Source organism: Phocoena sinus, chromosome 6 (assembly GCF_008692025.1).
Source record: "Phocoena sinus isolate mPhoSin1 chromosome 6, mPhoSin1.pri, whole genome shotgun sequence".
NCBI classification, from domain to species: Eukaryota; Metazoa; Chordata; class Mammalia; order Artiodactyla; family Phocoenidae; genus Phocoena; species Phocoena sinus.
In genome coordinates this window covers 107,386,462-107,530,640 of record NC_045768.1, presented here as the reverse complement: position 1 = coordinate 107,530,640, position 144,179 = coordinate 107,386,462, and the positions used below count along the sequence as shown (strand labels likewise).

Sequence of the window (144,179 nt, the reverse complement as noted above, 5' to 3'; positions counted from 1 at the left end):
ACAGGGGCTCTGGGTCCTTTCCTTCCGACCCAGGACCTGAGGAAAGGATGTCTTCAGCTTTGGCGCTGCCTGGCCCCAGAGCATCTTGTGCTCCGCGGCCGCCTCTCTGCCCTTCTCTAGCCTGTGCTCTCCTGACAGCTCCCAAAGCCCGGCGTTGATTCCAAAGGGCCTTCTTTCCACGAGGCCAGTCCTTACGCGCACACAGCTTCCGGGTGGGGCCCCTTGTCCAGACTCAGCCCCTTCAGCCTCTCCCTGGCCTGGATGCCTCCACCGATGCATGCTTCTGCTAACTGCGCAGGACTCCGAGCTGTGGCCCCAGCCTCTCCGCTGGCCAGCCTGCCTGAGGTCAAGGACAGGCTCCCTCTCTTCCTTCATTTAAATACATACGCCTTTAAAAGGCACGGCCCTGGGTCCCAGCAGAGACGCGCGAGCTGGAGGGTGGGAGAGAGGGGCTGATTATGTTACTTAAACAGCCCGGGACACTCTCCCATAACTTAGGAGGCCAACTTGGGCCTCCAAGTGAAAATACAAGTTTTCTCAGTCCCTGGGCTATCTAGGGCATCCTCTCATCAAAATAACAAAAAGCCTTTGTGCAAGTTATTGCTCACAGCTCGGTAGGGGCCCCTCCAGCCTCACAGGGGAGGCTGTCTTCCTCCTTACCGAGGGCTTCATTTTTATTTTTTTGGAATTATAGTGATTATGAAATGCTTGAGAGAGAGAGTGGACGCATAAGCTGTGAGGTGATCTGAGATTTTGAGATTATGGTGAATTGTGCAGAAGTGAGGGGCCTGATTGAAGTCCATGATCATATAACTGCATCGTAAGCTTCTTAATCACATCGAGACACATAAATACGCCAATCTTGGGCATGTATATGTATATATATACACAGACACGTGTGTCTGTGTATATATATGCGCACACACACGCGCGCGCACACACACACACACACATTTGTATATGTCATTTTCTTAAAGGGCTTAAAAAGTCGCTCTAACAGAGTATTTTGATGTTAGGGCTCTTGCCGGACTTGAAATAGACCCAGCCTAGATGGGCTTTTCTTTCTCCCTGGCCGGGGCCACGAAGGCTCCCCTGGGCTGGGATGTGCCTGCTTCTGCTACACCTGGGACGGGTAGCAGGTCTCCAGAGCCACCCGGAGACTCCGGGCTGCAGCTCACTGAGGAGCTCCCCACTTTTGAGAATTCAGATCACACCTGGGAACCCTGATCGTTAGCACGGTGGTCCTCAGAGCGGAAGGAGAGGGAGGCACAGGTGGACAAGGAAGGTGGGAAGTTACTGCTTGGAGCCCAGGCAGCATTAGATGTCCTTCGGCCACCAGCGTCTCCGGCCACTGAAACTCACGCCTGACGGGTGTGGTCGTGCAGTACGAGTATCTGCAGGTGGTGTGAGGCTGCCTAGTGACGCCCCCAGCGACTCGGGGAATGTGACCCCCTTTCTGGCGACTGTAACAGAGACATTTCAGAGCAGTCGCCCTTAGGAGGCAGAACCGACTTCAGAACCGGGCCACATCCCTCCCCAATGCAGTGACAGTCACAAATCTGGGGACAGACCTGGGAAGAAACAGGTGTACGTGGAGTGGAAAAGTCATTCGAATTCCCTCCCTCTCAGGTGACAGGATGCACGTGACCCAAAGTGCCAGGGGATGTGGCGATGCTGGAAGGGTCCTTCCACAGAGGGGAAAAGAGCTTTGGGGGTTACCGGGAGGGAAAAGGTGCTGAACTTGTGCTTTGCGTCACAAGCCTCTCTTGACCTGCATCGTATTCTGAGGTTTCTCCTCTGACCGGAAGAGTGAGGAAAGCCAGGGGTGGAGCCATGTCCTAAGAATGTTTGGGATCCAGACAAGAGCTGCCATCCAAAACACCTGTGTCGGGTGGGAGAAAAACCACAGGGTCCGAACAAGACCCCTGGAAACCGTTTCAAGCCCACTCCAGAGGAGCAGCTTTTGGGGTCCCCTCCCCTGACCTGTCACATGTGCACGTCTGTGCCTCCCAACCCCCGGTGGTGTGGCACGCTGCCAGCTGCTGCAGACCACCACGCCAGGAGCATGCGTGACACCTCCTCCCCCAGTTTTTTGTCCCTCTATCCCCAGCACCAGTCCCCAGTGTATAGTAGTTCCATTATATTTTTCCCTGCATGGACTCTTGTGACAAGACGTGTTTCCAAGAAGGCTCTTTTCTATTGGTGTTACAGGGAGGGAGATGCGGAGGTGGGACCCAGGAATATGGGAGTACCATCCTGGAGGGACTAATGTGGCTTTTTTCTTTTACTTAAAAATAAATGTGCATATTCGAAGAAAATACATGAGCAGGAAAGGAAAGCGAGGGAGGGAGCAAAGGAAGGAGGGAGGGAAGAGAAGGAAGGAAGGAAGGAGGGAGGGAGGGAGGGAGGGAGGGAGGAGGAGAGAGGGCAAAGACAGAAAGAGAAATAGACTCTCATCAAGTCCCTGCCATCTCTCAGCATCTGCGGGTCGTCACTGTGGTTTGGCAGCTATTGGAGCTTCTCAGCGTTCCGATTCCGTATGCCTGGCAGACAGGCCACAGAATTGTGGCTCTGGCCTTGCTGAGCTCACCCTGCAGGGATGTTTGGGCACCTCTGGGCTCACCTGGTCACTGGCTCTCCCAACCCATCTGCCTGGTGAGGGGAGGCTGCCTGCAGGGTCAAAAGGCTGGAATCCAATCTCTCTTCCCCAGATAATGGTTAATTTTTAGGACGTTTCCTGACGGTTGCTTAGTTTTTCTGGGATACTTTTCTACCAATCATTCTTCCAATTTTAACCCCAATGAAGCTGATGACTTGCTAACTGACCCTTTATAGAGCAAAGCTATTTGAAATTCTCAGGTAATTCAAAGCTTTGAGTGCATAATATTTGTAATTTTCCCTAAAGGGCTAACAAAATATTCTCTTCACTACTCTTGTGAGCTGGGTCTGAGAAACTGGTTTGGATGTGTATTTGAGGGTTTGAAGGAAGCAGAGTCATAAACACCATTCATTTTGAGATTCCACCTATTGCTGCCCCCATCCCCCCACTGAACAAATGATCAGACACGCACCTATAAAAGGAACGTTCTAGAGCTTGGCAATTCCAATTGGATGATAAGTGCCCTAGTCTCTCTTGTTGTGCCGAGGTGGGAGTTTGCTGTAGGAGCTTTAGTCATCCTTCTGAGACTCGCCCTTGCATCCCGCTGGGAATCTTTTCTTCCTCCCTTCTCCTGTATCTCATCTTCATCATCAGTTCCTCCGTTTCATGAAGCAGCTGGGTGACTAAATACAGCTTCCACCGCTCAGACCATGCCTTCCTTTACTCTTGAGTTTGCTGGTGTTAAAGATAACTTACAGTGAACTCTAGGCTGAAGGTTAAGCCTATCAGCTGAACCTCCCAAATATGGCAGGTTTATGGCCACCTTGCTGTTGACAAAATTCTCAACCTAAGGGAATGTAAATGAGCCTATTTGTAGCCCCTTCTCTCCGGAGCAGCTCTATGTGGAAGTGGCTTAGCCAGAGGTGGGGGACGGCCAAGGAGGTACCCTTGCCCTTTATCACACCTGACCTGCACAGGTACTGCTTATGGGAAGCCTGTGTTATAGGCCAAGGAGAATCCTTATGTCTTTGGCTGATAACCTGGGCTGCCTAATTAATGGACCCCTTTGGATGGAAAAGGAAGCTCTTAAAACTTGATTTAATTTCATTGAACTGAGCACCTGTTGTATGCACAACACAGTCCTGGCCCATGGGTGATGCAGCAAGAGAGGAAAAACAGTGCCTGAGACCGTGGAAGGTGTAAAGGCTAAGAATGGCATTCCACCTGTCTTAACAGGGCAGTGTAAAGACTCCCAGTAGGAAATCAGTGTTATCTTAGACCAATGATTTAGCCTCTCCAGTCATCAATTTCTTTGTTTCCAAAAAGTTCCTTTTGGCTCTAACACACTCTGGCCACTATGACTCAGCTGGAAACTCAAAGCACTCTACCAGAAGGCGGGCTGATAAATACATAGAGATGCAGAGCGAATGCTGAGCCCCTCCAGCCGAGGCAGCACTTGACTCTGAGAGTAAGAGGAGACTCTGAGCTGAGCCCATCAGTAGTTCCCTTCTCCAGAGCTACAGACCAACGGATCGCCCTTGGTCTCGTTTAGGGACACATGTGGGTTTCCCGTCTCTCTGCCGTCTCTGCTGGCCGGCAGTGGCAGGAGAAGCTGGGGGAGCTCGGGGGGGCGGGGAGGCAGTCCTCCCTGTCCTGGCAGCTCAGCGCTGCACGTTCCTGTCCAGACTCTACCCGCTGTGGTTGCTGGGACTGTGGTCAGGACGCCGGTGACCTTGAGTCAATGGAGAGGCAGGGGCGTGGAGGTCAGCAGTGCATTTCTTGTCTAGAAGGAAGTTTGAGGAACCCCTGGAAGGAACAGATGGGCAGAGACCATTCTCCTAAAGCCATGGGCAGAGAGACTCCCAAACAGCCAAGTCTGTTACTGCAGGAGGCATGTGGGTGGAAAATAGCTTGAAAGGAGACTTGGGGGCAGGGGCAGGTGGTGTGTCCAGGTGGCTTCTCTCTGTCCCAGGAAGGTGCTAGAAGAGGCCCTTTACAAACAGAGGTTTCTTCTGTCAAAAGTCTTTTGGTTGTCCCTTGTTGTCCATGCCCCCAAAGTAGGTTTGGATAAATAATTCAAATTGCTGGAAGGTGGTGGGAATAATTCATTTTTCCTCATACTGAAATGGGAGTATCAATTTCAGTATAGACAAGCATCAGAATTTGAACACCAACTTAGGCAAAACAACACCAAAAAAACAACCCCAATTCAAGAAACCAGAAAGAAAAGCAATAATTCAATTTAAATAAGCATGCCTCTGAGACTGCTGTGTCAGACTCCCTCTGAGCAGCCTCCTGTGTTGTCACATTGACTAGGGTTTGGGAAGAAGGGTCCCTGCAAGCCTTTTTTTTTTTTTTTTTGCGGTACACGAGCCTCTCACTGTTGTGGCCTCTCCCGCACAGGCTCCGGACGCACAGGCTCAGCAGCCATGACTCACGGGCCCAGCCGCTCCGCGGCATGTGGGATCTTCCCGGACCGGGGCACGAACCCGTGTCCCCTGCATCGGCAGGCGGACTCTCAACCACTGCGCCACCAGGGAAGCCCCCTGCAAGCCTTTTGATCCTGGTCTCAGGCGCCCCCATCCTGTCACCGTGGGCTTAGACAGCAAGTCCCGGGAGCCTTGCAGGTCACACCAGCATGCCCAGTCGGCTTTCCTTCTTCCAACCCAGACCAGGTGCGAGGGAAGGAAAGTGGCTGGTGAGGAAGGCTCTGCCCCCCTCACCCCACGTCCAGACCTTCCTGCAGCAACCCCGTGTGGAGTGTGGCCCTCGCCTGGAACGAGAAACATAAGAAGGGCTATTTCAAGGCCGGCAAGTCACTAATAAAAATTAAGATGCCATTTACCATGCACTCTGCAGTCCGCCCCCTCTTCTTCTCTGGTTCGTCAGTGGCACACGTCATTCTCGGTGCTCCGAATGGCCAACGACTTCCTGTTTTCTTGGCCAGACTATAAGGATGGAGTAGTTCTAATGTTGATTTTAAGCCAACACTCATGGTTCTCAGCGATGTGGACAGGTGTGGACATCTCTCTGTCCTCATTAATCTAGAGCCGGTGCTATTTGTGGCTAACAGTGCCTACGGATGTAATTCCTTCATTTTCTCTCTTTTTCTTCCTAATGCATTATACCACCAAGGAATCATATTAGAAAGACAGATGTCCGTGGAGGACTTTCCTTAGCACAAGATTTTGGTTCTTATTCTCACTTTTTTAGGAGGTATTGGTTTCTAGTGTCTCAGTAACCGCCCCCCCACCAACCCCGGCTTCTTTTAAAAACTGGAAAAGTTTTCCTTTTCTATTAGCCAAAAAAATTTCACCAAAAAGAACCACATCAGGCTCTTTCTTCCCTCTCTCCCTGGTGAGTTGAAATGGACAGGTGTACCTGAGTTGGGATCATTTTTGAATCACTTGCCCCAGGGTTCTTCTAAAGATAAAAGATTTTTCTTTTCACCTACCACGGCGAGGTCAGGGCGGTGACGACAAACAATTTAACATCTCGAAACCTTGTGGTGCCTTTTCTCGTGGTGCTTCTCTCATGTAACTCCAGACAAGGCAGCCACCTGCAGCAAACAGCAATGCCAGTGCTTTTCCTTGGTATCGTGTGCCCGTGCAGTAAAAGACTTAACGTATACATGTATAAATAGATATATAGAGATATCACTATAGTTATATAATTATATAATTGAGGTTCTGATGCAGCTTTGATGGGAGTTGATCATTCCTCTGCAAAAAAAATCGACACTACTCAACTGGAACTCATAGCTCTGGGGAGAGAGTTTTGACTTCCGGGAAGGACACCAACAAATGAGATGGGTTACTCCTGTGATGAGTTTTCTTCTCCTTTCTTGTGAAAGTTGCTGTCTCCATAACATGGAATGTTTGCTAAGGGAGCAAAGAGCAGCTTCTTTTGAACTTCCTTTGGTGCTGATATTTTTAAAATTGTTTGTTTGTTTTGCTTCCTCATCAGTGGCCAAAAAGCTGCTTTTCCAAAATCTCAACTCACCAATCAGAGGTGACAGGGGACAGTCTGGGAATAAGAGGCTAGATGTTGGGGATCCCCGACTCTGTGACTTAATCCAGACGGTTTCCTCTGTGACCTGCATACGTCTCCCAGACTCAGTTCCCTCATCTAAAATAGACATCATATTTCCTTACCTCATGGGGAAGGGTAACTTCAAAGGATGCATCTGTGGCACTCAAACGTGAAAGCATTATTAATTTGGAGACGGCAACTTGACATGTTTTTAAGATTTTGTTTGTATGTTGCTAAGATTTTGATCCTGGGGTTTTGCTTTGTCCCCCTCCTGCTTCTCCATCTCCACCACATTGTATGCCCTCCCTTTGGCAATACCTATGAAAATCGTGTAACTGATAGACCTCACCTAAAGGGGTGGGTAGTGCTAATTTCTCCCAAGGAAACAACGTCACTAACACTGTATAAGGTGCTAGAATCAAACCTCATTTTATAGACTTTGGTTCTTAGAGAAAAACAAAACATGCAGAATTCTTTCTGTGAAGCCTTACTATAGATTGTTATAGTCAATTGTTTATCCAAAAAGAGAGAGAGAATAGAAGATAAAGATAAGATGCAGTGATTCTGTATAAAATGTAACTAAAAGACCTTTGCTATTTCCTATATTGATGTAAACTATCATATGTGTGTGTGTGTGTATATATATATATATATATATATATATATATATATATATATGCTTGAGGCAGATAGAAAGAATGAAAAAGTGTAACGTATGTTCATCTTTATTCTAATTTTCAGTTGGTTCACAACTTTTAGGACATGAGCAAGAGAGGTTTATGGTAGGATAAGATAAGGGATGCCCAGTATGATATAGGAAATTACTCTTATTTCTGTTCTGTTCTATATGTTATTAGAAGGAGTTTGGCTGAATGAGAGGACAGGAAAATCAGTTAAAACAGAGACGTGCTTTCTAAATGTTCTGAGCATCGACGTTAGACTTCGGTGTTGTTTCCTCCTTATTCTAAGGTTTCTGATAGCACTGTAAAACGTGTCTGCCGCCTAAGGTGTTAACGAATAATGTTTACCTCAAGAAAGCTTAAAAAAAGAGGCCGTTGTTGCCCCCCATCTCTTAGAAAGCAGTGAACCCCTAGGCAAAATGTGAGGCCTTTCCACAGAAGTTCAATAAGAGAATAGAACAATTTCTGGTGCTTTCCTCAGTGCCCCCATTCTCACCCGCCCCTTCCTTTGCTAAAGAGAGAAATAACCCAAAAGATGAGTTTTGACAGGAAATGGGGTTAGGCTGTAGCAAAAGTGTATCGATGAATACAGACTTTGCCCGGAACAAGTGGTGTGGGGTCCTTTTAAGTACGGCTGTGTAATTCAGGTGTTTAGTGCTAGCATGTGTGTGTGTGTGCTGTATATATGCTTCAATGGATGAAATGTTCGATGGACAGAGAAAAATACCATAAACAGACATGAACAGAAAAAAACAATCAAATGCTATTTTATCAGACGACGCACTTGTTCACCTTGATGAGAAGCCACTGTTTCACAACTATGCAATCCCTCCCGCCTTCACCTCCACTCTCCACCTCCCGCACAGATTTTCCTTTGTACCAGAACCACAATATCCAACCCCTGGTTCAAGGTGAGCATGCTACAGTGATTCTTTTCCTAAATTTAAGAGCTCCCGAGAAAAATTTTGCTTTTCTTTCATTTTCAATGATTCAGTGTAACCCTGTTTGGTTCTATAAGTGAACTGATGTGTATTTTTATGTTTCGGTTACATGTTTACAAACTGGTTTCCATCCTCTTCTTGATTCAAAATAATTATTTTCTTTATAAAGTGTAACTTTTATAGGAAGTTTGGGGGATGTGTTGACTTAACGCAAGAAAAAAAATTTGGCTTAAGTGGAACAATGAGCGTGTGACCTCGGGGGTTGGGGGTGGGGCGGGGAAATTTTGTGGACCTGCAGCTAAATTAGCACCTACACCTTGGTCCTGAATAGAGACCCTGGCGGGGAGCCGGCTACTCTGGGCGGGATTTGACCCGGGGATTTTTATTTCCTTATGTGTGGTCCTCTATACGGAGTAACCTATCCCAGAGGGTGAACTCATATGTCCTACCCAGCTTTATGCCAGCCTCATCCTTCCCACCTACCATCCTTCCGCACTCTACCCAGTGCCAAATCCCAGTTCCCTGCCTTTGCACTGCTTCCTGCTGATCCTTCTCTTCCCCTGGCAGCCACTGACTGGGGTTACTGCATCTGCTTTCGATGTAAAAGATACACATAAAGAAAGTCTCCAAGAACCCGACCTCCAAAGCGCTGAGGAAGTCAGTCCTCAGTTGGCCTGTCATTTGAGGGTATTTGCAACACACTCTTAGCTACAGAGAAGAGCGGGTCCAGGTTCATTTACAAACTACCCAGCTTGGCCAAGCCCATCTTCACGAGGTGTTAAAAAGGAGTCGCTGGGAAGAAGAGAGATCCCGAGGTTAGACAAAGCACAACTTAGGCAGGGGCAGCCCTGCACACAGAAGTCAGGTCCTCTACTTCTCTGCTTGTCTGCACAAGTCTGAGTTTTGCACACGGTTTACAAATCTTACACAAGGTGGCCGAGCCATCCGAGACGGTTTTCAAAAGATCAATTCAGACACTGCCTAACTGCTCCAGCATAACCTGCTTCCACTCCATGGCTGGTGGGAGCTCGGATGGAGTTCCTCTGGAATGAAAAAGGTCGGTTCTTTGACAAGAGTGCATTTTCTCTGTCAGCCTCGCTCCTTGTCTGCTCATCCTACACACGTTCTTAGTGACTCAGGGGATCTTACTTAAGTGCTGTGCATTTGCTTTCTGTCCTGCTCCATAGGTCACACCTGCTAAGACCCATCCCAGGAAGTTGTCACTCACTATTTCTCATTTCCTCCTGAAAAGGAGCTCTCTTACACTTGGAGGTACCATTCAAGACACTTTTAGGCCTATCAGACACAGACCCAGGAGCCTCTACCAGAAGCCAGCTTGTCTTTACAGCTCAGAAAACATCAGCTCCAGGATACTAGGAGATTTCTCAACTCATGGCCTTGCTTAAAAAGTGGCTGGGGGGGCTTCCCTGGTGGCACAGTGGTTGAGAGTCCACCTGCCGACGCAGGGGACACGGGTTCGTGCCCCGGTCCGGGAAGATCCCACATGCCGCGGAGCGGCTAGGCCCGTGAGCCATGGCCGCTGAGCCTGCGCGTCCGGAGCCTGTGCTCCACAACGGGAGAGGCCACAGCAGTGAGAGGCCCGCGTACCGCAAAAAAAAAAAAAAAAAGTGGCTGGGGGCTGGTGGGGCCCTGTCGACGTTGTGACCCCACTCTTCTCCTCCCTGCCCAACCGAGCTCAGTCCCTGATGCCAGCCTAGAGGACCCGGAGGCTCTGGGTCTTCCAAGAAGTTCAAAGTTCAGGGCAAACGAGCAAAGGTAAAGGGTAGAAGTGGTCTCCATCCCCCACTCCTCAACCAGGGCCGAGTCAGAGCATCCAGCAACTCTTTTGGAGCTGTGACAACCTGCCTCTCTGGGAAGGGACATGCCCACCTCTGGGGGCTGTGGTATCATTGAGTTTCCGCCAGAAATCTAGACCCAGGGACGGGGATTGTGCCTGTCCGGAGGTGGCAATTCACCTGCAGCACGAATGTTTGCCGAGGAGAGCCCTCCCCCTCAGAGGGGATGAATCCTGCTGTGGGGTGGGGGCTGACCCTCTGTCAGGTGGGCTCTGGCCATCAACTGGCACCTGAGACCCTGAGGGGCCCAGAGGTATAGAGTTCCAGATGCCACGACACCAGAGAAGTCAGGCACAGACCAGAGCCCACCTGGCAGTGGAGGAGGAGTCCCGTCAGAGATGTTGTGTGTCCTTCTCTGGGGGAGGGGACAGTTGCTTTAGAGGAAAGGAGTATTTAGGACTCCTGGAGTCTCAGGAACATCGAGGGTGTCAGAGCAAGACCAGCGTGACCTGCACAGGTGACGTCAGTCCTTTGGGAGGTTGGGAGAACTCAGATGCAGCTAACATTAACTGAGGCCAATGATGACGAAGGCTTTGTCCCAGTGCCTTCATACAATGATCTCACCTAAATCCTTCTGATACTCTGGCAAGGTGAGAAACCCCACCCATTTTACAAATGAGGAAACAGAGGCTTGGGGAGCTTCTGTGATTGCACAGGGTCCCGTGGTCATCCAGGGGTCCAGCTGGGGGTCAGACCTGGATCTTTGGTCCCACTGGTCTTCCAGGCTCCCCCTCATGCCATTTCCCAACAGTTCACAAAGGCCAGGTATCTCAGAGTGCCTGGTAGGTATAGCTTGGGACTAGGGCTGTCTTGACATTTTTGTTTCCTTGCAGATGATCATAGAAGCTGGAGAAGTGTGAGGTTTTAGGGGACTAAAAGTTTAGTGACGTTTTATGAAATAGGGTGTCCCTATGGAAAAGGACGCCTGTTTTCCATGTGAGTTCTTGGAGAGCTCCTCCTGCAAATGCTGTGAGATGTCTATTTTGGTGTCCTGAGAACTTTTGTATCTCCTTCTTTAGGGTTTTGTAGTGGTGGGTTTTGTGTGTCTGATCTTGAAAGGTGAGGTGACTTCCGGACAAGTGGATTATTTCTCTAAGGATCCCGTAGAAGAGTTGAACAGTTGGAATTAGGACAGAATCAGAAAATTAAGCTTCATGGGATAAATTTTGAGAAGGTTTTTAAAGATACTGGCTATGACATGACAGAGGGAAGGAGAATTCTAGACAGGAAACTCCCCATGCAAGGCTGGAGCAGGGAGCAGCCTGGGAACCTACATCGTCTTCCTGTCCCCACTTCCTGGGCCAGTCAGTTGCCTTCTGTGAGCCTCGGTTTCCTCATCTCTGAAACTCCGGTGAGCTTGGTGACCTCCGTGATGAGTCCCAACCAGAAAGGTAAGAAAATAGCGAGACAGGCAAATGCATTTGTGAACGTCCTGACAACTGAACTGATCCGTTGGGATTTGGGATGGTAGCTGTTGGGACCTACTGTAAGTTCTTAAGCCAGGGGATGAAATGACCAACATGGAACTACTAGGCTTAAGAAAGTGATTTTCACTGTCATGTGAACTGATTAAGGGAGAAAAACAAGATAAATGAGAGAGGAAGGGAACCCGGGAGAGGAAAGGGGCAGGAAAGGGCAGAATAGAGAGAGTTGGAGGAGGGGAGAGAAGAACCCTACGTGCTGTTTCCCCACAAACATAGATCAGCCTCCTGCTTCATACGTTTGATTACAGTTATGTCAGCTTGATGCCAACTGGGTGTGCGCACACGTGCGCACACACACACACACACACACACGCGCGCGCGCGCGCGCGCACGCTTAATCCTGCTATAGTCACAGCAGTTACCCATGAGAAAAATCCCTCAGTCCTTGGGCAGAGCTCGGGCTTCTTCAGAGCACAAAGGAACAATGGAATCTCAGGGTTTGAAGGAGACTCAGACACCACCTAATTTTTGCTTGTCCGCACAGTCATAGACCAAACGATATCAACTTTTTCTCAAGGCCTCCGAAGTAAAAACCCTTTGCCTTCGCTCCCTAGAGAATGTGGTCAGACAGTCCTCCCTAGAGAGGACTTCGCTCCCTAGAGAATGTGGTCAGACAGTCCTCCCTAGAGAGGACTTCGCTCCCTAGAGAATGTGGTCAGACAGTCCTCCCTAGAGAGGACTTCGCTCCCTAGAGAATGTGGTCAGACAGTCCTCCCTTGTAATGACTCTAACGCTGTCTGTTGCTCACCAGACTGATTCCTTTTGCTTTGGGTCTCCGAGGGGACAGGGATCTAGTCTCTGGATTACTGAACCCTTGGCCTCCCCTTCCCAGGGAACTCCTGGAGGGCAAGACTGGGAATCAATTGAGAGGGATGGTCATAAGCTCACCTCGTCTTTGCCTCCTGAAATTATGTGAAATTCAGATAGATTGCACCACTCGCTCACAACCTACCGGCCCAGCCGGGCTGAAGACAGCTGTCCACTTTGCTGTGACTCAGTTTTCACACATCCTCAGACAGATTGTTTTTAGTTCCTCTCCCGCTGGGTCCTGCCACTGTATTATTCCTTCTCAAGATAATGTTTTATGTTCAAAATTCACATGTGACTCTTGCCTTGAGATGTACCTAGGAAGACAGGAGGAGGCTGCTGGGTATGGTCTGGGGGGAAAATGTAGGGTCTTTAAAGCTCTTACAACACTGTGGACACCTTCCCTTCTTCCCCAAACCATTCTCTTTGTGCATTTTCTAAAAACGCAATCCAGCCTGGGTGATGCCCTCCATGTGCCAGGCGCTGGGGAGGTAGAGGGGAAAGAGGGTCTCTTAGGGTATCCACAGTCCAGCAGGGGAGAAAGAAGACCCACAGACAGACGGGACAGTACAGTCGGCACTCTGGTTCTGGAGAACAGGGCCTGGCTGGGCCTGGCGTGGGTTGACTTCAAGCTTCCCTGGTGTGCTTTTGCTCGGGTACCAGACTTCCCACCCCGTCCCCTCCCCCATCCTGCCATTCTCCCAAACTCACCAGGCATTCTTCTTGGACCCCTCTGTCTTCCCTCTTGCTCAAGCTGACCTGTTACCAGCTATTGCCCGGTAGAGCAAATCCCAACCAAAGCAGGATCACATCCAGAGTCAAAATAACTATTGAATAGTCTGAGGAAGCTTGATTCAATTCCACTCTTAGGCCCATCGGTGTCTCTGAGCCTCACTTCCTCTGCACTTTCTCTAGGGTCTCTGGGGCCTTTGAGTCACTGGCAACAAACTCAAGTTTCTCCTTGGCTTGCTGGTTGGAGCCCCTTAGATCTCCATCTGCACTTGTCTGAGCTGACCCTTCCTTGGTTCGTCATTTCATGGTTCCGTCCTCCCACTGGTTGCCTCAACCAGCCAGGTGTCCTCTCCTGGTCCCTTTCCCTCACTCCATCCTCCTCCCATTCAAGACATCAGACAAGGACGGAGTTGGTTTTTTCATCAGCTACCACTGCCTGACAGTGCATTTTACAGTGAAAATGCATTTATAGTAAAAACTGAGGCTGAAGATGGCCTTCTTCGTGGCCTTTTAAGCTCTCCATTGGAAAGACTGTAAATGGAAATGACAAAGGGAAAGGGACAATCCCAGCAACCCAAACCAGTAGGTGCTTCTGACCTCACCCACTAGGAGAGCAGGTGATCCTAGGGAGGTAAAGTCATGCCAGAGACTTCAGGGCTAAATTGACGTCCAGCTATTCCCAGGCACGTGTCAAGGGCCCTCAGAGGCTAGCGGTCCCTGGCACAGTGGCTGCAGAGGTGAGGATGCATCTACAGACCCTTACTGTCATCCCCCAAGCACTGAGCTCCCAAGGCTGCCGCAACCCCACCCGCAGGGATACAAAGGAGAGCCCTGTGGGACAGGTTACTCCAATTACATAGGTGAAAATTATATATATATATATATATATATATATAAAAATATATAATTATATATATTTTCCTGGGCACAAAAGCAAAAACAAAAACTTTATTACACCAGGGCTTTTAATTGAACACGTCTGATTCCCTGACTTAAAAATATTTTTCTTTTCATTTTGAAGCAGGTATTTTTTTAATGGGGCTTATTTTTGGGTTTGAGATCACTGGGCTTCTTGCCCTGTGAATCCATGCTTGCTGCTGTGTTGAAAATGCATACATTGGTGACCGCAGTATTAAGCCAAATTTAAACTTTTTAGTCTCCTCCATCTGTAAGTGTTATGTATCTACCTCATTATGATTTTTTTGGTTTCCTGTGCTTTCGTGTTGTGTACGATGTCAGAGGTGAAATGTAGATAAAAATATATATATATAAAAATATATATTTTTTGCTTTGCAATAAAGTTCAAAGCTATAACACAGACTATTCATGAAATGTCATAGCCTTTTATTGTGCTCTATCCTCTTGGTTGTGAATTGTCCTGGGAGCCCTTTTGCCTATTCACTAGAGTCAATATTATTGTTTGTCATTTGATGAATTATTCTAATTATTTTAACTGTACTTTTTTGACACAATGAATAAGACACTAGGATTCTTGAACAACTCTTGGTTCCAAAGGTGCTTTATTTCCGTGGACTCATGTGATCAAATGGAAGGGAAATGTCTCTGCAGACTTGAATCTTCCAGATAGAAGTATTGATCTCAATGCCATTGGGTTTAGAACAAAGGGTTTGCGCGTAGGGGGAAAAAGGAAACATTGGTTTGGCTTAGACTTCTTGAAGCTTTCAATGTTGATTTATGTCCAACTTTTGTTTTTTAATTTCAATCTCTTGGCGTGGAATATGGTACCCACTGACTCCCTAGCATCCTCACCTGATTTGGCAGCTTTCAACTTTTTGACTTCGCCGTTTTCTCTCGGTTGATTTTATGTGTTGTGCTGTTTGGTGGTAAAGTGCCCTGTGTCCAGCCCTTACATATTCTCCAAACCTTTGTGAAACCCTCTTCCATACCATGTGTTCAGAGGGATGGCGATCTGGAAACATTTGTAGTCTGCAAGCCAGCGATGCCATAAAGACCCAAGTTCTTCAGAAGAATCCTGACCAATTACAGTACAGGGGGAAGGGATCTTGAATAGAAATTGCAAGGTGGATTGTCTGCAATTGATTCCCTTTTTCTGTAATTTGAACAGAATGACTTTCCTTTAACTAAGCAACTTAGGTCGTGAGCCCTAGATACTCTGTATGGTTCAGTTACCCTTGTTTTTCTGCATCTTTGGCCAAAATATGGAAGACATTTCTCAACTTCAACGGGATAAAGGAAGGTCTACACGTTAAAGATCCTTTAAAATGTTACTTGAGTGAACATGTGTTTTTATCCCCCAGCTCCAGAGAGCTAGGGAAAAGTTGTAATCGAAGCGGGGGAGAATCATATCTACATGCGCAGTGTTTTCCCTTAAAGTACTTACAATGACTACAAAAAAGAAGAATGCTTACAATTCAATTTCATAGTACGTTCCATTTTCCTCCTGTTTTGTTTTCTTCTGAAGATCATAAAGAATTGCTTGTGTGTATTAAGAAGAGACATTTTCATTTGTATTTGGGGAGGTTTGCTTTTCTCCTTCACAATGCTGAACCGGCATTTAAACAACTCTGGCTAGGTTATACTTTGCCTGTTCTCAGCTGTTTCTCTCTTTTAATAGTATAATGGTCTGTGTATCAGTCGAAATGCAGATAAAATATGTACTGAAGTTGGAACACACTGGTGTTGACCTGAAGGCGGAAAAAATCTAATGATAAATATATATTTATCTATCTATCTATATATATCTATATGTAGGTGAGTGGAAATATATGATATATTCGCACACCCACACACAAAACACACACATAGGCACAATGACAGTATACTTCCAAAGTTGGTTTTTGGTTCTGAGGAATTTGCCACCTCACTGAGCTTTCCAAGATGCCCAAATTTCTTTTGAAATAATTGTTTAAGAAAGGTTTTGCTTTGTGTTTTAGGTACTAGAAAGCACAATTCTAATTATTCCCTGTTCTTTTGGGGACATAACTATTGTAGATTCAGAGGAGCCCGTTTTTAGGTGAGTTTCTGTGGGATCCTTTCTTGTACCACCACCTTCCAGCCCACCCAATGCCAGAAGAAAGTTACCTACAGAGCCATCCATACCGTCTTATCTTTGCTCTGTCTTTCCACTCACCTCAGGTCCCCAGTTTTCCCACAGGGGAGGCCTTGTTTGCTGGAGACCCTTCTGAAGTTTGGATACTGGGCTGACTTCTCTCTCCATGTAGGTTCTGGGCATTTCCACACTTGGTGTCACCTTTCCTGGATGACCAGACCCGTTGTACCTCCAGATCTCTACAGGACACAGCTAACTAGGAGGTTCCAGGGTGAACAGAAGGAAATTCTTGCTGCAGCTGGGGTAGGTGTGTTTGTAGTCCTAAGCACCAGGTTTCGTCTGTTTCTTACAGAGGAAGGATCCAAATGGACCAGACGCTATAGGTGAGGGCGTGATGCGACTTCTGATCCAGACCAGCCAGTTTTGTCCACGTAGTGTCCCACTGCTGGCTCCCAAGCAAAGCTCCCTTGGTTGAGAGGGAATTCCCAACATGACAGAGCGAGCCTGGGAACAGGGGAAAGGGCACTGAGCTTCACCTCATTGTGAAAAGGTATTTTCTTCTCTGCCCTTCGTTTTCTGTCCAGAGACCTTGTGTCTGCGTGGCGGGTTGGTCTTTGGTCTTGACGTCGTTGTTGGGTCGTTGTGGGAAGTTTCTGTACTGCCGTGAGGATGCTGTCCATTTTCTCTCATTGCGACTAGTCTGGGTGTTTCTCCATCCCCGTGAAGGGAGAGGGCGCTGTCCTGGGATGTGATGGTTCTAGATGGAGAAGCTTGTAGCCCTGCTCACCGTTGTTCGTTGCTCCTGAACCTCCGGGGTAATCTCCAACTTGGAATCCACTTCTGACCCTTTGGCTGCTTTCTAGGTGGGCTGTTGTGAGACAAGGACAGCTTCTGTGCCTGAGATAGTTTGAAATCACTTTGAAATTCGAGGTGGGAAGTATATTTCAGTGGGATGTGGCAGATGATTTAAGGATTTCTCTTGCCTTGAATTTGAAGTATGGTACAGCAGTGGTAGAGACTTGTTGACCTCGGACCACTGGGTCTGCCACGCACTGACGCTCCTTGCGAGGACAAGGTGGTGGATGATGAACTGATTTCACCTCACTGGAGCTTTCCTGCCAGACAGTATTCCCACTTCAAATTCAGTCAGTCACCTGGCTCTCAAATATTTCTTGAACACCTACTATGCCAAGTGCAGGGCTAGGGCAGAAGGGGCTCCAAAGAGAAAACAAACCTCAAGGAATTAAATATGAGAGGGAAGAAATGTGCATAAATAAGTATAATACAGTGAAAAACAGAGCCCTAAGAGAGTGCACGGTGCTAGGGGCACCTAAAATGGGAAGCAAGGTTTCCAAGTAGCGATATAAGAGGAGACTTTAAAAAGACTGGTATTTGAGTTGGGTTTTGGAGGCTCCATAGGATGCCTGAAGATGGGTGGGTTGAGTGGACTGTGCCTACAGTCATGTGACATCATTCATTCATTTGAGATGTTGCCTGCCTTCTGATGAGAAAGCAAGACAATTTCCAGCAATGTCACCGTCTGTTAACATTCACCCAACCTCATTGAAAGAATAGTCCTTCAAGCTGCAACCAGTTTCTCTGCAGTTGGTAATGTGATTCAGAGAATGGCTTTCCCTTGTCGCTAAACCCTCTCCCTCCTCGAAGGCTTCACGGAGCTCCCAGAGCCGGGCTTGTGGGTGCTCACGTGCACATCTTGGCTCAAAGTTTAGGTCCCTGCAGCTTTGGTCTGTTTAAAACCATTCCTCTGGTCCACCCAGTGCGGTGGAAGCCAGAGGAATGAGGTCTTCAAGTGGTGGTGATGTGCATATCTCCGCAGGTGAGGGCGAATCAGGGGATTGGAGGGTGTCCGTTGACCATTCCAGGTTTGAATTAAGGCCAAAGGGGAGGAAGGCTTGAATGATGAATGGGATTTCTTAAAGCCCAAAGCTGCCCATGAGACACAGAAGAGCCCAGTCTCTGTTTCTTAATGAGGTTTCAGTTCAATCCTGCTCAGGCCAACCTTCCAGAATATTTGAGACCACTGCAGCCTCCCAGAGGGACTCAGGCCTGCAGACCTCAGCCAGCTCTGGGTGCTCCCTGTAGCAGCTGGTCACTATGGGCACAGCATATCCCAAGGGGGTCTGCGTCTTTGGGATCTGGGGAAGGGCCCAGTTTCTTCTATAATTAATGTGGTGGTTCTGGGCCTTTCCAGATACCACGAAAAGAGTATCGATGAAAAGGAGGCCAAGAAAAATTGGGGTTTGTCTGACCCTTTCCCCAGTGGCGCCCAGTTCCTTCAGCCTTACACACAGATTACCCCAGTTTCTTCGGCTTAATTTTACGTCCTGAGAGTAAATAACAAAAGACATTCAGACACTGGATGAGAGATGCAAGGCACAAAGGAGCAGGGCAAGCGTGAGACCCTACCCACCGATGGGTCCCTTCCTGGAATTCACGTTTCCTATTCGGAGTGGCCTGGCCTTTGGTACAGACCTCAAATCCTCAGCGTGTCTAAGTGGACATGCAGGGGTGGCTGTTCTGAACACTAGACCCTGTTAATAGAATACATGGGCTTGGCCCTCTAATTGGAATCCCCTAATTTCCTTGGTCTGGTTCATTATAGTCATTCCCTCTTTAACCTCCATAAAATAAGTCTTTGTTGCCAATCCATGGCCTGGACTCTTTCTAGAATGAGAGGGATGATGACACCCTGCGTCCCTGAGGCTGACAGACTAAACGTATCAGCCTAGCATCCATCCAGAAAAGGTGGACTGCTACTTTGCACAAGTTATTTCTAAAGAATGAGTTACTAGTGACCTTATTATCTGCGGGAACCTAATGTAGGGCTTTATTTTACAGAGGAGGAAAGAGACATAGGGGTTCGAATGATTTGCCCAACTTCCCTTGATTAATGAAAGACAAACCACGATGTGGGCTCAGGTGTCTTGATTGAAAAGGTGCACACCCCTTACTTAAACTGGTGGGGTCATCTTACCTTTCTTTCCTTCTTGCTGCCTAATGGAACTCTGAGGGTCCACCCTAGGGTGAGACATTTATCTAAGCCTGTAACAACCCAAATGGCTTGACTTGTGTATAAACAACTCCTACTGAAATGGCCGAAGAGTAGGGCCCCTGCTACTCTATCAGGGTACAAGGCCCCTGATACTCAAGGTATCAGCTCGAGTCGACATATGGGAAAGAAACCCTTTCCCTGATTTCCAGTGGTGCTCTGGAAAAAAAAAGGGGGGGGGGCCTAAACAACATATTTTTAAGTCAATCGGTGTTCCTCTGATTTCTCCCGAGGGGCTTTTTGATCACGATCCACCCGTGTTGTAGAGAAGAAATCAGGGAATTGAGTGTCACCATTATCTTTCGGAGCCCAAGCTGCTAAAAAAAAATAAAACGAAACAAAACAAAAAATGCAGACCGCAAAGCTCTGCCTTCAACAGGAGCTCCTGCCTCCAGAAGGACTGCCCTACAGACCCGGGACAACCCTGGCTCTAACTCTGCTTCAGGAAGCTTGTGAAGACCTGGCTTGGCCTCACCCCAGCTGTCAAAGCTGCAGCGATCTTTCCTGTTGTGAAGGAGAGCCCCTTCTTTGAGAACCAAGGGCTCAGGACTCTTGACTCACGGCCAGTCTGTTCATTCTCTTCATAATTTAGTCTCCTTATTTACTCACTCACCCTTCAACCAGAAAGTATCCCAGGTGTTGGACTAGGTCCTGTCTTCAAGTAATTCACAGTCTGGGCGGGGAACTAAAACCTGTACATCGAGGGCTGAAGGGTAGGCCTGAAAGTGATGAGTCCAGATACAGCTCTCTGAGCTCTAATGGGGAGGAGATGACATGGGTGTTGTCAGCTCTTTGCCTCCACCTGTCTTTCTGAAAGACTGCTGAGCTTTCCTCGTGGGTGGCACACTTTGGATTTAAGACCTTAACACAATGTGTCCCCTACTCTTCCTCTCCTTTCCCTAAAAGTAACCCCCAGTGTGCACCAATATATTGGTTCCCTTGACCACCATTTTTAGCAGATACCTCTTGTAAGATCGCCAGGAACCCTGCTCAAAAGCAATGCTGTCTTGGGAAAAATGGCTCGACCAGAAAGAAGAGACAGAGAGAGGAGAGTAATGAGAAGATTCCCCTTACCCGAAGATAGATTGCTCTAGAAAGAAAACAGGTTGCTTCATCCATAATCACGTTAGCCTTGACCTGGAGCTTTAAAAGGGATGCAGATCAGGAACTCAGGAAAGGATTCTGTCTTAGTTTGGGCTTCTATAATAAAATAACATAGACTGGGGTTGGGGGGTTGCTTAAACAACAAACATTTATTTCTCACCGTTCTGGGGGCTGGAAAGTCCGAGATCAAGGTGTCATAGGTCTGGTGTCCGGTGAGAGGTCTCTTCCTAGTTTGCAGATGGCTGCCTTCTTGCTGTGTCCTCACGTGGCAGAAAGAGAGAGCTCTGGTCTCTTCCTCCTCTTATAAGGGCACTAACCTATCTCATCATGGAGGCTCTACCCTCATGACCTCATCTAAACCCAATGATCTCTCAAGGACTCCACCTCCAAATGCCATCACATTAAGAATTAGGGCTTCAACGTATGGAATTTGGGCAGGGACACAAGCATTCAGTCCAGGAGACCTCTTCACTGCCTTGCCTCCAGGAGATGTGAAACTCAACATTCCTACCCCATTCTAGCTATTGTTCTTAGCCATCATTTCTTCATGTCCACGAACACATACCTCCATCCTGAGTTTATGGGCTTACAAAGTGTAGGTTCTGCAATATGCTATGAACGTGTACATGGGTTACAGAGAACAAGAGAGAAGGCTGTTCCCTTAGGAAGAGCCACGAGAGAAACGAGCCGCAATCGCATGACTGTATCAGTCAGCTAACCTTCTAAGGTTCCCTGTGAAATACGAAGCCCTGGGCTGGTCCGCACAAAACACTCACGATGCCCCTTTAGGCCAACGAAGAATTGTCGTTAATTCCTCTTAAGAATGATCCTTCTGGGGGCACTGTTCTGTTCTCATGGTGAATGCTGAGATATGTCTTGAGGTCAAGACATATAATGATAATGGGGTCTGCATTATCAAAAGAGTTTTTGAAGTCAAGACATATCACACTTATTGCATCCATCACTAACCAGGTGCCCATCTCTAAAATAATATACATATTAATCTTCAAGTAAGTTCATTTTAAAGCTACAGATTATTCAATAGGTGGTGGGTTTTTTTTTTTTTTAAGTCCTCGATGTTTAACAGTGATGAGAAATAGTGGACTTTTAAAAGTTATTGTTAATTCCTTAATCTCCTAGTTCAGTTCAGCCAACTGGACCACTATAAGCCTATCAGTAGTTTGTCCAGTTGCTCTAAGCATGGCTGGATGAGAGCAGGGCAGAAGGACTTCTGTGGTAGAAACACAGATTGTTTAGGAAGCTGTGCTGTTACATCACAGGGCCAAGGAGAGCTGCGCTCCAGCCCCATCTCCCCTCCAAGCAGGGTCCCGCTTCCCTGCAATCCATATGCAGAAGCAGGGCCACTGGAGTCACCACCAACCCACTGAATCAGCTCAAGGACAGTTTCTCTCCTGCCAAATGAAGACGACACTCCCTAAGGTCCCTTCCCATCCTAAAATTCTGTTATCAATACACCCACTCACTCAACAAATGTCTGTGAAGCTCTTAATTGTCTCCAGACTGTGAACTAAAATACCCCAGGGGAAAAAAGGTAGCTTTTCCTTTTAACCTCACCCTCATGTTTATGAGAACCTAGGAGATCTTCCTTAAATGGAATGTAAACATCTCCGAAATCAATTCAACTATATTTCTCTTGCTTTAAAAGAAAAGATGAAACCAACTTCTCACCATCTTAATAAACACACTGAAAATATGTATCTTGAAGGTTGAAAAACATTTTGTTTCCCTCAATCCCTCTTCTGTTGTTGTTGTCAAACAGTTTAAGTGTATTGGGGTAACGACCAGAGCATCCGCTCATCTTGAGAGGAGAATCAGCCGTATTGGAGGTGCAGAGATTACTGACCACCCCACTTCCCCCAGCACTGTCCCAGGGATGATGGTACCTACGCTCTGTAACACCACTCCTGGAAATCTCTTTCAGCCAGGGCAGCTCCACAATTAAGGGTAAATAGTACGAAATAGTCCCAGGAACCCAAAACGGGGCGTCACAGCCCAGTTCTGTACATTTTCACCAGGCTTCATGTTTGCCTGGGGACAGCAGTAGGAACTCAGCACAGAGGAATCTTGGAGCATTTCTTTCGCCTTCAAGCCACACCACATATCATTTCATTCCCTAACTTCATCCTGTCCCTTCACTCGTGTAAATACACCTGTGATCACAAATGATATTTCAGTGGCCAACTGCCAGATTAGAAACACACCACTTGGAGAGAGCAGATCTAGCCGGGCAGAGCTTCTGGGATTTAGCTCAGGAAGAACGCAGGCGTTGGCTGAGGCCGTTCGGGCAAAGCAGCTTGCACCTTTGAAAAGTCCTCCACTGGAGGGGAGACCCATGGTCAGCGGTCCCTGTAGACCGCAGCTGGCTTGGCGGTAACCAGCCCCTTAGTGGCACCCAGAGCTGTGAGCAGAGGGCTTGTTTGGAGTCCCACCACCTTTGTACACCAGAGGACCAGGCTGTGGGCTGTATTTCGAGTCAGAGCTGGGGGACAAGCACAGAGAATGTTTCTAGAGCAACTGCTTTGCTAGAACAGGTCGGGTTGGGTAGTGAACTCTGGGTAGGCTGGGTAAGAAACGGGATCGGGGAGCCTAGGAAGGCGCAGGGTCTCTTATGGCCAAAGGGATAAGGATGCGTGAGCATCTTATGCTAAAAACGATGGACACACACACAGGGTCGGCCTGATTCCACAACCCCTAGGGTCAGAACAAGCCAGGGAGGTGTGCTGGGGGAAGCCTCGTGCTTCGGCTGAGCATGGCTGTCCACTTCCCCGCTGGGGAGCAGAGCCAGAGCCGTGTGGAGGCACTGGGCCTGCAGGGTCTGGCGGAGCTTTCTTTTCTTGAGGAACGTAGCAAAATGTGCAGAGCAAGCCCAGATTTCCTCCAGTGACCAGATCACAACCAAACAGCTGAGTGCAGCACCTCACACTCTATTTCAAAGGTAGAGGACGGAGGAATGTGTGCTTCTTCTCTTTCTCGGGGATGTGGGTGTGAGTAAAGGGGTCGCTCACCTACGCAGGTCACTCGTGTGAGGCAGGTAGATTCCGCCACCCAGGCCACATCCCAGGGGGATGGGAGACTGGGCTGCCCACCCTTTATGCAGGACTGGCGGATCCCAGGCCCTGAGTGACAGCCTTGGCTGTCGAAAACTGTCCCCTTTTAACTTCAACAAACCTGGGAAGAGTTTGCCCCACTGAGTTAGGAAGAATTCAGAGCGAGTTCTGCGTGGGTCTGGGCTCGAGGATGAGGCTCGAGACGGGCTGGGAGGAACGGGGGCTCTGCGTGGCCCCCGCAGGCTTCTGGCTTGGTGTCTGTGCCCGCGGCTGCCAACATCCGCCCGCTCCCCTTGGAACGGAGACGAGGGCTCTTTGAGGCTTTCCAGGGTGTCTTGCATCTTCTGACCCAGGCCGACTGTTGGTTCTAGAGTGGAAGAGCATGATTCCTCACTACCCTTCCTTCTTCTCCTGTCCCACAGCATGAACGTGAAGGCTGTCGCCTTGTCACTTCATTTAGCCAGTGGCCCTCTTTGGGCCACTTGCCCACCTCCCAAAGGCAGGCTCTGGGGCAACGGTGGCTCTTCCTCTGAGATATGATTTGTGGTTCTTGACTCCTTCCTCTGCATCCTTTCCAGAACTGGCTCTGATAGTGGCCTTGACAAGGGCCGTCCTTTTGCCAGACGAAGGCTCCTCAGTCCCTGCCCACCCCGGCCCCCCAGCCCTTCTTAGCAGTTCCGTTGTCCTTTCCTGGGGGGCGATTCTTGATGGCACAAGGCCGTGACCTCCATGACGGTTTCCTTTGACCCTGTGAGGTGGTGCTGCTTCCTTTCCCAGCAGCCTGGGATGGGGAGTGCGGAGCGGGACTGAAGCACAAAGTAGCATTGCCCAAGGAGGCTCATTCTGAAACAATTCTTTTTATTTTTAAGTACAGTGGGAAAGCTCAGTGACGCGGGAAACTCCCTTCAGATGCTCTGCCCTTCAGCCCCAGATTTCCAGTCCTTTTCTTGTTGGAATTTTAATACCATCCGTTTCTTTTTCTTTTTTTCAACGGAGGAAGAAACTCACGCTAACGAGTTGCACAAAGGACACCATCTTTTGTTACAATTCGAAGGGGTGAAAGCCCTGGTGAACTGTGTTTCTGTTGAGACATCCATTTCTTGTGCTGGGTTGATTTCAGATTGGTGCATCCTCACTTATCAGGGACCTCTGATTCCAGCAGAGCAAAATCAGCTACTTACTCTAGTTACTGTAAGCAGACACATAACTTTTACTGTAATTTGAAAAACCTTGCACTGTTAATGGTTTAAAAACAGACAGACACACAAAAAGCAGATCTTATCGAAACTGATTTTGTATTTTTGATTACGTCTGAATTTTCACATTTTTGTATCTAACCGTGGCCATGGTAGTGCTTCCATAGCTTGTGTTCAAGGTCTTGTTTCTTTCCAGGTTGAATTCTTAGGATCGTGCTGACGCCAAATGTTTCAGGGGCAGGACTGGGGCCTGGCTAGCAGGCCTGTCAGTGGGTTGTGTGCTCCCTCCTCCAGATCACCAGCTGGCACGGGGAGCTTGGGGACCCAGTGAGCCGACGTCGCATTCCACTGCGTGAATTCCCACAGACAGCTCATATCTCCAACTAATCTAAGGCCAACGGTTTTGGCCAAACCTTTGCCAAGGACTCTCGAAACTCAGCTGCCCCGACCCCTGCACTACCCAGCTTCTTGGGTAAGGGAGGACATTTTTAAAACAAAACTTGTGAAATTAATTTGTGATTATGGTTTTTTTTTTTTCTTCTTCTCGCTGGAAACGTGCTGGGAACCAGACAGCATGATGTTAATTGCTCGTTTTGCTTTTCCAAACCAATACACCTGTTGTGCACTTTTGCTTCTTAGTGAAGAAAATTCTAGACACAGACCTAACTATGAACTCTCTTCCTCCTGTACTTCTGATTAGCAATTCTCCCTATGTATTCCTAACTTGTTGAAGTGTTTTCCTTCTTAGCATTGCTTCTCATATTTTTACTTTATTTTTTTTTTACTGAACAGCAACAAACCCACCAAGGAACAAATATTCTCTTTTTCTCTCTTTCTCTCTCTGATGTGTAATGTTGTGTTGTCCAGATTCTGTATAAAAATATGTATATGATGTATCTGATACTTGGCAGCCACTGGCTGTTACTTTAACCAATATAATTAACAAAAAAAATGCATATTGTTGGTGTTTGATTTTTTTACAAAAAAAAAAAACAACCTAGTTAAGATGTCTGTGTATTTTTGCATGGTTAAAATGTACTTAGTGCATTGAGAAATGTCGTGGAGGTACTCAGTGAAAAGGCCGGTTTACTTTTTTGATTCTAACGGTGATTGGTTGTTGACCAGACTATTCCCTATGATGTCCGTCTTTAATTTAGCATAATTCTATTTGCAACTTGTTTTATGACTCGAGATTCAGCATAGTGTATCTATCTATCTCTGTTGTATTTACTGTTCCTTAAAACCAGGTGGTGGAAGTTCACGTCGTCTGGCACAGATGTCTCCATTGCTGATTTCTGATGAGTTGTGTTCCATTTAATTTGCTGTACAGTCCAGATCTGAAGCACCCCCAGCCCAACAGACAAAGGCTGTCATCTCTCCTTCCAGAGGTCTGTTCCTCTGAGCAGTACTGTGGTTTTCCCTCGCCATGGAACATCTATTTTTGTTTCCAAACCAAGTTATGTAAAGGAAGAGAAAAGGACAGGGAGTTAAGCAGAAATCTGCAAATTATTTATATTTTATACATAAGAGAACATATATTATAGATAAATAGACAGGTAGACAGACTTTAAATGCGAATGAAGCAGAAAGGCAATGGAAGATGTCAAAAGAGAGAGAGAGAGAGAGAGAGAGAGAGAGAGAGAGAATGAGAGAGGCAGAGAGAGAGGGGCCCTGGGTTCTCCTGCCAGGTGTGTCACTAGATCAGTATGAGAGCTGCAGAAAAACTGTTTGGCCTTGCTGTGCCTCAGTTTCCCCAGATGTAAGATGAGGAAGGGCAGTGTTTGGGGTGGGACGAGGGGAGGCAACTACAGTTTCCTGAATCTTCAGTGCACTTAGAGCAAGAGTGGTCTTTACCTAAGAGATGTGACTGCCGTGTGTCTGGAGACCGTGCTGGTAGCATCCTCTCTCCTCCTCAGGACATCTAGGCCTATTCAGGGGAAAGACGTGTCTTAAAAGGCATGAGCCACCCTGGTTTGGCACTACCCTGGCTTCCGAAGTTTTCTCTTCTGTGAGGTGGCTCCTGCCCAGCTTGGAAGGAGGTGGGATTGGTAGGCAATATCTCTGGTGAATGGAATTGACTTTCTGTCCCCTGAAATCCTATCTTTTCTCTAATCGAGTCAAAATCACAGGCTTGCTTTTCCCCGAGCACACAAGGAGATTGCTGCTCTATTTTTTCCCACCAAAAACTGATAGACTCTCCCTACCCTGACTGCTAGGAAACAACATGCACAGTTGGTATTAGAAGCCCCTGTATTTCCAGCATTTGTGGTTTTGCAGACGTTGGTCTTTTGGCAGAAAAATTCAACTGTCTCCAAATGGGCCTTTCCTTCCACCTCAGATCTAGAGACACAGCCAGTTCTCTGAGGTCTTCAGGCTTCTTGGCTTTGCAGTGAAACATCAGTCCTGACAGGCAACCAGGTGGAAACAAGCGCTTACTGCTGTTTTCACTCTTCCGAGTGGAGACCTCAGAGCTCAGTCGCTTGTCATGGGCACTTCATCTTGTTGGGACGTACGTGACCGTGAGCACCGAGCCCATTACTGACCATCGCCATGGACATCTTTCAGGATATATTGACATTTTCATTAGGTTGAGTAGCACTTGCTACACTCCCTCAGAGTCAAGGTTGACCGCATAGTGGCAAGATGAGGAAACTCCAGTCCAGAGAGAGGAAGTAATTTTCCCAAAGGAACACAGTTAGAAATTTACATCAGATCCCCACGGTGATGCTCATTTGTCCCTCTCCTGACTTATAAGCGGTAGCTCAGAGACCTTCTTTTAATTTGTGAAATTCAGATATTTCCCAAACCGTCATGTTTTATATAAGTTTCTGGGGAAGAAATGCATCTCTTTTCTCAGTTACTGTGGGCAATGTGAACACACACATAGACACACGCCCTCTCCAAACCCAGCTCCCTGTAAACCAAGTTAAGAAGCTTAGGGTATTGAATAAGAAATGAGCTGATATCTTATTTAACCTATATTTTGAGGGACAAGGAAGAACAATGAGAGTAAGAAATAGCAGAATTGAAATCTATAACTTACTAAGTCTCTTGCCAGAACAGATTTTTCTAAATAGTCGGAGGGGTCTGTCCATCCACCCAGGCACCCCATCTCTCCTTCAGCCATTACAACTTTCCTGGACATCTTCCATGCCCAAGGCATGTCATCGCTCTACGAGAACATTCCACAGTTTCTTTTAGCTGTTTCGGGAAGCCCACACATTTAAAATCCAGGCTCATGTTCATAATTCTTACTATAAATTCCTTCTGTTTTTTGGTTTTTTTTTTTTTCAATCTCACCTCTCTCTGCTAACTTTCATCTCAGCTGAGCCACCAGAACCCAAAGCGTGGTTTCCTTGTGCAGAATGATGGACCCGGAACTTCCTGGGTGTTATTCTTCTAAAATTGGTGCAGGTCTTCTGACCTCACCTTCTCCCTGTTGGGAACTTGGGACTGCCTGGCTTTTATGGCCTGATTTCCTTTGGGAATACACCCTTTGAGGTGTGTCCTCATAAGCTTACAAGGATGTATCTAGAACATTTTTAATTTTCAAACTAAAGTCTACAACTTGCTACCGAGGCCCCTTGGTTCCCTACCCGTGTCATCACTGTGAGAAGAGCCCTGTCTCCTGTCTCCCTTTCCAAAGCCTCCAGTTCTTAAAAGTCTTTTTCTTATTAAATGGATTAATGTCTTTGATTCCAATTAGATTACAGAGCTCTTTCTCTAAAGAGATCGAGTAACCTGGGTTGAAGATTTTTAAAGGGATTTATTCCCTTCAATGGCTGCCATACCAGCCCTTAACACCTCCCCACCCCCCCCAACCCCCCCCACCCCCCGCCCCATCGTAAGTGTGACACTCCCCTCCCCCTACCGGGCCCTCAGTCAGGCTCCAGAGAAAACTGCCAGGAGCTCAGGAAGGACATTCAGTGCCCTTCCTGGTGGTGGTTCCCTTGAGAAGCAGCTACAGTGACTGCTTTGTCCCAGGAAACCTTAGGGGACAGTGTTTCCCTTTGAAATGCTGGGACCAAAGAGAGCCTTCACAGAAAGTGCCACTGTGGCTTTATGGGAGAAGGGTACTTACCATTATTATTATGTTCTTAGGGCTAATTGGCAGGATTTAAAAGAACAAAAAAAAACCCTGCTTCTCAGCGTGGTAAGAGCAGAGCTCAAGAACCTGACATTGATTTAAGTATGTCAATCCAGCCCATGTATCTTAATCCCTGCAGAAAGAACGCTGGGTTCTAGTACCGGTACTGCATGAACTCCCCATGTGATTTTGGGTACTTAACCACTGGGTTCTGTCTGGAAAATGAGGGGTTAAGTTAGAGAACGTCCAAGGGGCCTTGTTTTGTATTGTGGATAATTTCAAAACATACTTAAACACAAATGAAAACAGAATTGTACAGTGAAGTCCCACAGAACTCCCAATGGGCTTCAACAATGATCAACTCCTGACCAGTCTTGTTTCATCTGTACCCTCACAGCTCGATGATCACATTGACTTTATTATAGATTTGTTATTATAATCCTTGGATTCCTGGAAGAAATGTTACCCATTTTGCTTAGGACCCAAATCATACGGCTTCCACAAGAGAAAAGTCAGGCAGGGCACTGGCCCCCAGACGGCATTTCTCGTTCTGCACATCGGGTCCCCATGAATGCCCCCTTCTGAGGGGGTGCTGAGTAATCAGATCCCAGCTGCCACTGTGTCCAAGTCACTACATCCTCGGGCCCCAGGCATCTCACGGAGAGCTCTGGCGTTAGGCTGTAACCTAGTGCTACAGGATAGAGGGGATATTGCCTTGTTTACTGACCTCACATTTGCTGGAGTGAGTAGCTGTACCTTTTAGCAACTGCCTGAGAGTCAGTTCTTCAATTCTAGGCCTCAGCAGTCAAATTACCCTGCATTTTGCCAGCAGCCTGCCCAGAATGGAGGCAACTGTTAAGGTTTATCCTTCCCGTAGCATGTCAAGGTCTATTTCCTTCACTCCAGAACAAGGGCAAAGGAAAAGATTCTTCCATCTGTTCTGTTCAGTCTTCTGTACGTTTCCCTGTGAGTGGATTCAGGTCAAAGGAGCTTCTTTCACTCCCCTGAGGACCCAGACATGAGCTCACAAACCTTCCCAGGACCTCACATTCCCACGGGCTTCGTAGCCGTCATTCCATCTGATGTAGGGGGAACATTTCTGAACCCTGAAGGGCTAGTCCTGTTCTCCAGCTGAGCATAGGTCTCACTGGAGCATTCGAACATCAGGCCTTGCTTTCCAGGACACACAGTGTTCAAGGCCACTGGGATGGGCCAGATGGTCTGTGGCCAAGGACTTGCCCTAACTCTGCGTGAACCTTGGTGCTTCCACTTTTCACTCAACAGCTGGGTGACCATAGCTTGCCCTCCTGAGAGGACCTCAGGAAAGAGAGTCTGGAGAAAGGAAACTTGGGTCAAATTGCCCAAAGCCAGGGATGAGCCTTCTTTTCCATGGAGCCTTCCAAAGGGCAAGCCCTCTGCTACCGCATACTATAGATTCAGAGCTTTGTGAGCTGAGACCTCCTGTGCTTGGGGCGGGAAGGTAGCTGAGGAGAAAGGGACTCTTTCTCACCTTTTGTTTGCCTTCAATCTGGCTGAATTTAGCTGCCCTTAACTTCTAGTTTGCTGAAGTCCTTATTGCCTTAACAGCCACCTAAGACGGGAACCAGAGGAGGAAGCCCCTTCCGTGGCATTCATTGAAGCCCCACACCTGTCCCCGTCTCCCCCATGATGCTGTGCCTGAAAAGAGTCCCAGCCCTGTCCCCAGAGCGCTGGGTTAGCCTCTTGCTGAGACAGGAACGTTCCCAGGCTGAGGGCAAACCCAGAACTGCTCAGGTGGGGAGACCACCCTGCCCCACAGCAGCCACTGTTTCCACCCTGCCCACTTGCTTTGCTTCAGGTCTGGACTCATGCTCTCAGCGCCAACACTTGCTCCAGAGACCCTCCGCACCCCCATTCTCAGAGGCGTTCCTGAAGACCGTCCTGACTTTCTGTTCTCCTCCTGTACATCCTACCCACCTTCACCTCAGCATACGCCTTCAGCCTCTCCACCAAGCTCTTTAAAACGAAAGGCAGTTGCTGTCTTCCCGTGGACAATACTGAATGTATCTACTGTTAAGTGCAGACCATGTAGAGAAGTGGCCGGGTTCATCAAAAAGAGGGTTTTTGTAAAGCCTGTTTATTTTTTTAAGTCGGTTTTGAGCATTTCTATTTTATCACCCTTCACATGGTTTTGGGGAACCCAAATTGTATCAAGGTCTCATGCCAAAACAAGCCAAAAGTTGTTTTCTTTACCTTTTTCCTCCATGCACCATGATTTAAATGATTGTTTCAGTGTCATTTTAAATGTTTTCTTGTGACATGTACTGACGATAAAAGTCATCTTGACAAAAAAAAAAAAAGATTTATACATGAATCAGAAAGTATTTATTTCAATTTTGTACCTTTCCATTTTAATACATTATAATGTATTGACTCAACTGAGATATATAAACAGTTCATTTTAATAACATGTGTGTACGTGTGCCTTTTCCTTTGTTCGTGGAGGGGGAGGGACAGATGACTGTGGAGTGGAAAACTCTGGGTGCTTACTGGCAGCAGTGTAAGCTGAGGTGGCCTCTGACCGGACCAAAGGCTTCTCAGAAGCAGCTGGCAACCCCCAGGAGAGGAAGAGACCTTACAGGGGGAGGGGGGAGGTCAATGGGCGGGCCCTTCAGGCCCTGGCCGCCTCCTGATACGCTGATACCACCCCCCCCTCCAGGTAGGAAAAACCCCAGACCCCAGGCTACTGGCTCTTGGAGTCCGAATGCAGGCTGGCGATCAAAAGTTAGGTTACGGGGCCATGTAGGGGACAAAAATCCTCCCTAAAATTGTGTTTACCTGTTTTGCTAAATGGTTTCATCAAAGGCAATATCGAAGACCCTTTTCAGCTACATGGAGAATATGAGTCTAGGATGTCAGGGTCTCCCCCTGTGCCGTATGGATTTGCACTTGGGGATCTGTGATTCTGGGCCCTCTTTTCTGTGTTACTCGTAAAGACAAGTTCGGCTGTCTTGGTCCCTAGCAGTTGGAGTTGGGTGAGGGGCTAACTGGGTGAACCACTGTCAAGTTCCTGCTTGCTGACCACACACACACACACACACACACACACACACACACAAACACACACACACACACACACACACACACACACACACAACACTCTACTCCCAACACACCACCCATCAGCCCCAGGCCCCCGAGCAAGTGCTGCTGAGGCCGGTTAGACTCACTTCTTCTGTGCCCTGCCCCGTCCCTCAGCTTTTCCGCCTCGCTTTCTTCCTTCCAGCTCCTTCTTTAGCTTCCTGTGTGGTCTGGGCCTGGTCTGATCGCCTCTGTCCCCAGATTTCAGTCCATGCATTTGACTTGTGGTCCCATGAAGACCTTGAGTGCCACAGGAAGGGAGCGCTCAGCCCAGGACTGGGAGTGCCTTCCTTGCACACGATATCACTATACAACGAAAATAGTGACAACACCAAATGCTGGAGAGGCTGCAGAGAAACCAGATCACTCATACACCGTGGATGGGAAAGTGAAATGGGGCAGCAACTCTGGAAAACATTCTGTCAGTTTCTGGGAATTCCCCGGTGTCCAGTGGTTAGGACTCAGCACTTTCATGGCCGTGGCCCCGGGTTCAATCCCTGGTCCCCGGTCGGGGAACTAAGATTCTGCAAGCCACGTGGCTGCGTGGCCAAAAAAAAAAAAAAAAGTTTTGTCAGTTTCTTACAAATTTAAACATGAATTACCCGATGACTCGCAATTGTACTCTTGTGCATTTATTGCAAGGCAATGGGTATTTATGTTCACACACGGGAATGTTTGTAATAATAGTCCAGAACTGGAAACAGCCCAGATATCCTACAACAGGTGGATGATGGAACAGTGATACATCCATACCTGGGAATGCTGCTCATAAAGAAGGTACAGACTGTTTACACATGCGACAACTTGGATGAATCTACAGAGACCAAGACCATAGATGGCTGGCCTGCCTGCAAATACTGCAGATGTCATTTTAATCAGAAGAGAGTTGCAAAGCCATTTGACTGATGTCTTCGCATTTGAAGCTTCCCTCTCAGATATCTAGAAATTTCCACAGAGTTGTGTCACAGGCCAATGCCAGGCAGGGCTGCCCGAATGGAGCCAGACAGGTGGTCGTGGTGTCTGAGCACCTGGGGCAGGAGAGGTCCTCAAGGAATCAGGGACCAGAAAACCAAAGGAAGTTGAGCCAGGATCAAGAAGTGGGAGCCTGGAGGTCAAAGATCCCCCAAAGGGAGAAATTCGGAAGTAGGAGCTGGAAAGCCACAGAGAATCAAGGTTGAGGGGAGTCTGAAGTAACATGGACTCGTGGCAGAGCCCACAGGTCCACAGGGTCTGCTGCTGTACCGCTGGACATCATTCCCAACGGTTCCTTCTTCGTTTGTCTCTGCCTCAGGAACATGCTAAAAGTGTCCAGTGGTTTCCAAAATGTTGACAGATTATTGTCACCTGTGCCCGTGACAGGTTTCTAGTGTGTCTTGGATTGAGTGGATAAGATGGGATTAAATTTCCAGGCAAGATATTTATGTCTGCTCCACCAGACAACACTTCTATAGGAAGCATGCATATTAATACATAGGATATATATATTTAAACTATTCTGATATAATAAAGAAGAAACGTGTTATTATGATTTAAAAGTTCTGATGATATACAAATATGTATTGCAGAAATGAAAAGTCTTCTGTAATTCCTTTCCCCACTCCCCTGAAGATGCCAGTATTAAGAGTTCGGAATATAGTCTCCCCCAGTTTTTCCATGCATATGCTAACTGTATATGTATGTATATGTAGACTATTATATATACTTTTTATTTTTTTAAAGTGGAATTTTAAAAAATGGGGCTCCTACAGCTTTGCGAATGGTATTATTTACTTAATGGTATCTCTCATAACAAAGTTTTTTGAAAGAGATCAAATGTGAATGAACTCTGTGTAAGTAAAAGATGACCCTAAAACACTTACAGAGATTTCCTTAAAGTAAGATGGTGGCCTTGGTGTGCACTCAAATACAGACAGAGCCATTTCTCGAGTCCCTTCTCCATGCCAGACACTGTCCTCCAGTACTTCAGAACTTCGTTTAAGACATTCATTAAATCACTTCATTTAATCAGCATCACAACCCTTCGAGGCAGGTACCGGCATTATCCTTATCAGGTAGATGTGGAAAATGATGCACAGGACATTTAGTGAGCTGCCCAAGGTCAACAACTGGTGCTCGGTAGGAGATGAGAGAGGAACATGAAGAATAAGGATGGGGCAGATTCGACCCAAGACCTGCCCGTAATTCTCAGGGTAAACAGCCATGGCTGCCTACCGTATTATAGTGCTGTAGCCCACAAGGTGTCCTCATGTGTTTTCTACCTAATCCTCCCAGCAACCCCATGGGATAGCAGATGAGGAATCAGAGAGCAGACATAACTTGCAGGTGTCAGAGCCAGATCGGAACTCTGTAACTTTGAAGCCCATTCTGCTAATTACTGCACCAAGGAAAATCATGGTGGGGGGGACAGACTATGTGGACATAGCTCCCTGGGCTGTGCACTGCTTACCCAGAGAGCAGCAGAAGCCGGAAGGAAGATGCCAGAGGGGTCAGGGAGAGCCACAGTGAGGCTCAGGGAACCTCCTAGGGGATCCCAGGGTGTCCATCATCACTGCCACGGTGCAGTCCCTGCCTGATATGATGCTTTCCCACCCTCAGGACAGGGGTCCTCGGCCAGCAGCTCAGGTCTGGAAACCCTCTCACGTGGTGACCGAGTCAGCCCATCCTCCTTCATCATCCAACTCCAACCCTGTGTCTACGCATTCCCTTTGCAGGCATCTCCCTGCCCCCATCTCCCATCACCCTCCCCACTACCACCTACAGTCCTAAAACAACCTCAAGACAAAGAGACTGAAGTGTCACCACCTTGCTCCAAAACTAGAGAAGGCTAACCTAAGACAATAAAGTAAAAAATCATAAGGCAGTCAGGAAATCAGATTTTTTTCCCTTTGATGTCATTAGGTGAGTTGATCTCTGGACACGATGTTCCATTGTTGAGCTTTACAGATTTTGTGGAGGCTAAAGCTTAAAGTCATAACATTTTTTTTTTCCTTCGGTACGCGGGCCTCTCCCGCTACAGAGCACAGGCTATGGACGCGCAGGCTCAGAGGCCATGGCTCACAGGCCCAGCCGCTCCGCGGCATGTGGGATCTTCCCGGACCAGGGCACGAACCCGTGTCCCCTGCATCGGCAGGCGGACCCTCAACCACTGCGCCACCAGGGAAGCCCTGAAGTCATAACATTTTGATAGGGAGGATCAACAGAGGAGGAATTGCAGGCCAGAACTGCTGCCGGGGAGCCGGGAGGTGTTCCTGGACTAGGGTCAAGAGAGAGTCTTCCCTGCACAAAGCAGTTGGCTAGGGTTTGTCTTCCTATTTGAGCTTTGACAACAGACAAAGACTGCAAGAGAGGACAAGATAAACTACTCGGGAGGCCCGGAGGATGAGAGTCCTGAGTTGGCATTCACTGGCTTGTTGACTTAAGAGAAACAGTATCAGCGACACATTCCCCTACTCAGAGGCATAAGCAACAGAAATGGGGTGGAGTTTAAAGCGGATTGCAGGGGGAACAACCTGGCAAAACCAGACACTCCCCGCCCCCTCCCCCAGGATGGGTAAATAAATCTCAGCAAGACATCAAGCATCCATTTCTAGGGTACTGGATCTCAGGGTGGGTAGGTGCTTCTCAACTTGTGTTCCTTGTGGGGCCTGAGGAAGATTCGGTGAGGACCGCAGGAGAAATCCTCCAGGGAGAGATGAGCCTTCCACTCTCTGGGTAACAGCAGCCGGATTGGATTAAAGTAATTCTCTGAAAGTCTTTTAGATTTGGAAATAATCTGAGATCATCCTTTTTTTTCATAGATTGAAACAGTGATATCAAAAGAGGTGAAATGACTTGCCCAAGGACTCACCCCAAGCCGGTAGCAGAATTTAGGCTCTGTCATGTTCTCTGACTGCTCCCCTCCCCTCCCCCACCCCACCCCAGCCCTGCATTGTGTCACACTGGTGCCTCTTTAGGAATGAGCTAAATTAAACTGGCAAGATTCAGCTTTATTTCTTTTATAGATAAAATGTTAGTGATATATCTGGAATAGAATATAAAGATGTAATGCAACACATTAAGAATTTCTTTCTGTGACTGTACAGAATGTGTAGCTAGCTTTTACAATTGTACGCATGTGAACGGTGTGGGGATGGGAGGGATGGACATGAGACTTACCAGAGCTATAGAAAAGAAGGAGGGCTTCCCCAGTGGCCCAGTGGTTAAGAATCCGCCTGCCAGTGCACGGGACACGGGTTCGAGCCCTGGTCCGGGAAGATCCCACGTGCTGCGGAGCAACTAAGCCCGTGCGCCACAACTACTGAGCCTGTGCTCTAGAGCCTGCGAGCCACAACTACTGAAGCCCATGTGCCTAGAGCCCGTGCTCCGCAACAGGGGAAGCCACCGCAATGAGAAGCCCGCGAACCGCAACGAAGAGCAGCCCCCGCTCGCCGCAACTAGAGAAAGCCGGCCTGCAGCAACGAAGACCCAACGCAGCCAAAAATAAACAAATTTAGTAAAAAAAAAAAAAAAAAAAAAAGAGTAATCATCGGTCCCTGATATTGGTCTTTACTTGCCCGAAGGCAGGGGAATAGTATAGATGACTTACCTAAATACCTTCTTGGTTCAGTTCTTTGAAATATTTTGAAAGCGTTTATCACCATCACTTTATAAAGTGTTCTTCATAAAGCACTTTTCTTGAACAGGAAAAAAGAAAAGAGTATATTTTAACCCTGAGTTCACTCATACCTTTGGTTATTTAATGGCCTGCTACACAAAGTAAGCCCATCATCATCCACGTCCTTGGAAGCTTGTTAGAAATGCAGAACCTCTGGCCCCATCCCAGACCTGCTGAACCAGAAACTGCATTTTTAACAAGATCCCCAGGTGATTCACCCAAACATTAAAGTTTGAGAAGTCCTGCTCTATGCGGGTCTGCCATGAGACTGAAGAATAAGATGGAATGTCTTACACTGAATCACCTTATTTCTAAAAGTGCAATATCTACTCCCAGCTAACAATTTTAAAATATCAAGATTCTGTAATTTAAAAAAACCACTCCAAACTTAATAACAGCTCTTTTTAGTGGATGATCCTTATAGATATTTCATAGACACACGGAACGCTGGAGTTGGAACAAACCTTGGAAACCGCTAGTCTACCCAGCATCCACCCAAACGCAGTCCCAGGCTTCCCGCGCCCCGCCCACTCGCCGCCGCGCGGTCCAGGAGCGAGTCGCGCCTCACTGACGTCAGCAGCGCGCGCCTTCGCCGCTGCAATTTGCCGGGCTTGAGAGGCTCGTGGTTCTAGCTTCTCCGCGAGACCGCCGAGCGGTGTCCACCGTCGCTCAGGTCCCGAGGCCCAAGGTGTCACACAGACTCGGCGACATGTCGATGCTGGCTGAGCGTGAGTGTTGGGCTCGGAGGCCCGACTGGGCGCGAGGGTGAAGGTTCCGGGTGACGCGGCGGCCGGACCGAGTGGCGGTGGGCACCGGTCGCCGGCGCACGGTGGGCCGGGGGATGCGGGGGGACGGGGTCCCGGACGCCCTGCTCGGCTCGTCCTGGCTGCCGCGGAGATTTCCCAGCCCAGCCTTCCCCGAGAGTTAGCTGCGGTCTGCTGGTGAGAGACTGCGAGTGCCCACTTGGGACGCTTGGTCTCACGTTCAGACCTGAGCACGCGAGTGGTGGGTTCGAATGGGGGTCCGGACACCGGTTGTGGGAACCCGGACTGGCTCTTTCACTTCTCCGGGCCTCAGCTTCCTCTGGTTAAAAAGAGGCGGTTGGGCCAGCAGAATCTCTTCAGGCAGTGAAATCCGGTTCTTGAAAGTGTATTGAATCAAGAAAAAGAAAAGCAAAGGGGTTAGAAGCATCAAACACAAGAAGTTAGCGTTTTTTTAGGGGAGGCGGGGTTAATGAGTGATTATAAGTAAGACAGTGGCGGTTTTGACTTTGGTAGTTGGAATTACTAACACTCTTACTATGGAAGGAATGTTGGCCTCAACGCCCCAACCTGCCTCAGTTTGCCTTTGACATTTACCATCACTTTGTGAAGTTCGTTAATTCCCTCCCTCTGGAGAGGCTGTTTAACTTCTGAACGATACCTGTAGCTAAGGCTGCCGGCCAGCAGATGGCAGTCGTGCCTTGGCCCTGAAAAGCCGGCCGGTATCTTTGAAAGTGTCTGGTGAGCGAGGAGCAGAAACAACTGCTAAAATTTAACAGACCCAACAGACGCTACACAGGGATTCCATGAAATAAATGCTGTCGGCATCCTCTAAGGGGGTGGAGGAATGGGAACACAAAACGGAGTGGGTAAGGCACCATTCACATTTTACAGGGGCAGAAATTGAGGTTCAGAGGAAAATAATTCACCCCAAGGTCATTGAGGTAGGAAGTGACAAAATTGATCTAGTTATCGCTATATCTTTACGTTCTTGTCACCAGGGTCAACGGATTTCTTTTTAAACAGGGACTTACAGAAAGGAGTATGTTTTAGAGTGTGACCCTGTGGGCTCTATTTTTTCATCTGTATAACCAGTGTGGCTAAGATTTCTTGTGGTTTTAATATTCTTTGATGTATGCTTAGTTCAGCGTGCACTTGGGAACATTAGACCTGGCTCTGCTATTCATTTATGTTTCTTTCCCTGATCAGTTTCTCTGGGGGTATTAAAAACTTCTTTGATTATGTTCATTACTAGGTTGGCTTAAATCAATGAGATGGTGAACGTGAAAATAGTTCAAAGTATGAAATGATATACAGATGTGAAGTGCCATCTGTGGACATCAGCAACTCAAGCTGCATAATTTCATGAGAATGTTTTCCGTTCTCTTCCCACCATGACTCCAAATTTTCAAATCTCTGACAATAGTATATAATATTTTGTGTTTTTTAAAACAATTTACTAAATTAATGTCTGTGGCATCCCTTATGATTAGATATTTGGGACTGGTGTTCTTATTTTAGAAATGAGAAAATAGAAGCATAGAAAAGTCCCAGTCTACCATTTCACTACCTAGCAGTTATTTTCTCTGATAGTTTATAAAATTGGGATAATTCTGTAGGTACAGTTTTATAACCTACTTTTTTCCCCTAATTAATCTTAGTGAACATTTTCACTTCAGTAAGTATGCTAATTTCCTTTGTTTTCTCTTGCCATATGGACTATATTTTGTTTTCTTTCATCTTCTCCACAGTCATTTATCCCGTTTTTAAAATCTAGTAGTTTGTTTCTCAAAAACATTTTTTATCCTGCATTTCTCTAGTTATCAAATATTATTTTATTGGTTCTCCCTTATGTAAGGTAAGAAATCTCCCTTATATAAACGTAAGAGAATTTCATTTATCACTCTCACTTTTCAGTCCTTATTTAATTCAGAGTCTTAGACCCATATTTTATCAAGATACTACTTTTTTTCATAGACTCTTTTCAAGACCAGTTTTTGACACTTGCAGTTATTACATTTTCTAATCAAATGACAACACGATAGTTAATGGATTTCATTGCATTAAGATTTTATGCTGCAGTTTCTGTAACCTTGAATATGTCTTGAATAATATTTTAATAAGAATACATGGATGATGACCCCCAGAGAAGGGGTCATATGGCTTTAGGGCGTTTCTGTGAGAAGGGATGATTAGTATCTGTAGGTTGCACAGAGGGTGACTCTCCCCAAGATCATGACTCGTATGCTGTGAATTAAAAATATAAGCTTTGGAGTTGGTAGGACCTTGGTTTGTATAAAGACTCTGTTTTTTGCTTGGGGACATTAGGAACATTCTTTCTGTAGGCCTCAGATTTTCTCATCTGAAAAGTGCAGATCTCTCCTCATTGGGTTACTGTGAAAATTGAACCTGAGAATATGTGGATGGCATTTGGCACTTAACGTATGTCTGTGGTGACTGCTGCTGGTGATGGTGACACTGGTGTCACAGGTGCCTTAGGTTGCTGCCAGTTGCTGAATTGGAAGGCCCAGCTGATGGTACCTCATGTGTTTCGATTTGTCACATTTGGGGGAATATTTTTATTTTAATCTTATAAGGTCAGTTTGTATGTTCAGAATATACAGTTATTGGGGAAACCAGGATAAATGATCCAAGCTGATACTATCCATTGGATGCCAAATCTGATATCTGTATCTAATAAGACATAATGTTTGTTGTATTTATGCAAGTATCGTGTGTATGCTTTAGGTATGTGGGTACTTGTGAGGTATTCTCCAGGTTTGAAAGATAAGTTGCTAATGAGATAATTTGTCGTTTACAGGTCGGCGGAAGCAGAAGTGGGCTGTGGATCCAAGAAACACTGCGTGGAGTAATGATGACTCCAAGTTTGGCCAGAGGATGCTAGAGAAGATGGGGTGGTCTAAAGGAAAGGTATCTTGGGGAAGAGCAAAGAAATTGGAGCCATGCAGAGAGATTTCAGATCAGGAGAATACATCTTCCTTAGGAGACTGGGAGAAATTTATTTTGCATCAATAAGTGATTTTGGAGAAATAATTAAATTATAATGACCTTGTGATGATACAGTTAGAACTGAACATAAACGTCAGCTGTCTTTGTTTATTGTTTAACCTGCTGTGATTTTCATAAATGGTGCCTTTTAATTAGTTGCGTTTGGAATCATACTTAACCATCAGAGTTTTATGTTGCTTAGAGTAAGATTTTGTTCACCCTTAAAGCTAGACTACACATTTTCTCCTTTTTCTCACATTCCCTTTATTCCTGACTCATGTAGGACTTCTGCTGATATCTCTGCACTTAAATGGTTCTTGTCAAGGTCTTTAAAGATCTTGCTAAATCCAATGGATCCTTTTTTGTTCTCACATTACTTTATCCCTTAGCAGCATTGGACATAATTGACTTGAAATACCTTGAAATACCACTGTGTTGCCTTCCACAATACTGCCCTCTCTTCCGGTTTTTCGTTCTACCTTACCAGCCACTGCTAAATTTTTGTTGCTGGCTCTTCCTCCTCTAGACTTTTGAGCTTTGGAATTCCTTGGGGTTCAGCCCTAGTCCCTTCTCTGTCCTCATCTCAAGTAGATCATTTTTATTATAAAACTCTTGATTCCCCCCCGCCCCCCACAAAGCTTTTTCTTCTCAAGTTTTCCCCATTTTTGCAAATAGCACCCTATCAACTTACTCAAACCAGAAACCTGGGAGTCGTGCTTGATTCCTTGACCTCTCTCACTTCCCGAATCCCCAGTCATTATTCCTCTCTATCCGGGGCCCCGTCCTGGACCAACCACCGCCATTGCTTGCCCTGATCAATGCAGCAGCCTCTCAGCTGCCTCCCTGACTCCCTTCTTTTCCTCCTCTGGGCCATTTGCGATACAGCAGCCTTAATGAGCTTTTAAAATACAGAAATTAGATCATGTCATTCCTTTGCTTAAAAGTTCAGTGGTTTCCCATTGTTTTAAAAAATAATATCCAAATTCTCCCCGTAACTTCCAAGGTCCTTAAGGTCTGGCCCCTTTATATCACCTTATTTTTTCTCCATCCACTGTGCTGGAGCCACCTTGGGTGCCATTTAGTACACCAGGCGCTCTGGGACTCCTTACAAATGAGTGTTAATGATGCGGGGGACTTGGAGTCCCCTTCCTCAGTGTTGTTTTGTAAAATTATTTAATGGAAAGCACCATAGACTTTAATGCCTCTGATGGGCTTCTGTTAGTTTGGCAGGAGCACTCTGCTTTTGAGCATCAGAGAAAGGATGTTCTCCCTAGTGTTTCCATGGTCCTTGAAGTGGGTCATAGGTTGCAGGATTGGCATTCATTATTGTAAGTGCATCCTTGATACTACAGAATCTTGTAAGAATCCATTAGACTGTGTCCTCTTTGAGGACAAGGATAATGCCTCCTAGATGTTTAGTGATTAATCAAACAGTTGATGAAGGAAGAGAGGTATTTTTACACCTGATAAAAATGCTAACTCTCTTTGTGTTTAATCCCCACAGGGTTTAGGGGCTCAGGAGCAAGGAGCCACAGATCATATTAAAGTTCAAGTTAAAAATAACCACCTGGGACTAGGAGCTACGATCAATAATGAAGTGAGCAACAGCGTCTGCTGGGGGTTTTCCTTGCTTAATTGATATTTTTGTCAGTGTAAAAAATTTAATCCAGTCAAATTGATTGATCAGTTTTAAGCTGTTCAAGCGTGTATCATACATGTTTTCGATAACTAAGGAGCCCGTAACTAAGCTGCTGGGCATCTGTAACGTGTCATCGTTTTGCCTCATTGCCCTATGGGATTCTTTACTTGCTTATGCATAAGAGATCCAAAGAAGCTTTATTGCTGAACTTTGCAAAAAGTGTTCTTTTTAAAGAAATATTCATTTCAGGACAGAGAGGAATTTTCATCTTTACCTGCGTTGTAATATTAGCTTATATTGTTAAAATTGGTGGCGTTTCATTTTGGAAATACTGAAAGAAAGTGGTATTCTTTTCCTGTCCCGTTGTCTGTTTCTGACTGTTGGTGTATAGCACTTGAATTTATTCACATTTCCCCTTAAAACACTGACACTTTGAAAATATGACCCTGTAATTAAAAGTTCATGGCTTACCCTGCCTTTCGTTTTCAGTACCATTGCTCACTGTAGAAAGGATCTAAACTGAAAGCTTTGTTCTTACATTTCCGCAGCCAACAGAATCTGGTAGGAAATCTGGGGAATTACTTTAGGTAAACTGGGTTACATTGCTTAGTTCAATAGCTCAGAGTAGTGGACTGGAGCAGCTAAAATTGTTTGGGCTAACAGCTAAAATCTTAAACCACTAAAGGAAGAGTTTAACATACACATGTTGTCAAATCATCATGTTGTACACCTAAAACTATGTCAACTATATCTCGATACACTTGAAAAAAGGCGCAGGGGAATGTTCTATTTCTGAGGACAAGATCCAAGACCAGTACTTCAAAATGTTTGGAATGTCACACACTTACTAGATGGAATGTTTAGCAATATCGTCTATTTTCATCAATTAATAAACACACCTTGGACAATTTAAAAAAAAAGAGTTTATGTAAGGTTGATTTTGAAGGTAGTTTTGAAGAGGTGGATATACAGATATACTTAACTTTTTAGGAGAAGCATTGCCCGGTAAACCTATTCAATATACCTTAACCTTAAGCATTCTTTAAAAAGTATGCATGAGGCAAGTTCCCGAATCGAAACCCTGCTCCCCACCGGTTGATATTGTTTTGGAGATGTTCATTCTCTTTTAAAGCTAGGTCGTCTTTGTTACGATGAGCTTATTAACTGAGCCCCTTATAAATGGGTGCTGATTGATTCAGGGAAGCTGGAGTCCTTCTTCCTCCCGTCCCCACTGCTGTTTTCTGAAATTGGGGTGGATGCAAGCAAGCAGAATTGGGCAAAATATTTTCAGCTCAAATGAGCAAAGAAGAGAGCCCTCAAATCTGTCACTGCTTTTTTCCTTTGACCTACATAATTTTCCCATAGTGAGAAAAAAAATATTTTATTTTGCTTTATTTTAACATTTTGCACACAGGTTGTCTGTTGTTTATTTGACTATAAGTTGACTTGATAAGTCATCTACATTTGAAATCAGGGCTTAAGCTTCCAAGATCCTCATTTTTAATAATGATATAGATAAATTACATTTCAAATTATACTATTTCTTTTTCATTCAAATTTATAAAATAATATTTTGGTGAAACATTTAAAAATTCACATTAACTACCAGATTTCCCTGATTCCAATATATATCTTATCGCAGCTTAGGTAGACTACAGGCTTGTCTCTAATTGAGTTTTTGGTATTTTCAGGACAGCTGGATTGCTCATCAAGATGATTTTAACCAGCTTCTGGCCGAACTGAACACTTGCCATGGGCAGGAAACAGCAGGTAAGGAAACTTTGCTTTTTATCCATTAGGCTTATAGAAGACATAATCTCGATCTAAGATACTTTTATCAACTCTTTTTTACTGTAAGCATCCTATATCTGAAAGTTAATTGATTGTAGCTCTCACAAATAGTTATTTCTGTTTATGTTTTAGGGGTATTCTCATTGAATTAACCTTAGTCATAAGCAAACACTTTTTTCCCCATTACGAGTTTGAGAATGATAAGGTAAAGCTTTTATTCGGTTTACATTTCTCTGTTGCCTTTCCCTTATCCCAGCCTGACAATGTCCGGGGTCCCGCAGTTCCGGCCTTGGCCCTCTCTCATCTCTCCTTGGCCCTGGCTCTCTTCTTATGCCCTCTGGTCTCACGGGGCGATGTGTGGTGACCACTGCCACACTGCCCTCTACTCCTTCACCCTCTCTCCTGAACGCCCTGCTCAGTGTCTGCATTCAGGGTGTCGTCGACTCCTGGCACCTAGCAGGTCCAGACTCCAGTTCTGTACCTCCCCCACCTGCACCCTGCAAACTGTTTGACACCCGTAGCCCACAGCCTGTTTTCTTCACCATCTTCCCCATTTCAGTTGATGTCAACTTCATCCTTCCAGCTGTTCCAGCCAAAGAACTTTTTCCACTAGGAAATTTTGTTGGTTCTACCTTTAAAATATATTAAGACCCTGACTGTTCCATGTCACCTGCACGGTAACCAGCATGGTCTGAGCAGCTGTTATCTCTTGTCTGGATTATTGCAGGAGCCTCTAAAGCCGGTCTTCTCAGCCATGGCACTGCTGATGTTTTGGGCTAGATAATTCTTTGCTGTGAGGCATGTCGTGTGCATTTTAGAATGATTGGCAGCATCCCTGACCTCTACCCGCAAGGTGCCACTAGCACCCCCTCCCCCTAGTTGTCGCAGCCGAAAATATCTCCAGATAGTGCCAAGTGTCCCCTGGGCAGAATGCCCCGACAGGGAGCTGCTGCTCTGAATTGACCTTTCTCCGTCCACGCGCAGACTCCTTCAGCGTGTCTCAGCCCAACAGCCAGAGTGATTCTTTTAAAATGTAAGTCCATTTGTGCTGCTCAGGATAAAAGCCGAAGCCCCTGCAGCGGACTTGCAGCCTTACGCAATATGGACCCTCTCCCTTTCTGACTTTGTCTCCTACCCTCCCCCTTCTTACCAGTTCCATCCTGACCACACCAACTCCTGTACTGGTTTCTGAATACACCAAGCGTGCTCCTGCCTTGGGGTTTCGCACTGGCTCCTCCCTCTCTCTAGAACACTCTTCCCCCAGGTAGCTTCTGTGCACCTTCTCAACAAGGTCCACACTCAGTTGCCAATTTAAAACTGCATCCTGTTCCTTAGTTCCGTTTTTGGAAGTCAATTGAAAATCGGTAAGAAATAGCAGCATGAGAATATTATTGAGAAACATGTAGTAAGGGAAATGAGAAGAACCGGCTAAGCGTGCGGGCTCTGGGGCGGGGCAGGGAGTCGCTGCACTTTTGTTAACAGCTTTGTCGAGGTGTAATTCACCCATTTACAGTGTGCAATCCGGCAGCTTTTAGTATATTCAGAGTTGTCACCAGAACCAATTATGAAACATTTCATCACCCCCAAAAGAAACTGTACCCAGTAGTATTCATTCCCCACTTCCCCCGGCCACCCTAGGCAACCATTGATTTACTTTCTGACTCTAAAGATTTGCCTATTCTGAAATCAAAACTGCAATGACCTATCACCTCACACCGGTCAGAATGGCCATCATCAGAAACTCTACAAACAGTAAATGCTGGAGAGGGTGTGGAGAAAAGGGAACCCTCTTGCACTGTTGGTGGGAATGTAAATTGATACAGCCACTATGGAGAAGAGTATGGAGGTTCCTTAAAAAACTAAAAATAGAACTACCATACGACCCAGCAATCCCACTACTGGGCATATACCCTGAGAAAACCATAATTCAAAAAGAGTCATGTACCACGATGTTCATTGCAGCTCTATTTACAATAGCCAGGACATGGAAGCAACCTAAGTGTCCATCGACTGATGAATGGATAAAGAAGCTGTGGTACTTATATACAATGGAATATTACTCAGCCATAAAAGGAACGAGATTGAGTTATTTGTAGTGAGGTGGATGGACCTAGAGTCTCATACAGAGTGAAGTAAGTCAGAAAGAGAAAAACAAATACCGTATGCTAACACACGTATATGGAATCTAAAAAAAAAAAAGTTTCTGAAGAAACTAGGGGCAGGACAGGAATAAAGATGCAGATGTAGAGAATGGACTTGACACGGGGAGGGGGAAGGGGAAGCTGGGACGAAGTGAGAGAGTGGCATGGACATATATACACCACCAAATGTAAAATAGATAGCTAGTGGGAAGCAGCCACATAGCACAAGGAGATCAGCTCGGTGCTTAGTGACCACCTAGAGGGGTGGGAGGGAGACGCAAAAGGGAGGGGATATGGGGATACATGTATACGTATAGCTGATTCACTTTGTTATAAAACAGAAAGTAACACACCATTGTAAAGCAATTATACTCCAATAAAGATGTTAAAAAAAAAAAGATTTGCCTATTCTGGACATTTCATATAAATGGAATCATGCAACATGGGTCTTTTGTGACTGGTTTCTTTCACTTAGCATAATGTTTTCAAGGTTCATCCTTGTTATAGCATGTATCAGTACTTCACTCCTTTTTATTGCCACATAATAGTCCACTGTATGGATATTCTACAGTTTGTTCATCAGTTGAAGGACATTGGGTTGTTTTCACTTTTTGTCTATCTTGAATAATGCAACTTTGAACATTAACTTACAAGTTTTTGTGTGGACATATATGTTAATTTCTCTTGGGTTTATACTTAGAATGGAATTGCTGGGTGATACCAGCAGTGTATGAGGGTTTTAATTTTTCTGCATCTCAGCCAACACTTTGTATTATCTGTCTTTTTGATTATGGCCATGCTAGTTGGTGGGAGTGGTGTATCTAATTGTGGTTTTGATTTGCATTTCTATAATGGCTAATGATGCTGAACATCTTTTCACATGATTATTGACCATTTGTGTGTCTTCTTTGAAGAAGTATCTATTCAGATTTTTTGCCCATTTTTAAATTGTGCTATGTGTCTTTATGGTTGACTTGTAAGGATTTTTAATATATACCAGGTACAAGTCTTTTATCAGACATATGATTTGCAAATATTTTCTCCAGTTCTGTGGGTTGTCTTTTCACTTTCTTGAGGGTATTATTTGAAGACTAAGGATACAGAAATAGATAAAAAGACTCATTCCCCCTCTGAAGAAACTTCAAATCTAGTGTGAGAGAAAGAAATGAAGTAAATACCAAAATAACTAGATCTCCCAGTTTTTTTCAGTTCCTGAATAGTTGAGAGAGAGTAGCAAAGATAGGAGGGATTTATTTGAAAATTTATCCAAATCTCTTTGTTTCCTAAGCTTTTTCTTTCCCGTCAGGTATTCATAAGTTTGCATTATTGATGACTTTAGGTGGCTTCTAACACACAGGTTTGGATACTGAATGTGCTGTTGGGTGTAATAAAGTAGACACAGCTGAAGAAAGTGTAGACCATAGATTAGAAGATAGTATCCGTAATGCAGGTGTGAAAGATGAAAATATGGAATAGAAGTTTAGATGGAGGATAAAGTGAGAAAATCTAATATCTAATAAAAGTTCAGCAGCACAAGAAGAGAGAGAATGGAACAGAGGCAAAATTTAAGGAGATAGGGGCTTCCCTGGTGGCGCAGTGGTTGAGAATCTGCCTGCCAGTGCAGGGGACACAGGTTCAATCCCTGGTCTGGGGAGATCCCACATGCCGCGGAGCAGCTAAGCCCGTGAGCCACAACTACTGAGCCTGCGTACTGCAATTACTGAAGCCCGTGCGCCTACAGCCCGTGCTCCACAACAAGAGAAGCCACCACAGTAAGAAGCTGCTCACCGCAACTAAGAGTAGCCCCTGCTCACTGCAACTAGAGAAAGCCCATGTGCAGCAATGAAGACCCAACACAGCCAAAAATAAATAACTAAAATAAAGTTTAAAAAAAAAGAGTTCTGACTGAATGGTACTTTGAAAAAAAAAATTAAGGAGATAAAGGCTGAAGACTGTCTAGAACTGGTGATAAAGCAAATCCACAGATTAAGAAAATTGAGAGAATCCATGCAGATTACATTAAAAGTCTCTACTCGCAAATGTAATAACAGATGTGACAACATAGCATCATGGCAGAACAGCATACACACACACACAAAAGAGAGAGAAGATTCTTAATGCAGCCAGAGGCAATATACTTATTATCTTCAAAGAAGCAACAGTCTTAACAATGGGAGCCAAAGACATTGGAGTAATATATTGAGGGAAATATAACTGGCAACCTAGACTTTTACATTCAGCAAATATATCTTTCAAGAATAAATTTTCAGACAAAAAGTTTACCATCAGTAGGCCATAAATGCAATTTCCAAGGATGTACATCCTTCAGTCAGAAGGAAAGAATACTTAAAACACTATCTGTAGTATCCCCAAACTGGCAATAACCCAGATGTCCGCCAACAATAGAACGGAAAAGTAGACTGCCACATTTGTAAATACAAAGAAATGAAGAATAAAGTAAAGTTACATGTGAGAGTATAGGGCAGGGTTTGGCAGACTTTCCACAAAGGAAAGAGATATTCTGCAGACCGAAGCGTCTCTGTCACAACTGCTTGGCTGTTGGAGTACGAAAGCAGCAAGAGCAGCAACCAGTGGGTGTGGCCATGTTCCCATAGAACTTTATTTACAGAAGGAGGTGGTGGGCCGGATTTGGTCCACAGGTGGTAGTTTGCTTCTGGTGTCGAAGACTCTCATCAACTCAATGTTGACTGAAAGAAGTGGGATGCATAACATGCAGTGTGATTCACTTACATAGAACTTCAAATGGAATGCAGAAATATGATATTTAGGTACTAGACTTGGGTGGTAAAGTTATTTTGTCACTTTGTTAAAACAAAGTTATTTTGTTATAACTCTTGTTATAAAGTTACTCGTAGTAGAAGTGAGTACTCTACTGTGAAAGTCACAACAGTGATCACCTTTGGGGAGGGGGAGGGGTTTGGGATTGAGAAGGGGCTCATGGGGAACTCCTGGGCTGTTATTCTTGTTCTGTTTCTTGACCCAGTTGGTAGTTACACAGGTATGTGAGTACATTGTGCTTTAGGCACTTTCTATGGCTATTACCCCCTCTCCCCCCAGAATGGTTAAAACCAGAACGAAAAGTAAGGGGGAGGGTGGTTATCCCCAAAATCATGGTAATGGTTACTGTTAGGACAATGGTTCTCAACTGGGGATGATTTTGCCTCCCATGGGATATTTCACAATATCTGTGGACATTTTTGGTGATCACAACTGGGGGGGACGTTGCTGACATTGGTCGGGAGGCCGGAGATGCAGCACAGCTCTGTCTCTCCTCCTTGCCCTGAACAAATTATTCAGCCCAAAATGCAGTAATTCCAAGGCTGAGAACCCCTGTTACAGAAGGAAGAGGCACAGGGGTGCAGGATGCTTCTAGATGCAGGTAGTGTTCTGTTTCTAACCCTGGAGGTGGTAACGAGGGGTTTGCTTTATAACTAATTGTACAGACTTTAAGTACTCCTACGTGTGGTGATGTTTGTGGTGATAAAAGATTCCTGAAAATTGCATGGGCCCTTTTCTGGAGGTAAAACATGGCAAGAGTAATTTATGTCATGTTAAACCTGTAATGAAGGTTAACTAAAGAGTACAGATGCAACAAGTTGAGTATCAGGAATCAACGTCTACCTTAATGAAAATCTGGTGTTGTATAATGGCCATCACTTTTCATAAATAGGTTCAATGACATGATTAAGGTGTCAGACCTGAGGTGGCCTTTACTGTGACCATCGTCATGGAGGCAGAAGCTCTTGAGTCTGGGTTCTTTTACCTAGAGGCATTCACAGGTTCATTTTTTTTTTTAAATAAATTTATTTTATTTTTATTTATTTATTATTTTTGGCTGTGTTGGGTCTTCATTGCTGCATGCGGGCTTTCTCTAGTTGCAGCGAGTGGGGTCTCTGTTGCGGTGCGCGGGCTTCTCAGTGTGGTGGCTTTGCTTGTTGTAGAGCACGGGTTCTAAGCGCGCAGGCTTCAGTAGATGCAGCATGTGGGCTCAGTAGTTGTGGCTCACGGGCTCTAGAGCGCAGGCTCAGTAGTTGTGGCGCACGGGCTTAGTTGCTCTGCGGCATGTGGGATCTTCCCGGACCAGGGCTCGAACCCGTGTCCCCTGCATTGGCAGGTGGATTCTTAACCACTGCACCACCAAGGAAGCCCCACACATTCATTTTTTTTTTTTTTTTTTTTTTTTTTTTTTTTTTTTTTTTTTGGCGGTACGTGGGCCTCTCACTGTTGCGGCCTCTCCCGTTGCGGAGCACAGGCTCCGGACTCACAGGCTCAGCGGCCATGGCTCATGGGCCTAGCCGCTCTGCGGCATGTGGGATCTTCCCGGACCGGGGCACGAACCCATGTCCCCTGCATCGGCAGGCGGACTCTCAACCACTGCGCCACCAGGGAAGCCCCACACGTTCATTCTTGAACAGGGAAAATTCTCACCTTGTTTGGTATCATAACTTTCTCCTTTGATGTACTGAGTTAGAGAATACTTTGTAACTTTTCAAGTGATAGGGATGCCCATAAATTATCACACCAGGATTCCATAAAAGAAGGTGCTATGAGATTCATTTTTGGAGCTGTGGAAAAGAGAAAGCAGATTTTGAGCAGTTCGCTTTTGAGATTTGACAGTGATAGCTGGAAAGTTACTTTTTTCCAATTTGATGGTATCTTGATTACTGTTTGCTAACTGAGAAATGCCATTGTAATAGCCATGAAAACCCTGGTTCGGGACAGGTCCCTTGGTGCTGATTGCCCAGGCTGAGCACAATCACTGCAGCCGGGCCTTCCTGATGGATTCCCACAAGGGCGGTCAGGGAAGTGTTGAAAGTGACCCGGGGAAGCCTGTGTTATTTGTCAGGAAGGTGGCGAGGGCATAACAGACTCCAGGTGGTGGTGCCTGTCCGTGTGCAGCCCCATCCACAGGTTCACCTGTGCAGGCTGAGTCTTTTTCTGTGAGAGCCATAGAAGTATAGTAAATCATTGACTGAGTTACTGATCTGTAGGTTAACTTCCACCTCAAGACCACTAGAGGGTACTGCACCCCTGCAGTAGGGACAGGGCTGTTAGCTCTGCCTCCGTCTCACTCAGTACAGTCCAGCCTTTAGAATAGTCCTTTAACAGAAAAGCTGGCCGGGAAATGGATCAGGAGAGCTGAGATTATTTTTCTGCCAAGTCATCTTTGGTAAATACAGTATCTTCATCCAAATGAATTTTTGGTTTTATTACTTGAATTAAAGCTGACAAGCAGATGACACGATAACCTAGTAACATATTTTTCTGGTATAATAATATTTTTAGTTCCTTAAGATTGCTTACCGAATCAACACAGTTTGCCTTTCAACTAAACAGAAATTCTATACTATTCTCTTCATAGAATCTTGCAAAGATTATAGAAATAACCCTTATTCCTTTGTGGGACACAAAAATCTCTATATTCTTTAAAATTTCATTTTTAAAAATTATCCTATCTCAATTAGTTACTCCCAGACTCAATTCAGCTTTTTGATAGACTTATGTCATGGTTTTAAGAAATGCTTTTTACTTCTGTCAGGTATCTTGTCCCTTGTGATTTTAAATATTTTGGAAATAAACTGGGATGCTGATAACCTGTCATCCACGAAGGTGTGGTTTAGGACAGGGACCTTCAAATTTTTTTGCTCCCAGGGCTCCTGAGGGAATTTCGAAAAACAGTATACCCTATCTCACAGTTTTAGATCAACATCTATAATGTTTTTAATCACAGCTTTAAATAGTTACAAAGAATATAATATCTGCCTATTGGGAAAATTGGCATTTTAAAATAAAAGCATTCCATCAGTCCCAAATGTATCCAGTGGATGTTAAATACCAGAGCAATTTGATATCCATGGTCATCTCTTTAGAAACAGAAAAGTAAGTCCTTTAATATTCAGAGATATTATGTTTCCTACTTTCTTTTCCTCTGAAATAGTTCCCTTGTATATGTCCCATAATATGTTAATATATTTTTTGCTTGAACTTTGAAAAATTCATTACCCTGTTATGTTTCTCAGCTACAAAACAAATACATATAAATTTTGGGTTTATTTCTCATAGCCCCAAGGCCTAAGGGTAAATACTTTTACTTTGGATTAGGTTGTCTTTATTAATTTGTAGATTATAATGCACAAAACCAGGAAATAATAAATTTTGATAAGTAATTATTAGAACAGTAAAACCTTTTTGGAAGTGCTGGGTTTGCAGCTTTGATTAAAGGACGCCTCCATGACACCAGTACTGCGGCTTGTTCCTTATTGATCCTGGTGAGAGGAGAGCTGTGCTCCCCTTGTGTAAAGTGGGAGGAGGACGCAGGGGAGAAGCAAAGAAGGAGGACCAGATTGATGCATCCACACAGAACAGAGCAGCTTTAGGAAAGCGTGTGTGTGGACAGCCAGGTAGAAACTGCTCCCCTAGGCCGTGTCCAGGCTCGGGTTTGCTCTGGAAAGGCTGTGTGCTCGGAAGGTGGCGAAGCTCCCAGGAGGTTCTCACGTCCCCAGAAGTGTGAGCGCAGCTCCGCTGGCACACAGTGTGGAGGTTAAGGATCTGTGCTCTCATGCAGATCTGCCTGGGTTCCAGTTCCGTCATAGCCACCGCCTTGATGGGCCTTATTTTAGCCCTCTTGCTTCAGTGCCCTGTGAAGTCGGCTTATTAGTCTTAGCAGCTACCTTCCAGGGCAGTTGCCGAGATGGAATGCAGGATGGCACAGAAAGCTTACAGCCCAGCGCCTGGTGCTTAATAAGCCTTCAGTGGGTAAAAGCCACTTCAAGCTGGTACTGTGCATGGTAGTTTGTGTTTGGAACATCAAAATTGAGACTGTTGGGCTTCCCTGGTGGCGCAGTGGTAGAGAGTCCGCCTGCCGATGCAGGGGACACGGGTTCGTGTCCCGGTCCGGGAAGATCCCACATGCCGCGGAGCGGCTGGGCCCGTGAGCCATGGCCGCTGAGCCTGCGCGTCCGGAGCCTGTGCTCCGCAACGGGAGAGGCCACAACGGTGAGAGGCCCGCGTACCGCAAAAAAAAAAAAAAAAAAAAAAATTGAGACTGTTATGTGCTACGTAAAGTGTTTGGCCACAGAAAAGAGCAGAAAGTTTCCTGGTGGGATGTTTTTGAAAAAGTCCCAAGCTGATCTTGGGAAGTGACCGCGGAGGAGAATGTTTCAGGTTGTTGATGTGATTAAGCTGTGCTAGGCATTGTCTGAAAGCTTGAAACATCTACCTTAACATCGTTCAGAGCCTTGCTATGTAATTTACACTTTGCTTTTGAAATGACTAATTTCCTGGGAGGGATTACCCTTAGCTAATGTGTTTAATGGACATGTGCTTGTTTCGCTTCACTACTATGGTGAAAATTACCTTTTTTCTCCTTTCTCTAACCTCGTATTTATATTTCCTTATGACATAACCATAGGAAAATTCAGTCTCTTTTCTACCTATGATGTGCTCTTTCTGCTACCTAAACTTGACAAATAGATAAAGATGAGGGAGCACAGGCAGCTACTGAGAATCCTGTCACTGACTCTCACCCCGGATCTACGTGCTCTGATATTTCAGGCAAAGGACTAAGACTGCTTTCTGGCTCACATTTTCCTGTTTTGTCAAAGGAGTCACCACATGAGTTTATTCCTCAGTGATTTGTTTTTGTTGTTGCTTTTGTCCTGAAAGGCGAGCCTCCAGTGAAATGTGGTGTTTGAGGCAGTGGCTCAGTGCCAGCTCTGCGCCTTCATGCTCTACCTGATTAGCATCTCTAATCTGTTTTTGATTATCCTTAATCTGTCTTACCTTTATTCACTTTTCAAAAGAACTTTTTTTTGGAAACAATTATAGACTTACAGGAAATTGCAAAAATAGTAGTAGAAAGAATCCTGAATACCATTCACCCAGTTTCCCCCAACGGTGACATCTAAGATAGCCGTAGCATAACATCAAAACTAGGAAATTGACACTCATGTTGACTATTAACTAGAACGCAGACCTTATTCAGTTTTCACTATTTTTTTTTAGCCTTCATTCATTTGTGTGTGTATATGTGTGTGTGTGTAGCTCTGTACGTTTATCACATGTATAGATTCATGTAGCCATCACCACAATCGAGGTGTAGAATTGCTTCATCACCACAATCAAGGTATAGGATTGCTTCATCACCACAAAAGAGCTGCCTCATGATGCCTTTTTGTATTTACACCCGCCTTCTACCCCTCCAGCCTCCAAACTCCGCTTTCATCTTTGTCCCTAGAAACCTTTCATCTGTTCTCCATCTCTGTAGTTTTGTCATTTCAAGAACGTTACAGTCTAAGTGGATCATACAGTATGTAGATTGACCTTTTCATTTAAGCATAATGCCCTTGAAGTCCATCTGGGTTGTTGCACAGCATCAACAGCTCCTTCCTCTTTATTGTGGAGTAGTGTCCCATATAAGGGAGTACCAGAATTTGCTCAGCCATTCATCCATTGAAGGAATTTTGGGTTAATTCCAGTATTTTACTATCACAGATAAAGCTATCATGAACATTCATGTGGAGGTTTTTTGTGTGAACAGAAGTTTTCATTTCTCTTCCTCCAGGATGTTATAAACTTCTGGAGAATAGCCCTGCCAGATCCATAGTACACAGTTTAAGAATATTTCTATTCATTTTTAGAGTTCAGTAATAATAGGTCTCATAGGATTTTATTTAAATAAGACTGTGTCACTGTAAGAGAATGAGAATGGAATGCAGAGAGTTTAATGTAATGCTTTTCATGCTTTTTTAAAAGACTCCTCAGACAACAAGGAAAAGAAATCTTTCAGCCTTGAAGAGAAGTCCAAAATCTCCAAAAACCGTGTTCATTATATGAAATTCACAAAAGGTAAAATTTAAGCATTTCTTTACTTGTTTGAAATCTCTGTGTTCACACTGGATTTCTTAAAGCATTTTTAGCTCTTCACCAGCATCACTTGTTTTACTTACAAAATGGGGAAGGAGGCCCGCACTGACTGGATTGATCTAAAGCAGCGCTGACGTTTCAGCTCTTGCTGTGAGTCCCCGGGGGTCTTGTTAGGGTGCAGACGCAGACTCATTCGTTCTGAGGTGGGCCCCAGATTCGGCTTCAGACCTTTGGTAAAAAGCTGAGTGTGGAAGCTAACTTGCTGTTTAGAAGAGAAAAGGGACTTTATGTGGCTAGATCAGAAAATTTTAATTTATCGCTCAACATTTTTATTTACATTTTCCTGTTTTTCAGAGCTTAATGTTGGTGTTGAACAGCTCCTAAAATGTGCCAATTTAGAGAATTATGCGCCATGTTGAGATCTCCAGTATGAAAAATCTCACTCCCGAGTTGACTCTTCTATTATGCCACACCGTTTCTGTGTTTCATGTAGTGTTAACTTAGGTGTTCCATGGTCATTGCAAAAATAGTGTTAGAAAACATGTCTTCCTTCATCACCACCTCCCCACTCCCTTCCCAGTGCTGTACCTACACGGTCAGTCGTGGGTGCAGGTGTCCTCTTTAACCACTAGGTGGCAGTCTTGTATTGGAAAGAAACCATTTAACAAACTCATCAACTCCCCAGATGTGTTCCCATGGAACTGTGTTGTGTACTAAGTGTACTTTTCAGGCACAAAACGTTATTTATTACATTAATATACTTAAAGTGTAAGTATGATAACTATGTTATCTAGTCACCATTTGATGGTTCGTCTGTGGGAGAGTGGATGTATGTTTCTACCTCTGTATGCCAGGAAAAGCACGTGTCTTTGCTTTAGTCTCGTTGGCATGATTGGGAATTCCCTGACACCTAGAACCCTGCTGAATAGCAGTGGGCACTGGAATTCTCACTACTCTAAACTGTTAATGGTGGCTCTCATTTGGAGCCAGGACCCCAAAAGGTAGACTGGGTTTGGTTTGAGGGAGGGCTCATGGCAGAGCTGAAGGGAGGAGAGAGCCGATTGGCTTCGGGGACGCGTGCAGGGAGAGACTGGGGCTTCCCCTTCCCTGTCCCGGCAGGTATGGCTTGTCTGGCTCGTCGTGTTAACCTCTCTTCTTTCTGTCAGGGTAGAACCTTTGTCGTTCTCCCGTATGGCTTCTGAGCAGGGTTCCTCTCCACCCCGACCTGCTGCAGGACAGAAAGCAATCCTTGTTGGCCCCTCTGTCCTTGTCGGGAGAGGCTAAATGGTCCCTTCATACCCAACCCCTTAAATATCCCTCCTTCTCATTAGACCCTATAGGAAAAAAACAAAAAATAGATACAGCAGGAGGGGTGCTGAGCACAAATGAAATTAAAAGTGCGCTGTGACTTTTGGGTAGTATGGCAGCCTTTTAAGCTTTGACTTTTGAGAATAGAATCTTCTCATTTTCCTTTTGTACCTGACTGCATGCATGATTTCATCTGAAGCATTTGCCGAAGCTGGGATAAACCTCTTTAATCTAATGGATGCCGGGAGTATCTCCTTTCTGTTACTAGTTAAGCCACCCCCTTGCCAGGTGACCCTATCAGCCTGCTTGGTGTGTTGTGCTTTCCTTTTCTCTCTTTTAAAATGAGGTTTGCTTATTTATTAGCCTTGTTTGGGGAGCAGGGGGCATTGGTATGTAGGGAGGGTAATTCAACATATGTTGTAACAAAGGTAGCAGAGAAGATTGAGTGGAAAATAGAGGAATTGCAGATTGGGAATAAATAGGAAAGATAGAGGGAGGCAGAAATCCAGGTAGTGAGGAAAATACTCATTTACCGTCCATCTCAGCAATTCACAGTGAAAGTTAATTTTTATTTACTTATTTATTTATTTTTAATTTTATTTATTTATTTATTTGGCCATGCGGCACGGCATGTGGGATCTTAGTTCCCTGACCAGGGATTGAACCCATGCCCCCTGCAGTGGAAGCGCCTCCATGCTGGACCACTGGACTGCCAGGGAAGTCCCCCAAACGTTTATTTTAAAGTTCTTTAACTTACTGAAAGAAATCTTTCCTTGTAGAGCAGCTGTTGTCACTGGATGTGAATGATAACCTCTCAGTTTCCTCCAAGGAAGACTATCTTAGGCCACAGGAAACTGGATTCTGGCCATGACTGTCTCACACAAATCACTCAACCTCTTCCCCTCTTTTAGCCTCAGTTTCCATTTTTGTGAAATGAAAGATTTTTAAGTCATTATTGAGTTCTAAAATAGGTTGTGCTTTAGAGCTTACCAGAAATGATGCCGTTGTGTGGACATTTTGATGTGCACAGCATAGTGGATGATAAGGATTTTTGCCCATGGGTATGCTCGTAGTACAGTAACTAACTCACTTGTTTAATGAGGATGATTCATACTGTAACTCCATCTATGGTCCAGGAAACTAAAACATGGAAAGACGGCATTTTATTTAGCCTGGTGTGAAGAGTGAAGATAAAGATTACAGTAGCAAATAGCATTGTAAAATTGGTTACTGCCTAAATATTGGCTGTAGCATTTTAGTTCTGATACATAATTATTCCTTTCTCTAGTCCTAAATTTATAATTTAAATTTGACATCATTTATTACATAATTTCAAAATGTTAGTTTCATCCATATTTGTTTAAAAGCCTAACTTCAGCAGTGGTTTCTTTTAATTTGAAAAATGTTTGGCAAGGCCATATCTGCAGAGAAAAAACAATAGGGAAAATATAAATTTCTCCAAAGCCGTTTTCGAGGTTTTTAATATTATACAGTGAGACGTTGTCCAGAGAGCATTGCTTGTTGCTCCCAGTCATGTAGTGGGTGGGTGGAAGGTTGTGTACACTGTACTTGTGTGGCTTCACTGTGGTAGTTTATTCAGGCTTCTCATTCCTGTGACAATTTGTGATACTTCACTCCTTAAACAAGGAAACTACACTCAGAGTGCGTGTCCGTGTAGTCGGCTCCTGGTCTGGACGTGGACTGTAGTGTCCTGGCCCAGCTGGCCCCCTGCTGTCAGGCTCGGGTGATGGGTGTTCCGTTTCCTCTTCAGGCTCTGGCTCTTTTGACATTTAACTGTGAAGTAGCACCACTGCAGGCTTTTAAGAAGTTCCGACTGTCTTATTATTGGTTGTGAGGGTCTCACTTATTTTTACCCCCCTGCTCTGATTCTCTCAGGTTTCCTGATTTTCTCACATTATTACCCTTTCAGTGAAGTTTTCTTAATCTTCTGCCCTAGGCTTATTATCAGTCCTGTGTGTTTTCATTAAAAAACAAAATCAAAATATAATATTTGTTTTATCCTTCTTGATTGGGGAATGCAAATAAATTTTCTAAGCAAGTGAAGCTACCTACGTAACCCTTCAGTGTTTTTTATTTAACAAACATATTTCTCAAACCTGCATTTCCTTACCCTTGCCCCTTTACTCTGAGTAGAAAAACTCAGTTGTTTGAGTCCTGGATATAATACAGTGCTATAATACAGTTTTCGCCTTAGCGCTTGTTGGGCTCTCTGTGACTTTTGTCCTTAAACTAAGAGGTTCCAAATTTCCATGATTATTAAGCTCTTACGTTTATTTTTTATCGTTTTATTTGCTTCCCATATGGACTTCTTGGTGTTGTAAGGGTGTCTGGCTGCGGTCATGTTCCTCTCTTCCAATTTGCTGCACTGATAGACAGGAACACCTGATAATCCTCATGATTAGAAAAACAGCTAAAATGATCATAAATAAACTGCTGTTCTCTGAAAGTATCAGATCATCCTTTCATGGACTTTGTTACATCAGCTTGGCTACTAGAACCTTTTTTCCTCGGTCCTTGAAATGATACGGACAGTTGAAGACTGGTAGATAAATAAACCAAATCCAGGCAGATAACATATACTTCCTATTCCGTTCAGTTTTTTGACTGTCATTTTCTCTGAGACAAGTTTATCAACAGTATTTGCTGTGATTTGACCGTCATTCAGAACTGAGGCCAGTAACTTTCAAACTCATTTTTAACATGTATATTTTATTCAAAACTGGCCATAATTTTATAACATTTGTAAACTATTCAGCCAGGACCATTAACTAATAACTATTTCAACATCACTTCCATCTTCACAGTTTTATCTACCTTTAAGTTCCTTTCCATTGGTCTCTGTTAATTCTTCTCTGTGTTTTGTTTTCCAGATCAAATCCAGAGCAAGGCCTGTAACAATCCTGGTTTCTACATTTACTTAAGTGAACTTTGCTAAAGGGTAGACATTTCTGATACGAGAACCCATCACCAAAACTTTAGAAACACTTGCGCCTTCATTGGTACATTCTCTACTAGCTTGACAGCTTTCCCTTTGATTCTAGATTTGTTTTTCATCACTGCGTGTTCGTGTTTTGACATCCCGTTTTAGAATTGTCATCTTGCATGTACCCTCCCTTCCTTAACCCCTGCAGCATTCCTTTTAGTTCAGTTGCTGTAAAAGAGATTGTCATTTGCATTTCTTTTAGGGTATCTCTTCCATTTCAGGAGCTAGCTTAGGGATGGGTGGCTGCCACGTATTTTGAACTCAGTACAACTCCTTTTTCTGAACTAGAAACTGCTACCCGAATGTGCTCTGCCATGCAGAATGGGTTCTGCTGAGGGCAAAGCTTGGAATAGATCTCAGACCTCATGAACGTTGTCCACTTCTCCCCACCAGTTTTATTCCCTGCTTTTCTGGTTCATTTTCTGAGTTCCCATCTGGGATAGGCTTCATTTTGCTGTCGAGTAGCTTTCCTTTGGGGTCTTCTGTCTGGGTTCTACATAATAACCAGGTAGAACCAGGAAGCTTCATTTATTTCCAGCTCAGGAAGAGAGGCGAGAGCAGCACAGAGCCACGCACGAGCCTGTCCTCCTGGCAGGAACAGGTTGCACTGACAGGACCCATGAGTCTGGTACTGCAGCCTAGGAAACTGGTTTTGGCGCCTGGTTTTGCATTAAATCGAAGGGTGTTTGTTTTTTTTAATTTCATGGAGTCACTGAGCAATATCATATTTGAATGCCCCAGTGATAGTCAGTGAACTAGAACCCTTCTGGGTCATGACGGTACTTTGCCAAGTCAGTTTGCTGCAGGAAACCAAGAAGATAAGTGGGTCTGTGACAGTGGAGCTCAGGCTTCCAACGCAGAACAAAGACTCTGGTGTCTAACCCAGAGCCTCACTCCCCCGGAGCCTCAAGACTTTATACGTAGTAGTTACATTTTAGAATACATTTACCGTGAAGTTGACAAATGGGACTAGATTTGGTCCACTGCTCACAGGGTATTATTGGTAGAAGTGGAAATTCCGTAGAAGTGAATTTTAAATTAGTTGGTTTGTGGGTTTGAAATTAAGTTAAAGAGTTTAGGGTTTTTAATAAGAATCAAGGATCCTTTGGACACTGTTTTTGCCAGAAGCCATTTAATTTCCGACTCTTATTATGTATCCTTTTATTTAAAAATGATATAGCTATTACAGTAAAAAAATTTAAAGAGAAAAATCTGAAACCCTTCACCCTAATGCAATGAATTTTATTTGCATTTATTAAAAAAATTTCGTTCATTCAATTAATTATTGAGCTTCTATGTGTCAAATGCAGTATGTTCTCGTTCCTGTGCTCATGTGGGGTTTTGGAGCTACATTTCTTAGCAGCATTTTTTTTATCCTGCATTTCATAATCCTAAGTAAGTAGCTCATGTCTCCTTGAAGTAAACAGGATCTGTTTTCTAAGTGGGGAGCCCAGAGGTCCAGAAATCATACCTTGAAGGCATACCAGTAGTAGAGCTGCTGTAGAATTGAGCTTTCCTCTCGATCTCCATGCTCTCAGGGCAGTTTCTAACATTAAGAGAAAATCAAGGGTTCTGGTTCACTTATTTGATTTTTAAATTTATTTAATTGCAGTAATCTGTGAAGGGGAAACAGAAGGTCAGTAGTTTATAAAATTGTTTATTTCTTTTCCAAAACCCATCTTGCTTTCAGGAGTTTCACGGTTTATATTTGTATTCCTTATTTTAGAAAGAATATATTACTGAAGGCGTCATGTTTTTCTAGGGAAGGATCTCTCGTCTCGGAGCCAAACAGATCTTGACTGCATTTTTGGGAAAAGACAGAATAAGAAGACTCCCGAGGTACTAAACCACATACGATTGATTTTTCAACTGTGTATAGAACTATGTATATTTATTACTCATAGTACTTTCCAGGCAGTTACCAAAAAAACCTTCTAGAGGCTTCATACAAAGGCTAAATGGTGTCCTCTGAATAGTAATACTTGATAGATGATATGTATTATAAGGAACTTTAAAAAGAATGTGTGTTCTCTGGGCTTTTTTCCCTCCTGGTGTGAGGACTAGACTAACCTCCGGGAAGAACGCCTGTTGCTGATGGATTCAACGGGGCCAGCATCTCCCGGCTGCACGAGAGAGGGAGGGGCTCGCTGCAGGCAGCCATTTTGCTCGCTTTGCTCAGACCGCGTAGCTCTCTCTGGAGCGCGGCTATGGGGAAGACCGTCAGACTCACGCTCGGTCCTGGGCTCTTCCGCTTGAAAAGCGTTTTGAGACAGTGTTGGATCGGCATGGAGAATCTGGAAGGGATTTAGATGTGGTATTCCCTCCGTTGTACAATATTGTTTGTTTCAAAACTAGAAGACAAGAATCGAGTGACTAAACTGCACCCTGAATGGGGTGCATCCATAATTCATGATCCTAACTATTAAATTGGGCTCTGTAATACAGCACAAAGTTCTTTGTGCCATTTCCAACTGTAAGAGGCAGCCCTGGATGTCGTTTGCGTATCAAAATATTAGGATTCTTAGAATATGCATTTCTGGAGATAATGGGATAAAAATATTTAAAATTGATCTTATTGATATCTATGAAAATCTGAAATATATGGTTGCTCTCACTAGCTATGGTAACTATTACTCAGCTAATCTGATGTGTCATACTCACGTTCCTTTATTGGTTCCTAGTCAAGGCCCTGATGACTACAGAGCAAAAAAGACGTGTTTCATTTATTTCTGACATTTCTCCAGACTGTCAGAAAATTTTCCAGGATGGTAGCTATTTGTTACTTAATATAATTTTCAAAGACTTCAGAATTACCAGTTATTGGAAATTTTGTTTGGTGACTTCCTTTGTGGGTTAGGACCAAACTCCTAGTCTTTCAGCACTTTTCTGCCCCCTCATGTGTAGCCATGAGGACAGAGGAGGGAGGCCTGGGCCCCGGGGCCTGCTGAGCGGTACTTCCTGCAGCTCTGCTGAGTTATGTCCAGGCAGGTGGGTCATTAGGGAGGGAGCCTCCCGAGTTCAGGCTGCACTGGATGCTTCATTCACAGGAGGCTGTTGAAAAAAAGAGCCAGGGTCATCAGACAACCCAGCTTCTGGTCACACCTCTGCTCCGCCCCTCCCTGGTTCCTGTGGGATGTGGATTAGGCCCTCTGCCTGGTTCACCAAGGACTTCACCAACCCCCTGGCTTATCTCAGTTTTCCCCTCCTTCCAGCGTCCTCAGTACCCTCAGGGATGCTCTCTGAGCCTCTGCTCTGCCCTAACAACCCCGCCTGGCCACACCCTGCGCCTTGACTCAGCGCCACACCCCTCCCTGGGTCCCCGGGGACTGTCTTTCTGTCCCAGCTCTCCCAGTCGTGCATTCCCACTGCACCGGCTTTTCTGAATCCTTGCCTTGGATTACTTGATTCTCCCTGCTGCCAGCCTTCATTGCCCCCAGCCAGCGTCCTCTCTCTCCAGCATCCTCTTTGAAATTGTACAGTTGAACAGATCGGGGAAGGAAATATTATTTATGGGCTTCTGGTAGAACTTTAAAAGAATTTATGTGGTAAGCACAGGAAAGCTTTTTGTTATAGGAGATGAGAGGTTTCTCATCCTCTGATCGCTATCTATTTGAGGGCTTACTGGTGTGGGATGCCATAAGGTTTTTCAGCACTGCACGGTACTTGACTTTTTGGCGGTGTAGTCGTTTATGATCTGGTTAAAGCGAGCCGTTCCCCTGTATTTGAGGAGTTCCAGAAACAGTTCCCTAGTACTAGCCCAGGGAAAATCTATTTTGGTACACTTGGTGTGGAGAAGACCAAACTTGATATAATTCTGTGTTTTGTGCAAGAATGATATCCAGGCACATCGTAACCTCTCATTCTGCTGATGCATTTAAGATCCTGCTTGGTGGAGAGGCTGTGTCCTATCAAGGTGCAGCTCCTGCTCTAGAGCCGTGCTTCTCCACCACGGTTGCACAAGAATGGGCTGAGGAGCTTTAAAAAAACTGCTCTTGTCAGGGTCCCACCCCAGATCAATGAAATCCAAAGTCTGGGTTAGGGTTTGGGCATCAGCACGTAAAAAAAAGAGAGAGCCCTTTTGTTTGTTTTTTTTTAATTAAAAGAAAAGATATCCTACCCAGATGATTCAGGTGTTTATTCTGCCGTGTAATGAGGAGTAAGGCTTGAGAACCACTAGTAGAGGCCCTGACGGGTAACTCTGCCTGTTGGAGCCTTGGCTGTAGTGTCAGGACTATTGCCTAGAGCAGGGCTTCTCAATCCTCATGTGTACACAATCCTCTGGGACTTTTGTTAAGCTGTGGGTTCTGTTTCACAAGGGCTGGGTGGGACCTGAGATTCTGCATTTCTGAGGAGCTCCCGGGCGATGCCGCTGCCGCTGGTGGCACTGCCACATGTGCCGCAGGGAGCGCATGGGGCCTCTGCAGTGTTTTTTTTTTTTTTTAACATCTCTATTGGAGTATAATTGCCTTACAATGGTGTGTTAGTTTCTGCTGTATAACAAAGTGAATCAGCTATACGTATACATATATCCCCATATCTCTTCCCTCTTGCGTCTCCCTCCCTCCCACCCTCCCTACCCCACCCCTCTAGGTGGTCACCAAGCACTGAGCTGCTCTCCCTGTGCTATGCGGCTGCTTCCCACTAGCTGTCTATTTTACGTTTGGTAGTGTATATATGTCCATGCAACTCTCTCGCTTCGTCCCAGCTTACCCTTCCCCCTCCCCATATCCTCAAGTCCATTCTCTAGTAGGTCTGTGTCTTTATTCCCGTCCTGCCCCTAGGTTCTTCGTGACCTTTTTTTTTTAGATTCCATATATATGTGTTAGCATACAGTATTTGTTTTTTCTTTCTGACTTCACTCTGTAAGATAGACTCTAGGTCCATCTACCTCACTACAAATAACTCAATTTCGTTTCTTTTATCTCTGCAGTATTTTACATTTGACACACACCTGCATGTGTATATGTACTTAAATCTAATCACATTTTTTTAGGCACCAAATAAAACACCTGTCTGTAAAGCAGTCACTTTTAAATTTGTCTTTTACACACATATGGATTTTCATATATTGAGTTCGCTTTTATTGAGGCATACCTGTACCTTCGTTGTTGCTAAGTAAACCGTTGCTAAGAAACCTTACCATGTTAATTACAACAGCCCTTCTAGCTGAGGGCTGGAGTCCTTTGATCAGATCTGTTTGAAAACACAACCTCTTTTGGCTCCAGTGTTCAGCTGGCAGGAATATTGCTTTGTTTTACTCCCTTGACCCCCATAGCAACATTGGCCTCAAGTCAATCTTTGGCATTACCGAGGCCAAGGCGCTGCTGGAGGTCAGATTCTGGAGTCTCAGAAACCATGGTGGTATGAAATGTTAAAGCGGTACTACCTCTCTGGGTGCTTTGGATAAGGTGCTGATACTGATCCTGTCTTTGCATCTAGGTTTAAAGAACCTTGGGCGTTGTCCACATCAGGCTTGGGGAGCGTCATACCTCTCACATTAAGCCCAGCCCGCTGATTTCTACAACCGCTGGCTGTTACGATCATAGAAATTACAGCTTTATTAAGCATTTGTGTGCCAGACACTGTGCTAGGCACTCATTTCTCTGTTTAATCCTCGTAACTGTCTTATGAAGTAGGCATCATTATCGACCTTTTGCAGAGGCTCGGAAAGGTCTGTTACCAGGCTCCGAAGTGGCACAGATGGGATTGAAATCCACATCCCTCTGACTCCAAAGTCAGTGCTCTTTCCCCTGTACCACACTACTGCCAATGTTAATTAACTTCTGTTGTGTTAAAAAAAAAATCTGCATTTTAATGATCTAGTTATGATGTAGATATTTTATTTGAGATTTTGCCAGAGACATAAATAGTTAATATTTTAACAGAACTTTGTGGAAAAATGATTCTCATTTTGCTGAAAATAATAGTTTAAGTTTCAAAACGTCACTACCTTGCCTTCAATCAGAGTTGAACTGTTAGGGGTTTGGAAGCATATTACCAAATGCCTGGGCCAGCTTTGGGAACATTTTACTTTGTCATTGGAGCTGTAGGCAGGCTCAATTAAGAACAAGCTAGCTTGAGTTCCTGGAGCATAGGTACCATGTTACTTGTGTATTTTCTGGTCTCTCAAATGAACTGAATGCTCTAAATACACATACACACACACACACACATATATCCCCAAAACATTAGCAGCCCTTAATTAATACGTCATGAGGTTTTTTTGCTTTTTGTTTTTTTAAAACTTTTAATTTTGAAATAATTATAGATCCACAGGAAGTTGCAAAGATAGTACAGAGGGGTTACATCTTATTAACTATCATACAAGATGAAAACTAGGAAACTGATGTTGGTGCGATCTGTGTGTAGTTCTGTGCCATGTCATCACGTTTGTGGATCCTGTAACCACTGTCGAATTCAGATGCAGAACTGTTCCCTCACCACGAACGTCTCCCTCATGCTGGCCCCATTTATAGTCATGCTCCCTCCACCACAGTTCCTCCCCCCAGCAATCACTGTTGCTAATTGAATTGTCTGATCTGAAATAGAATATCATGTATATGGATCATTGGATCTCTCACGGTCTGATGCTGAGTCTGCTCATATCAGTGATGATCAATACCCAGGTTTTTAAGGGCTGATTGTAGTTTCAGTGACCTGCCTCCTGCACTTTTCCATGCTAGATTTTATGTCTTCTGTCTCATGGGTCTTTCGAGAACGCCTTGTAGAATTAGATCATTTGATGTCTCTAAAGCCCAAGGTTATCGGTTAAGTCATTTACTTTAGTAATTCTGGAAGTATATCAAACCGTAAAGTGATATATAAATATAGGGTGTATCATAATGTGACAGATTTGCCATCTGTAATGTGTCAGCATGGGAGAGCTCCTTGGGCAGTGTCTTGGGGTACACTCATTATGGGGAGGTTGGTGAACTCTTTTAAACTGCGTAAAGAATTTGTGTGTGGGTCTGTCTGCATGTGTGTTTGGATATATAAAGTCCAGTGCTTTCATCTGATTTTCACAGGAGTCCTTGAACCCTAAAGAAACTTTAAATCCAGGACTATGCATAAAAACAAAACAAACTCTTCCCAATCCAAAAAAGAAAATTTTCTTTGTGAGGGTAGTACGAGTTGCTTATAATATGCAGAAATAAAAAGAGATTCACATCAAAACAAAACAACAACCCAAGCTAAACTCAAGATGTCCAGGACACGTTTATGAAGTTTAAATTACGCCTTCTATTCTGTCCCTGACCTTTATACATTTAATGAAGAAATCGATCCACTGTATTTTTTTTTTTTTTTTTTTTTTTCGGTACGCGGGCCTCCCACTGCCACAGCCCCTCCCGTTGCGGAGCACAGGCTCCAGACGCACAGGCCCAGCAGCCGTGGCTCACAGGCCCAGCCGCTCTGCAGCATGTGGGATCCTCCTGGACCAGGGCACGAACCTGCGACCCCTGCATCGGCAGGCGGACTCCCAACCACTGCACCACCAGGGAAGCCTGATCCACTGTATTTTTACATGTGGACTTTCTCATCTGTCACATACACTGGATGGACAATGACCTACTTAAAGAGAGAGGACTTACGCTGTACTTGTTCCTGGGTCCCCAGTGTGTGATCTGTTCAGTGCTTGGCACACGGTAGGGATTCAGTAAATTGAAATTTCATTGTACTTCTGTTTTTAAAAAAATAGACTTGTTACTCATCTTAAAAATCATGGCTTGTATAGCTTTATGGTTGATATTTGAAGTATTTTTTTCTTTTTGAAATGTTTTGATCAGTAAATAACTCCCTCTTCTCTGAGAACAGGAAAATTCCATCAACTAATTTCAATCCAATGCCAAGCATAACCCACTAGTGTCCATAGTAGATTTTTGAGGAAGGATTATTGAATGAATGTTTGCTTATGCCATTTTATGTTTTTAAAAATCAATCCTGTTTGCCAGAACTTGGTTTTCCAACATTGCATTTCACTCTGGAATAGTTTTTCACAGGCTTGACTGTTTTTCATTGCAGTAGAAGTTAAAGCCTTCCTGTCTCTTCAGGGACTACACTCTGACTATATTCATGGGAAGATGGTAACTCTGGATTGGAGTACGCCTAAACTGGAGATGTATGCACTTCCTACGGAGACAAGGAAATGATTGAATATGTGGAATTGAAATTACTAGGGCCCCATGAGACCTGCAGCGGGTACTTGTGCTGGCCAGTGCCTGCTGGGAGTTAGAGGCACGTGTGTGTGTGTGTGTGTGTGTGTGTGTGTGTGTGTGTCTTTTCTCACTTGGTTGCAAGTTGAAGTTGGAGATACTGAAAAACAAATTCTGTTAGTTCCTATCTCGTTGAACTTCCTGATACTCCTTTCTTTTTTCCCTTCTCTCATTTTTTCCCTCCCCCACCTTCCCAGTTTCCTTCCTCTATCCAGCTTGTTTCCTGATTCAGCCTTATCACTAGAGAAAATACTCCTAAACCATAGCGAGGACTGAGAGTGTGTTACCAGCATTTCTACTTTGTTTCTCTAAACAACACGCTTCTGGCATAGGCTTTGGGCCAAATAATTGTCAATTTCTTCACCTTTATAACCTGATTGAATTAGAAACCATGTATTTCTTATGTTCTCTCAGGATACCCAGCTAATGATCACTTGCCGTGCATTCCTCTGATAGCTTTTGCTTTTTGAACCAAAGCATGACTTCATTGTGGTTTGTGTCCCTTTCTCATTAATCATCACCAATCCCCTTTCCCATATCTTGCTGACTGTCAAATCTGAAAACTAACTTCCAAGCAGATTCTTCTCTTTTGGGTGGTTGAATTCATGGGGTATTTTAGACCAGTCTTTCTTCTAGTTCTATAGACTACCCTAAATAACTCAGAGGGGAAGATCACTGGGAAAAGAAGTCTCTCTCTCTCTCTCTTTTTTTTAAAAATTTTTTACTTGAAACACCTTTGAAATGAAGGCTGTTTCTCACTGGTTCTGAATTTTCATGTTCGTAACCCGTATTTGTGAACTGGGTTGAGTTTTGTAAATGGCTTACCAGATGTGGGCTCTTATATTTGAATGTGCCCACTTCCTGCAAACCTCTGTCACTCTGCCTCCTGCCTCACCCAGATCTGCATCACCATTCAAAAGGTGAGCAGCCTTCCAGCCTAGTGCTTGCTTAAGGTGATCTTATGACGAAGAACCTTTTAGTCAGAGGTAAATTTAAACTAAGCCCACAAACAAGCTAAATAATACATTTATATATAATACTATATAAATAATACTAATAAATAACATTAGTTTTAATAATGTAACTGTTATAATAATATAATGTATTTATTAATACTAATAAATAACACTATATAAATAATACATTTATATAGTTTGTTTTTTGCCAGCAATGATGACGTCAGTAATTCTTGTCAGCATGTGTATTTTTTGGCTGCGCCACATGACATGCAGGATCTTAGTTCCCGGACCAGGGATCGAACCCATGCCCCCTGCAGTGGGAGCACGGAGTCTTAACCACTGGGAAGTCCCAAGTGTTTTGACCATTGATAACAGAATCAAGATTCAAAATAATCTCTCTAAGCTGGGACATTTGGCCAAAACTAAATAGATGAAATTTTGTGAAGATATGTAAAGTCTCATTTCATCCTTGGAAAGAACTAATCTGGTAGCAGTTGAATGAGAATTACCTTAGAGCCTGGGACATGTAACCTGACCACAAGTTTAACCTAAGCCAAAATATGCAGTGTGGCAACTGTCCTGAATGCAGGCTTGGGCTGCTGCTTTAGAAGCAGCTGAAAGCAGCAGGTGTTTGAGGTGTTTTCTGCACTGGTGACTGTATTTGTTCTGTTCAGGCCTGGGTCCCATATTTTATAAGAATGTGTTCAGAGCATGGCATTACGGACAGAGGTATCTGGAAAGCATGTTATACACAGGAACAATTAGATGAGCAGTTAGGAAATTCTGCCTGGACTACAGAGAGATCCTGACTTCGAACTTTCGAATGGTTTCAGGGGTCAGATTTGTTTGGTAAACTTCAGAGGAGGAACTAGTACTGATGGATGAAATTCACAGAAAGATTTCTACTCAGAGAAGGGAGGCAGCATGGGCCGGCAGAGCTGGCCAGCTGGATAGGATGTACCTCGTGGTTAATTTCCTGGAGGGATTCTTGTAATAGGTGAGAGTCTGAACTACGTGCATGTGAGCTCTTCCAAGTCTAAGGTTCTCTGATTCTGGAGGAAGGAGAACACATGAAATACTCACATTTGAAAAGGTACTTGACTTGAAGTTTTACATTTTCCTAGACTACAAAGGAAAGAGCATTACCTGATTCCTCTCCCTTATTCTCATGTACTTGGGCAGTTTTGACTTTATCTACTTATGGTCTTTATCCAGGAGATGAATGTGAAAAGTGTTTGATGTGTTCAAATACGAAATTAACTAATAGTGAGGTAAAATAGCAAGTTGTCCTGGAGATTCAAGACTTAAAAGAGTTACTAGAAATGGCGAGTGTCAAGGTGAAGGTATCCTGTCAAGACAGTTGTTGTGGATATCCCTATTTTATCTGTCAACTTCATGTTCTTATTTATAAAATGAGAGTGTTGAATTACATGTTCTTGTAGTAGATTCTGTTTTCCAAAGGCAGCCTCAGTGATGCCTCGCATTCCACATACTCTTCTAGATTGACCCCTGCTGGTTTCTCGTCAGGAGATGGAGCCCGGTCCCCTCTGCTTCCATGTGGGCAGGCTTGTGACTTGCGTGTAGTGGTGGGGATTTGTGTGACCTTTGAGGCTTTGTCAGCTAAAATTCTTGCTCTCGAAGCCTTCAGCCTTCATGTAAGCAGCCCAGCTGCCATGAGCCCCCAGATTGTCAGAAAGCCCAGAGCCCAAAGTAGCCTGCATGGAGAGACCGTGACATGGAGAATGATGCAGGTACCCAAGTCTACACAAAGAGCAAGAAGTGCCTGGCCAGCCCCCTGCTATGCCAGCTCTAATCCCTTTTTGACAGTAGCCACGTTAGAGACCCCGGGCAGACCCAGCCAGCCAGGCTTTTCCTCGAAATGCTGGCCCAAAGAAATAGTGTGCTAATGAAATGGTTGTTCTTGTTCTAAGCTGTTCCTTTGGCGGGGGTGGGGGGCGGGTGGGGGTTATCTAGATAACTGAAATGGCTCTTCTAGGACCCGTCATTCTGCGGTTCTGTGATTATCCATTGATGGTAAGCCTGGTAGAATTATCTTAACTAAGAGACGGAGGAAATGATGTCATCTAATGAAATGTTCTCTTTCTTTGGTTTCTTCTAAATTAGGCTCATTAAGTGGCATATAGTATTGAGAATAGACACTTCAGAGTTTCATAAACATATATTTGAGCCCATGAGTAGTTTGAAGACTGTGTGATTTGGGGTAAGTTATTTAACCTCTCTGAGTCTCAGCTCCTTCCTTCATAAAATGGGGATGATAACATATCTAGCAAAGATGAAATAACAAGCCATGTAAAGCTCTTAGCAAAGTCCCTAGCATATAGTCAGTGCCCAGTGCATCTGAGTTGCTGCTGCTAAGAGCACTGTCATCCCTGGAATTAACACACACAAAGTTATGATGGTAATAACTTCCACTGAAAGCTTAGAAATGTGAACATTTTAATCCAGTGTACACAGTCACGTGCTGACTGACATTTACTATAAATGTACCGACTAAACCCACTCATTGCCAATGAGTCCTCCCTTAAATTTCTCTAGCAGAGAGGCTTTTGTTGTCATTTTGCCATTACAGCCATTAGAGAGGACTTCTTAGCACATCAGTTCTGTTTCAATTAACATTTAAGATAGGTAATGACTAAGGTGGTAATCTTCCTTCTAATATGATGTCCTGTACAATTTGGGGGAGAGGTATAGGCATTTGTTTAGAGTGTAAAGAACTCATTGCTTTTAAAAAATGAAAGAAAACTGAAATGGAAGCTTTTTATTGTCATCGTTTATTGAGTATCCATGGAGATGGATGGGAGTGAAGTTAACAAAATGGATTTCATGCCGTTGCTAGTCCCAAAAGATTTATAGTGTTTTAGTACCTTTAGAGTCTGTTTGTTTATATAAGGATAATGGATCCCAAGGACGGAAAGACCCTTAGGATCATCTAGTTTATGCCCCTGTACCCAGCAGGACTGTTTCTGTCATCATCCTGCAAATCAGTCTCTTTCCATTAGCAGTAGAAAGGGAAAACATTTTTAATGTGAATTTCAGAGATTAAGTGAGATAGAAAAAATGTTCCCATTTAAAGGGGGTGTGGACAGTACAGATTATATAGAGAGGTCCTAGAAAATTTCACTTTTGCAGACATTTACCAGAGAATTGAGGGACAGTCTATTTAAGACAGTCTATTTAAGGCAGTCTATTTAAGAGGTATCAGGACGCCATTATCCTATCCTTTCTTTTCACTGAAATCCATCTAAGCAACGTAAACATCCTTGGAGATATGAAAACTAAGACAAAATAGTAAATAGTTTACCAAGGATTTTAAGTTTTGAACCAACGTGATTCTTTGTACCTAGTATGATCTTTACTTACTGAGACACAAAAGGTATTCTCTTACAGGTTATGTATAGTTCTGTTTTCTTCTCTTCCACAGAAAGTATAGTTTCTTGGTACTTATTAATGGAAAAGCAGGAAAAACTTCAAAATTATAAACATTTAACCATTCTGTAATTATTTATTGAGTACCTAGTGTGTCCCAGTCATTACTCTAATTGCTGAAGCTACAGGACAATAGGACTCAGCTCCTTCGCAGAATTCATGGTCCTCTGCTAGAGGAGATGGCCATATAAACACCTTGACCATGATGTAAAAAGTTACCTGTGAGAATCTAATACATAGAATCTTTTCTACAGAGTATTTTTCCCAGAGCAGCTTGAGTGATCTTTTGAAAATGGGATTGAGATCATGTCACTACTTTGTTCAGAACCCTCCCACGTTTCCCTGTCACACTCAGAGTAAAAGTCCAGTCCTTACAGTGGCCTGAAGTCCCGCGTGACCACACCCACACCTGGCGGCTCTCACACGCGCTCTCACAGTCGCTGCCATGCTCACCTCTGGTTCTCCCTGCCTGCTCTGCTCTTGTCACTCTGGCTTCCTTGCTGTTCCTCCAGTAGTTCAGGAGTGTTCCTGCCTTAAGTTTCAGTACTTGGCGGCTCCTCTGCATGGAATGTTTGCCCCCTACCTACTTCACGTTTTTGTGCAAATGTCATCTCACTTGGCCTTCCTTGATTTACCCTGTTTATAGCTGGAAACACAGACAATAACAACAAAAAACCCTGACACTCCTGTACCATCTCCTTTGCTTTATTTTTCTCCATAGCAGGAATCCGAGATTCACAAAATAGTAACAGTGATGGCGGAGGTGGTAAATCCTCTTCAGGACAAATGAGACGTGTTTGCGATCTCATCTGACACAGACTGCTAGTTTGTAATCAAGCGGAATTGCACAGCAGAGACTGGCCGCTTAGACCCGTCTTGTTGAGTGTGCTCAGCGGTGTACTAAGGATGGTTAAGATGTGCTTCCTGTCTCCTGGATATGTGAATACTCACATCTGTCCTCTGTAGGAACTCATATTCCGCTGATATTTGAACGTCTACTTCTCCGTGCTTTGGTGCGTGTCAGGGGCGTGGAGAAGGGTAAGAAGCTTAGAGAACTTGGAGCACGGTGGGCAGCTGCCTGACTGCAGTGAGGTCGGTGTATAAATAGCGCCTTCGATCAGGTTCCTCGCTAGCCTCGTCTAATTCAGAGTGCAGGTGAAATCGTTCCAAGTGAGGAAGAAGCATTGCAGAGCTAAGTTTTCTATTGAGCACAGCTTTTGATAAAAGCAAGAAGAGCTAGATATTGACTTTTTGGTGCCTGTTCTATCAGTGGTCTGTTAATCAACAGAGAATAAATTATTGCTCTTCAGAAACAGGAAAGGATCCCCCTTGGCTTGAACGGGTTTCCACCTTTCTTTTCTTTGTTTTTTTCTCTTTATTGGTAGAGGATCTTTCCTCCAGCCATTTGCTCCTTGGGGGTTTTGTTAAGGACTGAAGGGAAACTGAAGGGAGCTCTTTTGATTTATCTTCTATCCTTTCCTTTTGGTCACTCCACAGGGTAAAATAGCCGAGTTGGCTTTAATGTGTCGCCATTAGAGACCAAACATTAGCTGGAATAAACCATCATGCCTCACAATGAAAAATGTCCCCTGATTGGCTAATTAATCAGTCAAAGGGGAATGACATGGCTCTTGGCTTGAGGGACTCTGCTGGAGAGAAACAGGCTGTTGATAAATGGTTTTCCAACAAATTCATATATCAAGGAAACTTAGTCATTTTTTAACTATAGTTTGTGTGACTGCAATTTTTTCCAACTTTCCCTTTTCTGCTGCTCTTGCTGTTTAGGCTGCGTTTTTTGTTGTTGTTGATAGAAAAATATAGGATTTTAGGTATGAGAAAATAAGTGCCTTCTCCTTACTCACGTCTGTTAGTCTGATTGGTTTTGATTGTCTAGGTTTATCAGTAGGTGAAAGAAAATCAGATAGCTTTTTCCAAAATTATGGATTATAAATATTCCTGGCTTACTTCAAAGTTAAGATCTTCAGATTTTAGTCCACACTGTCTAAATTTGAATCCTGGTTCCATCAGTTGCTAGCAGTGAGACACTGGGCAGATTACGTAACCTCTCTGTGCTTTAATTTCCTCATCTTTAAAACGGAGATAATAATAGTTTCACCTAATAGAATTGTGAAAATTAAGTGATATCATCTATAAAGCATTTGGAACAGTTCCAGCGCAGCGTGATTACTCATTAAATATTCATTGTTTTTTTTTAATCAAAGTAATATATGTACGTAGATTTAAAAAATTAAGCTGCCCTAAACATCACGAAAATCAGCATTCATCTTTTGTACCCCTTGCCTCCTTACCTCCTAAGCCTGCTTCCTACAGCACCTTCATTTCTTACATGGTATCTTGTGTGGTATTTATAGGGCAATTATCTCATGGTATTTATCTTCATATTTAAAGCACATATCTTGCATTGACTTTCTTGATGTGTTAGTCTAACATTACCTGGACTTTTATTTTGGTAGGTTAGGATTTAGGCCTTTTACCATTCAAAATACTGATGTATTATACTTACTAGTTATTTTAGTGTTTGGTGTTTATATTTTTATGACTATGTAAATACTGTTCACTGCTAAACCAAGTAGTGTACCATAACTATATTTCCTTTTACAATTTTGTGTTGTTTTCTGGTGGGGAATGAAAGGCGTAACCATGTAATTTTCCCCGTGCCCTCTACTAGCCATGTCATATAAAACTTTCTGCAGTGTCACACGTGTCTGATAACCTGTCAGCTCAGTCTTTTCCCCAGGAGACCGCCCTCCCCGGACCCTTTCTGCCCGCTCACTCTGGACTGCTTGTTGGGTTTGCTCTGCGCTGTCATCCTAGACATTCCCCTCCACTTTGCTCCTGCTACCTCCTCTGTCCTGCATCCTGCGTCTGTCTCCTCACTCATCTTCCAGCAGCTTTCTGGGAAGGCATGCAGTTCTGAAAATCTCTGTCAAAATGCCATGGCAGATTGTGTGGGTATACAATTCTGGACTGAAAATCATTTTCTTTCAGAATTTTGAAGGCATTGCTCTAGTGTCTTCTGATATCCGTTGGTGCTGTTCTTATTTCTATCCATGACATCTATCTGTTTTCTGCTTTCTCTTATTTCTATCCATGACATATATCTTATTTCTATCCATGACATATATCTGTTTTCTCGCTGTTCTTATTTCTATCCATGACATATATCTGTTTCCATATATATGATATATGGATCTCATATATCCAGAGAAAACAGGATCTTCTTATCCTGGGATTTATAAAATCTTGTGGAAATGTGAGTTGTTGGATATTTTTAGTCACCAGACACACTTGATAGGCCTCCCAATGTGACGTTTCATGTTCTGTCAGTTCTAGAAAATTACCTTTTATTGATTCTTTGATTACTTTTTCCCCTTTGTTTTTTCTGGAATCATTAGTTATGTGGTGGACATCTTGGGTTATTCCTCAGATTTTTCTTATCTTTTGTCTCCTGTTTTTCTATATTTTTCTACTTTTGGGGAGATTTTCTTAATGTTATCTTCCAACATTTCTATTAAAATTTTAAGTTTTATGCTCATATTTTTAATTTCCCAGAGCTATTTTTCATCACCTGACTGTCCCTTTATTTTTAAATAGCATCTTGTTCTTGTTTCATGAATATAATTTATTCCCTTGTCTCTGAATGCATTATGTTATGAGATTTACAGGTGGTTTTTCTTTTTCCCCGAGCTCCTTTTCTCTTTTGGTTTTGGTTTGTTTCTTTCCTGCTGGAGCATTTCCCCACAGCCTGACGTTCTTTTGCTGTCTGCGCTGATTTCAGAGTCAGTGAGCAAATGTTGAGAGCTGCTCAGGCAGCACCGCTCAGCTGGTGAGTTGTGCTGTGTGGAGTGGTCACGGCAACTTGGCTTTTTCCTTGGGGAACCCCCAGATGTCAGAATTTTTGCAGGTCTTTTCTTCAGTGGATTCAGTTTCTCTAGAAGGCACTCTTGCTTGGGGAACATGGGTGGAGGTCATTGCATATGTGCTCTGGCCTCCCTCTTCTTGGGCGGCCGTCTCACCCTGCCGTCCAACTGCAACCTAGCGGAGCTTCTGTGTAGCAGAGCCTCTCGAGTTGAGTCTTACCAAAGATTAAACCTTTTGTCTCCTCACACATTTTTATTTTAGAGGTAAAAATCTCTATTCCCCATTCCATAAGAGGATAGGGATATTCAGCTAATAGTTACTAAAGGAAAGAAGGTTAGAAACACTAAGATCCAAGCCTTTCACAACAAAAGGAAAATTTGTTCAAAATTTAACAACCCTTTTTTCTCATCCATCAGTTCCAAATTGTAAACTGTTCTGTCTCAAAAGACTTGGGCAGGGGTGTTGTTTTCAAATCCTGACCCTAGTTTTATTCCAATTTTAAAACAAAAAACAAAAGCTTACCCTATTTGCTATTCAGATTTACTTCCTTATGTGAGGCGTCTGGAAATAATCTAAAATTTAGATTGCCCCAGGGCTCTCCTGTGGGCCTCCCCTCCCTCCTCTTCTTTCTCCACTCCCTCCTCTTCTTTCTCCACTCCCTCATCCTCATCCTCATCCTCATGAGTGTCTCCTACTCAAGCCATTAGAACGTGAGCCTGATGAGACTGCAGAAGCCCCCGCTTTGAAGTGAAGGAGGTTGTGTATTTGTCGTTACCCTCCTTTCCTTCAGCTCTAATATTCGTTCTTCCTGTGAATTTAAGTGCAAGTCATTCGCTGCACGCCTCAGTTGTCTACAGTGTGTCATGGAAGCATGCAGTTCCTAATTCAGCCCATAGAAATGTGCGAGTGGATTGCAGAAGGTACTCTGAGCATGCAGAAGTGCACTGTTGTTGCTGCGAGCCCGGTGTGGAAGCCATTTGGGCTGATTCCTGTAGGCAGCAGGAAGCCATGGGTCACGTGTCTGCTGCTGGCTCCCATTTTCCTCTCCCACAGAAAGAGTGCAAGGTGTTCTACCAGAAGAGATGGGCCTCACCTGCTGCAGGTGTGCCTTTCTTAGAATTACAGTTGCTCTATTGGGAAAGATGAGTGGAAACTAGTATGATGTTGAAGTGGAAAGAGTCACGAACTGAGTGACAGGAGTATCTCCTCTTTAGTCTTAGATCTCTCTTGGCAGTGACACTTGTGACTCTGAGCCAAGCCTTTAACTTCTCTGGTCCTGAGTTTTAGATTGAGGCATCAGCGGGGTCACTCCAGGTGAGAATGACGATGAGTGAATGAAACACATACCCGAAGTCGCAGGGAAAAACGTAAGAGCGCGAAGCACCTTTTTCATCATTGTGCATCTTATTTACCCTGCACAGTTGAATAGTGGACTTGAGTATGATATTTGATTTCTTTCTTTCCTTTTTTTTTTTTTTTTTTTTTTGCGGTACGCGGGCCTCTCACTGTTGTGGCCTCACCCGCTGCAGAGCACAGGCTCCGGACGCGCAGGCTCAGCGGCCATAGCTCACGAGCCTAACCGCTCCGCGGCATGTGGGATCTTCCCGGACCGGGACACGAACCCATGTCCCCTGCCTCGGCAGGCGGACTCTCAACCACTGCGCCACCAGGGAAGCCCCTCTTTCTTTCCTTTTACCTTCATATCCCTTCAGACCATCACCAGCTCCTGTTGATTTTGTATGTTTAACATACCTACCGCATTCATCCTGCTTTTCCATGTTTACCGATGTCCTGATCGTTATTACCCCTGAATTTCTCTCGGAACTGGTCTCCCTGACCTCAATTTTTCCTTTTTTCAGCGTGTCCTATTATCATCAGTTTCCTCAGAATCTCTCTCTTGTAGTGTTACTGTCCTGCTCAGTCATAGCCAACATCACACACACACACGCCCTTAAACACCCGCACCCCAGACCCTCCACCACGTTGCCCTGCTCTGTCTTCCCAGTGCTAACGCCTGTTGCCCCACGCTGCAGATCTCCCCCAGGACGGTCCCAGCCAGCCCCAGGCAGCCTTTGTCCTACATCTTTGTTTCCCCACGTCACTGCCTCTTCTTCCATTGCCCTCGCCTGGTCCACTCTGCCTGTCCGAGTCCTTCCAGTGCAGTTCAAGTCCTGCTTCCCACCACTGAGGAAGGAAGAGGAGGCACACATAGTTGTTCTGCTGAGCAGCCACTGGAATTAAAGTCCTGGCTCATTGACGGCTTCAGCAGATTTTTACTAAATGCCTCTGTGCCAGGCACTGTTCTTGGCTCTAGGGATGCAGCAGTGACGAAGCAGACAGGAGTCCCTGCCCTCGGGGGGCCTGCGTCATAGTTACACCCTCATGAAGGGGCTCCTCTCCACAGCCTCTTGCTTCACGCACCTCTGCATCCATCTGAATTTGCTCTCCATGTGTGCTGCCTCAGTGTGCTACCTCTTCATCACCCTTCTAATAGCGTCTGTCTGACTCTTCTACCTTAGACGGCGGCCGTGACTTGTGTCCATTCGCAGGCCCTGGCCCGGTATCTTTAATAGTTGCTCACTAAGAAACTAGGTAACTGTGAGTTAGACAGATTGAACTTTTTTAATACTCATGGGAATCCAAATGTATTGTTTTAATTGCAGGTTAATTTTCCTGCTTCTTAATTGAAAAGTACATATAAGCATTGTTAAGTTTCTGGTTACTGCTTTAAAATTACATTAGCAAAGAACAAAGGAATGATGTAATGATGTGGCAGAACCTCATTAACTGTTGATAAGAATATTGAGAGTTCACCAATTTTTGTAGAGATCTGAAAGTTTTCATAATACAAAATTTGTTGGGGAACCTACTGATTATAATATTCTTTAACATTTATTTAGCTCTGCTCAAAGAATGGTTCAGTTATTTCATGTGGTGCGTTCACAATGTCATGGTCATTCTTCAAGTGCAAAGTTGTTAGTTCCCAGTTTTTGTCATAATGTGACCTAGTTTGCTCCTCCCTTAAATCCTTTCAATAAGTTTTCTTGTCATCTGTGTTAATATTAATAGAAATCAAGGATGGAAGCTGGAGGTGAGAGGGAATAAAGGTGGATGAAAGATGCCTGCCACAAGAGAATAGATATTTTGATTCTTTTGCAGAATGTAATTCCCCTGTTCTGTGAGCACTTCCTCCCCCCCATACCTAGAGGTCTGCTATGTTCCTTACTTATGGTTCATCTTCTTGATTGTGTGGGACAGAGTTGAGGCGTGGAAACAGTAGAGTCCTTGGTTCCTCCTGGGCCCACTGTCCTCTGTCTACTCGTGCCTGCTTGGGAAATCTAGATCTGGGAGTAGCAAGCAGGAAGGAAGATTTAGGAATGTAGGGTAACTCATAGGTTTTTGTCATCATTTGGGTTCTGGCAAAGGGACTGCAGTCCCAGAATGGGAGCAAGTTCAAAAAATGGTGGTTTTATCATCGGACTTAGGAATGGAATGCAAAGCTCTTCCAAGCCTGGAATATCCAAATTAGATTGGTGTTCCACGAGTGAAAGTTGTTTTCATAGTGAAGTTTACCCTTGTACGTGGAGCAAGAAGTTCTGAGGGAATTGTCTTTGGTGCGTGAGGAACACACTGCGTGAAGTCTCAGAGGTTTGTTTCACCAGTCCAGGTGACCCAGGCATTGTCCACTCCCTGAGCTTATTCCTGAAAAGTTGTTCCGTGTGCTCCTGGGGAGGGAGTTCCTTGGACTGTATGTGATGGGATTTATGACTTGTATGTCCTTTACTTCCCTTTCACGCTGGAGGGACAGTGCCATAAGTTGGCTACATTTCAGTGGCTCCCTTGCATGATACGATGTTTTCTTTACCACTTTCAGTCTGTGACCAGCAGCGTCTCTCACGGGGCAATGATGAAATCCATGGTCAATGATAGAAATGCTTTTGTTTGGCTGGTAGTTAGGATTCTTGAGACACTGATCACAAGCTCAAAGCATCCAGGATTGGGTTGGAATGATAACAGTTGTTCTATTTATTAGAAGGGGGCTTGGCACAGTTCCGTGAGTATTGATTGTTTTAAAAGCTGGAAGTCTTAGGTGCAAGTCCCAGTTCTGTCACTTGACCCTCAGTGCGACTTTGAGCAAGTTGTAGGGTTTTAGAACTGTAAGGGACCGTCTAGGTCCTCCCTTGACTTGAGGTCCATAGAGGTTGAGTGCAACCACAGGCGGGGTGAAAGGATTCCATTCTTCACTTCTGGTTGAGGGACCACACTGCTATCTGGCCACTTACCTGCTCTGTGCTTCTGCTTCCTCACCTGGACAGTATGGATGAAACAGTGTGTGTGTGAACGCATTTTGGAGACTCATTAAGACGTAAAGCAAATGTAAAGAGTGTCATTATCTTTGAAATGGTAGGAAGTAAGTACAGGCAAATAACCTGGATCGTGTTTATTTTCTCCTACTTTAGTATATGAGAAATTGAGTTTGAGGTGCAGTTTTGTAAGTCTTCAGTGGAAATCCATCCCGTTTTTTTCTTCATCCCCACCTGCTCTCTCTGCAGGATGAGGCAGGATTAATCTGTGATATTAGGAAGAATTCACCGAAGTTTTTATATGTTCTAGCATTCTGTTTTTAGTAGCAGTATACACACGAAACGTATTTGTCTCTGTCTTGCTGAGCTCATGATAATAAAATGTAGAGCTGAAAAGACCTATGACAAGGATCCAGCAAGGTGGCGACTACCTAAACTTAGGGTCTGCTGTGCAGAAAGGAGAGTTGGGTGGATTTATTGTCCCTGCTAAGCGAGTGCCTCAGTAAGTGCTGTGACTGGAGGCCGTGGGGAGGCGAGGCGAGAGAGTGGTGTAACCTTAGGCATTTGTCCTTTATTCTCAACCAGCTCCTGTAGATAAACTCCATTCTATTGTTTTAGTTAACTGTGACTAAGAGAAACCCAGTTTACTCATAACAGCACTTGCAGTAAAAGAACCACAAAATAATTATCGTTGACATTGTGTAGAACCCTGTGGTGACATCCAAATGCATCAAGGTAGTTTAGCCACAGGGTCACCCTTAAATTGGCTGGTTCGTTCACACATTTGCCGTGTCAAAGCAGTCATGCAACCTCAAGGTTCGTACCAAATAACAGACTCTTCCTAGGTAATGTCCCTGTGCCCAAGGTCTCACTTCGTGGAAGTGACCAGTCTAGATAGAAAAATGTAATTTAAACTAAGAAGAACGAAAGTCTTAAAGAACAGAAGTAACGAATGGTAAACGGTGTAGGAGAGTGGGCAGAGTGCAGGCTTGCTGCACACCTGGTCTCAGTCTTGACTCGGCCCTGTGAGTTCTACCACCTTAGACAGGAATTTTACTAGCTTTCCAGGAGTCAGGTAGTGACAGATAGCCCAGCAACGTTTTCCTAGACCCTAGTTTGGAGCAAGTTCCCTGTTCAGCTTTGTTGGAGGTCACCCTAACTTGGAAAAAAACTGTTTTCCCCGATAAAATTTCTAAGATCCATGTTCAAGTCCGTAGGCCTTAAACATTGTACTCTGACCCCCTGTCAGCTGACTTCTTATCCCATGGACCCTGGCTGCTTGCTCGGATGCCAGGCCCCTTCACTCAGACGCATGCAGACACGCATGTTTTGTCCACTCCGCCCAAACTGAGAGTGGCAGTGGGTGATAATAGACAGCTGTGGGCTTGTTGCCCACTTGGCTTTGGCCCAAGTATCTGTGCTTGTCCCTGCATACTTCCTCTAGGTTAGGCCACGTACCTGTGCATTTCAGACTCTGTCAAAGACAGACTTTCATAAGCCAGGCAGATGCAGTGGGAATGAACTGGAATCTTTTATGGCAGCTACAGAACACAGAGTAAGGTGAATAGCAGAGCCAGGCTGGAGAAAAGTGAAACAAGAGCAGACAGGTCCGTTCGTCTCCCCAGCAACTGTCAGGCCTCTGGGGCCTGAAGGGGACTGTTCATCCTGTAATGTAAAAGCAACAACAACGAAGTGCTTCAGGCGTGAACACACATTTTGAAGTCTTGTCAGTTTTACTGAAACTGTCTTACGTTGATAACGTATTCAAGTATAGTTAATAGTATAAAACACAAGTGCAGGGCTTCCCTGGTGGCGCAGTGGTTGAGAGTCCGCCTGCCGATGCAGGGGACACGGGTTCGTGCCCCGGTCTGGGAAGATCCCACATGCCGCGGAGCGGCTGGGCCCGTGAGCCATGGCCGCTGAGCCTGCGCGTCCGGAGCCTGTCCTCCGCAATGGGAGAGGCCACAACAGTGAGAGGCCCGCGTAACGCATAAAAAAAAAAAAAAAAAAAAAAAAAACACAAGTGCAGGTCTGTCAGACATGTAACTGGGCCTACCATTTTCTGTAGTTTTTTTCTTCTGTCCAAATAGAATAGATTACAACTGCACTGAAATTAAAAAGTGGACAAAAGTAGAAAACCTTTCTCTAAATATCGAAGTTTATTCAAATACATTTTAAATATCATGCTGCACTTAATCATTTTTCTAAGAAAATAGGAAGAGCCCTCATCTCTTATTTTCTGTAGAAGTGTGTTTAGGTGTGAGCTCTCACTTTCTTGCAATTCATATGACGGAAGGAGCAAGTTTTCTTACAAAGAGAGAGCAGAAAGTGATGTGCTGGCAAAACATGAACCTCAGGCATCATAGATAATCCCTAACCAAATTAACAGGCAAGGAGAGGGGAGGGATTTTCCCCATCAGGGCAAGCCTTTTTTCTGACCACTGGTACTGAAGATCTGGGTGATGACTGTTGTTCTAATATCAAATAATTGCTTCTTGTGCACAGTTTGGGAAAACCGAGTATTTTCTGAAAAGCTGACACTAGGAGGCGCTACTAAGCAGTGATTTAGTCACTGCTTCCCATTCTCAATTCCAGGTCTTAACAGGCAGAAGAGTCACCTAGTGAGCTTGTTAAAAATGCATATTGTAGATTGGCTGGCCTCTAGAAATAATTATTTTTTAACAGGCCCCTAGATAACTGCAGTTTCAGAAACACTGACTAGGTCATTAGACTTGAAAGAATTTACCTTTCTGAAATTAGGGTGGTCTTCCCCCTTTGAGAGAGTTGCAAAAGCAATTCATGAGGCTGTGGAAGGATTTCAGTTTCCAGCAGCTTGCTGCCAAAGGAATTTTCCTAAGTACGCACCAGTATACAGCTTTTGAATCTCCTGGTTGACTTTTCATAATCAGGAGTCCTAGCTGTAAGCTTGAGTGATACCAAGAAGTTGTATTTTTTCTCCGTTTTAGTAATTTCCGTTTTATGTTTTCTTTTATGTATATATCAGTTGAAAGTATACCTTCATATTGACTTTTCCTTTTTTAACCATGTGCTAGTTAAAAACTGGTAAAAATAGTATGTAGCCACAATACCTCGTTCACCAGTTTTGTTTAGGGCAAATGGATGTGGAGGGTATGGAAGTCAACTTTCAGTAACTCCTTGGGGCTGACCATTGTACTTCTCTCAGTATTTGAGCCGCACACATATGCACATACTTTAGTGGGCCTGAAAACCTTTACCCAGATCACATGTACTCTGGGAGAAGTTAAGTTTTCCAAAAATTTGGCTGACCAATTTATTCAAAAAAAGCCTACCTACCTATGTCTTATAGTCATCTCAGAAGCACATCCATTGCTAGGGTAAATCCAGAGTGGACTCTGTCTCACCATCTATTCTTCATTTTTAGTATAGCTTTTACTCATGAGAAATCAAGGCAACTACTTCATATTTTCTCAGCTTAAAAATACTTGCTTTGGGTCCTGAATCAGGATGGCAAGTAGGAAGATCCTGAGCTCACCTCCTCCCGTGGACACACCAATACTACAACTACATATAGAACAACTATCTCTGAGAACGACCTGAAGACTAGCAGAGCAGATTTCCTGCAACTAAGGATATAAAGAAAAGGCCACATTGAGATGGGTAGGAGGGACAGAGATGTGGTCTAGTCAGAATCCACCCGCCTGACTTATGGGTGTGATGACCCATAAGCTGAAGGGATATCACAACCGTGCAGGTCCCCCATGAGGAGCAACTGGTCCGAGCCCCACGTAGGGCTCCCCAGCCTGGGGAACCTGAAGTTGGGAAGACGAACCCCCATAACATGGCTTTGAAAATCAATGGGGCTAATGTCCAGGAGAGCTGGAGGGCTGTAGGAAACCGAGCCTCTGCTCTTACAGGGCTCATGTATGATTCACTCACTCTGAATCCCAGCACAGAGGCAATAGATTGAAAAGTGCCTGGCTCATTGAAAAGTACTCATACAAGAGGGAGATTCATTGATAATTTTAGGGCTCTGCTGGGGGGGCAGGGATCTGGTTGAATTTCCTCCAGGGACAGAAGTGCTAGTGCCTTTTTTTTTTTTTTTTTTTTAATTCTTCTTCCACCTATCTGGGCTAGCACTGATGGATGCCATTTCTGTCACTATCCATCAACCTAGCTAACACAGTATGCTCCACCCCAGCATTCCCTTGAATGCTGCCTGCCCCACCCCAGCCAGCCCCTCCAAAGCAGTTCCCACCCTGCCTCACTTGGCAGATCACCTCAGCTAGCACTGGCACCCCTCCAAAGCAGCTCCCACTTTGCAGGGCCAGCCTTGCACACCAGTACACCCACAGCAGTCCGCAGCCAGGCTTCACAGACAGCCAGGCTGGGGGCCAGCCCCACCAATCGGTATGCCCATAGCAGTCGTGGCCCAACTGTAGCAGGAAGATTGCAGCCCACGTGGGATATACCCCTGGAGCACCTAGCTTTAGTGACCAGGATGATTGCGCCACTGGGCCCCACAGGACACCTACACAAAGCCACTCTTTCAAGACCAGGAGACATGGCTGATATACCTAATACATAGAAACAGCACAGACAGGTAAAATGAGGAGACTAAATGAAACAACAGGGCAAAACCCCACAAAAAAAACAAAACGCAACAGAGATACAAAATTTACCAGATAGAGCTTACGGTAATCATCATAAAGATGCACTCTGAACTCAGGAGAAGAATGGATGAACTCAGTGAGAACTGCAACAAAGAGATAAAAAATATAAAAAAGAACCAATTGGACCTGAAGACTATAATAACTGAAATGAAAAACACACTGGCAGGAATCAAGAGCAGATTAGAGGATGCACACGAATGGATCAGCAATCTGGAAGACAGGGTAATAGAAGTCACCTAATAGGAACAGCAGAAAGAAAAGAGAATTTAAAAAACTGAGGATAGTTTAAGGGAACCCTGGGACAACATCAAGCATACTAGCATTTGCTCTATAGGAGTCCCAGAAAGAGAAGAGAGAGAGGAAGGGACAGAAAACCTGTATGAAGAGGTAATGGTTGAAACGTTCCTAACCTGGCTAAGGAAATAGACATCCAAGTCCAGGAAGCACAGAGTTCCCAAAATTAGGTGAGCTCAAAGAGACGCACTGTCAGACACATTGTAATTAAAATGTCAAAAGTTAATGACAAAGAGAGACTCTTAAAAGCAGCAAGAGAAAAACAACTAGATACGTACAAGGGAACCCATATAAGACTGTCATCTGGTTTTACAGCCCAAACTTGACAGGCCAGAAGGGACTGGCATGATGTATTCAAAGTGCTGAAGGAAAAATACTTGCAACCAAGAATACTCTACCCAGCAAGGGTATCATTCAGAATTGAAAGGGAGATAATAAAGCTTCCCAGACAAGCAAAAGCTGAACTTTAACTTTTAACTCCTTTAGTTCATCACCAATAAACTGGTCTTGCAAGAAATGTTAGAAGGATTTCTTTAAATGAAAAAGAAAAAGTCATAACTAGAAACAAGAAAATTATGAAAGAAAAAAATCTCACTAGTAAAGGCAAACATATAGTAAAGGTAGCAGATCAACCACCTATAAGGCTAGTATGAAGGTTAAAAGACAGCAAAATCATCTATATCTAAAGCAAATGGTTAAGTTTTACACAAAATAAAAAGATGTAAAATATGACATGAAAAACATAAAAACATAAAATGTGGGGCAGGGGAGTAAAAATATAGTGCTTTTAGAATGTGCTCAAAATTAAGCAACCAGCAACTTAAAATAGACTGCTGTATACATAGGTTGTTATATATGAACATCATGGTAACCCCAAATCAAAAACCTGTAACACATACAAATTTAGTGTTACAAACATAACACTAAAAATAGTCGTCAAAGCACAAGGAAAGAAGAGAAGAAAGGAATAAAAACTCCAAAAACAGAAAACAATGAACAAAATAGCAATAACTACATACCTATCCATAACTACTTTAAATGTAAATGCACTAAATGCTCCAATCAAAAGACATAGAGTGGCTGAATGGGTAAAACAAACAAAAAAACCCACTAAGACCCATATATATGCTGCCTACAACAGACTCACTTTAGATCTAAAGACACACACAGGCTGAAAGTGAGGGGATGGATAAAAGATACACCATGCAAATGGAATATGTCACACAAAATAGATTTTAAAACAAAGACTGTAATGAGAGACAAAAGCATTACATAATGCTAAAAGGATCAATCCAACCAGAGGATATAACACTTTTAGATATATACACACACCCAACATAGGAGCAGTTAAATACATAAAGCAGATACTTACAGACATAAAGGGAGAAATTGACAATAACACAATAATAGTACGGATTTTTAACACTCTACTTACATCAGTGGATAGATCATCCAGACAGAAAATTAATGGAACACTGGCCTTAAACAAAACATTAGACCAGATGGACTTAATATATATATAATAATATATATACATGCATATATATGTATGTATATGTGTGTGTGTATATATATATATACATATACATATATATATAAAAGAGGGAAAGAGAGAGAGAGAACATTCCATCTGAAAGCAGCAGAATACACATTCTTTTCAAGTGTATATGCAATATTCTCCAGAATAGATCACATGTTAGGTCACAAAACAAGTCTCAGTTAATATAAGAAGATTGAAATAATATCAGGTATCTTTTTCAACCACAGTGATATGAAACTAGAAACCAATTACAGGGGAAAAAGAAAATGGAAAAAACACAAACACATGTAGTCTAAACAGCATGCTTCTGAACAACCAATGAGTCAATGAAGACATTAAAGAGTAGATTAAAAAAATACCTTGAGACAAATAAAAAGGGAAACACAACATTCCAAAATCTATGGGGTGCAGCAAAAGCAGTCCTAAGTGGGACGTTTCAAGTGATATAGGCGTACCTCAGGGAAGAAGAAAAATCTCAAATAAACCACCTAACCTTGCACCTAAAGGAACTAGAAATGGAAAAACAAACAAAGCCCAAAGTTAGTAGAAGGAAGGAAATAATGAAGATCAGAGTGGACATAAATGAAATAGAGACTTAAAAAACAATAGAGGGCTTCCCTGGTGGTGCAGTGGTTGAGAATCCGCCTGCCAGTGCAGGGGACATGGGTTCGAGCCCTGGTCTGGGAAGATCCCACGTGCCCAGAGAAACTAAGCCCGTGCGCCACAACTACTGAGCCTGTGCTGTAGAGCGTGTGAGTCACAACTACTGAGCCCACGTGCTGCAACTACTGAAGCCTGCGCACCTAGAGCCCGTGCTCCGCAGCAAGAGAAGCCACCGCAATGAGAAGCCTGTGCACTGCAGCCAAGAGTAGCCCCCACTCTCCACAACTAGAGAAAGCCCGCACGCAGCAACAAAGACCCTACACAGCCAAAAATAAATAAATAAAATAAATAAAAATTTAAAAACCAATAGAAAAGATCAATGAAACTAAAAAATTGAATCAGTAATCAAAAGACTCCCAACAGACAAAAGTCTAGGACCAGACAGCTTCACAGATGAATTATACCAAACATTTAAAGAAGAGTTAATACCTATTCTGCCCAAAAAATTGAAGAGGAAGAAACGCTTCCAGACTCACTCTATGAGGCCAGCATTACCCTGATATCAACAGATAAAGACATTACAAAAAAACATAATGATGAACATAGATGCAAAAATCCTCAACAAAATATTAGCAAACCAAATTCAATAGTACATTAAAGAATCCATACACCACGATCAAGTGAGATTTATCCGGATGCAAGGATGATTCAGTATCTTCAAATCAATCAATGTGATATACCACATTAATGCAATGAAGGATAAAAGCATATGATCATCTCACTGATGCAGAAAAATTATTTGATAAAATTCAACATCCTTTATGATACAACTTCAACAAAGTAGGTATAGAGGGAACATACCTCAACATAAAAAAGGCCATGTGTGACATACCCACAGCTAACGTAATACTCAGTGGTGAAAAGCTAAAAACTCTTCCTATAAGATCAGGAATAAGACAAGGATACCCATTATCACCACTTTTATTCAACATAGTACTAGAAGTCCTAGCCACAGCAGTTAGGCAAGAAAAAGGAATAGAAGGCATCCAGATTGGAAAGGAAGAAGTAAAACTGTCACTATTGCAGATGACTTGATACTATATGTAGAACACCCTAATGACTCCACCAAAAGCTATTAGAAGTAATGAATAAATTCAGTAAAGTTGCGGGATGTAAAATCAATATACAGAAACCTGTTGCATTTCTTTTGAAAAAATTATTTATTTATTTATTTATGGCTGCGTTGGGTCTTCATTGCCGCACGCGGGCTTTCTCTAGCTCTGGCGAGTGGGGGCTACTCTTCGTTGAGGTGCGCAGGCTTCTCATTGTCGTGGCTTCTCTTGTTGCGGAGCATGGGCTCTAGGCACGTGGGCTTCAGTAGCTGTGGCGCCCTGGCTTAGTTGCTCCGCGGCATGTGGGAATCTTCCCAGACTAGGCTTGAACCCATGTCCCCTGCCTTGACAGGCATATTCTTAACCACTGTGCCACCAGGGAAGCCCACCTGTTGCATTTCTGTACACTAACAATGAACTATGAGGAAGAGAAATTAAGAAAACAGTCCTATTTATAATTGCACCGATGAGAATAAAATACCTAGGAATAAATTTAACCAAGGCGGTGAAAGATCTATAGTCTGAAAACTATAAAACACTGATGAAAGAAACTGAAGACAACACAAATAAATGGAAAGATATCCTGTGCTCGTGGATTGGAACAATTAATATTGTTAGAGTGTTCATACCACCCAAAGCAATCTATAGATTGAATGAAATCCCTATCAAAATACTAATGGTATTTTTCACAGAACTGTAACTAGTAATCCTAAAATTTCTGTGTAACTACAAAAGACCCCAAATGGATAAAACAATCTTAAGAAAGAAGAACAAAGCTGGAGGTAGCATTCTCCCTGATTTCAGCCGTACTACAAAACTGTATTACTAGAGTAATCAAAACCAGTATGGTACTGGCACAAACATAGACATATAGATCAATGGAACAGAGTAGAGAACCCAGAAACAAACCCATGTTTATATGGTCAATTAATTTATGACAAAGGAGCCAAGATTATACAGTGAGGAAAAGACAGTCTCTTCAATAAACAGTGTTGGGAAAATCGGTCAACTATATGCAAAAGAATCACACTGGACTACTTTCTCACACCAGAAACAAAAATAAACCCAATGGATTAAAGACCTAAATGTAAGACCTAAAATCATAAAGCTTCTGGAAGAAAACATAGGCAGTATGCTCTTTGGCATCAGTCTTAGCAACCCTTTTGGGGTATGTCTCCTCAGGCAAGGGAAATACAAGCAGAAATAAACTATATCAAACTAAAAAGCCTTTGCACAGTGAAGGAAACTATCAACAAAGCAAAAAGGCTGCCTGTTGAATTGGAGAAGATATTTGCAAATGATTTATCCAGTAAGGGGTCAATATCCCAAATATACAAAGAACTCATACAACTTAACATAAACAAGCAAACAAACAAATAAACAACCCACTTAAAAAATGGGCAGAGGACCTGAATACACATTTTTCCAAAGAAGACCTACTGAAGGCCAACAGGCCCATGAAAAGATGCTCAACATCACTAATCATCAGGGAAGAGCAAATCAAAACCACACTGAGATGTCACCCCACACCTGTCAAATGGATGTTATCAAAAAGACAACAAATAAGAAGTGTTTGTGAGGATGTAGAGAAAAGGGAACCCTCGTGCAGTGTTGGTGGGAACGTAAATTGGTGCAACCACTGTGGAGAACAGTATGAAGATTCCTCAAAAAATTAAAAATAGAGGTACCATACAATCCAGCACTTCCACTCCTGGGTTTTTATCTGAAGAAACCAAATACACTAATTTGAAAAGATACGTTCACCCCTATGTTCACTGCAGCATTATTCACAATAGCCAAGATATGGAAGCAACCTAAGTGTCCATCAATGATAGATGAATGGATAAAGATGTGGTATCTATTCACTTTGGAATACTACTCGGCCATAAAAAAGACTGAAATCTTGCCATTTGCAACAACATTGAGGGTATTATGCTAAGTGGAATAAATCAGACACAGATAAATACTGCACGATTTCACTTATATGTGAAATCTAAAACATGAAAGATAAATGAACCAAAAAACAGAAACAGACTCATAGATACAGAGAGCAAACTGGTGGTTGCTAGAGAGGAGAGTTGTTGGGGGATTGGGCAAAGTAGGTGAGGGAGTTTAAGAGGTACAAACCACCAGTTATAGAATAAGTCACAGCATAAGGAATGTGGTCAATAATATTGTGACAACTTTGTTTAGTGACAGATTGTTCCTAGACTTATCGTAGTGATCAATTCGTAATGTATATAAATGTGGAATCACTGTGTGGTACACCTGAAACTAATACAATATTGAATGTCTGCTACACTTCAATAAAAAATTACTTGTTTTTATTTCTGACTAAGTAAAGTAGCACTTGTTTTGGGTTAATCCATCATTTAGAACTAAACACATTGTAGGAAGACTGAGATTTTTCCAACACGTGTTAATGAAGATTTCTTCTCTCCATCAGAAACTGAAAGGACGTTAGTTGCTGTTGTACCATTTTGTAATTACCAACTGTTTAAAGAAATTTATTAATTTCTTTATGACTGGAAGTATGCTATTAGTTTTCTTCTTCCTCAGTTTAACTAGAAATTGCCAAAAGATGGCTTTGGAGCTTTTTGTCATGATGATGAAGCGCTAGGAATACAAGTGAATTTCAGACGTCTCTGGTCCCAGCCATCTGTGCTTAGATTTTTTTTTTCTACATCTCTGATTCAGAGGTTCTTTTTTTATTTTGAATAAAATAATTGTGTATTAATACTCCCAGACTGCAATAATGTACATGACTCAGGCTTTGTTTGTCTTTAGAAGGTTTTTGTTGTTGTTGATTTTGGATAACAACTATATTGCCTCCCATATTGCCTCCTGTAACCATGTGTTCAAAACTTTCACTGAGAACAGTAGAAGCTGACCAGTTCAAGCTCACCCTGGCAGGTTTGAGCTAAATGCAGAAGGTCCATGCTGTTAAACTGGAGCCTTTTTATTAGACAGGGAGTCGTTCAACAACAACGATAACAATGCCATATTTCTTATGGGGCTTTTGGTTTAGAGTACCGTCTCGACATTGTTTTCATTCTACATCATTAGATACCAACCCTGAGAGGTAGGCAAGGCAGGTGTTAAATATGAGGAAGAGGGCTTCCCTGGGGGCACAGTGGTTGAGAGTCCACCTGCCGATGCAGGGGACATGGGTTCGTGCCCCGGTCCGGGAGGATCCCACATGCCGCGGAGCGGCTGGGCCCGTGAGCCATGGCCGCCGAGCCTGCGCGTCCGGAGCCTGTGCTCCACAACGGGAGAGGCCACAACAGTGAGAGGCCCGCGTACCGCAAAAAAAAAAAATGAGGAAGATTCAGAGGTTCAGTGACCTGGTTGAGGATTCAAACCAGTGTCAGGACCTGTGCTGTAAAGCAGGTGTCTTGATTTCAACTCAGCAGCATCCTTGCTGCAGTTCTGCCATCCTGTGCTATAGATTGACGTGGGGGAGCTGTGCTGAAGTCAGGGGATACAGAGACTGGATCAGCTTTAGTTCAAGCCTTGATACTGTTTATTCTCGTTGGTTCTTACTGTCAGCATTGCTGTAGGGCAGGGTTTCCCAAAAGGTATTCCCTACAGCACTAGATGGTGTTAATAGATGTTGAGGGGGGAAGGGAGGGCTGGGGGTTGATGATTGTCATGTCACATGTTTGAATACATTTGGGAAACACCTGATGAAACATATAATTATAAAGCAAGTTTTGTTTTGTTTTGTTTTTTTTACTACACCCTTCTTAGAGTTTTTTATGTGGTAATGGATGTGGTGTATCTTCAAAGCTTCTCTGACTTATTTGACTGTGGACGCCTCTTTTTGAAAAACCACCTATTTATGCCTCTTAAAACAAGCTGAGGAACACTGCTCTAGTAGGCAGAGTAACAGATTTTTATAATCTATCTGAAGTTAACAAGTTAGTTTTCTAGGTCTTCCTATGTCCTAAACATTTTATGTTTTAAAGAAAATGTATTACCAGAATAAAACTAAACGAATAGAACAGCAGTGTCCAAGCCATGCCTCACCAGCTGGGTCTTCAGTATAACAGAGAACTATTGTCATTTCTTTTCCCATTCTGTTCTCTGGAATGTGATTTGATGAGCAAGTGAATATTAGGATGGAGGCTAGAATATAAGGTAGAAAAGTTCTGACTCATCAGATTCTTACAGATTATCTCCACTCTGGTTGAAATTAACCAAATCAAAATTCCTGTCAGCTCCACTTGGCCCAGCGGACACCAGTGTCCCTCACCTGGCTAGAGTCTTTGACTTCAGATGGGCTCCCTCCTCCCCAGGCTGCCCTCTACCTGGTTTTTGCGCATAGTTTCGTAGAAGCCTTTCTTACCAGAGCAAACAAGCTGCTTCATGCATTCAGTGGTTATTGGATGTGCTGTACTCACCATTATTACCTGCAGCCCTAGACACCTTCCATCTCATTCTTACTTGAGCCCACTGTTTCTCCAAATCTCTGAGCTCTTTCACCACTTGGCATCCAAATTCTTCAGCAAGTTCTCTTCATGAAATACCTTTACCTTTCTTCTGTGGGAATAATAGTTTTGCTTAAACCATGCCAGGCAATTGAAGGAGTCACTTCATTTTATTCACCCTCACAAATTCTGTGTTCAGGAACTTCCCTGGTAGCGCAGTGGTTAAGAATCTGCCTGCCAACGCAGGGGACACGGGTTTGAGCTGTGCTCCGGGAAGATCCCACATGCCGCGGAGCAACTAAGCCACAATTTAGTTGCGCCACAACTACTGAGCCTGCGCTCTAGAGCCCACGAGCCACAACTACTGAGCCTTCATGCCTAGAGCCCGTGCTCCACAACAAGAGAAGCCACAGCAGTGAGAAGCCCGCACACCACAACGAAGAGTAGCCCCTGCTCGCCGTGACTAGAGAAAGCCCGAGTGCAGCAACGAAGACCCAACGCAGCCAAAAATTAATTAATTAAAAAAAAAAGCTGCCACAAGCATTAAAAAAAAGAAAATTATGTGTTCAGTTGAAAGGGAAGGACGCTAAGGTAGCATGAAAAGGATTCAAATGATTTTTGTGGGTAGGGGCCTTTTGGTTGTTTTTTGGTGACTATCATAATATTTCGAATTCCCTATCGTAGATTTTAATTTTTTAAAATGTGAGATCACTTTAACTTTACCTATTTAGGTAATATAGTATTCTTTGAGAGTCTTGGATTTTTTTTTTATAAGTAGTGACTATAAAGTATGTCATGAAGTTACAAGGTAAAGACTTTCTTTTACTTAAGGTGACATTGATTGTTGAACATTTTTGTTGGCACCTTTATAAAGGACCCTTTCTGACTCATTGATTATAGCAGCTAAGAAAGACTGCATGGGAGTGAGCCAAGTCCTTCGTCTGTAACCAGGTCAGAGGAATTCTATGAACTTACTTGGCTGAGGTGGAGGTTTGATAACCCTTAGCCATGTAGGTCTGGTGATTTTTTTTTCTTTGATATTAGCACTTTACCCAGTCCAAGTGATTTTTGCTGTTGTTGTTGAGTGAATTAATCTTAGAATTTTTCACTTTTAAAATCAAGAAACTTCTGAATTTTCTGATTCTCTAAATGAATACCCACTTTCTAAGTGGGCATAACGTTGACCCTCTTTAAATATTTGGAAAGGTGTGATGTGTTTATTTCTGACTTCCACCTCCTTTATCACTGTTTCTCTTCTTCAGTAATGTTAAATTTCACATTCTGACATGGACAAGGAAGTTTGCCCTGAATAAATACAGTAAATAAATGGTCTTTCTCTTCCTGGCAAGAATTCAGAGCACTTTGTTTTTGATGTCACACACACACAAAAATGCCATCTTAAAAATATTGGTGCACTTGGATTTTAGTTTTAAATTCTAAAAGTCTAATTTGAATGCGTATATTATTTTCCCACTCATTTAAACGTGATAATAGGCAAAAGGTTTGATGCTTTTTACTTTGCAATATTGTTTCCGCCTTAAGCAAATGTATAACAAAGCTACTTCTTGTGAGAAAACAAAAGTTCCTCTTCTTCTTGGTTAAAGGAGGTGTTTGTGTGAATGTTTACAGAATCTATATATTTTTAAATATATTTGTAATTGCAAATTTTAATTGGTGATAAATTACCAATCAGTGAGCATTGGTAACTTTAGTTCTTAATGAGTCCATTCCTAGAAAAATACCCCCTCATTGCCCTTCCATAGCATTCTCATTTTTGAAGAGAAAAATCAATGAAGAGAGGTATTATATTACTTGACAAACAACTGCTAGGCAACGAGCAAATGCGTTTTTTAACAGTTTATATTTGTTCAGATTCCTAAATCTTTGAATGTAGTTTTCTTATTAAAAAGCTGTGTGGGCAGCGTAGCTTCCCACACACCCATTTGAATTATTTTGCTCCTTGCTTGAATGTGTTAATAGATATCTGTTAATAGATATCCATTACAATAATGTTTGTTTTAAGTTTATCTTAAGTTAAATCTCCACAGGTAATAAGGAGTATACTAAAATGCTCTTAAGTGTTACCATGATTTGTTATAACAACGTTCATTAACTATATTCATGTTGCTGCTTTGACAGAGATCCCTGAGGCTAAATGACTTGTAAACTCTTGCTACTTTTATTTTTGAAAATAGACTCCTTTTTGTTTGGTTATTGAGACTAATGACCTTTCGTTATAAAAATTAAAACAGGTGCCTACGTTCCACTGGACCCGTGTGTTCTTCTTTTAGCATTAGCCCATTAGAAGCTTTTGAGTGGGAAAATAGCGCAAGACATTTGAACAAACTGGGCTCAGGAACATAACTCTTGGCTCAGAAAACTCTTGTGTCATAAATAATAATTTGGTTTGAAACATGTTGTAGACCAGCTAATAGAGGATTATATAGACAATATGCTCATTAAAATAGTTTAGGGAATGCAGACACTAGTAGATATGTATTTGAGGGCAGGAACTACTCAAGCTTACGCTTCTAGAAGCTCCTGAAGGCAGATCTCTATCCCTAGCAAAGTCCTAGCACATAGTAGGCACTCAACGGATGTTACAAGGGTTGGAAGAGTGAGTGCACTGAGAGCCACAGCCAGGGGAGCATGATTTGGGAAGAAGACAGTGTGGAATGGAGCTGGGAGTCTGAGTGGAGAGTCAGCGTCCACATGGGCGTGGGAGATGCCTACCTGGGGAAGAGGTTGAGTTGTAATGTATAATTACAACTATAAGTAATACATGTTATGATATAAGTAATATCACAGGTTATAACTATATCATATATATGTGTGATGTGTATACACACATGCACACACAACATAGAATGCCGTTTGTTGCTAATCAGAGTCATGTACACTATAGGCCATATATCTCACATTAAAGCAATCCTATCCTGTCCCTTAATTCAGCGGTCCCCAACCTTCTTGGCACCAGGGACTGGTTTTGTGGAAGACAATTTTTCCATTGGTGGGGGGCGTGGTTCAGGCAGTAATGAGAGCAATGGGGAGCGACAGATGAAGCCTCGCTCGCTCGCCCACTGCTCACCTCCTGCTGTGCGGCCCTGACCAGTACCAGTCCGCAGCCCTGGGGTTGGGGGCCCCTGCCTTAATTAGTGCCTTTTTTCTACTACATTCACCTGTTGATAAACTGTTAGTCTGAAGATCTTAAAATTATCGTCAAACCTGCAAGAGTCCCTTGTCTGCATATGGTGCACCATTTGCAAATCTCTCATAAATTCAATCAGTAAGATTATTTTACTGTGAATATGCTTTACTTCCTTCATTAATCATGAACAGTTCTTGAGTGTGTGCTGTGTGCCAGGCGCTCTTCAGTGCAGTGGGCTGGAAGACAAGGCTTTCCAGACAACCCTGTGCAGACACGTGCCGGGAACTTAGACCATAGTGTCTGCGTGCATTTGGAAGCAACTGAGGGATTTGAGGCATAGAAGGGGCATGATTATTTTTGCAATTTAGAAAGATCCTTTGGCTGCAGGAAATATGGAAGTAAGAATGAAGGCAGGAGGAGGAGGCAATAGGCAATTCAGTGAAGAGGCTGTTGTTCCAAAGAGGCATGGAAAGCCTGAGCCAAGGTTGTGGCAGAGAGCTGGAGCGAAGGAACAGATTTGAGTGATACCAGGGGGTGGGGTGGATGCCCCAGGACTCAGGGTCTGACTCGGCTCAGGCAGCTGCACGAATGGATGGTAGTGTGGCTCCCTGGGCTGAGGAACGCCGAGGGAGGAGCAGTTCTGTGTGTGTTGATCAGTTCAGCAGTGAAGTACCGGCTTGCAAAATGTGCGTGTCGTCCTAGGCCTTCCCTGCAGTCACACTTTTTAACTTTGTTCCCACTCGCTGTATATTCACTTGCCTCTCATTTCATTGCTGTTTCTATTAATTGGTCTTTTTCACGCTTCACCTGATGCTGTGAGGTCCTCTTTTTGTGGACCTATCCACGTCTGCCAAAGCCTTTCTTCCCTGGAGCCGTGTCTTCCTGATAAGCCTCCTTCGTTGTAATTTGGCTACTTTCTCCTGTCACTTCATGTGATTGAAGGCTTTTTTCCTTGGGTCTCATTAGAATCCTCGTAGACAGGAGCTGGTGGGTTTGGCGGGGAGGAAGCTTGAGAGAGGCATAGGGACCATCTGGAGATGAAAGGGATGAAGCAAGGAGCTGGGCGAGTGGCAGAGGGAACTCAGAAAATGCCTCCTGGGACTGGTTCAGAGTCAAGGGCCACACCTGCCACTTGGCACGACAGCAGTCTGCCCTAAGTGCAATTATCCTGGAGGAAAGAGCGCTCTGCCCTAAGCTTGTGGGGGGTTTTCTGTTTGTGTGTGTGTGAAAACTTCAGATGACTTTTTTATTATAAAAGCAGTAAATATTCGCTGTAGAAAAACTATTGCCTATAGGTATGCTTTAAGAAGAAGAAAAAAGCCATGATCCAAACACCCAGCGGTAACCATAATTAAACCTTGGGGTGTGGAGGACCGTGCGTGTGCTAGAGATGGTATCCACCACTTCCTGGCCGTCTCAAAAGCAGGATCACCGTGTACATACTGTGGTGCACCTTTTTAAAAATTCGCACATTTTGTCTCTTCAGGAGCTTGCGTTTTTAGCTCTGCCGCGGAGCCTGAGGAACGTGCTGCTTATGGGCCCCAAGCTCCCTGGCTGTGCTCTGAAGGCGCCTCGCTGGACCGCTGCTCTCTTGACAGTGGAGGGAGCTTATCGGCCTGCCTCCCCACCTTGCTGGCCCTCTGTTCTTCTCTTTGCCTAGCATCCCCTCAGTCCTGCTTGTCAGCTATGGAGAAGATAGGCTTTTTCACTCCCCCAGCATGTTTTGGTGGCCTAAAAGTTGCCTGGTAATGGAGGGAAAGAAGGAGCTGGCTGGAAGGGGTGAGGCTGGCAGGAAGCCGTCCTGGGCTGGGCCCCTTTAACGAGTCCACGAGCAGTTTCCATTCCCCGCCTCCACCTTCATCCTGTGCTCTTCTCTACCCCTCATCCTGCTTTTCCCAGTCTCCTCAGTTCCCTGGTATTACATAATATTCCTGTTAGGCTCAGTTCCTGTTTTGCTAGCAAGAGGAATTGTGACTCTTTCAGGGAAAAACCCTGTTCTAACATTAGCAGTGGCTCTTGGTGGCCAATCCATGATCTCATATGGGAAACACACCGCTTTGCTGGCTTCTGTGTTCCCGTCCGAGTCAGTGCACAGATGGGATTACCTTTCTGCCTCGGTTGGGTTCCCCTCTGCCTTGTCCCTTCTGTGGGAGCCCGAGGTGGTATCTCTTAGGACAATGGAACTGCCAGCTTCAGTCCAGCCAGTTAGTGATCGCTTTCACTCACGAGTAGGTGCCTTGGGTTACTCACTACACTCCGGAGACAGTTCTAATATACTGGCAGACAAGACGTACATTCACTCCTTAAAACATTTTATTATGGAAAACTTAAAGTGTAGGGAAAGTAGAGAGAATAGTAAGGGTCCCCACCTATCTGTTCCCAGCTCAACAATGATCAGTTCAAGGGCCAATATTATGTCAGCTGTACTCCACCCACTTTCTCTCCAATTATTGAAGCAATTCCTAGACATCATATCACTCTATCTTGTTATCTGATTTTAGCATTTCATTATACATCCCTAAAAGGTAAGGACTATTTAAACACACCATCCCAGTGCCGTTATCATACCTGAAGAATGAACCACAATTCCTGAATGTCATCAAATCCAGTCAGTGTTCAAGTTTTCCCAGTTGCCTCTTAATTTTTTAGTTTGTGTGTGTGTGTGTTTGAATCAGAATCCTAAGATTTGTATATTGCAATTAATTGATAATGTCTTTTAGACTCTTTTAACCTATAAGTTCCAATTACTCCTCTCTTTTTTCTTTGCAGTTTATTGTTGAAGAAACTTTGAATTTCTTGTCTTATAGGATTTTCCATACTCTGGATTTTGTTGATTTCATCTTCATACATCCTTTAATACATTTAATACATTCACTTTTTAAACCCTACAATGAATCCTTTTATAACATAAATTACCATCCCTGCTGAGACCCCTCTTTTTTTTAAAATTTATCTATCTATTTATTCATTCATTTATTTATTTTCTTTTTGGCTGCGTTGGGTCTTCGTTGCTACACACGGGCTTTCTCTAGTGGGGCTGCTCTTCGTTGCGGTGTGTGGGCTTCTCAATGCAGTGGCTTCTCTTGTTGTGGAGCACGAGCTCTAGGTGTGCAGGCTTCAGTAGTTGTGGCTCGCGGGCTCTAGAGCGCAGGCTCAGTAGTTATGGCGCAGGGGCTTAGTTGCTCTGCGGCATGTGGGATCTTCCCGGACCAGGGCTCGAACCCATGTCTCCTGCATTGGCAGGCGGATTCTTAACCACTGCACCACAAGGGAAGCCCTGAGACACCTCTTTTATCATTTAGGAGCCTCTTGCCTGGCTCTTTACCAGGTAAATGGTTCCTGCCTTCATGTAACTCACAATGTACTCACAAAGACAGTAGTTAATATTGTAAGCTCTTCCAAAGTATTAACATCCAGTAACAAATATTATAAAGCATAATGTCAAATATAGGCATCCCTGTTATAACACAATATATGTGTTCTTGAAAAATGTTACATTTTGCAAAATGCCATGTTAAGAATGATAGAGCTTGTGGGGAAAATCAGGTAAGAGGTAAACTGCTAAAACCTATGCAGTTTTGTAACCAAGACCACACACGTTGCCTGCCTCGCCACACCACCTCTTTCTCTCTCTGACACACACACACACACACACACACACACACAGTTGCCTCATGAGATAATTCACTCAGACCAGGAAGACTAGTTCGGGGGATCTTTAAAATGCTCAAAAACAGTAGAATGAACACATTGGCTTATAGGTGGTGAGTTACTAAGGACGGAAGTGGAGCTCTGAGCTGTGGGGACGCCATTAAGGTTGGTTCCCTGGGAAGCAGACCTTCAAATGGACATTAATTAGCATGAAGGAAATGTATTGGGAGGTGCTTCTGGAGTCTTAGCTGGGAGGGGTGCCTGGGGGGAGGAATCAGGATCGGGCACGGGGAGAAGTTGGGCTGCCATGATGTAGTCACAAGTCCTCTGCTGACTCCACAGGGACCTCTTCAGAATCACCCCAAATCTTTGCAGGATGCTGGGCCTTCACGGCCCTGCAGTGACCACTAGTCACTAGGGCCGGGCCCCTGCCCGCCGGGAATGGGAGTGTGACCTTACGCCAGGTGGCTGCTCCCAGAGAGGACTGACCCAGGAGCAAACGCTTCAGTCCTGAAGGGCGGGTCTGGGGATACAGCACAGCAGTTGCTGCCAGAGCTAGTTTTGATTTTCTGAAAATAGAGCCTGCCTGAGCAGCAGCCAGACTGAGAGTTTTGGGGTTTACTTCCTTTCCTTCGGGGAGTATGTTTCTACACACACTGCCCTGGCTCCCCTGGCCTAGGAAAAATCACACAACTTCCATGTTTTGCTATGACTATTCCCCTGTTTACCTGTGGCAGATGAACCGCTACAAACTATGCGAAAGAAGAGTAAACCGCTACAAACTATGCGAAAGAAGAGTAAAGGAATAATATCAGGGCCTCTTCACTTTTTCATTGACCTCAGAAAGTGTCGCCATTCACAGACGTGGCCTTGGCAGTTAATTGTCAGGCTTAGTGGCCCTGAGAAATTCACCTAAAATGTAAGGCTCTTGCCATGGTTGCACATGATAAATTGTACCTAACTTAGGCATCCTCTCCCACCAGATGTCACATCACAGACTTACAATGGTTAGTTACTACAGAACAGCAGAGGAACTGAGAAAGTAGTCATTTCTCTGGCCATCCAAACACTGCTGACTAATTCCTTTCAGTGACTCTTCAAATACATTGACAAGGAAACAAGTGATGAAGGATAGTTCTAAAGCATTACAGCGCATTTTGGATTAATGAAAATGTGAAAAAATGACTAGGATCATGAACTCCAAATAGTTTTCTAACAAGTGCTTAGACTCATTTTGTGTCTGACTTCGGTAACCTAGATTCAGTGAGGTTTCTGTTTCTATAGACAGGGAAGCTATTTTACCTAAGTATAATCTGAACATTTCAGGTCCTGTGGAATCTGTGCACCTTCAGAGCTAAAATGGATGGCCTAATCTTGCTGCTGACCGTGTCCTAGTTCTGACATGTTAGCCATACAAAATCCCTTCATCTCCTAGCAATAGACCCAGCCCAGAAATTTTAGGCAACCAATCCTGCCATCTTCAATTTGATTTCCCTGGCAACAAATTGGAACACTTGTCTAGCTAAGGAGGAAAGAGCTGTTCACGGTACATTGCTTGTTCCTCTTAGGATGCATTACTCCGTCCTCACATGGCAGGTGTGTACCCACATATATAGAGAGATGTAGATAGACATATACCACAGCATGCACTCATAAATTGGGTACTTAAAAATTGATCTTCCAACACTGGTTTGTTCAGTGTTGTGAAAAGGATTTGTATTTAAGATTTTCTTTCATTTCTTATTTATGTGTGGGGTTTAAGAACCTTTGTTCCATAGGTGAAAAACAGCTTCAACCCCAGCTTATTGTTTAAACTGTTTCAGTGGGATTGCTTTGATAAGAACTAATTATAATTAGTACAGCAAATATTTATAAATGAGCATTCCTAAATTTCTTGAAGCCACCTGAAAGCATTTCTTTTAAGAAATTTAAATAAGTATCTTAGCCTTAGGAGTTCTTTGTAATTTAGACTATTTTGTAATTAAGTCATCTGGATAATTGATCACTGAAACACTATTGGATAGAGCTTAAGAATCTTGTCTTTTGTAGACTTTGGTTGTAAAGTAAAGTATTAAGGAGGATTCTGATTTGTTTATTTACTAGGCCATAGAGATAATGTGAGAAGCTTAAACCCAGCCCTAAATTAGTAAGATTTCACTAGTAGCTCTAGGTGTAGTTTAATACAGTTCTCAATGTTTATCGGTCATTAAATTGTAATCCTAAGTAATTCCACTGGATCCACTTTATAACGGCCAAAAATTTCTATTTAAAACTCAATCTTTAACCTAAAGCTTTACAGGAATTTTCCAGGTAATTTTTTTCCTCCATAAGATGTAAATGATAAATAAGTTCTCTGTGTTTATTGGGAGTCAGCACGCTGGTAGGTCTTTCTGTTAGTCAGGGTTCTGTTACTTCTTATCTGAAGCCCAGTGAGCCACGAGCAGGAAGTTCACTGGGAGTTTTATTTCTTTGAACAGCGCTCAGGCTCTGCAAACAGCACAAGGCCAGAGTGTTTGGGTTTTGTTTTGTCATCTGGTGTCCTTTGACAAGTTTATCTTTTCTGCATCAGAAGGAGTCGTTTTAAGCATCGTAGTAGCAGTAGTGACAGCCAGCCTGCAGTCACTTGTGTCCCCTGACCTTTGTCCAGGACTCCTTTTATAATTCTCATTCCAACTCTTAAAATCAAATGGAGGATCTCAGTTTTACTTGACTGGTTTTGAAGCATTTTCTGGGCCTGAACTTTAAATAGCTTTTTAAAATATATATATATAAATTTATTTTAATTTTGGCTGCTTTGGGTCTTCTTTGCTGCGCGCGGGCTTTCTCTAGTGGCGGCGAGCGGGGGCTACTCTTCGTTGCGGTGCGCGGGCTTTTCATTGCGGTGGCTTCTCTTGTTGAGGAGAGCGGGCTCTAGGTGTGTGGGCTTCAGTAGTTGCAGCACATGGACTCAGTAGTTGTGGCTCACGGGCTCTAGAGCACAGGCTCAGTATCTGTGGCCCATGGGCTTAGTTGCTCCGCGGCATGTGCGATCTTTCCAGACCAGGGATTGAACCTGTGTCCCCTATGTTGGCAGGCGGATTCTTAACCACTGTGCCACCAGGGAAGTCCCTTACATAGCTTTTAACAAGTACTTAAATTTATTTTATGTCTTGATTTTAGTGACCTAGATTTAGTGGGGTTTCTATTTCTCAAACAGAAAAGCTGACCTGGGGAAGGTACTTTACCTAAGAACAATCTGAACAGTCATGTCAGTGCCCTTTCTAAAAGGAAGGTAGCTTTTATAGGAAATTGTTGAGTAGACTTTGGAAATCAGTACAGTTAATTTATTCCTATGTATCACTGAAACCTGTAAATAGAGTATCAGCTTTAGATATTCATCTAATTCTTATTCCAAAGTTGTTAAAGTTTCATATTGGAAATTGTTTACCTGCTTACTTTGTGATCCTAAGAAAAGCTTTTTTAAAAATGTATGATGTACTTTTTAAACAGTGACGTTATTCATTTAGTTAAAGCAATTATTTAATTTGAGATTGTCACCCTCACGCCCATCCCATCCCTTCCTCCCTGTTAAGATGATAATTACATTTTTAGGGAGTCAAAAGCATAGCATTTGTATTATTCTGTTTTTTAATGGACCCCAATTACTAGATCCTGTAGTTTAGGCTGTAGAACAGGCTATATAACTATATAACAGGCTATATATAAAGAGGCTCGAGGCTTGGTCACGACTCCCTGCAGTGTAATCTATCGTTATTTCATCATTCTTCTTCTGAGTAATGTTATTTTAATTGCTTTCTTCATTTCTAGTTCCCCTGATCCAGACCCTTCCAATTCCTTTTTCTTCTTAACTCAGATGTTTCTCCTTACCATCCAAGAGCACTGTTGAATGACAAATGATTAAACGAATAAGACACAACCCATTTTCACAGTCTAGTTGGGAAGTCAGAGATGTGCAGAATCAATTGGAGCAAAGGCCTTGAGTGCTGTGCAAGAGGTCTGGGGACACGCGTGATGTAGTGATAAATTCACCTTGCAGAGATTAAAGCAGGTAACGTATGTGTGTCGTCTTAAAGGAGTAGCAGTTGCCAGGTTGAAAGGCCTTGCAAGGAGAAAAGAAAACCATACCCACAAAGACACAGATCCTTGAAAAAGCAAAGGGCCTTTGGGGAGCAACAAGCACATTTATAGGGCTAGACTGTAAAGGTGGGTAGAGACGAGCAAGCACCCCATACACTTACACACTTCTCCCCCCTGTGTTACTATAAATAAATCCCAGAAATCATAACATTTCACCCACGAACACTTCAGTACTTCAGGACATATCCCTAAAAGATAAAGGACTTTTTAAAAATGTATAACTCCAAGACAATTATTATACTCTGTAAAACTTGGTAAAAATTGCATACTATCATCAGTAAGTGTTCAGAGTTTCAATTTTCATAAATGTCATCAATTTTAGTTTTCTTCACAGTTTCTTTGTTTGAGTCAGGCTCTAAGTAAGGTTCACATATAATGGTTGGTTGATGTATCTCTAAGTTTCTTTCAATCTGTAGATTCCCTCTCCATATCTCTTTCTTTTCCTCCCTAATTTTTAGAATGAAATTTAGAATAGAGATTTTCACATATCTACTATTTGATTACCTAGGGGTAATAAATAAGTAATATTTTGTTTATTTCCTCTATTTACCAGTTTTCAAATGGAAGAGCTTCTTTAGCGTTCTCTGAAAGGGACCAATGAGTTTTCCTTGTCTGTATCACTCATGGATTGAAATATATTTATGTTCCAATGTGTTGCATTTGTCATGTTTATTTTTTATTTTTTTGCGGTACGCTGGCCTCTCACTGTTGTGGCCTCTCCCGTTGCGGAGCACAGGCTCCGGACGCGCAGGCTCGGCGGCCATGGCTCACGGGCCCAGCCGCTCCGCGGCATGTGGGATCTTCCCGGACCGGGGCACGAACCCGTGTCCCCTGCATTGGCAGGCGGACTCTCAACCACTGCGCCACCAAGGAAGCCCTGTCATCTTTATTTTTTATGATGAAATTTTCCATCTGCCCAGTGAGAACCTCTTCAAGTTGGTTCCTAAATTCTTTTGACGTGACCCTAAATGGTATTTGATCACTCCTTCTACCTGGTATAAGATTTTTCAGACCCACCTTGTACATTTGCTGCCCCAGATTTGGAGTCATCCATTTCTCCCTGGTTCCTTTTTGTGGTAAATGATATTTAGAGGCCAAATCTAGGCAGTAGGGTTGCTCACTGCTACTAAGTTGGTCTTTGTTCCTGGGCCTTAGAACACTGATAGAACTGTAATTTTTTTTTGATGATAAAGTATGAGTCTATATTCATATTGCTTATTCAAATTCAGGACCACAAGACTTAACCTCATTAATCTTTTATCTTTATTTATCCACAGTAAGATTCTTGGAATCTATCAATTCTAGAAATAAAAAGCATTAAAATATCACGTTACTCATTTGCTTATTTCCCATTGTATGTACTGTAGTCACAGAATAACATCTATAATTTGATTATCAAAAAAAAAAGTACATTGAGGGGTTTTTAAAAAAAAGGGTTTTTTTGCCAATTCTTTTTGTCCTTAGGGTATATCCCATTAGGTTATGTACAGTCAGATTACAGTGTTTTAAAGTCATTCGGAATTTTCTTCTGTGAAAGGATTCAAGCAACCTGTTGCAAAGTCAGGTTCATTTTTTTTTAAGAAATTGCCTTCTTAAATTTTAATTGTGTTATATGTCCATTGATTCCTGATTAGGTTCTCCATTTTTATTCTCTTGATTATTTTGTAAATTATTCACTGCTGTAATTTGAACTTTGCACAGACTTTTTACACGGAACCCGATTTCCAGATCTTTCTTCTTTACTTGGTTATCCCGCTGGTGAGACCGTGCAGCTCTTACTGCTTGCACGTAATCCCAAGGAGAAAATATGGTTATATTGTAGGCAGTCTTTAACCTTGATACCTACATACTTGGCATGATTTAGGACATATTATTTCTCTGCCACCGTCTATTCCAAGGTGGAAGAGTGATTTTTCTGACTAAGCCTGGGAACAGATATTCCCATTTCAATAATGGGATAGCTAGGGAAGAGCTAGCCTTTTCTCCCGAAGTCACCTAGCAGACTGGTTGTTCATAACGGAATGCTTACCTGGTCCTCTTTTCACCTCCCTACCAGGTGTCTGCCATTTTTGGTAAAAGCTCACCCCCTTAGACAGGCCAAGGTAGATCAAAGATTTAGGAGAACTACTCATTTTATCCAGATCATGGCAGTATCTGTGTGAGCAGACCGTCTCAGAGTAGGTTCAGCATAAGTATGCTAATTCCATGGGATGGCCAGGGGTGTTATACCCCAAAGGGTTCCAAAGTGAAATAAGCCTTGGAAATTCTGAAATTTAACAACTGCCGATCTCTCAGATGATGGTGTGCGTTATGAACTGAAGGGAGGAATAGCACAGGTTTGTTTCTCAGGCTCACTTAACTATGAATCCTTCCCAGTTTGTCATCAGGCGACTTGTGCTGGAAAATAAGCCTCCTTCTAGATTTCCATCTGCCCAGTGAGAACCTCTTCAAGTTGGTTCCTAAATTCTTTTGACGTGACCCTAAATGGTATTTGATCCACTCAGCAGAATTCAGATTCTGAGAGAATTCTGTGGGACACACGGCTTGGTTCCATCAGCAAGAACTTGAAAAAAACAAAAAAGACAGGGGGTGGGAACCTATAGTCTGAAAGAGACAGGAGACATATCAACCAATCACAATATATGAACCTTATTAGGAAACAGATTCAAATAAATTATAATAAGAAATAACTTAAAAGTCAATAAAGTCAATGTGAACACAGACTAGATACTTAGTGATGTTAAGGGATTTTTGTTAAATTTTTTATGTGATAATATAGTTGTGGATTTTTCTTAGAGCTGTTGTCTTTTAGAGATACATACTGAAATACTTATAAAGTATATGATACTTTTGATTTGCTCTGAACTAATACGAGTAGAGATGGTTATAATGGTGATGGTGGTTGTGATAAATTTTGAAGCTGGGTAACGGGTACGTTGTGTTCATTATACTAGTTTATCTGCTTTTCCTTATATTTGAAAATTTACATGCTAAAAACATTTTAAAAAGAAGACTGCCAGGACTTCCTTGGTGGTCCTGTGGTTAAGAATCCACCTTCCAATGCAGGGGACGTGGGTTCGATCCCTGGTCGGGGAACTAAAACCCTGCGCACCACAACCTGCATGCCACAACAAAGATCCCACAGCTGCAGCTAAGACCCAACACAGCCACATAAATAAAATTAAATACATTACTTAACAAAAAGAAGAAGACTGCCAAATCTGTAGCCCTTTCACATGAGTTCCTTAGAAATCACCGAGGCCATAACTGATTTAAATTACCTTGCTCAGTTCAGCCCAGTTTAGCTGCTCCAGCAGCCTCGTTCCCCAAAGAGGTCATCAGTGACATCCTCCTATGTTTGGAAGAGTATCTCAAAGCCTTGCTTGTTTCTTTGCGATACGGAAATGGAGTGGTGAGTGGCCCCAGAAAACACTGGTTGTCTGAATGGAGGCACGTGTGCCTGTAGGAAGCATTCTCTCTGCAGCCTCTGGTTTATAGACCCCTGGCTGGAACATCGACAAGCAGATCGGACTTGTGCTACGTGCCCGGGAGCCAGTAGCACAAAGCAGTTAGGGGCAGCGCTCAAAGCAAGGAAGGTGGTGGTGCATTCCAACCAGAAAGGAAGTTCTTGTAAAAACTTCTGTCCCTGTTGCTGCAGTTTTAGCAAAATGAGATGTAAAATTTGTGGTTTTTTTAAAAGACAGTTTTATTTGAGCCAAACCATTTTAAGGTATGTTAAAAACCTCACCTCTTTTCTTCATTCTACACCCCTTCCTACCTCACTCCCTCCAATCCCCAAGCTGCTCACCACCCAGCCCCCCTTAGGCTAGTTTGTTGCCAGTCATGGTGCTGTCCACTCTGGAAAGTAGCAGGAAGAGCTGATAAGGTGCTGAGGACAGAAATCTCTGGTCTTATCTCTGTCTAGCACACGGTGCCGAGAGTGCATCCTTTTCCTGTCCTCAGACAAGAGACATAAACCGACCATCTCCTGGAAGCAAGGACTTCAAACGGGGCTTGGGGGCCTGCCTCTACTTTCTGTAAGGCCAGAAAGGAGAAAGTGGGTCATTGCTTTTTTTGGAGGTTGTTTTAGTAGCAGTAAAAATGTATGTTGTCTTCTAGACCAACAAACATAACTTCATAATAAGACATGAATTAAAAGAGCAGAAGAAAAGAAAAAGAAGCAAGGGCTGAGGGCAAGGGCTACCAAAACAACCAGAGCTGTAAGTCACTGGGCTGTTTTGTTTGGTTAGACTTTCTGTAGGTTTGCCCGAAAGGATTAGATTTGGCTTTTTGTTTGTTGACAGATCAAGCAAATGGTTTTAAGAGCTTTTGTGATAAGAAAACATTGATACCTAGATGGCCCAGTGTTGGAGGAGAAGAGTGAAATATTGGTTCATTTTTCCTTCTGCCCCTCTGTTACGGCAGGAAAGCAGAAATAACATTCTCTCCCAGATTTTCATCCTGCGATGTAATGAAAATAAGATGAAGAGGAACCTTCCTTTGGGTTTTAGCGCAGCTGGTGGCTGGTGAGGTGATACTTCGCTTCTTATGCTATAGTCTGGAGTGACCGTGGTAGGGACACTGGTGACATGGGTGTAGGTGTTACCATCTCCCCTCTGGGTCCTCCTTGGAGCCTCACCAGGTAGACCCAGAAGAGTCAGTCAACCTCACCTTCATCCTCAGTCATCTGGATCCTCATAAAGATCCAGTTTGCAACATAAAACTTTACAGTATAGAAGAGACCAGGCTTGATACTTTGTTACCATTTTTGGAAGACATTGGTCACTGGCCAGTGCTCACAAACAGCCAATTGTTGGAATTCCAAAAGTTAATGACACCTTAAGAATTGTGCTTATTATATAATAGTAAAGGTCCAATTTTATTCTTGCAAGTTTCTTAGTGTCCTGTTACTGAGTGCTGTGAAATTATCTAGGCTACAGTGAATGTTAGAATTATAATGGACCCTAACAACATAGCTGTTGCTTTTCAAACTGTATTCCGTAAAGCCCTGAGAGTTCGTCAAGGATGCCTCGGGGGCCTTACAAAGGGAGAGGAGGGTCAGGACATGAGCTTTGCGTTCCCCTAACGCCACCTCAACCACTGTTCCCCTGGTATGTTACACATTGGCCTTCTGTTTAAGATTTCGTCTGGAGAAAGACACGCACTGCTAAAACCATGTTTGAAAAAAGTCACCGAGTAGCCCTCCTTCCTTGTTTTGCAAACGATTTGCTTCGAGGCCCAGAAAGTACAGTGACTTGTCCAAGATCACACATTCTCTCAGATGTGAGTCAGATTTCTTGACACCCAGGTCATGGGCGCTTCTACTACACTGAACTTAGCACCTTTCTTACTTTCCTTTGAGTATTTTATACCAGTGCCGCTCAAAGTATCGTCCACAGGCCAGCCCGTGACAGGACAGAAATCGAGAGTAAGCATTTAGAAACTTTTATAGTAGTGTGATTAATTTTTAGAAATTGGAACTTGTGTTTTATATGTCTTTTTGAAATTTTGTTTTCTAATTTTTTTGTTTTTAACAAAAATCTTGGCCCATAATAGATAGGAGATTTTAAGAAGAAAAATAATTGGCCCTTCACCCCTGGTAGTTTGGGAAGCACTGTGATGCAGGGTATTGAATCTCCACAGAGGCTGAGCCAGTTATGGGCTGCAAACAAGAGGCAGGTCTTGCTTTAAGGAACTTTTTTGGATTTTGAGCAGGTAAGGAGGCAGTATTACTTGTTCTTTTTCCTTAATAGGTTTCTTGCTTATAAAATAAAATTATAGCTTGCATGAAACTAAGAGATGATATACTTAAATATATATGATAATAATATATGAGAATTATCTATTTAATAGCAGTAATAATTTTAATTTTTATGAACTCTTTGGAATTGTAATCTCGGTTTAATTGGTTAGAGATTTTGTTGAATGGAGTTGTATTGTAGTTGGTTTTCTTGTTTAGTTTCTGTCTATTCTAAAAAATAAATTCTCCTGTTGCATTTTTTTTTTTAAATTTTATTGTGGCAAGAACACTTACATGAGATCTACCCAGACCTTTTTATAATTTTTTTTTTTTTAACTGTGTGTCTCCCACAGATGGGAGCTCCTCCCTGGGCCCCGGCCCCGGTCAAGTAAACAGTAGCTGCTGGAGCTGCTCAGTGGATGTTTATGAAGGACTGGATGGCCACAACTTTGGACCTCAGCCTCCTCAAGATCTTATTTTTTTTGTATAATTTACTTTTATTACACGACTCAGTGATTTCAGGATTTTATCTAATTATTCTTACTAACTTAAATATCCTTTAAACATAGAATTATTTTGCCCTACCAAATTTACTCCTAGAAGTATTTTTTAAATATTTGTTACTTTAGTTTCTGGTCAGTTAAAAAGAGGTCAATATAACGACTAATCCCATATAGTATACAGGAGCTGAGGGAGAGGACTTTAGTAGTAACTTCATTCACCTGAATTAATTTACCCTTCTCTTCTTATTCCAAATAACTATTCATACCCTATTCCTTGTTTCAGAATAGTACGTTCTCTAAAATCTTCAAAAGATGCTATGCTTTCTATAATAAGGAGCCTAAATTTGAGTTGTTAATGATTCCTAAGCGATTTTCAAGTCAGTGGAGTAAAGGTGGAAGAGACAGGCCCTTCGTCAGCCTCTGCTTCTGCTTTTGGAGGCTCAGGCATTAGGCTTCAACTACTTACAAAAGCTTTTTGTCCTGTCTCCAGAGAGCAGGGAACAGAACCAGTTGACCTAGAATCATAAATGATAGCCAGTTTGGATTATTTTTAGGCTTCAATCAAAGAACTTGGTACCTATGTCACATTGATCATTTCTAGCTTTGGAGGAGCCTCGTTTATCTTGTAACGGCCGATGTGTTGTGAAATGTTGTCACATGGATCACTGCAACTTTCCAGGCCTTAAGACCGTTGAGGGAGGCAGGAAACCTGCTCCTTTTTTCTTTTCCCTCTCTTTCCCCAGAGGCTGTATGACTCTTGTCAGTAGCTCTGATGTCAGTTACTTGAGAGAGGTTGTTGCCATAGAGAACCATCCTTTTAAAGCACGTTTATGTTGGCTTTCTGTAATGAGTGGTAATTTGAGCAGCTCATGAGGCAAGTGGGAAAAAAAAATGAACAGCTTTGTTAGCACTGGCCTTCCTACGAGGAATTTGGCATTATTTGTAGTTCTTTGCTGTTGTTCAGGGAAAAGCAAGATATTCTGTCCCTTCCAGTTCCCCATTATCTTCTCTGAGCTGTCCAGTTCATTTATCTGAGTCTGTAAATTCCAGGCAGGGTTCTAATGCCTAACGTTAGAGAGGTATCTGCCTGCTTACAGTGGGTCGGGAGTTCTCTTTGATGTCAGATCACTTCATAAGCAAACTTCGTCCTTGTCTGCCAGAAATCAAACGGCAGATGGCAGCCCTCTCTATCCCTCACTAGCATAATTCAGTAAGTTAACAAGAGACTGAGATTGAGAACTTCATCAAAACCCAGAGCCCTCCAACCACCTCCGTGTGTGTGTATATACTTCACGTGCATCTAACATCTCCAAAAAGCAGACTGTATTTCATAATAAGTTTTATTCATTCAGCAAATATTTACATAGCATCTGTTATGTTTACTTATATACTAGAGAGAAAACAAATTTTTCTTACTGATGAAATTCAAAACTTTATTTATGGACACTGATATTTGAAATTCACATAGTTTTCATGTCATGAAATAGTCTTCCTTTGATTCTCTCCCCCTCCCTCCCCCCATTTAAAATGTAAAAACCATTCTGATCGGGGGCAGCCGGATTTGGCCCTCGGGGCACGTGCCAGCCAGAGAGCCCTCCTGGAACCCCTGCACAGGTCCTGGGTTCCTAGAACCTGTTTGCATGAGCATACACACACTGTACACATGTACACACTCACATAAAGTTAAGAGTTGCTGTGTAATTCTAGTTCTGTTGTTGTATTTTTTTATTTTTAACCCCTCTTCAAGTCAAAACTTCCCGTCAGTCAGTGGAGTCTTGTATTTGTTTTTAACTCTTGTGATGCTTGCTAAGCAAGTGATTGTATTTCCCAGGCAGATTCCATGAGGCTGGTTATTTCTGAGACTTTGTGTGTTTATCCTAACTCCAGATGTGAGTGAGTGAATGGTATCTTGAAAAAAGCACCGGATTTTACCCCTGAGTAAACTTCTTGTGAGTGCAAACATAGCTCATTGTCAGTGAAACAGTGTTTTCAATCATGTGGAAACCAAAAAGGTGCCATAGAAAGCAGGAGAAGAGATGCTGACATAGTCGCACAGTCTCTGCTTTATGACCAACATGTTGATCGCTCCTTGCTTCACCTCTGGAGGCAATCCATTCTGATGACTCGCGGGAATGCACAGCTTCCCAGGTTGTGTGATCAGCTCAAGATAGCGTGTAGGCTGCACCTTAACAGCCTGCCGCTGGGGGCTTCTCGTGGAACTTGATCCACCTGTTTGTCTTCTCAGAGTGATCTCCTGACTTTGCCTGGATGTACTCTAGAACTCGCTTGCTTTCCAGCCTCTTCTCTTGATGGCGAGAACAGTCACAACCCACGCATGTCACTTTATTGCTGATGTTCAGCCCGCCCCACATCATGCATGTGACAGTTCCATAAAACACAGCACCCCATTTTCCCGATTTACCTAATCTTCCAGAAGGTGACCTGATGACATGTGGAATAATAGACCAGAAGAGACATGTATGGATCGTTTGACTGAGCTGTTCATCGCTCAGGGCCACAGGGAGTGATGGGCTGATCACACTAAAAGGCACTGGGATGCACCTGCAGAAGTTAGCGGAGCGATTTGCACTGGGAGGCAAGGTGGCATCTGATTAGAAGTGTGGTTTCATCTGGGTGGGAAGACTGTCCACTGCAAAATGCTGGTTCCCTCTTTGCTTGCCACCCTTCCAAGCCCCTTCTAGTCAGGAGCCCCGCCTGGCACGCAGGGGAATCTGTGCTGACAAATACAAAGCTTCTGGTTCAGTGGGGGGCTGGGAGTGCTTCCCAGCCTGGATCTGCCTGGGGCTGGTGTCTTTTGTGCTTTCCTGGAGCGCTCACCACGTGTTTGTTCTTCATTAGAGGCTGTGCTGAACACAAATGAAATAGGCATGATTTCTGCCCTCAAGGAACTTAAAAATTCCTTGGGAAGATGCTTAGAAAGCAAATTATACAAAACCAGAAAGTACAAGTAACCAATTGCTAGTCACAGTAGTAACCAAGGGAGGTTGTTCACAGGGGACCAGCTTCTTGAAGGAGGCAGCTTTGCACTTGATCTTTAAGGGAGTGACGCACACAACTGTGTATGAAGAATCTGGAAGAGCGTCGCGGGGAGCATCACAGGCGACCGCGGCAGCGCCTTCGGCTCCCTCTGTTGGCGAAGGGTTTTGTGCTCACATGTCCTGGCACCCCCTCACCTCAGCACTGCCCCCATCTCGACGGGCTTCATACCTGAAATGGCTTCATACCTGAATTCATCGCTGTCCTAAGTGGACGGGCGCAATTTCTGCCTCCCAGGAGACATCAAGACATAACTTGGGTTTGTCAGAGCTGTCCTGCCGTAAAGTGTAGAGAAGACGCAAGTGTTCTTTCAAACTACTCACTTGCCAAGCTTTCTTAACTCTTCACAGACTAACGCAGCACAAGCTGATGGCACAGGCTGGGGCGGAAGTGTGCATTTGTTCATCACGGGCAGTAGTTCTCAGAGCTAATGACCCTGTTGCTAAGTCCATTACCCTTGAGCTCTGGCTGTCTGCTTTTTCTTTCAATGAGAAAGTTCATTGAAGGATTACTGTTGTAGCCTGTGTCGCAACGTGGAAATCAAAAGACTTCAATCATGTCGTCACTTAAGATCGGCAGTGACATATGAGAAAGGCTGGTGAGCTAAAGCGTTGTGCCTTCGAAAGCTCATCCTGGACTGTATGCTTATCACAACTGGTAAGATTTTATGCTTGTGGTGCGTCTGCCCCAAACACCTCTCTGAATTCTCTATCCAAACTGCTGTGATCCCTGCCCCAAAAGTTACTAACAACATTCTTCTGAGAATAATAAAGAGAATCCTCTATATTTGGGCAATTCACTGTTAATCCATCTCAGTAGACATGTTTGAATGACACCGAGGACTGGGAACCCAGAAGAGCTTGAGCGGACAGCTCACTGAGCTGCAAAGCCTCTAGGCAGAGTACCTAAAAGAAGCGAAGAACAAACTCATGACATTCTGTAGCCATTTGAGAAAAGACGACATGCATCTTTCAGGCACCTGAGATGATTATGGTATATGATAGCTAATTTCTTAAGTGTCTCTCTCTGCAAGGTCTTGTGTCCTTTGCATCCAACTCTTCCCGCCCCCCACCCCTACCCCATTTGTAATTCAGAATGGCCAGAGATAGGTTGAGGCCTTAAGATTCTCCAGCTCTAATTATAAAACTCTTGGGCTTCCCTGGTGGCGCAGTGGTTGAGAGTCCGCCTGCCGATGCAGGGGACACAAGTTTGTGCCCCGGTCCGGGAGGATCCCACATGCCGCGGAGCGGCTGGGCCCGTGAGCCATGGCCGCCGAGCCTGCGCGTCCGGAGCCTGTGCTCCGCAACGGGAGAGGCCACAACAGTGAGAGGCCCGCGTACTGCAAACAAACCAACAAAAAACAACAACTCTTAAGCCTGGTTTCAGGCTATTTTTTTATTTATATGAATTGCAAACTAGATAATAGAGTTTTTTTCCATTTAGAAAGTAGTATCTATTTCTTGTGGCCTTTTTTTCGACCTGAAGTTTTAGCATCAGTTAACTTCTGCCTCATAAAGTTGAGCATGGACCAATTGATACGTACTTCAGTGTTGGGATGATTTCTGAAGAGAGAAACAGTGACAAGTGGGTCTGTGTGATGCAGGCCGGAAGTTGGGATGCTGGCGTGGAGGGCGTGGAGGGAGGACGGGCTCTGCGTCTGGCAGCCTCGGGCCAAATCCTACTTCTGCCAGTTCCCACCGTCAGGCCTTCTGAATATTAAGTGCTTTGAGGTTCAGTTTCTACCCCTGTCAAGGTGAGGTGACATACGATAATAAGTGATTGCCACACTGAAGGCATTCAAGAAATGATAGCCGCTTTCTTCAGTGCACCGGGCTGCGGGCACTCTGGGTCAAGTCTCCACACATGATGGAGGGAGTAGTTCCGCCGGGCTCTTCTGGCTTTAAGCCACTGAGGTTCTGTGAGCTGGGGAGCAGTCCTCCTGGGTTCTGACCCTCAGAGTGTTTATTGGTTGGGGTAGAAATTAAGGCCCTTGCTGTCACTTGGGAAAATCCATCGTCAAATGTTTTTTTAAACACAGGCTGTACACTCATAGGTTCTGAAAGAAATGAGAACACTGCGGGGTTTTCTGAGACAGACAAGATTAACCCATGAAACAGTGTTTTTAGAACAACACAGACTATTTCATTTTATATTTTTAAAATGGTAGCTTTTAAAATATATGGAAAATAATTCAAGCTTCTCAATGTAGCTTTGGATCTTTCTTTTTAATTAACAAAAAGGGAGGTAGAGTAGTGGATATATTACAAATTTAGGGAGAGATCTTTTAAACTGTTTTGTTGATTCCCTTACCGTTTCCCCTCATTGACCGAACTGTGTCTTTGGAAAGCTTCTTCGTCTTAGGTGCACTGCATGGCCTCGGATATGCACAGCTGCAGGCGACATGTCCCTTCCCCAGCTGAGTGAGGAGACCAATGAACTGATGGGACATCAAGGCCAACAGAAAAGCTGGAGGTTCTACAGAGAGACCCCTACCTAGCTCCTACTATAGAGACTCTATCCCTCACTGTCCCCAGGGGAAAGCCTGACTGTCCTTGCGTATGCCGTGACTGGACAGCTATTTTATCTCTTGGCATTCAAGCAGGACTTAAGGAATCTTAGACTGTAGAGGCATGAAGCTGAGGGAGAGATTGCCAGGTCATTCATTCCAGAAACCCATCACATTTCCGCTTCCATCTGGATAGCTTCATTGGTATTTTCCCGACTCTCTGCCTCTTGAGAACACAAATTTTTAGGGTATGTAAAGGATCAGTGGAGACTTTCAAGCCAAGGTATCTAAAAAGAGAACCTTCAAAACCTTAAGTACAAAATGGGAATTTATTATCATTTTAAAAGTTCCAGCTTCTTTCTACCTTTCTTAGAAATATTAGGATGATTTCCAGGACTTAGGTTTAAAATAGATTCATATTCCAGTTAGTAGTCACCCCAGTTTTTTGCTTTTATTGATTTTAGCTTCTAATATATAGTGTCAGTTCTTTTAAATGAATGCTTACAAATTATTCGTTGCAAAATAGTATTTGGCCCTTTCTCTTCTCCTAAGTAGTATTACTAGATCTGCTCTCCAGCTGTATGCTCTCTTACAGGTGGTGTAAAATATTCTCTGTGGATGGGCTTGTAGGTGCATTGCTGTCACTCCTGCATCTTGGCCTGACAGTTGGGGTGATAGTGGCCTATGAGCTGAGCTCATCTGCTACCTGCTTATAGAGCCTCACTATCCCTCCTCTGCTGTCTGGTGTCACAGAGGGATGGCCAGCCCAAATGTCATTTCATAGTTCAGTAAATTTTAGACTTTCAGGTCTAATTTAACCTACTTATTTGACTTGATTAGTAACTGAGACCCAGAGAGGTTATGGGATTTATCTAAGGCCCTCCATTAGTTAATAGCAGGAATTGGAATTTTAAAAGAAAAGGTTTCCTAAATCCCTAAGCTTAAATCAAATGTTCGATAAGATCATTAGTTAACCATACCTCCCTTGCTAGTATTTTGCATGGAACAGGAAGTTTTCAAGTTATTTGTAAATTTATTTTACTAGATTTTAGAACACTGTTAGCAAATTGGGATTCTCAAAGTTTATGAAGCAGTGAAAGTCACATTTGGTATTACAGATTTTTTATTTTTTGGTGGGGGGGGTTGCATTATACGTTTAGTGGAAATGTGGGAAGAAGCGAGTTTGTTGCTATTTCAGAGTACTAAAAAGTTGCCGGTGCTTTTCTCAGTACTTGTTTACTTTGAAGAAGAGACCAGATATGAAAAGTATTCATTTTCTTAAAAAGGTGTACATTGTTCACATTCATGCATTCATGGCTGAGAATATAGAAACAGGGATTGTAATCACTGTAGTAAAACTGGGTTTATGATTTATAAAGTCATGAAATATGAGACCTGGGCTTTGCTTCTACAGCAGTCAGGTCTGCAACCTATTCCTCCTTTGTTTCCATGGTTTTCAAAACAGGTACATTCCTGGAGTGTGGGAGGCTGCCCACCACTCTCCCCTGCAAGTCATTGTTTCGCCTCCACTTTCCTTGGGTGCTGGCACCTCTCTGGCTTGTCTCCACGCCCCGCTGAGCTTGGTGTGCAGTGGCCCATGATTATTAAAATCCTTATCACCAGAGGACTTGATTACGAGCAGAGTTATTTTCTAGGATTAGAAAGACCCGCAGAGTTCAACAAGTGACTCAAAAATGATCTTGTATTTTCTAGTAATTAAAAGTGTGATTAATACCAGTAATTAGTTCCTGTGATTTAACTGTTAAAAGCAGGAATTCAGAAGGTAATAAACAGGTGAGCAAGGAAGGAGCCATAGGTTATGACTCGAATTTGAGTTCCTGAGACACAGATACACTCCAGAGGAGGTGGCCCACGTAAGACAAACTCCTTTCATACTGTGAAGCTAAGTGAGACCTATTTTATGTAAACAGGCCTCCTTCATGGAGACGTGCCATGTGTGGCTGTGTGCCGTTACTAAACGGAAGGCAAGACCTTTCTCGTCCATCAGGCGGGGATTGGCTGGGATCAGGAGAGCCTTGAGAAGATTTTTCATCCTGCTGTGCAAAATTTCAGCTCTTTTTCAACATTTGAGGAACAGAAAGACAAAGTGACCTTGTGTTTTTGGCTTCTGTGGCAGCTACTTTTAAATTTTTCTCAAAATTACCTCATGGGATTCCAGCCCAAACTGAATATTGATAGCTAACATTTAAAAAGCTCATTTGGTTTATTCCACATGTTCTGCATTTTACCTTTTGAAATTTAAGAAACTGACTACGTGATTTTGTGTTTTTAGCCCTGAGTAAAATAAGGTTTGTGCTGATTAGATAAGCTGTGATGTTGTTGGTAAGGTACCCTTTGGGGAGAGCTTGCTGGGTCAGCGGCCATTCAGAGCCCAATTGCCCACTGATATAATACTGATTCAGCCGAAATTTCAGACGGGACACTACTTTGATCCCACTGAGCCGGGTTTCGAGTGCTGCTGTAACAAGAAAATACGTGGTCCAGTTATATGTGTGGTTGTAATAAAGTTAGCTGCACAAGCAGAGCTTTGCCCGCCCAGTTCAGAATAATTTGCAGACTCCTAATTTGGAAACTGATTTATTCAGAAAACTGTTTTCCCACCTCATGAAAGGGTCGGACCACCCATCTCGTGCTGTGTGAATAAGTGAATGTGAAGGGAGAAGCCAGGTAATTATGAAAACCTAAGTTTAGTGTATTTGTTTAAGGGTTTGATTATTTTAAAAGACTGTGGGCAGAATTATTCCAGACACTGACCTTACCTAAAGCACAGTCCTTATATGCTTCCATTTGAAGGTGCTTCCTTTTTCACGCACACCTTTTCATCTCCCTACTGCCAGCCAGCCACAACCTATATGGTGTGATACCAGCATTTGATTTTTATCCCAGCCTATTAAGTTAGCATTTTTGTTTTCCTCTTCTCAAGCCTTCTCAAGCCTTACAACTGAGTGTATTTATGTAAAATTAAAATGTAAACCACACTTAATCCCGGCGGTTATGAGTGAGTAATTCCTCCATTTAGAAGCAGACGGACACAGCCATGGGTGTCTAGTTCACGGCAGTGTGTGGGGGGGGCGTCTCATGTCTCCCACCCCCAGCTGAGGGCAGAGGGCACCCCAGCTCTCCTGTTCCTTCCGGGAGGAAGGGGGCACACGGGCCCTTCCAGCCCCGGTGCCTCCTCTCTCGAGCGGCCAGAGGGCCACGCTCTGGACACACCAGGTTCGAGGCTGGCACGTGGCTCCTGGTTTAGCAGGGGCTCCCATATACACGTGGTGTCTGAGCTTGTGGGTCAGGGCGCAAAGGCCTGTGTATCCACAGCGAGACCAAGTAGGTGTCTGACGACACGCCAGAGCTCCGGGCTTTTAGGGTCCTTGTTTCTGATGGAGACTCTAGGAACTTCATTGCCATTTATAAGGTTGTTGCCAAGGGGCCATTCTGTCAGAATGGCGTCCAGGCGACTCACCATCTACCTTGTGAAGTTAGCCTCCGACTCCCCGGCCTCCCAACCCGTACGGCCCTCAGCTGGTGCGCGTGGCCACTGCATTCTGCACCGTGCGGCTCAGCTCTACCCGACGGCCGGCGAGGGGTCCAGGGGGAGCCCGGCCCCCCCAGCCATGCGGGCTCCGGGCGGTGGTGAGTGACTAGCTGATGCGTAACCGGTGTTACTCTTCTCCCCACCTCAGGGCCAGCTCAGTCCCGACGCTGCAGAGGAGACTGACGTCTCCCCCATGACCACCAGTGCCTTCACCATCCGCGAGTACTTTGCCAGGCGCATGGCAGAGCGCAAGAGTAAGGCTCAGGGCACGGCCGTGGGGCCAGAGGCTTCAGAGACCCCAGTGGAAAAGAAAGCAGGGAAGAAAAGAAAGAAAGAGGCGAAAGATAAAAGTGTGGAGAATTGCACCCACCCCAAGGCCAAGAAGAAGGGAGACCAAGTTGAGTGGCAGCTGGGAGACCCCCGCTGGGACGGGAATTCTGGTGCTGCTTCTGAGGGTGGAGAGGGTTGCGTGGCGCCACTCGATGACCGGGACCCTCCCTCGAAGCCCAGAAACAGGAAAGAAAAGAAAAGGGGACAGAAGCAAGCTGAGACAGCAGAGGATGGTACACTAGATGAAACACCAGTGAAAAAGAAGAGGAAAAAGAAGAAAGGTTCCAAATAAATTCTCTGGAGCCAGGGCCTCCCGGCTTCTCAGCTGTCAGGGTGCTGCTGGGGCAAACTCCCTGGCCCGATGGCAGAGCCGGTTCACTCCGGGAGCCGCGCACAGCCTCTGACACGCCTGGCCCTGCTGCATCTCGCCCTCACGCTTTCCCAAATCGGATTCCCAGAACTTCTTAGTGTCCCAAACCATGGCTCTCAGAAACAAATACATTTCGTTCTTAGACTCTGAGTCCACCGTATTTATTCCCCTTCGTGTGAGTACGTCGTTATGTGCACGTGCTTGTATGTGTAGGTCTCTCACAGTCTGTATTTGCTCTTGATTTCTTTCAGTAACAGCGAACTGTGCTTCCTGCTGAAGGACTCGGTCTAATTAAAGGATTAAGAGGCAATAGTTGGCATTCAGATAGCTCTTTTTGTTCTATAGCCAACCATATGTTTCTGCCAAGTTGCTTTTATATCATTACATTCCCAAATCAGAGAGTTGTTTTGGTCTGGTTTGGTTTGGTTCTGATGGGGAATTTGTTTTAATGCTGTCTTTTCCACTAAGCAGTGGCAGCCGTGTATTTTGAGGAGTTTAAGAGGTGAGCTGACGGTGGGGGCAGTTTAACTTCCCAGCACTCTCACAGGAGCCCTCTTGCGGTTCCTCAGCGAGAGTCGGTGGTCGGATACATTTCCATTAGGTTTCCTCAAGGACAGGTGCCCTAGAGTGGACTCCTCCTTAACGGTGACCGTCAGGGGATCCTCAGGAAGCTGAAAGAAAAACTGAGACTCTAAGGTTACGAAATTACTTTCATCTAGACTGGGACTGCCTTGTGAAAGCTCCTAAAAGTATAAATATCACATAAAGAATAAAAGACACCTTCAGTCCTGCTCACACCAGATGGTGTCACCTCCTGGGTTTATACTGCCTCTGCCATACCCTGGCGTGTCTCCCTGTGTGCAGCTTAAACTCTCCCCATGCGGGTTTCCCCGGAAAAATGCAGACACCTTCACACCCTCTTTGGGAGACGGCATGCAAAAGAAAGCGCATGTTTAAGATTTAGAGGTCCAGCACTGTGGTTTCCTCTCTTCTGCTGTCTTTGTTCTCTTGACCTCTCCCTCCTTTTCTTTTTCATCCTTTCCCCCTTTTACTCCGTCTTCCTTGCTCCCCCCCCCCCCCAAATTTTCAGTTCCCAGTTTTCTCTTACCCCTTGCTGGCTGCCTGCTCTGGTCCTGCAGACCTTTCAGGAACTCTGAGGATGTGGTACAAGGGTGGGTCGCGTGCTGCCTTCCACCTGATTTATAGGTGCTCCTGGATAACAGTAACGAAAACTCACTACAACCTGATGAGCTTTTGCCCTGTATTTTAACCCTCGGGGTCACACATTAGATATGAAGCATGGCCCCAAGTTTCTTAAAACTGAGAAAATATATGAAGAATGTTTGATTTTAGTCTTCTTAGAATTCTGAATGGTGCTAGTTGTTTAAAAGGATACACACGCACACACCCCACAGAGAAAATTCTTATGAATTCAGAGCCTGAGTTGTAGTGTCTGAGTTTATTGTGGCCCTCAGAGTTTAGAATCCCAGGCAATGTCCAGTCTAATAAAGCACCAAAGATTTTTTTTTTTTTTTTTTTTTTTCTTTTTGCGGTACGCGGGCCTCTCACTGTTAGGGCCTCTCCCGTTGCGGAGCACAGGCTCCGGACGCGCAGGCTCAGCGGCCATGGCTCACGGGCCCAGCCGCTCCGCGGCACGTGGGATCTTCCCGGACCGGGGCACGAACCCGTGTCTACTGCGTCGGCAGGCGGACGCTCAACCACTGCGCCACCAGGGAAGCCCAGCACCAAAGATTTTTAAAGTCACTTTTCTTCACAGAGGGCACATGCCCAAGTTATCTGTGCTTGTCCTATCTTGTATATGAAACTAGAGTTCCAAAAGAACTAGAGTTCCAGAAGGGAGTTCCAGAAAGAAACTAGAGTTCCAGAAGGGAGTGGGTATGTATGAAACCTAAAGAGAATTATCTTTCTTTATATATAGATATAGATATATGGATATATATTAGACTGGGGTAGGGTTTTTTGCCTTTTCATTTACTTTTAACTTCATTTGCCAATAAAAATGAGAGCCAGGAGGATATGCTGAATTGTATGCGGGGGGAGGAAACAAATGGGCATTTAGGGAGCAGGGAGCTGCATCTCGGCCAGGTGGGGTGAAGTGGGCGGTGGGAAGACCAGAGGAGGGAGGTGCTCAGGGGTGCTCTCAGAGTTGGGAACCCACAGCAGTCGCATCGCGAGACTGTTGAAGTGCGACTCTCACGGAGAGCACCTGTAGACTGTGGCAATTATTATTTTAAAGCGTCGCAGAAAGAACTGAATGATTTTAATAATCGAGTGGGTGGCCTGAGAAAAAGGCACACGCTCAGCAAAGAGCAGACATCGTGACCATTTGCCCTGAATAACACAGAATATTTTCTCTAGAAATGCTCAGCTCTCAGTTTTCCCAAGTGTCTCCTTTTCAGGCCACTTAGTTTTCTGAATCAAAGTGGAATTTAGAACAATGAAATGTATGCTCTCTGGACACTCGAATTTCATAGGCATGATATTTTAAAAATTGTTAACATATGAGCCCTATTTTTTGCCTTAATTTATTTCACTCGGTGAAAATGTATTAATTCTGTAGTCATCAGTGCTTTTCTTGGCATTCTTCAGTTTTAAGAGGGAAAGTGGGTTCCCAGGAAAAGATTTGTCCTGTGAAGAGTTTCTTAAATGTTGTCTTGTAGTGCCCTTCTTTTGTTTTCTGTTAATTGTAATAGAAAATAATTATCGCTCTGTGTTGTTTTATGTGCCCGGCCCTGTTCCAAGCACTTGAAATAAATCAACTCGTTTAGTCTTCAGACAACCCAGTAAGATAACCATTATTGTTTATCCCCTTCTACCGATAAACTCTGCTTTATGAAAGGACCTCTTTTGATTTTTATCACTAGGTTTTTGCTGCTCCCAGGGAACCAGCAATGCTCCGGTCTCCTCTCTGCCCTGGCCACACACCCACCCGCACTGCTTTATTTGGTCCTCACCCTTGTGACATCACCTGTCTTTAGCAAGATCTTCTGTGGCTGATGCTCTTCACATGCCATTGTTACATTTAAATGAGAATATATTTGAAAGCAGCTGGCAAACTGTGAAGAGTTTTGCAGTTAACTTGAGTCAGTATTGTTGATACGAACTGTTGAAAATGCTTTCTAACACCGCATGTTAGAAATTCTTGATGAGTTTTCCTTTCCAGTGTGGTCAAGAGGTTGGTGGGAAATTGTTTAAGAAACTCAGCTTCATAAGGCCTGTTTGCCAGTCTACGAAACAAAGACAGAATTTCTTCCAATTTGTAGAAAATACTGATCCTTCTGAAAGGTGAAAGCAAAACGAGCATTTGTTCTATACCACAGTGCCTATCCCTGCTTCTCTCCTCACCTGCTGGCTGACCCTGGCAGGAGCAAGCCAGGACCTGTTTTTTTTTTTGTTTGTTTGGTTTTTTTTTAGGAACAGCATCAAAGAAATGTTTCAGCACCGTCTCCCCGAGCGATCTCAGCCTCTGGACCAGCAAGCAGCGCCGTACTTAGATTTGAGTAAGAACTTCCCCACTGTCACCCTGTTTGTCTTTCGGGTTCTGCAGCCACTGCAGTTCAGAGCCTGTTGCGCTGGCTTGTGAGGCTGGGGAGGTCAGATCGCTGCTCTGATATCTGATTTTATAGTGCTCAGTTATTAGTGAGCAAATTAGTATGTCCTAATAAAGAGGATGACTAGACTCCTTTATGAAAGTATGCTCTCCAGTTAGGAGACACTGAATACACTCAAATGACATGCACAAAGCCCATAGGGACAGGGCAGGGGATGCCGAGAGAGGCGCATGCAGGGAAGGGTAGCTGGGACAGGGGCGCGTTCCGGTTGCTAGGGCCCTGAGGCTGCCTGCAGGGTGTGGGCTAAAGCACGCATGCCCACCGCGTGCTTTCCTCCCACCTGTGCTGAGCTTATTTATATAAGCATTAGCAGTCAACTTTTAAGGAAAACTACAGTGAATTATTTGACCAAAGGAAGAATTTTGTAATTAGTTACATCTCAGATTTTCTGTTGGTATTTCCTGTATTGCGTTTCCTTAGAGCAAAGTACACGGTTGCTGAAAGACATTTATTTGTTCTAAAAACATTTACTGAGCTGCAACTTCAGGTGGAGCCCAGGCCAATTCAGGACGGGGAAACAAATCCACTATAGGGTCTACCCACCCTCAAGACCTACCAACTCGTGCCATTGAGAATGGGCCGCTGTGCCCTGGGACGCTCTCTGTGGGACATACCTGGGACCTGGCTGCGTCTACAAGGGCTAGATGGTGTTGCATCTCCTTCAGCTTTCGTGCGGGCGTTAATCAAGTTGGGTGGTAAGCTGTGAGACATTCTGTGCTCACTCATTTGACTTGAACCTGAGGAGTGACTTTCTACTAAAATCTCCCTTATCGACAGGATTTCTAAGTCTGTGACACATAAGCTGATTTAATGCGTACATTCCTCCATATAGAGTAAACTGAAAGTGTGTTTTGCGTAAGTGGGGAGTATGAGAAAGATAGACCCCAGCTTCTCTCTCTCATCCTCCCCTCCCCCCTCATCCCTCCTGCTACCAGCACATCGGCTGAGGGAACCAGGTGTGGAAGTTCTAGGAGGGGTGGCCTTCAGGTAGCCTCACATCACCTAGCAACCAGGACACCCTTTGAACATAGATGGAACAAACAGCTATTGACAGACATTTGTTAAGGAAATGGAAAATGGCTGAAGGCAAACCCCAACTCCAGCCTTCAGAACTTGGGGAAATGAGGGTGTGAGAACTCCAGGGGCGATGTCCAGCACCTTAGCTGGTGGAAGCATCCCCTTCTCCCTCGTCCTCGTGGCTTCCCCCCGCGAGGGGCTTCATTCCAGGCTGTCTCCATCTTCCGCCTTCTCCTAGACTCCCTAGAACTCCCTTCCTGAGTGTCCTTTCGTGAATACCCCTCGGCCCTTCCTCCTACTACTGTCAACTAAGCATGAGAAGGAGGCAGGAGGTCTTTGAAGGTTTCGGCCTCACTCTGTTCTCTCTCTCTCTCTGTTCCCTGTACATATGTATTCATGGCTGACATTTCTGCTCATTCTGGACGAGTCTTAGCGCTGTGTCTCTGTCCCTCACCAGTCAGTCTCAAGCCAGGTGATGTTTTCATCCGGCATCTCCAGCCAGCCATCCTGAGGGCCCCTCAAATTCAGTGGGTCTGGAAGGAATTCTGGTTCACCCTTCCCAGGCCACCACCTTCCGTACCCTGTTACTGCTGCGTGTACCCCATGCTCTCAACCCTCTGACTTTAGCATCTGTGGTTGTTTGTAATAATTCAACCTGATTAAGTGACCATCGTCAGTGTCCTAGGTGAGTCATCGCCCCACGGGGCTCACAGCTTAGCGCTCCCTCCCTCCTGCCCCCTCGGCCTGGCTCGTGGCCTGGCTCTCCTTTCCATTCTTCCAGTTCACTCTGTAATACACCCTGCCGGACCCTTGCACCCACTGCCTCGAGGGTCCCCCACCCTGGCCTGCAGTCTCTTGTTATTGGCCATGACTCGCTCTTCTCTATCCCTGCCCCCTCTCTCCTGCTGGCCTGTCTTCTTCACCTACTGGCCTTCAAGGCCTGCCTTCGATGCCATCAACAGCTTCTCCAGCCTTTTCTCATCAGCCTCCAGAAGCACTCTCTCCTTCTTGCGAATTTTCATAGCACTTTCTGACTCAGAGTCTACCCTGTAATAGAACTTTGGGATGTATCATTTTCCCCATGCAGGTCGAGGGCCTCTGGAGGTGGAGTTAACTCTTTGTATCCCTAGAGCACCCAGGACAATGCCTTGCACACAGCAGGTGCAGGAGGACCCTTAAATGAAGGAGCAAACGAACCGAAGGCCTGAAGTGTATCCCAAGACCAAGATGACTAACCAGGGCTGCGCGGCTGTGCCCCCGGCCCCGCTTGGAGATCCTTCTGATTCTCAGCACGAGAACCCGTATGTGTGAGACCTCCTCGCCCAGCCTGAGGGCTCAATCGTGAATTCCTCCCCACTCCGCCTGTAGGCCTTCCGTGTGACTGTCACCCTGCCACTGGGAGCTTGGATGACCCCCTCCCAGGGCCGCATTTTCAAGACTCCCTTCCTCAAGTGGCGGCGGTAGGATTAAATGGAAAAAGGACCCAGCGAAACACCTGACAGAAAGCCCTCAATGCATTTCCTCTCCTCCTCCAAGCACAAGAGGAGAAATGAGAGTAAGTGCTGCCTATACAAAGCGGAGACCCCGGACGCCGGAAGGCGCCGGCGTCCCCGCCCTCCCAGTGCCCCCTGTCACCGGGGCTCCCGAACCACTTCTGTGCTCGTGCTCGAGGCCGACCAGCTCCAGGGTGCAGCACAGGAAGGCGTGGCCAGGTCGTCCGGAAGACACCAGAGTCCCAGGAGGGCTTAGGGCTCCCCACTGGGAGGTGAGCTGCGAGCTGGGCCCTGGGGCAGGTCAGGTGTGGTCACATTGACTCAGACTTCTCAGGTGACAGGCTCTGGGACCCTGCCCTCCCTGGGTCTCCTTGGTGGCCCAAGTCAAGCAAGTTGTTGCAATTTGGCCTGGAGGGATTACAAAATCCTGCCGTGATGGGGCGAGGCGCTGCCAATCTGAGATAAACTATGTTAGCTGCGCCGGCAGAGGGGGGACAAACGTACTCAGGCTTCCAAACCGGAGGATCCCTCCAAACGTTCATCCCTGAGACCAGCGATCCTGCTCACCTCAGCCTCAGCCGGTAAGGGCTGCAGTATTACATTCCTTGGTTTGTAGATGAAGAAATAGGCTCAGAGTTTCTAAGTACCTTGACCAAGGTCACCAGTTCATAAAGCAGCAGATGGAATGGTGTCTCCACAGCCCTAACCCTTTTTTGATCCTGGAAAGGTTATGGATACTACGTTTGATTTTTGTTTTGAATAGTTGAATTTGTTCTGCTCAAGGTGTGCTTTAGTCCATTTGGGGACGGAAGGTGCCTCCCTAGCCACTGCAGGGTGGTTCACCAGTAAGGGGAGAGTTGTACTTACTCTGAGGTAGAGTACTGTCACAGGTGCCCACTTCGCCTTCCCACAGACCTGAAGCAGCAGGGGCTAGGAATGCAGATAGACGAAGACACGGTCCCAGCCCTCAGGAAGCTCATCGTTCAGTGAACTGTGTCAGGAAGGTTGGAAAAACTAAGCCATATGATTCATTTGGATAGTCACAATTTTATGTATCCAAATGCAGAAGGAAGTTGTCAGAAGCTTTTGCAGGCTGAGGAATGCCCATTTGCTGTGCATGGGCAGCAGGACCCCTGTGGATGAAGGCATGAGTGTGGCAGTTCAAAGTCCAAGGAGCTACTTAGTGCCAGAGGACTTTATCAGAGAGGTGATATCCTTGAAGTCCCTTTGCTGGGATTTTGTGTTTTGAATTTTGCTTCATGGGTCATGGGGTTTTAGAACCGGAAGGAACTTTAGAAATTTCACTAGGAAGATGCAAGTCAGAGCAGTGATGTGGTGCAGAACCACGCCAGGCAGAAGGGAAGCCACTGGATGACTTCCTGGGTCCTCTGCCGGTCCCTGGGCCAGGGCCATCTCCTGGCTGGCTCCTGAGAGGACACTCCACCCCGACTCCACTGGTCATGACACTTTGTGAGTCTTGACTCTCAGGGGTCCCAGTCACCTCTTTCCTTACCCTCGTGTTTGACCAGGATGGTAGAAAGAGTTTATCATAAATGGCTGAGAATGGCTGATACGTGTACCTCATTATCAGTTACTAATGACATCCTTCATTAAGCTGGATGCTTTGTGATTATTTTAACATTTATTTTCAGAACAACCTACAGATAATTATGATTACCCTGATTCTGGGTATGGAAAAAATGAGTTTCTGCTTGATTGACATTTTTGCAAGGTCCGACAGCTAGTCGGCACCCAGACCAGCGCTGGAGCCCACATCTGCCCGACTAGAAAGTCCCTGCTGTCTCCTCTGCGCCACAGAGCCTCCTAGCTCTCCCTGAGGATCGCCATGTGAACATGTTTGGGAAGGAACACAACCTATTCATGATTCCAGATTTAGCTCCGCAGCCACCTGCGTCCCTGACCACTCTTGGTCCGGGCTACACGTCCCTCTCCTGTGCTCCTTTGGAGCCTTTTCCTAAACCTAGCACACAATAAGTTTTGTCCCTCTGTATCCCCAGCACCTAATCCTGTGCCTGTCCCCTAACACGTATTTAAGAAATATTTTTTAATAAATAAATAATGGAATCAATGAGTACATGAAAATTGTTTCCTCTTATTCCACATTTCTGTGTATCTTGGGGCAGTGGGCACCTGTAGCCCAAAGAAATCTGTGCCTAGCGCTCAATTTTGTACTTCTAAAGTCAGACTGATTCCAGTGTAATTTACAAACAGTAAAGTCACCAATTTTAAGCGCGCCATTTGATGAGCTTTGAGAAGTGGACACAGTGTGTCATCATCACAACTATTGTGATTAGAACATTTCCATCAACCAGTAAGTTTCCTTGTGCTCTTTTGCAGTCAGTTCCCTCCCCCCGTGCCCTGGCCCCCTGGCAACCACGGATCTGCCTTCTACCATTGTAGCTTTATTTTTTCTAGAATTTCATGTAAGTGGAATCATTTCAACTTAGCATAATGCTCTTGAGATTCAACAGTGTTATTGTATTTGCCAGTGGTTCATTTTTATTACTAGATAAATTACATTTTGTGGAGAGACCACCGTTTATCTATCTATCCCATGAACATTTGGGTTTTTTGCAGTCATGTACTCTTGTACGTAAAACTGCTGTGAACCTTTCAAGTACAAATTCTTATTTGGACGTATACTTTCATTTCTCGTAGAGAAACACCTAGGAGTGGAATGGCCGGGGCATATGATCATAGGTTGCTTAACTTAGAAACTGCCGAGCAGTTTTCCAAAGGCTGCCACGTTACATCCTCACTAGCTGTTCGTGAGGCTTCCGTGTGTCCCACATCCTCACGAACACTTAGTATTCTCATGTCTTTTAAATTTTAGTCATTCTAATGGATGTGTAAGATTATCTCATTGTGGTTTTAATTTGCACAGTCCCCTGATAACTAATAATGTTGAGCATCTTCTCATGTGCTTACTGGCATTCTTATACCTTCTTTTGTAAAGTGTCCAAATTCTTCGCCTACCCCTTCATTGCATTTTACTCAATATTGAGTTGTAAAATGATTGTCTACATAGAAAACCTCTAGGAATCTACCCCCCAAATCTCCTTGAACTGATAAGTGAGTTTTAACAAGCTCACAGGGTCCAAGGGCAACACACAATTATATTTTTTATACTTTAATGAACTATTGGAAATAGAAATTAAAAACACAATAGTATGTTCAGTCACTCAGAAGAATTAAATACTGGGGACGTCAGCAAGGTGGCAGACTAGGAAGATCCAGGCCCTAGTTCTCCCACAAAAACATCAAATAAACAACTATATGCTAACCAAAATAACATTTAGAAGCTCTGGAAACCAGCGGAGATCTGCAGAAACCAAGTGAACACTCAGTCAAGAAGAAGCTTCACTCAGGATGGTGGAAGATTTTGTGATGCTTTTACTTGCCCTCGTTCCACCCCCCCACCATGAAGTCAAGAGGAAGTGGCCCGATCTTCATTTCTGTCCCTTGGACCAGAAAGAGTCGAGTGGAAATTGTTAACATTCTAGCCTATCTGTGGGCTGCCCAAGGGACTGGTATCTTTCTTCCTGACTCAGAACTCAGGGAATAGCAGCAAAGTTTGGATCTTAGTCTGGAAGCCATGGAAGGAACTGGTGGGCACCTTGGCATGTGAAACTGCAGGGGAACCACGGGTCCACAGGTGCCTGGGGGCAAAAGATTGTGGGCAGAGGAATACACAGAACATCTAAGACCCTGAGAAAAAGCTGGAGTGAGACTCTTTGGGAAATAAATACATTTATTATTTTTTTAATTAAATTTTATTTTTTTATACAGCAGGTTCTTATTAGTTATTTTATACATATTAGTGTGTATACGTCAATCCCAATCTCCCAATTCATCCCACCACCACCCCACCCCCTGCCGCTTTCCCCCCTTGGTGTCCATACGTTTGTTCTCTACATCTGTGTCTCTATTTCTGCCCTGCAAACAGGTTCATCTGTACCATTTTTCTAGATTCCACATATGTGTGTTAATATACGGTATTTGTTTTTGTCTTTCTGACTTACTTCACTCTGTCTGACAGTCTCTAGGTCCACCCACATCTCTAGAAATGACCCAATTTCGTTCCCTTTTAAGGCTGAGTAATATTCCACTGTATATATGTACCACGTCTTCTTTATCCACTCATCTGTTGATGGGCATTTAGGTTGCTTCCATGACCTGGCTATTGTAAGTAATGCTGCAGTGAACATTGGGGTGCATGTGTCCTTTTGAATTATGGCTTTCTCAGGGTATATGCCCTGCATTGCTGGGTCATATGGTAGTTCTATTTTTAGTTTTTTAAGGAACCTCCATACTGTTCTCCATAGTGGCTATATCAGTTTACATTCCCACCAACAGTGCAAGAGGGTTCCCTTTTCTCCACACCCTCTCCAGCATTTGTTGTTTGTAGATTTTCTGATGATGCCCACCCTAACTGGTGTGAGGTGATATACCTCATTGTAGTTTTGATTTGCATTTCTCTAATAGTGATGTTGAGCAGCTTTTCATGTGCCTCTTGGCCATCGGTATGTCTTCTTCAGAGAAATGTCTATTTAGGTCTTCTGCCCATTTTTTTGATTGGGTTGTTTGTTTTTTTAACATTGAGCTGCATGAGCTGTTTATATATTTTGGAGATTAATCCTTTGTCAGTTGCTTCATTTGCAAATATTTTCTCCCATTCTGAGGGTTGTCTTTTCGTCTTGTTTATAGTTTCCTTTGCTGTGCAAAAGCGTTTAAGTTTCATTAGGTCTGGGAAATAAATACATTTAGAAGCAGCCAGGGGAAGGGGGCGGGCGGGGGCAGGGGTGGTTGAGAGCATATACACACAGGCCCAGACAGGGTATATTCCCAGAAAAGACCTTAGAAGCTCTTAAGCCTTCACCTTGTGCTGATCTCCAGGCTCAGGGACCTGCTAATTAGTAAACGTCTCCCATGCCAGTCTGCAAAGACTGGTAGAGTGGCTGTTTTTTCAAATGCCTGGTTTTCAATAAAAGATCACAAGGCATGCAAAGAAATAGGGAAACATGGCCCATTCAAAGGGACAAAATAAATCTCCAGAAACAATCTCTGAAGAAACACACACAGTGGACATGAGAGACAAAAAGCTGTAAGCATACAGACAAGTACGTTACAACAACTGTCTTACGTATGCTCAAAGAACTAAAGGAAATTAGGAAAACTACATGTGAACAAGGCAACGATATAAAAATGAGCAAAACAGAAAAATTCCAGGATGAAAAATACAATAATGAAATTTTCACAAGAGGGATTCAACAGCACATTCAAATAGGCAAAAGAGGGCTTCCCTGGTGGCGCAGTGATTAAGAATCCGCCTGCCAATGCAGGGGACATGGGTTTGAGCCCTGGTCCAGGAAGATCCCACATGCCATGGAGCAACTAAGCCCGTGCGCTACAACTACTGAGCCTGAGCTCTAGAGCCTGTGAGCCACAACTACTGAACCCACGTGCCACAACTACTGAGGCCCACGCACCGAGAGCCCATGCTCCACAACAAGAGAAGCCACCACGAGAAGCCTGTGCACCTCAACGAAGAGTAGCCCCTGCTTGCCGCAACTAGAGAAAGCCCACGTGCAGCAATGAAGACCCAGCACAGCCAAGAATAAATAAATAAATAATTTTTTTAAATTAAAAAAAACCAAATAGGCGGAAGAAAATCAGTGAATGAAGGCTGGACATTTGAAAATTATCAAGTCTGAGAAGAAAAAAAGAAAAAAAAAGGAAGAAAAATGAGCATGAGACTCGTGGGACAGAACAAGCAGACCAGTATAAGAATTATGGGCGTTCCAGAAGGAGAAGAAAGAAAAGGGGCACAGAATATTTGAAGAAATAATTGCTGAAAACATGTCAAATTTAGGGAAATATACAGATATAAATTCAATAAGCTTAACAAACTCCAAGTGGGATAAACCCAAGAGACTCACACCAAGACACATTATCATCAAAGTGTTGAAGGCCAAAGGCAGAGAATCTTGAAAGCAGCGAGAGAAAAATGACATCACGTTGATCATCACAAATGATCCCCGATAAGACTATCAGTAGATTTCTCAGCAGAAAACTTGCAGGCCAGAAAGCAATAAGATGATGTATTTTAAATGGGGAAAAAACCTTCAAGTTGCAATACAAGGACACTAGAGAATATGTCTATACTCATATGAAAATAAATGGTTTTCTAGTAAAGGTAAATACTTAGACAAATAGAAAAAAAGGTATAGTAATTTTGGTTTGTAACTCCAATTTTTGTTTTCTACAGTCTTTTAAGACAAATTAATTAATATAAATCTATGTTAATGGATATTCAATATATAATGATGTAAGTTGTGACATCAGTAACACAGTGTGAGGGGAGTGGAGCTGTAAAGGAATAGAGGTTTTGTATGTGGTTGAAATTAAGTTGGTATCAATTTAAGGTAGACTGTCATGACTTTAGGATGGTGTATCTAATTCCCATGATAACCACAAAGAAAACATCTATAGACTATACAAAAAGAAAATGAGAAGAGAATAAAAATGTGTCGCTACAAAAAGCCAGCTGAACACAAAGGAAAGCAGTAATGGAGGAAATGGACAAAAAAGCTATAAGCATACAGAAAATAAATGGCAAAAGTGTTCTTATATCAGTAACTAGTTGAAAAGTAAATGGGTTAAACTTCTCAATCAAAAGACATAGAATGGGAGAATGGACAAAAAAAAATAGTATCCAACTATAAAAGGCACTAGATTTTTTAGATCTAAGAATCATAGGTTGAAAGTGAAAAGATGGAAATGTATACTAGAAAGAAACTATTTCAACATACTAAAGGCCACATGTGAAAAACCCATAGCCAACATGGTACTCAGTGGAGAAAGACTGAAAGCTTTTCCTCCAAGATCAGGAACAATTCAGTGATGCCCACTCTCACCATTTCTATTCAACATAAGACTGGAAGTTATAGCCAGAGAATTTTAGAAAAAAAAAAATTAATAAAAGCTATCCAAATTCCAAAGGAAGAAGTAAAACTACCTGTGTTCGCAGATGGTATTATCTTATATACAGAAAACCATAAGATTACACACATACCAAAAAAAAAAAAAAAGAAAAACTGTTAGAACTAATAAATTCAGCAAAGTTGAAAAATCAACACACAAAAATCAGTTGCATTTCTATACACTAACAATGAACAATCCAAAGAGGAAATTGAGGAAAATTCTCATTTAAATAGCATCAAAAAGAATAAAATAGGAATAAACTTAACCCAGCAGGCTAAAACTTGTACACTGAAAACTACAAAATATTGCTGAAAGAAATTTAAAAAGACAAATAACTGGAAAGACAGCCTATGTTTATGAATTGGAAGACTCAATATTGTTACGATGTTAATAACTACCCCAAACGATCTACAGATTCAATGAAATCTTGGTCATAATCCCAATGAGAGATTTTTGCAGAAATAGAAAAATACATCCTAAAATTCATATGGAACCTTAAGGGACTTCAAATAGTCAAAACAATCCTGAAAAGAACAAATTTGAAAGTCTCACATTTCCTGATTTCAAAACTTGCTACCAAGTTCTGGTAACCAAAATTGTGTGGTATTGGCATAAAGACAGGCATATAAACCAATGGAAGAAATATAGAGCCTGGAAATAAGCCTTCAGTTATATGGGCAAATGATTTTCAACAAGGGTGCCAAGACCATTAAATGGGGAAAGGACAGTCTTTTCAACAAATGGTGTTGGAAAAACTGGATGTCCACATGCAAAACAATAAAGTTGGACCATTGCCTTATACCATATACAAAAATAACAGAAGGGATCAAAGACCTAAATGTAGTGACTAAAACTATAAAACTCTCAGAAGGAAACACAGGGGCAAAATTGGATTTGACACTGGATTTGACAATGATTTCTTGGATTGACGTCATAAGCACAGGCAACAAAGGAGAAAATAGATTAAGTTGCACTTCATCAAAATTAAAAATTTTCGTGTGGCAAGGAACATTATAAACAGAGTGAAATGCAACCCACAGAATGGGAGAAAGTATTTGCAAATCATATAGCTAATAAAAGATTGATATCCAGAATATATAAAGAATTACAACTCAGTAGCAAAACACAACTCTATTAACAAATGCTCAAAGGACTTGAATAGCCATTTCTCCAAGGAAGATATACAAATGGCCAATAAGCACAGGAAAAGATGCTCCACATCACTAGTCATTAGGGAAATTCAAATTATATGCAAGATACCATTTCACACCTACTAGGATGGCTGTTATAAAAAAGAAAGGAAAAACAACAGTAGCAACAACCATAAAGTTACAAGTGTTGCAAGGATGTGCAGCAATCAGACTGTTCATTCCAGTCTCTCCTCCTTTGGATAATTTCTGAAGAGAAGCCCCGTGTAATTCTTATTCTTGCTGCTCTACTGGTAGGACAATTTTTCTTCTGGCTTCCAGCAGGATTTTTTCTTTGTCTGATTTTCTGCAGTTTGAATATGATGTGCCTAGGTGTAGTTCTTTTGGCGTTTTCCTATCTGGTGTTCTCTGAATTTCCTGAAAATGTGGTTTGGGGATTATTATTATTTCTTTAAATATTTCTTCTCTTCTTTTCTGTCTTCTCCTTCTGGTACATGGGAACATGCATAATTTCCATTACATATATGCTACACCTTTTGTAGTTGTCCCACCATTCTTGAATATACTGTTTCAAATTTTTTGTCCTTTTTCTCTTTGCTTTTTCAGTTTGAGACGTTTCTATTGACATATCCTCAGACTCACTGACTCTTTGCTGTGTGCAGTCTACCAATGAACCCATAAAGGCCTTCACTTCTGTGACAGTGCTTTTGATTTTGAGCATTTCTTTTTTATACTTTCTTAGAATTCCCATCTCTCTGTTTACATTACCCATCTGTTCTTGCATGTTGTCTAGTTTTTCCACTAGAGCCCTTAGCATATTAATCATAGATTTTTTTTTTTTTTTGGCCTCGCCACGTGGCTTGCAGGGACATTCGTTCCCCAGCCAGGGATCCAACCCATGCCCCCCTGCAGTGGAAGCGCAGAGTCCTAACCACTGGACGGCCAGGGAAGTCCCAATCATAGTTATTTTAAATCCCCAATCTGATAATTTCGACATCCCTGTCATATCTGAATTTGGTTCTGATGCTTGCTTGTTCTTTTCAAACTGTGTTTTTGCCCTTTAGTATAATATAACAAGACTGCCCCCCACGAGACACAGACACTTCAGACAGCAGTTGCAAGCCCAGGTTATCACCTGTGCTTCTGACCAACAAATTACAGATCAGAGTTTCCAACAACCCTCTCCTTGGGTTTGATTAAATTGCTAGCGCGTTCACAGAACTCAGGGAAACTCTTACTTACGTTTACCAGGTTATTAAAGCATATGATAAAGGATGCATATGAATAGCCAGATGAAGAGATACATAGGTGAGGTCTGGGAGGGTCCCCAGCGCAGGAACTTTTGTCCCCATGAAGCTGGAGTGCATCCCCCTCCTGGTGTGGATGTGCTCACCCACATGAACACTGTGCTTTGGGGATTTTATGGAGGCTTCCTCGTGTAGGCATGAACAATTAATAACTCTATTTTCAGCCCTTTTCCCTTCTCTAGAGGATGGAGGGTGGGGCTGAAAATTCCAAGCTTCTAATTGTGGTTTAGTCTTTCTGGTGACCAGCCCCCATCCCGATGCCCACCCAGAGTCACCTCAATAGAACAAAAGGTGCCCCTAGTGCTCTTATCACTTAGGAATTTACAAGGGCTTGAGGAACTCTGTGCCAGGAACCAGAGGCAGAGACCAATATATATTTTCTATTATCTCACATCCTGTGGCCTAATTCTCTGATGGGTCTAAGAAGAGTTGTTGATTTTCAGTTTGTTCATCTCTTTGCTTGTTGTTAGAATGTGACTGATGACTTCTAAACCCCTTCCATGACAAACTGGAAACCAGCATTCCCATTCTTTTACTTTGAATTCATCTGTGTCTTTGTGTTTAAAGTGGATTTCTTATAGTCACCATATAGTTGAGTCTTGCTTTTGTATCCAGTCTGACAATCTCTGCCTTTTACATGGAGTATTTAGACCATGCTTAATGTGATCATTGCTTATGTGATCATTGCTTATGTGATCATTGACATGGTTGGGTTTTAATCTAACATCTTACTCTTTGTTTTCTATTTGTCCCATCTGTTTTTTGTTTCTTTTTTCCTCTTTTCCTGTCTTGTATAAATTGGATTAATTGATTTTTTATGATACAGTACTATCTACATTAATAGTCTATTAATTCATTTTTTAAAAATTGGTTGCTCCAGGGTTTACAATATTTACCTTTAATTGATCAAAGTCTACCATTAGATAATGTGATACCACTTCACATATGGAACAAGAACCTCACAAGTATATTTTCATTTCCCTCCTCGTGGTCTTTGTGCTATTTTATCGTAACATTTTACTTCTACATATGTTATAAATTCCATAATATATTGTTTTTATTTCTTTTTTTTTTGGCTTGAAACAATTATCTTTCAAAGAGGTTTTTAAAAATAGAGGAAAAAAAAAAAGTCTTTTCTATTTACCCGTGTGTTACCATTTCTTTATGTGGATCCAAATTTCCATTTGGTTTCACTTTCCTCTGTGATAGGACTTCCTTCAGCATTTTTCATAGTGCTAGTCTACTGATAATGACCTCACTAAGCTTCTGCATGTCTGAAAAGTTTTTATTTTACCTTCATTTTAAAAGATATTCTGGCTGGGTACAGAATTCTAGGTTCAGAGTTTAAAATTTTTTCTTCCAGTGTTTTTAAAAATGTTATTCTGGATTGCATGGTTTCAAGCACAAAGTCTACTGTAATTCTTACCTTTGTTCCTCTGTATGTAATGTGTCCATTTTCCTCTGGTTGATTTTTAGATTTTCAGAAATTGGATTATCTTGTACCTTTATGTGGTTTTCTTACGTTTTGTCTGATTAGAGATGGTTGAGATTTTTGAATCAGTGGGTTTATAGTTTCCATTAACTTTGGGAAATTTTCAGCCATTATAGGTTCAGATGTATATTCTGATCCCTCCATTTCTTCTGGAAGTTCAATTACTTTTATGACAGGCCACTCAATACCGTCTCACAGTTGTTGCTTCTCTATTTTCTGTCTTTTTTCTCTCTGCTTTTCATTGTGAATATTTGTCTCGTGTTCACTAACATTTTCTTCTGTAATGTCTAGTCTGATGTTAATCTTAGCTAGTGTATTTTACATTCCAAATATTGTACATTTCAACTTTAAAATTTTGATTTTGGTCTTTTTAAGATCTTTTCATCCTTTCCCCATCATGTTCTTGTTTTTCTCTACCTTCTTGAACATATGGAGTGTATTTAAAACAGCTCTTTTAACATCCTTATCTGCTAGTTCCATTATCATTTCTGGTTCTATTTCTATTGACCGTTTTTTTCATCCTGGTTATGGATTGTATTTTTCTGTGATTTTTTTTCCCCCCAAAAGCCAATACTCTTCTGAGGACACTACCTGATGCACCATGTATTAGGACATTTTTCCACCCTGGCTGGTAGTAACAGAAACTCCTTCTTTGAAAGAAACTCTTTCAAAAGCTTTTTTTTCCAGTGTTTTTTCCACAGTCTTGGTATTTTTTTTTCACACGTATGCATATGAGTACTCGGCCAAAGATTCAAGGAGACTCTTCTGCAAATATCTGAGGCTCTCCCTCTCTGCAGGCCCCTCTTCTTTGCTTTGTCCTCCCTGAATTCAGAACACTGTCTCCTCAACACAGCAAGACCACTAGTCTCTGTTTCAGTTTCTCTTCCCTGTGCTGTGACCTGGAAACTTTGTCCAGACAGGGAGCAGGGGAACTTATTGGGTTCACCTTGTTTGTTTCTCGTTTCCAGGATTATTGTTCTACATTGTGTACAGTGTCTGAAAACTTTTGTTTCACATATTTTATCTAGTTTTGTGTTGGTTCAAGGTAGGAAGAGAAATCAGATCCCTGTTTCTCTATCATGGGCAGAAGTGGAAGTTTCTATAATTGAAAAGGTGACTTTCTTAAGTGCTATTGTTTGTTTGGATCCAGGCTCATTTCATTCAAGCCCTACATCTTGTGGAGAATTAAGCGATGAATGGGTGTCCTTGAGAGAGCCTTGGAATGAGTACTGTTTTGCCACTCACTAGCTGTCATTTCATTTCTGTGGGCCTTAGTTCCTCATCTACAAAACTAGGGTAAGAATGAAATTACTATTACCCTATTTCTACTATTTTCTTTGGGGGAGCTTTGAAAAACCTTTTGAAGGAAGGGCATTGTGTAATGTATGTGGGAGGAAGGCATGAAGAAGAAGGTGACACACTTATTTGCCTTGACATTGGCCTTGGGGAGGGAAGGAGTATTGTTATGAGTTACTTAGCTTCTTATCAGTTTTAAACCTCTGATCTTCTCACCACCACCATCTCACACATACACACACATCATGGTAGTTTGAAGACATGGCCACAATTCTTTGATACTCCCCATACTGAGAATTGGGGATCTATGTTCTTTCCCCTTAAATCTGGCCAGGCTTCTGACTGCTTTGACCAATAGAGTATTGGTGACGACGGAGTAGAGGTGATGCCATGTGATATCTGAGCCTAAGTCATAAAATACCATGAAGCTTTTGCTTTGTTTGTGGAACACTCATTCTTGGAGCTGAGCTGACAGGTAAGAAATAAACCTCCTCTAAGGCCACCATGCTAAGAGGAAGACAAAATAATATGGAAAAGCCATGGATAGACACTCCAGCTAATAGTCCCAGCTTAGCCCCGCCTTTGAGTCATCCCAGCCTTGGTGTCAGACATATGTGTGAAGAAGCTTCCAGATAGCTCCAGCTTCTGGCCCTTCAAGTTACTCTGAGCCATTCATGTCTTTCCAGCTGACACCTCAGACATCATGAAGCAGACACCCTTGCTGTACACTGTCAAATTCCTGCCCACAGAGTCACTGAACAGTGGTTGCTTGCACTGCTGCGTTTGGGGTGGTCTGTCACACAGCCATAGGCAACTAGAGCACATCTCTTCCCTGATCCCTGTCAGATACCAGCAGAAATGCAGGGTGAATGGTTCAAGGACCAATTTAAACAGGTAGTCTAAGTGATATTGAATGAGGGGCGTGTTTCCCAGTGAAGGCTTCATAAAGGGATATCTAACACTGCTGAGACATCCCAACTTCCTGAATATAAATCCAGGAGCTCTTGAATGGGGTCCCCCCATGAGCTGCTGTGGGCAACTCCCTTGGACACTCGTGGGGAGCCAGGCTATTGAAGTCAGCCCTCGTGTTGCCCAACTAGCCAGCCCACTGTGCGCTGTCCCCTTCTGTCCTCCCTCACTCCCTCCCTTCTCTTTTCCCTCCATCTTTCCTCTTTTATTGAGTGCCCATTACATGCCACACATTATTTTAGGTTCCGGGGTGTCAAAGCTGAGTGTATATTAACCATGTCTCTTATTGTCTGTGTGCTGATGCTTTGACACCTGGGGCCCTGCTGACTCTGGAGGGGCCGCCCCTCCCAGGGCCAGCTACTTCCCAGAGCAGTAAGCACCTTGCTGGCTAGTGCACTTCTCAGGTATAAACCTCCACCCTAAACACCTTCTTTAAGGAGCGCTTGCACTCTGGGCCACTATCCTCCAGCCCTAATCACCCCAAGGCCAGTTACCAGACAACCAGGAACAGCCCCTATACCCCAGAGACCACCCACATTATTCAGCCTAGCCAGTCCTAAGCCTGTTTTGCCTCCCTCCCTCGTTCCTTCCTGAGGAACCCGTAATAAAATCTCTTGCCCAGTCTCCCCGCCCCCAGTGCTTCCCCACGTGGCCCCCATAGTGTCGTGTGCCCTGCTTGGCAGCTCAGTAACTAGCCTTTCAATGGCAATTGACTCCTTGTCTATTGGCCTTACCATGCCTCAAGTTTTCTCTTCATATACTACATTTTAAGATACAATGACACCCAGTCCCTGCCCTAAAGGAACTTAAAAGTTAGTGGTAGTGGGAGCCTTAGCCCAGTAGGGCTGGCAGCATTCTGTCTCGTGCTGTGCGCACTGCTTACGCAGGTGTGGTCACCTGTGAAATCTCCGCCATCACGCACGTCTGCGCACTTCTCTGTGGGCACACTGTACTTCAATGAACATCTGATTAAAAAAACAAAACGTAAGATAATGGTAGCTTGAAATCTGCCCATTAAAGCCGTCTCATAAGCCAAGCAAGTATCCTTGGTTTCTCACAGCAGAATTGTTGGCTGATGACAGAGCGATCCGTGATGAGATCGCTATCAGTCCTGCCTCACGTCACTCATTATCCCGACGTGTGTGCACCTCGGCTCAGAAAAGACTTACTTTCCATTTTGTATTATTTACAGGCAGTTTCCAGTCAATTTCTCTTCTTCCTCTTAGGCATCTGGAAAGAAGAGGCAATAGGATTAAAGAGACCGAGCATACGTCCTTAAACCAACTCTTAGTTTTTCTTGTCATCTGTTGGTTTTTCCATTTAAATTTGTCAGAATTTAACTTCTGACCAATTAAGTAAAGATCGTTTCAGTGCAGTAATCCTGCACACGTGCTCCCTTACAGAAGGAAATCTGATCATTGTTCAGAGTGGAGCGGGAGAAAATTAATGTAGCAAAGGTTTGTTCTTGGCTTGGAACTCTCCTGGCCCTCAGGGCTAGGAGGAAGCAAACACAAATCCCAGGATGAACAGAGCTTACGTCGGTGCTGTCCTTGGTGTACACACAGCAGAGGCAAGCCCGTCATTGGTTCACTGGGCCTCCGAGGCTCTCTACCCTGTGCACTGGCTAAGAGACTTGCTCAGATGTGCTCAGCCAGTAGTGGCAGATGGGACTGGACTTATGTCTTCTGGCTCTAAGTCAGGATCCATCCACCATTCGCTGGGAGACATGACTGATCAGAGACGAGCACACACATGTAGAGGGGGCATTCTATGGTAACCAGAAAGTCTGATCTGGGGAACTTGGGTTTCTCTACCCCAGTGTTTTGTTACTATAAAGTCCCTCTTACAAAAGAGTTTTGACGTTGCCAGGGGGTCTACACTACCCATGCTCAGAAGCAATGTCATCTGAAAATCCTATTCCTTTGCCCCAGTCCCCTGTAGAAGAGCTGGTAAACCTAGGACACTGTGAAACTCTGTCCAGGTGTCCTTGTGTCCACTCAGGTAAGCCCTCAGATATACCTTAAATCTCCCCCGAATTATTCTGAATCTGAGACCTTGACGAATGTCTCCTAAATGACTATGAAGAGATTTCTGTTGCTTGACAGAGAGGAACTCCGCTTCTTGGAGGGAAGCCAGGCACGGGGCCGGGTGGGGTGCATGGAGGGGAGAGGAGAGGGCAGTCAGCAGGCCTGGATGAGGTCTCCTGGCTCTCCAGCATGCACCTTACCCGTGGCCAACAGGGTTTACCCATTTGCTTTTCACCTTACCTTGAACTTCCAGTGCCCTTTGGATGAGGAAAGGTCCAGTGGGACTTGAGCGATGGGTCTGGAAGGGCACACAAGCAGGGGGAGATGCGGCAGCTGGTTAGAAGCCCTTCTCTCTGGCGTGGGGCTCTGCTTTGAGCTGGAAGCTGACCCGGGGTAGCCCCGGAATTGGGGAAGCAGAGACCTGAGGACGAGAGATGCGTATTCAGGTCTCTGCCGTGCCACCTGCCTCATCTGGGAACTGGCTTACTACTACAGCCTGGGCCGCCCAATCCACAGAGGGTTGTACAGAGGCAAGGATGAGCTGGGAATGACCTTTGCAAAGACTGTCAGTCGAGTACAGATAAATCAGTGTGAGCAAAGGTGATCGCGGTGATGGTGATTTCAGCCACCAGCCAGATGTGAGGGACAAAAAGCACCAGCAGACCATGTGCACAAAAACGTTGCAGAGAGGAGGGCTGGGAGCCACGGCACCTCCAGCCTGGCACAGCTGACAGCACTTGGTCTTGCGCAGGGCTCCAGTGCCAGGGGCCAGGGCTGGAATCGGTTCGAGGCAGGAATGTGCGCCCTACTCCCTTCTTTCTCCTTCCCCTAGAATCACCGAAACTCTTCAGTTTGGAATAGAATAAGGAAAGCTCCTCACGGGGAAAGTTTTGTGGGCTCGACCCTATTAATTTTATATTTCGAATTCCATCCATTCGTTACTTTACTATATTTCACAGTTATTTAAGTGCACGAGGTTCTTTCACAAACACCACATCAGCGATCCTGTATTATCCCCATTTTACTGGTGAAGAAACCGAGGCTGAGATGAGCTGGATGAATGACCATCACACTGCTAGGAACTTGACAACTGGTTTCTGGCTTCAAGTCCTGTGTTCCTGTAAACCCTGTTCAGTGAACTGCAGACCTAATGAAGGTGGGAGGGAGGGGAGAGATGGGGGAAGGGCGGAGAGAGGGGGGAGATTAGAAAGGGAAGGGGGAGGGAGGGAAGGAGGGGAGCAGAGAAGTACAGAAGGAGGAAAGGGAAAGAGCAAAGGAAAGAAAAAAGTCATTTGAGAAAGAGAGCAGCGTTCACACAATACACACCGCAAGAGTAAGATTCAGTCTGTGGGCAGGCAGGCCCACTGTGTCCACGAATCGTCACACGCGGACCTGCCGCTCTACCCCCGTCCCATCCCGCTGCGGGTCCAAGCACCGCAGCCCCATACGTTTCGACCCTTCTCGGCACGGTTGCTCTCTAATTCACCGCGCAGAGTCTCCATTGATGAGCCTCTGCCAGCAACTGGCCGCGGTCCAGGGCCCAGCGCTGGCCAGGCAGGTGTTGGGGATGCCTCGGAGGACGCCAGCACTGACCCTCTCGCTCAGGCCTCCCGAGCCCCGGGCTTTGGGGACACTTGAGGTCTATGCGGAGCTCGGCGGACTGAAGGTCGCAGTGACCCAGCATCCCTGAGCGCCGCCCGCACCAGGGCTCGCTTGCATAAAGTTGCCCAGGTGAATCAGTGCAAGTGAGTGAAGAAATAAAGGGAGCGAGAGAGAGAGCCCGGTTCCCTTGTGCACACAGCTCACATGCTCGGGGCGAAGCCCGTGCTGGCGATGTGGAGTTTAACACCCAGGTCCTGCACAACCCAGGCTCACGCGCGCTCTCCGGACGAAATGCAAGACATTATTATTGGAGACAACAATCACAACATGTATTCTCTTTGTCCCCGCCCCCGCTGTTTTCTCCATCTTTGCTGTCGGACTCTGGAATCCAACTGGACCGCTCTGCGCTCCCCGGCGCCCGCGCAGCTTCCTAACCTGGCGCCTGGGGGCGGCCCCACAGCGCGCACGCTCTGTTCCGGAACCGCTCACGGAGGGCGCCAGGGGCTGCGAGCCGGGGAGGGGACGCCCACGGCCGGCAAGGGGGCGCTGTCCCCAGAGGCCTCTGACCCTGCGGAGCATCGTCCCGCCCTGGAGCGACGGTGAGGTTAGAAAGGGTAGCAGTCGGTTCCTTCCAGGGGCCCTGGGCTGCCGCGCAAATACCCGTGCGGGGATCCCTTCTCTCCCCCAACAACGAGCTGCACCCCCGGCCGGGCGCGGCCCTAGTTCCCCGCGGTTCCCGGAGCATTCTGGTCTGGGGATTTTTCTTAAGGAATTTTTGGCAGAGGGGTTCAACACGGGAAACGGCCTAGGCTTCCCAAAGTAGGGAAGTCAGCCTAGACCGCGGACACATTCTCGCCGCAAGTCACCCCCTTCCCGCCGGATCCCCGGTGCCAGCCAGCCCCGCCCGCTCCACCTCGGGTTCCAAGATGCTTTCCCGGCTCCCGACACCCACTTTCCAGCCAGCGCTGCGCCGCGCCCCGCGCCCCTCGCTGGTCACCCTCGGCCCGCGAGAGCGGCGGATGGAGGGCCCAGGCCTAGGGTGCTGCTTCTAGGTCCTGGCTGTAAGGGAGAGGGAAACTACTCAGTCTGTTCTCTGTGAAGTCCGGGGCTCTGGAGGTTGAAAGTGGGACTTAAAAACGGAGAAGTTGCACTTCTCCACCCACTTGCCCGGTCTTAGCCGTGGGGCCCGGTGCGGGAGGGCGTGTTGCACACGAGGCACGTGTGAACTCAGTCATTGAACGGGGGACCCTGAAATCCAGGGTTAGAGGTTATGCACGTGAACGGTTATATTAACATCAACCATCATGTATGTGTAGAGTTGAGCTTTCACACGCAGCCCTGTGAGGTCAGTCTCATCATCCTCTTCCTTCTAGGATTGGGAGAGGAGGCCTGAGTCACGCACGGAGTAACCCACCACTGAAGACAGGTCCTGACTGCAGACCCCTCGGTCCTCTCCCAGTGCCGCCTCCTTTCAGGGTTGCCTCTGCGGAGCCCTGCACGGGGTGGAGGGGGGCCGCTCAGTAAGTATTTGTGGATGGGATTCCAGGATCTCGTCAAGCCTTATGACTGCCCTGTTTTATACAGTAGGATGTGTCTAAGCCGTATCTTCGCACTCATTTATTCATTCACTTATTCCACATTTCCTGAGCGCCTCCTGTGTGCCCGCACTGAAGTGAGCGCCAGGGGAAGAGCCCTACTCACACGGAGCAGCGGGACGCGGAGCTGTCCTCTGAGCAGGGGGTTCGCGTCCGCGAGGGATGGCC

The 144,179-nt window shown here is 44.1% G+C and overlaps 1 protein-coding gene across 2 annotated transcripts; it reads left to right on the top strand.

The window, feature by feature from the left end:
* Positions 1-37,005: 37,005 nt before the first annotated feature.
* Positions 37,006-122,949, top strand: PINX1 (PIN2 (TERF1) interacting telomerase inhibitor 1). Of its 2 annotated transcripts, XR_004350482.1 has the most exons (8): positions 37,040-37,189; positions 40,044-40,153; positions 41,736-41,828; positions 43,562-43,640; positions 54,578-54,670; positions 60,763-60,839; positions 118,877-119,603; positions 122,864-122,949. XR_004350482.1 is itself a non-coding variant. In XM_032635843.1 (7 exons), the coding sequence occupies exons 1-7, from the start codon at positions 37,171-37,173 to the stop codon at positions 119,348-119,350; spliced, it is 945 nt and encodes a 314-aa protein (XP_032491734.1). In that variant the 5' UTR covers positions 37,006-37,170; the 3' UTR covers positions 119,351-119,738. The 2 variants fall into 2 exon arrangements, 1 of the variants encoding a protein (XP_032491734.1); XM_032635843.1 differs by lacking the exon at positions 122,864-122,949 and having other exon boundaries at positions 37,006-37,189; positions 118,877-119,738.
* Positions 122,950-144,179: the final 21,230 nt, after the last annotated feature.

What these genes read in the sequence shown, in the direction of transcription:
- PINX1 (XM_032635843.1), top strand. An exon ending in TTATATGAAATTCACAAAAG is followed by an intron (nt 54,671 to 60,762) that starts GTAAAATTTAAG and finishes ATGTTTTTCTAG; the next exon opens with GGAAGGATCTCTCGTCTCGG. An exon ending in AGAATAAGAAGACTCCCGAG is followed by an intron (nt 60,840 to 118,876) that starts GTACTAAACCAC and finishes TCCCCACCTCAG; the next exon opens with GGCCAGCTCAGTCCCGACGC.